Source organism: Vitis riparia, chromosome 18 (genome assembly GCF_004353265.1).
Source record: "Vitis riparia cultivar Riparia Gloire de Montpellier isolate 1030 chromosome 18, EGFV_Vit.rip_1.0, whole genome shotgun sequence".
NCBI lineage: Eukaryota > Viridiplantae > Streptophyta > Magnoliopsida > Vitales > Vitaceae > Vitis > Vitis riparia.
The window spans coordinates 25,882,872-26,018,753 of NC_048448.1; the positions used below are offsets into that span (position 1 = coordinate 25,882,872).

General features: G+C 37.9%; 2 protein-coding genes across 3 annotated transcripts; one reads left to right on the top strand and one right to left on the bottom strand.

Moving 5' to 3' along the window:
- Positions 1-13,217: 13,217 nt before the first annotated feature.
- On the bottom strand, positions 13,218-110,624 carry LOC117905328 (DExH-box ATP-dependent RNA helicase DExH3). 2 transcript variants are annotated; one of them, XM_034818238.1, is made up of 19 exons: positions 110,289-110,624; positions 109,156-109,310; positions 108,974-109,061; positions 108,634-108,870; positions 81,011-81,106; positions 76,980-77,168; positions 76,679-76,838; positions 76,438-76,568; positions 75,563-75,733; positions 68,194-68,466; positions 59,034-59,228; positions 58,191-58,394; positions 48,053-48,122; positions 47,789-47,937; positions 38,162-38,470; positions 38,008-38,067; positions 27,383-27,535; positions 27,139-27,249; positions 13,218-14,010 (listed from the first exon to the last, which is right to left on the bottom strand). In XM_034818238.1, the coding sequence occupies exons 1-19, from the start codon at positions 110,475-110,477 to the stop codon at positions 13,540-13,542; spliced, it is 3,411 nt and encodes a 1,136-aa protein (XP_034674129.1). In that variant the 5' UTR covers positions 110,478-110,624; the 3' UTR covers positions 13,218-13,539. The 2 variants fall into 2 exon arrangements, with proteins under 2 accessions (XP_034674129.1, XP_034674130.1); XM_034818239.1 differs by having other exon boundaries at positions 109,156-109,297; positions 110,289-110,365.
- A 3,782-nt stretch (positions 110,625-114,406) lies between these two features.
- LOC117906671 (protein disulfide-isomerase 5-2) lies at positions 114,407-130,889 on the top strand. Its single transcript, XM_034819800.1, has 5 exons — positions 114,407-114,649; positions 115,620-115,723; positions 115,968-116,338; positions 127,015-127,322; positions 130,175-130,889. The coding sequence occupies exons 1-5, from the start codon at positions 114,434-114,436 to the stop codon at positions 130,490-130,492; spliced, it is 1,317 nt and encodes a 438-aa protein (XP_034675691.1). The 5' UTR covers positions 114,407-114,433; the 3' UTR covers positions 130,493-130,889.
- Positions 130,890-135,882: the final 4,993 nt, after the last annotated feature.

The following is a 135,882-nucleotide window of genomic DNA, read 5'->3' on the forward strand; positions in this document are numbered from 1 at the left end:
ATGGTCATAGTAGTTCCTTAAGTGGAACTTAATATAGGCTATTTAAGAGCTAAGACATGTCAATTGAACACATAATAGGAGGATCTGTAACTTAAAAATAGTAGAGGTAGCCTTGAAAGATTGATAACTTTCACCTTATTAGACTACGAACACCAGTTCATAGGGGGACTGAATGCAATGGATAGTAAGTTGTGGACCCGAACGCTTGGTATCTCATTGTTGTTTATATAAGATACTAGAGTTCACTTGATTATCTTTAGTGGGATGTTGAATCAACTTCAGAATTGGATATTGAGTGAGCTAGTATTCCTATGGGCCCTACTAGTTTCCACTTTGAACTCATATACCTTGTTGACACGGGTTATGAGGGTCAGATTAGCTTTAGGTTCACTTTTATGCATAAGAGCATTTTGGTAATTATGTAAGGTTGTATAAGGGTAAGTGAACAAGGTCTTTGAATTGACAGACTAATTGATTAATTAGTAGACCTTGTTGGGTTAATTAATCAATTATGACCCATTTTAGGCTAGATCAAGTGACCCAAGCCCTTAGTGGGCTCAAGTCACTCAAGCCTATAAATACCCCTTAAGGTTTAGGGTTTCCATAACTTTTTCTAGAGAGTCGTCTTCCACCTCTAGAGAGATATAGTCATGGCCTCCACTCTCCCTTCTAACCTCACCAGAAGTGTGTTAAGATCAAGGTTTGAGTCATCGAGTATAAGACTTCAGGTTTACGAGACTTCTGCGATTTTGTTCTTCATCTTCACCGCGTGGATTTGATTCGAGAACATTCAAATCTTGGGTATGGTTTTAGTTAGCACTTTCTAAGTCCCTTTAAAGTTTAAAAGTGCTATTTTTGTTGTGCATAGGATTTAGAAAAGCCTAAGATAGTTACACATGTTCCTAACTTGATTCGGGCATGGGAAACAGAGAAACCCGGGTTTTTCCCTTCAGGTACCTTCGTTGAGAATATCTATGGCCATTAACCTCTATCACTAGTAACTCAATCCATAGGGATATATGACATTAGAGTCTCAACCATATGTAAAAGTTTCTTATTGATTTTGACACAAACTCAATATCCTATTAAGTTAAGAGTCTATGTGGTAAAGTAGTTTGATGAATCATAACAATTGATGACCTTACATCATGATTCACTGTAAGTCTTGTTCAATGTGTGACTACACACATTAGTGCACTCATCATGGGAAATTCATCCCAATATCTAAGATAAATCATTCCTCTAATTAGGAGATAATATACTATAGTATTTATTGGATTGCTCAAATCCATGAACTGACTGTGAAGAACTTATCATCTTATAAGGAACCCATGACATGTATCCTTTTTGCAACTCTTAATGCACTCCAATTATGTACAATGCAAGTGATATGTGTGTGTGTGCTCAAATAACAAATTAATGCGAATGAGATAATAAAGGAAACTAGATACATAAATAAATAATTTTATTAATGAATCTAGAACTATTACATTATGCCATGCTTTCTAAGGCTTTATCCTAATAGCAGATGTTCCTCTTAAGATTACTTATACAATCATTGAGTCTCAAATCCTCTTATTAAGTGATCAACTAATATAATCTAACTCACAAAGAGCATATGTCAAATTATAATCAAGAAGTCATTATGACCATAGATTTCTTGATCATATGTCCTTAGGATCACTTAAGAAGACACATTGTCTAAACCATGAGATATAATGGTATCTATTTTGAGTTTACTTATTGCCACCAATCTCCATTAATAGTAACATGATGTATAAGGAATATATAACTACCTTAAGGTCTCACCCATAGATCTAAGTCACTGTAAACTTTAGCACAAACTTAGTATTTTCTCAAGGTTGAGAGCTCATATGGTATAGTAGCTTAAAGAGATCATGACCACCTGATAACCAATGTCATGACTTGCCATAGCTCCTGTCCAATTATAACTATACATACTAGTGCGCTCATCACGAGAACCTTATCTCGATAACCAAGACTAGTCATCCTTCCAATTAGGAGGTAATGCACTACAACCTCAAATCAATTGTCTATGTTCATGAACTAACTGTGAACAATTCATCTGCTTGCAAGAAACCCATGGCTTGAGTCTTTCATGTAACTTCTAATGCACTTAAGTTATGTACAATGCAAGAAATGACAAGCTAAAATGCTTAGAGTATAACATATGAATATGATAGATAAATTTAGGAAAGTGAAATTATATTATAAATAATAAATCTGTTATTATTACATCATGTCATGCTTTTAGGGGCTCTATCCTAAGACGCACTATAACCTCGAATGGATTACCTAAGTTCATTACCTGACTATGAACAATTCATCAAATTGCAAGGAACCTATGACTTGGATCTTTCATACAACTCCAAATGCACCTAGGTCATGTATAATACAAGTGATGTACCACTTGTAGGAAAGCTCTAATAACCAACCTTAGAGATAATTCTATCTTTCTAGTGCTAGGATTCAAGGAAGAGTCATTTCAATGGATGATTGTTGGGTTTTTGAGATATACAATGATTACCATATTTTCGACATATTTATTAGCTAATAGGATCTAACTTGGGAACATCCAAATTGAGGTATGAAAATTTTATTTTATTTTATAGATCTTGTTTTGATATGCAATTTTACTTCCACTATGAGATTTAGAGAGACCTTTGGATAGTTTCGTAGGCACCCCTACAATCTAGGGCTTCGAATAGAGTGACCCAAAGATTTCCAACATTTTTCACTAATAAAAAACAATTTGGGAACATGTAGATTCAAGATAAAGCACCCAAACCCTCTAGATCTATGATTTTCATATCTATGTTGCTTCCACTTATTAGCTATAGAGAGTCCTTAGGATAGTTTGCATGCATTCTAATCGATCAAGGACTGGGAATGGAGTAATCCAACGATTCCCAACAATATCATGATATCTATCTTGAAAATACCTATTGTCACTTACCTTAATAAATAATAACTCAATCTATAAAGAATATATAACCACCTCAGGGTCCATTCATAAGTCAAAGCCATTGAAGATCTCAATACTAGCTCAATATTCTCTCGAGGTTGAGAGTTCATGCAGCATAACAACTTAGTGAAGTTATGACTACCCAATAACCAATATCATAACTCACCTATTAGGAACCCCAAATAACTCCATTCCCAAGCCCTGAATCATTAGGGTATATGAAATCCTATCCTAGGCTCTCTATTTCTATTACACAACGGAAACATTGTATTAAAAACCAAAATAGATACCAAAGATTTAAAGATTAGTGTCATCCTTGTGATTTAGATGTTCTCGGATTGATTTCTATCGGTGTAAAATACTCCAAAACTATAGAAGATATTGTAAATGCAGTGATCTTCCACCTAATGACTCCTCCTTGAGGCTAGGCATAAAGATAATGGAACTCTTTGGGTTAGAGGTTAAGGTCTTTTTTCTGTAGTGAAGGGAAATGCAACAAAACTAAAACCCTAACCCCTAAGAGAGATATTTATAGGCTTCTTATTGGGCTTAAATGACTTGAGCCCGCCATGGGCTTTACTTAATCTAGCTTAAAAGGTTGCTAATTAATTAATTAACCCAATAAAAGTCCAATTAATCAATTAGCTCAATCCAAATATATCATTTACTCACCTTTATGCAACCCCGCTTACTTACCAAAATGCTCTTATGCATACTAGTGAACTAAAAACCCCATCAAGGAATACAAGCTCGAGCATTGAGACCCATAAGACAATGTTAGCTCCATCATAATCCAATTTTGAAGTTGACTCAACATCCATTATAGAGAGTTAACTTCACTCCAGTATCCTATGTAAATTACAACAACATACTAAGTGCTTGGTTTTGTGACTTGTTATCAATTGTATATAGTCTCTTAATGAAGTAGTTTCCTATAGTCTAACAAAGTGAAAACTACCAACCTTTCAAGACTATTTTTACCATTCTTGAGTTACAAATCCTTCTATTATGTGATCAAATGACATACTTTAACTCACTAAGAGCATATGTCAAATTCCACTAAAAGAAAATTAGGTTAGTGTTGGGATTGAGCCCCTAAAAATAAGACATGATGTAATAAAGTTAGACTTAACTATCCTCTTACTATTCTTTTGATGCATTGACATTGATTTGAACATTCGGTCTATATCTCTTACATTGTACATGACTTGGGTGCATTAAGAGTTGCACATAAGATACAAGTTGTCCACAATTGGTTCATGGATTTGGGCAATCCAATAGAGACTATTGCGCACCATCTCCTAATTGGTGATGGTGCTCTTAATTAGAGGGATGACTTTTCTTGGCCGTCGGGATGAGTTTCCTATGGTGAGTGCACTAGTGTATGTGATGCACACTAAATAAGACTTACGGTGAATCATAAAACAAGGCTGTCAATTATCATGATTCACCAAGCTACTATACTACATCGAGTCTCAACCTTGAAAAGATATTGAGCTTGTGCCAAAATCAATAGGAGGCTTTGACTTATGGGTGAGACCCTAAAGTCGTCATATATCCCCATGGATTGGGTTATTATTGATGGAGGCTGGTGGTAACAAGTATTCTCAATATAGGCATCATGATATCTCATGGGATTGAGACACAGTGTCCCCTTAGGTGATCAAAAGGACATGTAATCATAAAATCTGTGGCTATAGTAATTCCTTTAGTAGAATTTGACATATAATCTTTGGAGTTAGAGTATGTCAATTGACCACATAATAAGTAGGATCTGTAATTTAATGATTTGAGAGGTAATCTTGATAGGTGATAACACTACTTTGTTAGATTATGGACACCAGTTCATAGGAAGCTTACATGCAGTGGATAGTAGGTCATGGATCTGAGCATTTAGTGTCTCATTGTTATTTACATAGGATACTGCAGTTCAATTAATTCTTTGTAATGAGATGTTCAATCAACTTCAGAATTGGATTTTAAGGGAGCTAGTACTCTTATAGGTTCCAATGGTCCCCGCTTTGAGCTCATATACCTTGTTGGCATAGATTATGAGAGTCGGATTGACTCTAGGTTTACTTTTGTGTATAATGGTATTTTGGTAAATATGCAAGGTTGCATAAGGGTAAGTGAACAAGGTCTCCGAATTGGGCTAATTGATTAATTAGCAAGCCCTATTGGGTTAATTAATCAATTATGACCTATTTTGGGTTAGATTAAGTGACCCAAGCTCTTGTGGGCTCAAGTTACTTAAGCCTAGTTAGGATCCCTATAAATACCCCCTAGGGTTTCCATAACTTTTGTGTTCCATCATCCAGAGGTAAAAGAGAGTCATAGCTTCCATTCTCCTTTCCTCCTCATTGGAAATGTGCCAAAAATAAGATTGAGTCATTAAGTGGAAGATTATGGGTTTAAAAAACATCCAACAATTTTACGGTTGTCTTCAACACTTGGAATTTAAGGTTTGAGAACATTTAAACCTAATGGTTAGTATTTTAACCCTAAAAGATTATTATTTTTTTTTAAAAAAAAAATTGATATTGCTTCTGTTGCTTAGATCTAAGATGCCATCAATTTTTCATGTTGAATATAACTTGTACTCTTTTAAGGTGTTAAGAAAGAATTCATTTATCAAGTTATAATCAGTTCAAGGACACAAATGGTTTCCAATGAATGTTTTTTTTTTTTTTTTTTTTTTTTTTTTGTGAATAGCAAAATTAAATGCTAACATAAAAACTCTTTCATTGTCATCCATGCACTAATGTATGTATTCATGTTATTTATTTGTTTGTGGCTAAATAATGTTGCTGATATGAAGAAGTTCATGGTAAGAGTCATAGGAACGATGAAACATATTCATTTGAGCAGACAATGCAACCACCAACACAATTATAGACCTTCCATTTTGTCTTTCTAGCACATGTTCTATTATGTGTTTGTTTGGTACTTTATAGCAATTCTCTGGTGGCCCATTATTATTCATGTAGCTTATCTTTTATGAGCTACCTTGGAGACTATGATGGAAGGATTTATCTTGACCCTCATTATGACATTGACAACTTTTTGAGTTTAGTTTTAGGCTTAGGTCATTCAGATGTTTTTTTTTTAGTTTAGGTTCCACTTAGATGCATTTTCAGATTAGGTTCCACTTAGGTGCATTTTTAGGCTTAGTTTACTTAAGTTTAATCTTGAATTTGATTGTATGATCTTAAGATTAGGTGAGCAGTTGGTTGATTTTGGTTTTTTGCATGCATGTGAGTGATTTTTTTTATTCTTATTATTGCATGATTTTCGATTTTACTTTTTTTTTTAATATTATTTTTGCATGAGATCTCGATGGCTTGGGTGGAGTTTTGGGTAGCTAAATTTTCAATGGTGAATCTAATGGAATTGGTCGTTTGTGCTACACCGAAATAGATTTTGAATAGAGACCTATGGGTGTTTTCCATCTTTGGTGGTTGGATTTTTGATGGAGAATTCATAACAATCCATGGCCAAATTGAGAAGCTTTAAACTTTGTTCTTTTTAATAGAAAAATCCTTGATGGCGGATGGATAGTAAAAGATGGATTGGTTGATTTATGGAAGATTATGTGGCTGACATATATAGATAAGAAAGTAGAATATTGTGTTAAGGGCATCATGGCTATATTTGTTTTAAAAGGAAATAGGTAGCCACGCATTAGGAAAAGTGGGGCCTGCAGATTTGATTCCAAAAAGGTGCAGCCGCACCATGACATTGCATATAGACATAGCCGACATCTAAAAAATGGACGAGATGGAGAAAGATAGGTTTTCAAAAAGAAAGAATTTTTCAACACACATTGATAAAGAGAGAGAGAGTTCATCTGGGTCATCAAGTTTGGTCAAAGAGAAGAGGAGTTCGTTAGTTTTTGGGGAAGCAGAAAAAGACTTTCAGGTATGATCCTCATGGATGCCTGTACATTTTTTTTCAACTTTCCGGATTTGTGTATTAATGCTAAAGGTCATTTTTTTTTGTTCTTGTTATGGTTTGGGTATGGATTACTTGTGGCATGGTCTTCGAACTCTCTCCTTTCCACACCATTCTCTTCCATTCTTTACTGTGTTTGGATGTTGTTTGTTGGGTTACTGGTGAGTTTGAATGTTGATTATCCATCTCTTGCTCGTCTAATTTAGTATGAGGATGATCTGATTTCATTTTAACTACACTACGCCTTGGAAATCATACTTTTGTTTTTTTATTTAGATTTTTTTTTCTTTTATTTCCCTCTACCAACCCTTTAAGCACATGGATTACTCATGAAATGACATTTGATTTGAAAAGTTTCTTATTTTGTTTGTTGTTGTTGTTGTTTTTTTTTTTTTTTTTTTTTTTTTTTTTTTTTTTTTAATTATAACCTTGATCTTTTCCTTGTTTTCTAGAGTTTTTTTGTTCGATTTTTTTTTTTCTTGTTCTATTTACTCTCCATCCCTAGGTTTTTGCTTCACATCAAAGAAAAAAGCCTACCGAAACACATTTGTTTGTTAGAAGAGATTGGCCATCTTTACATAATGGATAGAGATCACAAAAAACGGTAATAGCATCATCACACTCTCTCTGTTTTGATACCTTTTCTCTCATGGTCTAGGTCCCTTGATTTTGACTTCCACAGTTTGATTTTCGGGAACTTGGATGAGGAACCTGGCGGGTAAGTGCCAAGCTCTTTGGATAGTGCTAAACCGAACCCAAGGATAGCTGTAAGTTGTTTAGATGTAAATGCATCAGGAAATTGAGGAGAAAGTTGGCCATGAGACAGTTTTCTAGAAAGATGCATGTAATGGGTTATCTCGTTCGTCCTTCATACCCATTACATGCATCTTCCTAGAAAACGTATAACCCGAGCTTAGGAAATTCTGGAGATGATGGCTAATCACATCCAGATGTGGGGTATATTGGTGACGTTTGTCAGAATGGTTTGGGTATATTGCGTCTTAGCCCCAGGTCTATCCACGTAGTACCGGCCTCCAAGCATAGAATTCTTATTGAGTGACACGTGAGTACTAGACTCTCACTTTTTCATGGCCATGCATGACCATCTTTTTTCATTCTCCCATCTCAATCACTAACCTCAACTTCATAACCATGGTCTCTAAGTGATACTGTTATTGGAAAGAGAACGGGAACAACACCCCAATTCCAATTTGAAACTAGAGATTCTATCATGCATAGCATGCCCACACCAGGGTTCAAAGTATCAGCTGAGTCCGGTACGACTCGACCGAGTTGTATCTGCCTCGACACTTACCACGACGAGTCCGATACCAGGTACAATCCTATGCACTAACTCAACACTAAATACGTAGAACTCGGTTGGCTTGGCTCAAATTCGGAGTTAACTCAGTTGAATCGGTTAAATTACAAAAGTTTTTTTGATTCAAATCAGTGATTTTTTTTCCCTTTCAAATCATAACATAAAGATCATAAAATTTTCCAAAAAAATCAGTGGAAGAAGAAACATTGAAATTTAACTGAGTCGTGACTTCCTTTTAAGTTTAGAAGATGAGAGATCAGACAGATGAGGGCTCATTTACCTCACCATAATCGACGGAGCATGGGAGCTTTGGGGTTGATGGATGGTGACTCCTCAGTGTCGATTTCAGTGGACTAAGCATTAGATACCTTTTCTGGTGACGACGACCATTAAGGGAGAGCTTCTATTGTGGGTTTGCAAACTTGTAGTTGGGTGGACATGGGGATAGTGAAAACCATATTTGGGAAAGTAAAGTAAAACTGGAATGTTATGATTTATATGCACCATGAGATTTAATGAGAATAACTTGGATAACATTTGAATATTTTTAATTTATTATATAATCTAAATTTTTTGTCTTATAACATTCCAAATTAAAGTAGAAAATCAATAATTATTTAAAAAATATATTTTTAAAAGAATCATAATTATAAAAACAACATTTTAATAATAGGTTTATATTAGGGAATCAATAATTATTTTTGTATGTTATAAAGATTACATTTATATTTGAATTATTTTTAATTTATTATATCATATAAATTTTTTATCTTATAATATTGTAAACTTTAATTATTTTAGGAAATCAATGAATGCTTTTATAACTATTTAAATGATGTTAGTTATGAGATAATTTTATTTTATTATTTTTTTACCTTATTTACTTGTATCTATTTTCTAATAATTTATACAATATTTTTATAATTTTTAAAACTTTCTAATTATCATATTTTGCATATTGTCCAATATCAAGCCGATACACCAAGACCAATATGCCTTAAGATCATCCAAATTGATGACCGATATCGCGACTTTGAACCATGACCCACACTTAGGAGTTTGAGAAGCCTAAGCTATCCGTGTGGACTGTCGGTGATAAAAAAAAATTGTGAACTCGTTGATGTGGAGTTCATGTATGTCGCGAAATGAACCAAAAAAAAAAAAATGGTGCATTTATGCAGGTCATTAACACTTTCAGATGCCTTTGAGGAAATTAAATTGATGGGACTGTACCTCATAGCATTAGCAGCTTGATGTCTCTTGTTGCTCTGAGCTCTTTGTGAAAGTCCATGCATAAAAGGGTCAGCGGTCTACATAAGGGTAGACATGCTATCATCTTTCATGCAATCGGCAATGCTATAGGGGACAAAGTGCATTTGACATTCAATTTCAGCACACAACTCAAAAAGAATTTATAGCTCTACTGCCGCTATGAATGGACTCCACTAGCAGCTGCAACAAGGATTGAAAACGGGGTGGTTTGCGTCCTATGTGAAGCCACGTTACAACATGCAACATGTGTAATATAGAATCGGCCAACCTCCACAAACAATCTTACCTACACACACCATTCACTCATCCTCAAGTGCAGTCACACCATCCTCATCTTTCTTTGTTTTGTTAAACGATTCCAGTTTCCTTCAAATTTCATCCTTATAGAGTTTCTAGATTCATAAAAAATTTAGATTTCAAGAAATCTCTTGCTGTCATTTTCCTCATGGCATGCATTCTCACTATTTTATTTGATTTTCAACTATTCTCTTGTTTTTATTTGATTTTCAACAAGCATGAACAAACTTCATAGTGCCAAATAATGGAATTCATTGAACTAACTCATGCAAAAGTAATTTGGGCCTTGATGGAACCCCCACATAAGAAAATTTTTCAAAACTCTTCCTTGCTACCGGTTTTCATTCAACCACTGACCTTCTAGATTTAAAATTCGTGTTACCAACTTTAGAATATTTTAAAAAAATTTCCAAAACTTGTATGTTTTTTCACACTTCTTGAACTTGAATTTAAAATTTCGTTTGAGTTAGAAAGCAATTCTGGAATAGAAGATATAAACGAGTATTTAGGGGGGCTTTGTTTTCACCCAGATCTGGACACCCAAAATATTCTTGTAAAAATAAAAGAACAGATGACTTTTTAAATTTGACTCTATATTTTTCCTTCATTTTAGACTTCTTGAAATTGATCTTAGACATATAAAATATTTAAAAATATGCATTTTTGAGGGAGATATGATTTTTCAAATTCTTACCTACTATACATAATGGAATCTGGACATCAGATTAGTTGGAGTGTTTTAAAAATATTTTGAGTACTCCCCGACCCTAGATTTATTTTTCCTGTGATATAGACACTTGGAAAGATGTGTGTGATTTTTTTTTATTATGATTTTATGTCATCTTTTTATTATTTTTTAAAAATTTGTTTATGCATGTCACTATTTTTTTAAACCTAATTTGGACATTCTAGAACTTTTAGGTGTCTTTGCTGCAATTTGCCATTTGAATGAGTGTTTGGATTTTGGTATCTTGTTCTAGATGTATAGGAGTTGTGTTCTGAATTTTTATTTTTTATTTTTAGTTAAATCCCACTCCAGAATATTTTTCAGAAATTGTTTTGTGATGCTTTCTTTTCTAATTGCATGCTGATGGTTTTATACTTTACTTGAAATAGTTATTATTTTTGGAGTCATTTGATTTATCTTAGCTCAATTTTGGCTTTGGTACTGTACATTAGACATAATAAAGATGTTATATAATATATACTTTTCCTAACCACTCTAGCATTTTTTGAGGAATCTTTATAAATCATGCTATCTAGGTATGCTCTCTATCACTTACTTTTCAGAATTCTATGAACATGCATGTTGTTGTGAGGCTTATTTATGCTAGATGTGATCCTTAGGTGCTTAGATGTATGCTCGATTTGTTTGGATAAAACACATGTTGTGTGCTATATTTTTATACTAACTTTGATGTTTTATGATAGTGTTTGAGAAGCAATTCAGGTACTAAATCTTCTTTATGATTATGATTGGTTTTTCTTGTTTGGCATGCTATTTTTTTTAAAATCACCTAGCCTACCTAGGTATCTATAATCAACCAATTAATTATTCTATTTCCCTCAACTTAGTTAGTAGAGACCTTTGTAGGGCTTAGAGGGGTGCTACATTTTAGAAGTACCTTCTCAATAGGTAACCTGATCCTCAAATCTAGACTCGGGTTTTTCAAAACATGTTTTTCTAAAAACTATGGAGTCACTTCTTTAGGGTTTTCTTTCTTGTTTTATTTTCCTTTTAAAATAAAATAAAATAAGTGGCGACTCCAACTTTTCCAAAACCAAATTTTCACCAATAAAAATGAGTCTTGCCGATTAAGTGGAGATGCACATGAAAAATGTGGGTCTACAACAACCTTCTCGTGTTAGTGTTGACTTCATAAGTGTTGGACAAAGTAATGTTGTTAGTACTTTTGGTTCCAATTATGATGACTCAAGATGAGAGAGAGATGATGATGAAAACAATAATGGAAATGATGATAATGCTAAAAATGATAGAGGGGGATGTTGGAGAACATGACCAAAGTCAACATCCATTGATCCAATTCATTATTGAAGCTGATTTCACACACTGCATGCAAGATGAAGACCATGATTCTAAGAGAGCTAGTCTAAACACTAAAACTATCAAAAAATTGTATAAAGGGCAGGGATAATAAAGGATGACAACATTTGATAAAGACTCATTTTTTGGTAATTTTGAGTGGATTAGAATAAAGACTTATCACAATGACTTGTTAAATGAGGTTAACATTTATCTTCCTTATTACATGGATTATGGCCAACCTCCTCGATGTGACAGTATGGGTTCAAGTCTAACTTATGATGGCTTTTGTGTATTTAATTATCCTTCTATAAAAATAACATACGACATTCTACATTAGATGCAAGGAGGATTCCAAACAAGCACATGGGTGAATTCGTGATTTCCCATTAATGGAGAAGCAATGTGTAAGGGTTGAGACTTATGCATGACATGCAAACTTCAAACCCAACATTATCTCCATCAAAATGAGTTTTTATCGTGACTTTATAATCAATATCATACAGACTCTATGTCATGGTACTAATATTATCTCCATCAAGAAGAGTTTTCATCATTCTTAGGTTTTATGGAACCAAATCGGTTTTCATTTTGGTATGAAAGGGAACCATTAGAATGTTATTGATATAAAGTATTGACATTTAATTAAATCAAATATTTATTGCATATTAGTATTGAGCGCACACTTCGAAAATTCATATTTTTTATCTACACATTATATTATTATTGGATTTCACAAATTATATCACATATAAATTGTTATCTTCAATAAAGCAACTTTAATGTGTATTATTATTTATTTTATCATTTCTTAAAGCTTATCTCAACATTTTAATGAATTTTGATTCATTTCCGTTCTACTAATATTTTTTCTAGATTTTCATAAATATTCTTTTTATACTTCTCAAAATTTCATTAAAATCTAACCACCCATATTTTGATCCTTGATTATGCATAGGTTTGGGTTGTCTCAAACTACAATTACAAACCTAGTTAAGATGTTTACAAGAGAAGACATGTGGGACTTCACCAAAAATATGGGATACGCTTGATGCACTCTACCTCGTATCCTGCACAAGCCAAGGGGAAAGAAAAGTCAACCAATAACGAGGGGGGGACTACTCGGACCATCATAGAAAGCAACCCTAAGTGGTAGCATGAGCATCTTCCAAAATATTTGTGAGCATACCATATTTCCCAACATTCAAGAACAGAAATAAACCCCATATGCTTTTAAATTGAAGATGCTTTGGCAGTAAAGATTTGCTTCCCAACTTTGAACTAAATGCTCCATACAGTTTATGTACATTGAAATTGTTAAAGGAAGCACAGTTCAAGACATTAAGGAGATTAATGTCAATCACATTCTCAAAAAATGAGGATTGATTGTTTGTATTGATATTTGGAATTGTTGAATAATTATTAGAGTTGATATATGAATAGAGTAATTTATTCATCTTTTTTTTTTTTTACATAAAGTGAATGGGTTGTGGAATAAATGACAAGCTCCACCTAATTGTTCAAAAATTTTCCTCTTATATACACTACAGTGTAATGTACCTATAACTTGGCCGCAAATTTCACAGAAAATACCTATAGTTTCTCTTGCAACTGTAAGATTGCCCATATACCTGAAGAAAACAAACATGGCAAATGCTAATTTATCCATCATCGACCCTTTGATCTTCTGCGCTTTCCAAGAATTTTTAGCATGTTGTTAGTGACATCGGGAGGGGACTCATCTTCGCCATATTCACCCTGACTGTTGTCAGATGTGTGAGTCAACCAGGCTAATGCCTCTATGGCTGCATCCCTCTCTGCGAGCTGCTTGTTTTTCTTGGGCTTCCCCACAAACTGCATTCCCTTGAACTCCACCAGTGCCCTGAATTCATTTGTTTTGAGGTGCTTTGTTTTGTATTTTGGAGGGGAATGCCCTGCTCGCATCAGAAGAGTTTGTAGCAAGCTCTTCGGGTTTGTTCCATCTTTTGTAAATCTGTTGCTGTCACAAGGCTCCCTTGGTTTCTTGCTTTCACGCCCAAATACAAATCTCCCTTCACACTGATCTCCAGATACCAGCTCCTGAATGCCAAGCATAAGGTACTTTCCTTCCTTGTGGATGTCCAAGCTAGGATTTTGAAGCTGCATCATCACATCACAATTACAGTTTAGAGCCAAAATTACATGTGGTCAGGAGCATTCAATACTTAATACTGAAAATTTCCATGTTAAGTGCACTAAAATTTCCATTTCATTCAAAACGGACAATTCAGAACTATAAAATTGAAGTCACAAAATTTACCCTCCTTTTCGAGTTTAATAACAAAGTTATCTTTCAGCAGCTCAAAAGTTTTCAATGTAATGATTTTTACAGTTAAAAAGATCTACTGGACTGCAAAAAGAGATTAAAACAACCACATATGCTACCTTTATCTAAGTACCCATTTTTTCTCAGCAAGTAAGCATACAATATTGACACAAAATAATACCAACATAGTAATAGAAGGGTATTGGATCACTTGGACGCATTTGAGAAAAAGATTCAAGTTTCAGATATGTATTCATTGTCTCCCAAAGCACATATTATTATGAGATGCAAGATTGTGATCAATTCATGAATTTCCTAGTCTATATTCAACATTCAGCGAAGACATAAGGCTCTCTAAAAATTATGAAACTTCAAATTATTTAAATTGCAAAAAAAGAAGGTATATAGATTCATATAAGAAATATCCAAAAACATGAGTGTAATATAAGACCCAGGTTTGATTATGATAAAAATTGTTGATAAATAAGGAATTTTTCAGGTGCCTGAAGAAGGTGCATTATCATAAAAAGAATGGAACACTGTGTGTGTGTGTATGTGTGCAGTTTTACTCAGTTCCATTCTTTTTATGTCTTTTTTTTCCTGACAGGCCTCCATTCTTTTTATGATTACGCTCAACTTTGTGTTTATTTAGGCATATTTCTTTTTTAAAAAAGAATAAGATTCAGAATTTACTGGACAGTTAATATGAGTGTGTGTGTGTGTGTACAGACACACATGGAAGCATGAGACTAGATTTTATTGACATGAAAAAACAAAAATAGCATAGCAAACAGCCAAACAACATCACCGCCTTTGCCTTGAAAGGTTTTTATTCCTGTTTTTCTTTTATGGATTAGAAAGATCAGGTGATAATCCCTACAAGCTTCTACAGAATAATAATAAAATTAAGCTATGAACTCTTAAATAAACACAGATCTAGTTCCTCCCTTAGCCAGCCCATTGACCTAATTAGCAAAGCCTAGAGGTCAAGAATCCTCCTTTTCTAATCATCACATTTCCAAGGACCTCTACACAACATAGAAGCTCAGGAGAGAACTGAGAAATTCCTTCTACAATTAGGCTCCCGACCCCAAAGCCAGAGAAGACGTAGATCGTGTCTACCCTACAAGCTCCACAGATCATCATGATACCCTTAGGCTGGAATTTCCCAAGAAGCATCCATCAGAAGTCAACTTAATGCTGACATTCGGAGGCGGGCCCAGTGGGCAGTATTAACTTTTCCTTGATTTGCAAAGAGAACCACCTCCATCCACAGGTGTCATATATCCATGAGAGAGCAGAGATGCTAAGACAGAACCTTATGTCATCTCATCTCCTTGTTGCCCTCATTATTCCCAAAAGATTGTAGCATTGTTTTCCAATCGAATCATCCAAACAATGCTAAGATAACCCATGAACCTAGTATTCTATTGAACGCACAATGTACATCATGCTCTCAACACCCTAAAAACTCCACGCTTAATTCACTTTATTTTATTTGGGGCACAGGAGGGATGAATCTGATGCGCAGCCACTTTCATTCTTTTTGAGACTTACCAAGCGAAAGGCATGCTCCATATCTGCACATGAAGAGACAAACAAACATGCAGACAAACAAATCACAAATTTGTGATCATAGGTGAGTAGATGGGTGGAGGACTCAAATTTGTTAACCAAATACCATGATGAATCATCAACTCTCCTAAAAGCTTAAACTATTTAGGATTTTGGCCCATAGTACATATCATGTTCTAACATCTTCAAATTAGGTGTTTAGGTTTATACCTAAAACCTAATTTTTAGGCTTTTTCGTAATTTAATAATTAGTCATTTTGTTTGATCAATTCTGGATGGAGTTAGTTTACCTAGGGTTGATCTATTATTATATTCAATAAAAATAAGTCAAAATGGGATAAAAAGAAAAAAAAGAAAAAAGATCTTAATTAAATAATTGAAGACATCTTGGGAAATCCAAAGGTTAACACAGAAGTAATGAGGGATTTATCAAGGGTCATTTGTAGAATTCACCAAGAAGTAGGAGAACCTAAGGCCTTGTTTGGTAACTGTTTTTGAAAACAGTTCTGAAAAATAGTTTTTAAAAACATTTTTGAAAACTGTTTTATAATGTTTAGTAGAACAAAAGTTTGTTTGAAAACTTAAAATGTTTTTAACCTGTTTTTAATATTTTTAAAAATAATTTTTATGTCCACACCTTTATTTTTAATCATAATATAAGTGAAAACAACTAAAAAATGTTCTCTGAAAATACCTTATTTTCTATTTTCTTTCTAATAATAGAAAATAGAAAACAATTTCTAATTGCCAAACATGTTTTCCAGTTTTTTTGTTTTAGAAAACAGAAAACTATTCTTGAAAACAGTTCCCAAACAGGGCCTAAATGTCCTAGAGTTCTTTAAACCTTTCATTTTGAAGACACAAGGTGTCTGTTAACTTAGGAGAAAGGAAAACAAAGAAGAATCACAGAAAAGGGAGATTTCTATGTTTCTTTAGGAGATCCAAAGTCGGAGATCAAACATTTTTTTATCTTCAAGTTTTGGAAGCCTAAGAATATAGGTTTTGAAGTACAAACCTAGAAAGTGGCAAATCTTGCCATGGAAATGTTAAAGCCTTAAATATGAAATTCACAGTGTTGTTCATGTCAAATGATATTCCACGGGTTAGATAGTTTGTGAAACTGTCTCATTACATGAGCTGTCCCCTTTATTCTTTTTTAAAAAGGGAGGAATTCTGCCTGCCTCACTTTCTTAGATTCTCATCAACAAAATCAAAATCTCTTATTCATACCCACATGCACAGATATCTACTAAAACCCACAAATTTTTGTTAACCAAAAAAAATTGCCTTGTTCACCTGCTGAACCAAAATCAGGGGATAGATTAACCAGTGTCCATTGGATACAAAACCGAGATTGAAACAACACCCTTCAGAAACATTGAAAAATTCAAGAAAGGACCCAATTCTCCCTAAATTTACTATCTACCAACCTTCTTTTGATATACTAAACACAAATCCAAAACCTAAAACAATAAGATCTGTTCATATCTGGGTTTGTACAAAGTCTCAGGCCCATGACACTATCTGAGCTATCTGGCCCTGGTTGACAAGGAATAAGTTTCAAACCTCACACCATGGTGTAAGTGTGTGTTAGATCTGGACCCTACCAAGCAGGGGCATTATTGGCCTTGGGTACCATTAATTGAAATTGTTCTACGCATCAGTTTCATTTGGAACACATTGAAGCTAGCCACCCTGATCAATCCTAGCCAGCAGGGGGTTAAGCTGTTGGCTTTCAATTTTGTATCTGGACGCTTAAGGGTAATTGTGAAAATTATTTGATATTTTGATCTGTATTTATTATCAGATTCAGAACTCTCAGTAATCCATACTATTTGAAAATACATATGCCTGAACATAAACACATATATGAAAACATGAGAATTTTTTGAAAGCATTGGATATTACTTTTTTTTTTTTTTAACTTAATCATATTTATACTTGTCATTTGGATATGAAACCATAGGTTTAAAAGTTTGTGAGCTACCATATTGTATTATGTGCTCTTTACTGAGTTCTTGAGCTCACCCTTTAATTATCCCATTTCAGACGACTACAATTCAAGCAAGGAGTAAGCTACAACAGGATATGTTTGAATTCTGGCATCAGAGCTGGATCTGGGAGGATTGAGAAAGATACTATAACTTGAACTTCAGTTTTCTGTTGATATTAAGGAATTAACTTCTTACTTTCCAGTAGGTTGTTTGAGATTATTAGATGATACAGTTATGTTTCAGAGTTTGTAGCTTATTATTTGGAAGTCCCTCTTAAATCTTCTGTTTACTTTATTCTGGAACTCTCTGTGTTAGCAAGTTGCTTCTATGCTTATTTCCTCCATTAAGTCAAGCTCATCCTGTGAAGTAGCCTTCATACCCGTAGAGTAAGAAAAACAACCTTCAGCACGGTCACAAAGAAAGGGACAATGAAAAAGCAGGATAGCAAGTTCCGACAATTCATAAATCATAAAACACATCTACTGAAGTGATGATTGTATAAGACCTCTTGGTTTCAAGTGTCAAAGGACAGCTTTGCTGTCCACACTTCTTTCCTTATTTTAGCCCACAATTGTTTCCTTATTTCTCCATTTATTATTCTGTACAGTTAGCATACATTATTTGACAGATTATAGTTTACATGTATAGGGCTAGAATCATGCTGGAATTTATTTGCTTTTATTTGCTTTCCATGTATAGCATCCTTGTAAAGTCTATATATAATATACAAAACTCAAGGCCAAGGTATTCGGCCATTCACACAATATTTTGACATGGTATCAGAGCAAGGTTGCTAATTTTTCTTCCCTCAAATTCTTTTCTGTCTTCTCGGTTTCGGAGGTGCCTCTCGTGTCTTTCGGTCAAGTCTGTGTTGATCCGTGCTGCACCCAACCACAACCATTTTTTCTCGGTATTTTTGTGGCTGTCATGGATCAGTTTTCTTCTGGGATTTTTTTAGTCCATCCTTTTGTCTCGGGTTCTATTTATTTTCTATGGATTCCACACCTCTGTGTGTTAAGTTTACAGACACAAATTATTCTACCTGGGCATTTCAGTTTGAACTTTTTCTCAAGGGAAAAGACCTTTGGGGTCATATTGATGGCACAGATGTTGAAAAACCATCCACTTTTGACAAATCTCAGGATGTTGGGTCTTCTCCTTCATGGGCTGTGCTTGATGCAAGCATCATGTCTTGGCTTCTTGGTTCAGTGGAGCCTCATATTGTCACCCACTTGCGGCCCCATCGCTCCGCTCAATCTATGTGGGCTTATTTGAAGAAAGTTTATCATCAGGATAACGATGCTTGTTGTTTTCAGTTAGAACATGCTATTGCCATGTTTCAACATGGTAGTCTTTCCATCCAGGACTACTACTCGGCATTTTTGACTCTTTGGCATGAATATGCTGATTTGGTTACAGCGGATGTTCCTATTGCCGCTCTCTCAACTATTCAGACTATTCACGCGACTACCCGGCATGATTAGTTTCTTATGAAACTACGTCCGGAATATGAATCTGTTCACTCCTCTTTACTAAATAGATCTCCTGTTCCCTCTCTTGATATTTGTTTTGGTGAGTTACTTCGCGAAGAGCAACGCCTTAGTACTCGAGCTATTCTGGAGCAATCTCATGGCAGTTCCGGGACGGCAACTGTAGCTTATTGTCACAGGATGCTTCAAATGACCCTCCCCATGGGCTTATATAGGAGAAGGGAAGCTTCTGGAGACTCCTAGAACCATCTACACTAAGCCATTGGTGGAAAGAGTGTGGAAGGTTCTAGAAATGCCTAGAGATGTCCACACATCTCTACACTATGGTGGAAGGCATGAGAGGAGTTCAAGGCTTTCTAGAGACTTCTAGGAATCTCTTGTATATTCTTGTACATAGGGTTGTACATAGAATAGGGTAGGATGTTCTAGAATATTCTTGATTTGTAAGGAACCCTCCAAGGTTCCAGAGAGTTCCTTTGGTGCCTATAAATAGGTGAGGGCCTCATTTGGCCAAGGCACCACCCAAATCACTTCCTAACCAAGCAAGTGAGCATCCAAGCACTTGTAAAGGCTTTCTTGAGTTAATAAGAGCTTCCATTCTTTCAAGAGTTGCCTACCAAGCTTCTTAAGCTTTTGAGTCGCGAGTGTCTTAGCCGAGCGAGCTAAGCATTGGGGAGCAAGGCTGACTTAGCAAGATCAAGCATCTTGGTTGTCTAAGTGCCGCACGAGCTTAGTGAACGACTAAGTCCGTGACAAGTGGTATCAGAGCGCGGTTACGAGGTAGGCATAGCAAAGGAAGCATGTCGGGCTCTAACGTGGAGGAGACTAGCGAGCAAACCCGTGGAAGGGAGACCGAGCCTACTGCACGGGGCAGGGGTAAGAAGGATAAATCTCGTGATGCCGTTGCCAACATAGAGGCAAGGCTAGCCAAGGTGGAGCTAGCCATGGCGGACACTCGGGAGGGGTTGGACTTGATCGAGCAAGGCATGGAGAAAGGCTTAGAGGATCTAAGGGAGCAGATCCAAGACCTTCGTGAGGGGGTGCAAGTCTCACAAGTTCAGCCAGTGTCACACGAGGAGTTCAAGTCCTTCCAAGGAAAGGTCTTGAGCATGCTTGCTAGCATGGAGTCAAGGATAGAGGCCTTGGCCGTTCGAATGGAGTCCCGAGACCAAGAAGTTAAGCAGGAGTTGGCCATCTACAAGGCTGCTGTGACGGCACGGGTCATGGCCACACATGAGGCATCTAGGGTGGAGGTGCCGAAGCCACATGGGTTTAGTGGCAAACGGGATGCCAAAGAGTTGGATAACTTCTTATGGCATATGGAGCGATACTTCGAGGCTATCGCATTGACGGATGAGGCGGCTAAGGTAAGAACTGCAACCCTCTACCTTACTGACACAGCTACTCTATGGTGGCGTCGAAGGTTTGCCGATATGGAGAAAGGCATTTGCACCATAGAGACGTGGGAGGACTTCAAGAGGGAGATCAAGAGGCAGTTCTACCCCGAGGACGTGGCTTACCTGGCTAGGAAAAACATGAGGCGTCTCAAGCACACAGGCTCGATACGCGACTATGTCAAGGAATTCTCTTTCCTCATGCTTGAGATTCCTAACATGACTGAGGAGGAGTTGCTATTCAACTTCATGGATAACCTGCAAGGGTGGGCTGAGTAGGAATTAAGGCGCCGAGTCGTTCAAGACTTAGCCACCGCTATGGCAGTAGCAGAGTCTTTAACGGATTATAGGAGGGGAGACTCCTCCAAGATTGAGTCTTTGGAGGATAGCCACGCCATGGGTGGGGGAGACGAGGTTCCAAGGGACCACAACGCTCCTAAAAATGGATCAGGCAAGACGCCTAACGTTCGAGAAGGAAGGGGTAAGGCGGAAAGGAAGGAGTTCACGCCTAAAATCAAATGCTTCCTATGTGACGGTCCACATTGGGCACGGGATTGTCCAAAGAGGAAGGCGCTTAGTGCCATGATCGAGGAGAGGGAGCAGGAGGACGAAGCACATATGGGCTCAATGCAGCTACTAGGTGCCCTCCAATTCAACCCGAAGCCTAGTACGCCTAAGACCTCCTTACTAGCAGGGGTGCAAGTAAAGGAGGAAAAAGAGGAGCGAGCTGAGGTAGCCCGCACACACATGGAAGAGGTCACCAAGGGAAAGGTGAACTCAATGGGTAAGAGGAAGCAACACTCTAAGCATCGAAAGCGCACGGGTCTGCATCCATATGGAGCTTCACGGGAGAAGGAGGTGAAGAATATCCTGGCTGAAAGGGTCACCAGGAGACAAGGGGTCCCTCCTGTGATAGAGTATCTAGTCCGATGGAAAGGACTACCTAAGAGGCAGGTAAGCTGAGAACATGCAGATGCCTTGCGAAAGTTCTGGAAACACATCGAGAGGTTTCAGAATGAGGCAACGACGAGGACGTCGACGGCATCAGTGGGGGAGAGTGTCACAAGATGCTTCAAATGACCCTCCCCATGGGCTTATATAGGAGAAGGGAAGCTTCTGGAGACTCCTAGAGCCATCTACACTAAGCCATTGGTGGGAAGAGTGTGGAAGGTTCTAGAAATGCCTAGAGATGTCCACACATCTCTACACTATGGTGGAAGGCATGAGAGGAGTTCAAGGCTTTCTAGAGACTTCTAGGAATCTCTTGTATATTCTTGTACATAGGGTTGTACATAGAATAGGGTAGGATGTTCTAGAATATTCTTGATTTGTAAGGAACCCTCCAAGGTTCCAGAGAGTTCCTTTGGTGCCTATAAATAGGTGAGGGCCTCATTTGGCCAAGGCACCGCCCAAATCACTTCCTAACCAAGCAAGTGAGCATCCAAGCACTTGTAAAGGCTTTCTTGAGTTAATAAGAACTTCCATTCTTTCAAGAGTTGCCTACCAAGCTTCTTAAGCTTTTGAGTCGCGAGTGTCTTAGCCGAGCGAGCTAAGCATTGGGGAGCAAGGCTGACTTAGCAAGATCAAGCATCTTGGCTTGTCTAAGTGCCGCACGAGCTTAGTGAACGACTAAGTCCGTGACATTATGCTGCCCAAAGACGCGGACCACCTATGCATTCTAAAAACTTGCAGTGTTTCTGCTGTAAGGAATATGGGCATATTGCTGCCACTTGCCCTAAGAAGTTTTGTTCTTATTGCAAGAAGAAGGGTCACATTATCAAAGAATGTCGTATTCACCCCCAAAATCGTCAGGCCCAAGCATTTCAGACTTCGGTTATTGTCCCTCCTATAGCAACTTCTGCAGCACACGACTCTCCTTCAGCTGCGTGCTCTGTTCCTGCACCTCCTGCACCCCAGAAATGGTGCAACGGATGTTAATTTCAGCATTATCAGCAATGGGGTTTCAAGGTAACAATTCTACTAAACTCTAGTACGTGGACTCGGGGGCCTCTAATCATATGACTAATAATCCCACCGCTTTGTGTCATGTTCGGCCCTACGCTGGTCAATCTTCCATTCAGACTGCCAATGGCAGCTCTTTGCCCATAGCTGCTATCGGCGATGCCTCTTCTAAGTTCACTGATGTGTTTCTTGCTCCTCAGCTTTTCACGAATCTTATTTCTGTTGGCCAATTAGTTGATAACAATTGTGCTGTTAATTTTTCTGGTAATGGTTGTATTGTGCAGGACCAGGTAACGGGGGAGACGATCGCAAAGGGACCTAAAGTAGGGCGCTTGTTTCCACTATTTTTACCTGTTCTAGATTTTTCTCCACTTTCTTCTATTAAGTCTTTTGGTTGTAATAATGTTTCAGATCTTAGTATGGTGTGGCATCGTCGTTTAGGCCATCCCAATACTCAGATCTTATCTCATGTATTGAACTCTGATTTACCTGGTAATAAGGATCGTTCTTCTTTATCTCTTGAGTGTGATTCTTGCAAACTTGGTAAAAGTAAAACTCTTCCCTTCCCTTTGCATGCAAGTAGAGCATCTCACTGCTTTGATCTTATCCATAGTGATGTTTGGGGACCTTCCCCGGTTAGTTCACATGAGAAATTTAAATACTATGTGACTTTCATTGATGATCATAGCAGATTTACTTGGGTCTACTTTCTTCGTTCTAAATCTGAGGTCTTTCGTACTTTCACTGAGTTTTTAGCGTATGTTGACAATCAATTTTCTACTTCTATTAAGACATTACGCACAGATTCCAGTGGTGAGTATTTGTCTACTGAGTTTCAAGCATTTTTGGCTTCTAAGGGTATTATTCATCAACGTTCGTGTCCCTCTACTCGTCAACAAAATGGAGTTGTCGAACGCAAAAATCGTCATCTTCTAGATGTGGTATGTACTCTCTTGTTAGAATCTTCTGTTCCATCCATGTTTTGGGTAGAGGCTCTAAAAACTGCTACTCACTTGATTAATCGTTTACCTTCTTAAGTCCTACATATGGAGTCTCCCTATTTCCGCTTATTTGCTAAGCAACCTAGTTATGATTACCTTCGTATTTTTGGTTGTGTATGCTTTGTTCATTTACCTCCTCATGAGCGACATAAATTATCTGCTCAATTTGTTCGATGTGCTTTCTTGGGATATAATATGTGTCAAAAGGGATTTGTTTGCTATGATCCTACATTACATCGTACACGTATTTCTAGGAATGTTATTTTCTTTGAAAATCAACATTTCTTTCTTGTATCCTCTTCTACTGTGTCATCTTCTTCTACTATGGTCCTCCCCTCCTTTGAGCAACAATTCTCAGAACTTCACCCACTCAGTTCTCGCGTTCAACCAGGTATTGTGTATACGAGACGCTCCCGCCCACAGTCTCTTTCGGTGGCTCACCCGATATCTGATCCTACCACGCTTCAGATTCAATCAGTTTCAGCACCTCCAACACCTTCAGTACGTCGCTCTTCTCGAGTGTCTGTACCTCCGAATAGGTATGGATTTCCCTCTTCCAGTTCTAGCAATTATATTTCAGCCCTTACTGCTGCATTGTCCAATTTTGATATTCCTACATGCTACTCACATGCTGCCAAGCATGATTGTTGGCGAAAAGCTATGCAGGAAGAAATTGCCGCTCTAGAGGCCAATCACACTTGGGACATTGAACCCTGTCCTCCCACTATTGTTTCTCTGGGTTGCAAATGGGTTTACTCAGTCAAGGTCCGATCTGATGGAAGTTTGGATCGTTACAAAGCTCGGCTTGTTGCACTTGAGAATAATCAGGAATATGGTGTCAATTATGAAGAGACCTTTGCTCCTGTGGCTAAAATGACTACTGTTCGTACGATTCTAGCTCTTGCTGCTTCCAGTGATTGGCCATTACATCAGATGGAGGTAAAAAATGCTTTTCTTCATGGGGATCTTAAAGAGTGTATTTATATGAAGCCACCCCCGGGATTGTTTTTTCTCTCCGACTTCACATGTGTGTAAGCTTCATCACTCTCTTTATGGTCTCAAACAGGCTCCGAGGGTCTGGTTTGATAAATTCCGCACCACTTTATTACAATTTTCATTCAGGCAAAGCAAGTATGACACTTCCTTGTTTCTTCGGAAATCAGACATGGGTATTGTTGTTCTTTTGGTTTATGTTGATGATATTGTGATCACTGGTTCCGATTTTGCTTTACTTGGTCAGCTCAAAACTCATCTCTCCGAGTCCTTTCATATGAAAGATCTTGGGTCTCTCACATATTTTCTTGGTCTTGAGGTGCATCATAGTCCCTCTGGTATTTCCCTCAATCAACATAAGTATGCGAGTGACTTGGTGGCTACAGCTGGTCTACAAGGGGCTACTTCTGTTGATACTCCTATGGAATTAAATGTCAAGCTTCGCAAAGAGGAGGGCGACTTACTTGCTGATCCCAGTTTATACAGGAAGTTGGTGGGTAGCCTTGTTTATCTCACTATTACTAGACCGGACATTTCTTTTGCTGTACAGCAAGTCAGCCAGTTCCTTCAGACTCCTCGTCATCTTCATTTGGCTGTTGTTCGTAGGATCATATGCTATGTTCAAGGCACTTCTACTCGTGGCTTGTTCTTCCCTACAGGCAATTCTACTCGCCTTGCTGCTTATAGTGATGCTGATTGGGCTGGTTGTGTGGATACCCGTTGCTCCATCACTGGTTGGTGTGTGTTCTTAGGTGATGCATTGATATCTTGGAAAAGGAAGAAGCAAGACAGAGTCTCTGAGTCATCTACGGAATCTGAGTACCGGGCGATGTCTCTTGCTTGTTTTGAAATCATTCGGCTTCGAGGTTTGCTTGCGGAGTTAGATTTTTCTGAGACCGATCCTACACCTCTACATGCCGATAATACAAGTGCTATTCAGATCACGGCCAATCCTGTCTATCATGAGCGCACAAAGCATATTGAAGTGGACTGTCACTCTATCCGTGAAGCCTTTGAAGGTCATGTTATCACTCTTCCACATATTTCCACAGACTTACAAATTGCTGATATCTTCACCAAGGTTCTCCCTCGTCATCGACATTGCTTGCTAAGTAGCAAATTGATGCTTGTTGATCAACCTGCATCAATTTGAGGGGGGCTGTCAAAGGACAGCTTTGCTGTCCACACTTCTTTCCTTATTTTAGCCCACAATTGTTTCCTTATTTCTCCATTTATTATTCTGTACGGTTAGCATACATTATTTGACAGATTATAGTTTACATGTATAGGGCTAGAATCATGCTGGAATTTATTTGCTTTTATTTGCTTTCCATGTATAGCATCCTTGTAAAGTCTATATATAATATACAAAACTCAAGGCCAAGGTATTCGGCCATTCACACAATATTTTGACATCAAGCTTAACATTAGAATTCATCTTTGCATGATCCAATAACCGTGCAAAAGCTTTGGCCATTTGGGTTTCAAAGAGGGATGATTGGTGAACTTCCATCTAATTCAGCTTGAGGAAATTGGTCAAATTGTAACTCAAATAGAATTGGAATAAGAATTTGGAGAAAAACTTCCCTATACATGAGATAGGAGAAGAGAAGATGATCATCAATTTCAGGGTCAATAAGATTTGCGTAGAAGTTGAACAACAAGGAGATTTAATGGACAGAAAAATGAAGATACGCATGGAAGTTTCCCATCGCACCAAAATTCTAAAAAGGTGAGGAAAGAAGGATGTAAAAGGTTGACACAAATCCTACCAAACTGATTTTACATCCATCAAAAATGGATCTCAAATGATAAAATACATTATGATAAAAAGACAAAGGTGCAAATTTCTCACCATTGAACTGTTACTCCAGCCATTATCCTCCAGCATCTTCTTTCATAACAGATTGTGAAATTGGGATTAGCTCCTTGGAAGTGTGCAAAATCATTTATAAATGACACTCTTCCTAAAAGTAGCCCTCCTAAACCTAAAATCTCTCTTTGAGTCAGGTACAACCGCCTCCCACAAAACTGACTCTCTTAAAATCTATCCATTGCCCAGACCATTAAATCTTGGGTGCTGTCCTAACTGGCCTTCTAAATATAGAGATGAAATGTGTCAAAATATGAGACAAACAAGAATAACTCAGATAATTCTACCTATTGAGGGTGGATAACCCTCTTCCAACCATCCAGACATTCAGACATATAAGTAACTAGGTCGCACATACAGGATTATAGGGTTACCTCAAAGCTGCTGCAGGCAAGGTATTGCAAAGTCACTAGGGACCATGCAAATTCCTTCTCTAACAAAGTGAAGCAGAACTATAAAAAGGGTGAAGAGGAAAGAGGGCTAATCTTGTTTCTAAGTTAAACTTTACATGATTGAAAACAGAAAGAATGATACTTATCATTATAAGGAACAAAATAATGAAGCATTGCATTAAAATAGACATGCCCACACACATAGAGTAGGATTTGGAGAATGAAAATAAGAAACTGCTCCAGTGCCTTGCTGGAAGATGCATGTTAAAAAATGCCTTTTATACTTACTTTCTTTTGTAAAAGCTTATCAAATTCCTCTTTAAGCTTCCAATAGCACTCTGCCAAACTAGGATCCATGAAGAAATCAATGTAACCCTCCAACATTTTCAAATGCTCAGCCTGAAACAAAGGTAAATTATTAATTACATAATACCAGTAGTTACCAAGTCAAATGAAAAAAGAAATTCCATATAGTTAAATTACACCATAGAGAACAGAAGCTACTATAAATATTTTTAATGGAAGAAGTTACCATTGCTCCACGGCTCAGAGTACCACCAAAAAGGATCAGTATTGAATCAGATATCCCAGTAGAATCCCGTATAAAAACTGTATTGACCTTCACTTTTTCACCAAAGACAAGCCAAGGGTAGGGAATTGTCTGGTAACGTGCATTCACAGAATTCTGAAGGGGAACAATGAGCAGTATCAAATGGTTGTAGAAATGCTCTGAAATGTCCAGTAAAATAGGGAATACTATAAGGAGAAATTGAAATAAATAAAGAGGAATTTTTATAACCATAGCATTGGCAAGAACTTCTCTTCACCTGGTCAAATGATTTTTATTAATTATAAGTTTTTATCATTTCATAGCTCTGTCAATCTAACCAGCAGAAAAGCATAAAAGATCAATAAGTTCAGGAAATACCCACACACATAATTGTTAAAAAATTCCAATACCATGATATGATACATTGATTTACACACAAAAATAGATGGTTGTTAAAAACTTACAATACAATGATCAGGTACATTTTTCGTGTAAATCAATACATGTCATCAGTCTGCATATCATATTAGAGTATCTTATGGTAATATGCAATACAAAATGCAATAGAATGATACATATACCTTTAAATACTTTTTATAATTTCTAAGAAAAATCAAATTAAAGAAAATAAAAACATAAAAAATCTTGGAGATTAGTATATTAATTATTTAAAATGTACTTGAAGGTTAGAAATTAATCATAAAAAGGAAAGACAAAGGTAAAATTAATCCTACATGAAAAAGTTATTTACAAAAGGAACACATGAAATATTGAAAGTTAAATAAATTTACTCTTGCAATGAATATTTAAATTTGTAATTTGAATTATTTACCAAAGGAAATTGTAATTTGAATTATTTAAATTAGAACATTGAGAATAATGGTGAATAAAAACTTCTAGATAACATTAGTTTTCCATTTTTGTTGAATTTTTTTCTTTCTCTTTCTTTTTTTCCCTTCATTGTGAGAAATGGAATAACAAAAAACATGGAAAGCAGGAACTTTGAAGATGACATATACATATCAACAACACATATTAGTGCATCTGAATTTGAAATTAAAACTCATAGCTAAAAATTTTAAAAGATGATTGTTATAGATTTTGTAACAAATTAATGTGTTATTTCATAAAATTAATTATATTTTAATCTTTCAATATATATGCATATTATATATGTATGCATATAACCTTTTTACTTATTCATTACATATACAACATACAATTACGATATATCACATGTCAATATAAAAAAGGGATACATGATATAATCTACAAATTAACAACTATATGCACGTGTGTGTGTGCATGGGTGTGATACCATACTTTTCTTTCTGATTCAAAACAACAGTTCATTTTGTTTGAATAAAACAAATGGTAGAAGAAAGATGATATACCCTTCAAGAAAAAAAAAAAGAAAAAAAGAAAAAGAAAAGGAACAGAAAAATTACAACAGTCATTAGTTTAACTTTTCTATAAGTCGCAAGCCAAGTAAAAGCCCTAATTTTTGGTGGAACCTTGGATGTTCAAATCAAACTGGCCAAATGGAATATAAAAGAAGAATTGCAATATCACAAAGCTTAAAAAAGAACTTTGAAAAGACAGACCAGGGATCAATCATCAACCCCATCAAGAAAAGAAGTAGATAGATATATGTGGAAATATGGGATTATGATTTGTAATTAAGTGCCAAGATTAGAAGGATTGTGTTAGGATACTTTCTATTTTATGGATGAGAGAATCTCTCCTAATTAGTGATTGTTTCCTTAGAGATAGTGATTGTGCATATTATATGGCTTAGATTAGGAATCCCACTTGTATATATATAGGTCCTTTGTATTCAGTTTTGACACAGAAGAAAAGAAGAATATTTTCTTCATGGTATCAGAGCATTCAGATCTGAACCACGTATAAAAAAAAAAAAAAAAAAAAAAAAAAAAAATCATCTTTTTCCATGGAGAGTAGAACGGAAGGATCAAACTCGGAGGTGACGTCCAGACCTGAAGCAGTTCACTCCGGCAGTGCCAGCACCACAGACGGCATCATTCTTCCCATAACAGGTCATAAACTCAATGGGCAGAATTTTATTCAATGGGCTCAATCTGTTCGGATCTTCATCTGCGGGAAAGGTAAGGAAGAATACCTTACGGAAGCCATTGTTCAGCCGAAGGAAGATGATCCAGGATACCGAACCTGGAAGTTGGAAAATAGTATGGTGATGTCTTGGTTAATTAACTCTATGACCAATGACATAGGAGAAAACTTCATGTATTATGGCACAGCAAAGGAGATATGGGATGCAGCTAGAGAGACCTACTCCAACATCGATAATACCTCGGCGATTTTCGAAATCAAGAGTATTCTCCAGGATCTTCGACAAGGAGATTCAACTGTTACCGAATATTTTAATATCCTTACACGGTATTGGCAACAACTCGATATTTATGAAGAATTGGTTTGGAAGTGTCCCGAAGATGGACTCCTATACAAGAAGGTCATTGAAAAGGAACGCATCTACAAATTTTTACTTGGCCTTAATAAGAATTTAGATGAGGTACGTGGAAGAGTTCTAAGTATTAAGCCATTACCTAGTGTTAGGGAAGTTTTTTCTGAAATTCGCAGAGAGGAAAGCAGACAAAAAGTGATGTTGGGAACCCAAAATTCCTCCAAAAATCTTGAGAACTCAGCCCTAGTTGCACGAGGAACCCAATCCAACAACAACAACCACCAAACGAAGAAGAATCGTCCATGGTGCGACCATTGTAGAAAACCTGGACACACGAAAGAGACTTGCTGGCATCTACACGGTAAACCTGCTGATTGGAAACCTTCTCGGCCACAGCAAAACAGAGAAGGCCGGGGTTACACCGCTACAGCCGAAGAAGACACATCTGGCACTAGCTCAAATCCTGGACCGTTTAGCAAAGAGCAATTGGAGGCACTACAGAAAATGTTCCAACAGACTCTTCAATCAACTGGAACAACTATTGGTACCGCATCTGTAGCCCAGAAAGGTATTTTTTCCCATGCCCTAAATGTTAGACAGGAAAATCACACTACATGGATAGTGGACTTAGGAGCCTCAGATCACATGACTGGGAATCTCATGGTTTTTCATGAATATACTCCTTGCCATAACAATTCCTCTGTTCGAATTGCCGATGGAACCCTTTCTAGGGTATTCGGCACAGGTTCAGTTATTATTTCCAAGGATATTACTCTTCACTCCGTGCTCTATGTTCCGAAATTGGATTGCAACCTATTGTCTATAAGTAGACTAACACAGGATCTTAATTGTGTTACTAAATTCCTTCCTCACATGTGTGAATTTCAGGCCTTGAACTCTGGGAAGAGGATTGGCAATGCTGAGGTGCGTGCTGGACTTTACCTTCTGAGAGCTGAGGAAATTCGAAGGCTACCAATGAAGACTGCTTGTGTAGTTTCCAACCCTAGTACCAAGACGGATAGTGTTGTTATGTTATGGCACTACCGATTAGGTCACCCAAATTTTTCCTATCTTGAAAAACTATATCCATCATTATTCAATAAAAATTCCAAAAATTTTCAATGCGAAATATGTCAATTGTCCAAACATACTCGCAACTCCTATTCCATTCAACCATACAAACCATCTCATCCTTTTTCCTTGATTCACAGTGATGTTTGGGGGGCCTCTAGAATCAACAACATTACAGGTTCTAGATGGTTTGTCACCTTTGTTGATGACCACACTCGAGTGACTTGGGTATTCCTTATGAAGAAGAAATCAGAAGTGAGGGAAATATTTGAAAACTTCAACAACATGGTTCAAACGCAGTTTCAGGCAAAAATTCAAGTCCTTCGGACAGATAATGCTCGAGAATACTATCACAACACTCTTGGGTCATATCTTCTGGAGAATGGCATCGTACATCAAAGCTCGTGCATTGATACTCCACAGCAAAATGGAGTTGCAGAAAGGAAAAATAGACATTTGATGGAGGTTGCACGATCCCTCATGATAGCTTCAAACGTGCCTAAACAATTATGGGGTGAAGCTGTACTCACAGCAACCTACTTGATCAACCGAATGCCTTCTAGGATTCTTCAATTTAAAACCCCGTGTCAAATCCTCCTTGCTGCATATCCATCCGCTCGAATAATCTCGTCTATCCCAATCAAAGTCTTTGGTTGTACTGCTTTCGTTCACATCCATAAGTCCCTACGTAGTAAACTTGATCCGACAGCCACTAAATGCATCTTTCTCGGGTACTCACCAAACCAAAAAGGATACAAGTGCTACTCTCCAACAACCAAGAAATTCTACATTTCAATGGATGTCACTTTCTTCGAAAATCAACCCTTCTACCCCAAAATTGCAATTCAGGGGGAGAACTGGTCCACAGATGAATTCCAATTCTGGGAAACCGAAATCAGCACTACTTCTCCTTTGAGTTCATCACTGCCTCCTCAAACAGATACTACTCTTTCTGTCCCCGAAAACAATTCCTTGGATGTCCCTTCTGTCATACCTGAGTCAACTACACAAGGCAGTAAAGAGGTAATAGTTTATTCTAGAAAAAATTTAAAGGAAAAGCCTGAGAAACCTCCTCAAAAGGAGCCCGAGGACAGCACTTCACCTGAGCAGAACCAAGAATTGGACCAGGATCCAAGCAACCCAAACTCACAACCAGGTAACACAATTTATGATCTAAATTCCAATAATGACCTTGATGATCTTGATCAACCCATTGCTTTAAGGAAAGGTGTAAGATCCTGCACTCAGCATCCAATCAGTAATCATGTGTCCTATGGAAAGCTTTCACAGAATTTCCAAGCGTTCATCACTTCTCTTGAAGATGATCGTATCCCATCCAACATCCAAGAAGCACTTCAACAACCTGAATGGAAGACTGCTGTTCAGGAAGAAATACAAGCATTAGAGAAAAATGGGACATGGGAAATCTCAGAATTACCAGAGGGTAAGAGGCCTGTTGGATGCAAGTGGATATTTACCGTGAAGCACAATCCAGATGGAAGTATAAACAGGTTCAAGGCTCGACTAGTAGCTAAAGGATTTACTCAATCCTATGGCATTGATTATGAAGAGACATTTGCACCAGTAGCAAAGCTCAACTCCATCAGAGTGTTATTGTCAGTTGCAGTAAATTTGGACTGGAATCTGCACCAACTTGATGTCAAAAATGCATTTCTCAACGGAGAACTAGAAGAGGAAGTCTACATGAAGATTCCACCTAGTATGGAAACTCCAGAAAATTCAGGAAAAGTGTGTAAACTGAGAAAGTCCCTATACGGTCTAAAACAGTCACCTAGGGCCTGGTTTGATCGACTGACTAGAGTTGTGAAAAAACATGGGTTCATCCAATGTCAAGCAGATCACACACTGTTTATGAAGCACTCTAAGGAAGGTGAAATGACTTTGTTCATTGTCTATGTTGATGATATTATAATTACCGGAGACGATGAAGAAGGGATAGGGAATCTCAAGAAGCTGCTAGCAAGAGAATTTGAAATCAAAGATCTTGGACAACTCAGATACTTTCTTGGCATGGAAATTGGCAGAACTAAGGGGGGAATTGTGGTCACGCAAAGGAAGTATGTCCTTGATCTACTTCAGGAGACTGGAATGCTAGGTTGTAAGCCAGTGGACACGCCTATGGATCCTATTGGTAAGATTGATAAAGATAACGACAGTCATCCAACTGACAAAGACAGGTACCAGAGGTTAGTAGGAAAGTTGATCTACTTAACTCACACAAGGCCTGATATTGGTTTCGCTGTGAGCATGGTAAGCCGCTACATGAACAATCCCACTGAAAGACACATGAAAGCCGTATACAGAATTTTACAGTACCTTAAAAAGAGCCCGGGTAGAGGACTCTACTTCAAGAAAACCTCAAGTAGGGAAGTTGAGGTATTCACAGATGCTGATTGGGCAGGATCCTTGACAGATCGGAGGTCAACTACTGGGTATTGTTCCTATGTGTGGGGAAACTTGGTGACTTGGAGAAGCAAGAAGCAGTCCGTAGTGGCGAGAAGCAGTGCAGAGGCAGAATTCAGGGCAATGGCTCATGGGATATGTGAAGGAATGTGGCTCCAAAGAATACTCAAGGAACTTGGAATTATATCAAACTCCACTATGACAGTTTTGTGTGATAACAAGGCTACCATAAGTATTGCAAAGAATCCAGTTCAACACGACAGAACCAAGCACGTGGAGATAGACCGTCACTTCATCAAGGAGAAACTTGAAGGGGGAACAATCAGACTTATGTATATTCCTTCAAGTCGTCAAACAGCAGACATTCTGACAAAAGCACTTCCAAAGGCCACCTACGAAAACATGAAAAGCAAGTTGGGAATGCTAGACATCTACCACCCAACTTGAGGGGGAGTGTGGAAATATGGGATTATGATTTGTAATTAAGTGCCAAGATTAGAAGGATTGTGTTAGGATACTTTCTATTTTATGGATGAGAGAATCTCTCCTAATTAGTGATTGTTTCCTTAGAGATAGTGATTGTGCATATTATATGGCTTAGATTAGGAATCCCACTTGTATATATATAGGTCCTTTGTATTCAGTTTTGACACAGAAGAAAAGAAGAATATTTTCTTCAATATAGAGTAAAGAAATCATAAGCAATGAGGGCCCATATATTTCAAGAAAAGGATAGAGGACTTATATGGAAATTGGGAATAAAGTTAATTTGAAAATAAAAATTAAATTGAGAATTTAAAAAATAAAATCTTTCCAAAACTTTTAGGTAATTTGAAAATGAATTTAATATGAGGAATCTTTCAAATCATTTTTAACTTAGAAAAGAAAATATTGCCAAATCTTTCCAAGATTCTCTAAGTTTCCTAAATTATTTTTTGGTAAAATATGATTTTTAAATTGGGTCAAAGTCCACTACGTTTTCTCTAATATAAAGATGCCTCTTGGGAGGGTTCTCTTGCGAACTCACACACCTAAACTTTGAGTCATTATTCTCCACACTTAATCCAAAACTATTATAGCTTTTCAATTTTGTTTATTGACTTTGTGGTGGAGGATCGCATCCTCTCAAGGTGTTCAGGAGTCACGGTGGTGCTGCATCGCAAATGTGAGTTTAAGTGTAGGTATTGAGGTGTAAGTCTCAATGAGTAGCAATTGTTAGGTAAATCTATATACCTAATTCTTCATAGTTAGTAGATTATAACTCTACGATCTTCATCCCATGGTTTTTACATTTGCAAATTCCATGAAAGGCATTGTAGGTGATTCTTTATGTAACTCTACGATCTCTAACCCTATTAGCCCCATGACTCTAAGGCTTTGAACAACATCCCATTGGTACTAGGTCTACAAACTCTTAGATTACACAACAGATTGTAATAAGCTTGAGTAATCACTTCCTTAACTTATTCTCCTCATTGAGTTTGTTGAAAGAGAGAGAGAGAAAACCTTAATTCTCATTCATATGATTAACTTCTTACAATAGAGAAATATATATACAAGGCTAGGTTGAACTAACTACCATATATGTGACCTATATTAAGAAAGGAAAGAAAGATTGTACACTATAAATACATTATATTCAACAGAGTTAAACCCCATTATATTTGATCTTGTCTAAAAGTTTCTTTTGCAATGCACATTAGCCAGCTTATGAAAAAATTTAGTGTGTTTGTCTCCATCTTTCAAGCAAATCTCTCTCGATCATTGTCATTAAGACGCTTCTTCTAAAGATGCCCACTTACAATACTCTTCTTTGACTGTCCTTCTAGCTTCAATCTCTTCAAGAGAAAGAGAAGATTCCCTTTCCTCTGCGTCTCAAAAACCCACTTGATTAAAAGTCATCTCCATTCTTACAAAATATGTTGTTGTTTTTATTTTATTTTATTTTGTTTATTTATTTATTATTTATTTTTTATTATAGGTCTTACAAAATATGTTGTTGAAAACCTCCTTATTCCAAGCCTTCAAATTAGACTTCAATGCTTTCATCTTAGAAGCTAAAACCACTAAAGTTATATCCCATCCACCAACTCTTAATCAAGCCTTTGAACTCATCTGTTTTCAACTATATATTTTCAAATATGAAAAGTATGCCACCTCTTCTTATCTCTCCCCCATCTGGCAGGATTGGAGAATGATTTGACACTGGCTCAACAATGTGCTTTGCATGAGCCTACTGAAATGACTCTCCTATCCTTTTGACACCAAAAACCGATCTAGCCTTAACTTAGGTTGATTGTTTGTCCTACCACACCCAATAAATGGACCCCTCATGTAAGTGGAGATCACATAACTCAAGCTCCCCTATAATATTTAAGAACCTCTTCATGGGATCAATCAATCTCTCCCCTGTAGTATGATCACATGGAAAAACAGACTACACACTAAGGATCATCCCGCATCCCCTTACTAGCCCCAAAGTCGGCCCATAGGCTCTCTCTCTCCCTTCGCCTAGTTCACCTATACACCCTAGTAAAAACCCACACAAAATCCATCCTTGCATGACCTGAACCTACAAGAAATAGAAAACACCCCCCACCTCCATTTCAAAGAGTTACACCACCTTATTGTCCCAGAAAACTAACACCACCAGCAAGCCCCCCTAGATTCCACAACCCCCCACTCCAAAAATCTACCCACCCTTAAGCTTCTTACTATCTCCATTGACATGATATGAATTTTCGTTACTTGAAGACAAACTATATCCACCTTCAAGGAGAGGATTAAAGCCTTGAGAATGTTCCTTTTTTGCCTATCATTGGCTCCTTTCACATCCAAGAAATGATTCTTAACTTCATGATCAAACAGAAGCCGGTTCCCATCCTTCCTTACCCAACACACTCTCCTTCTACCTTCTTCCCGCCTAAAATTTACTGAGCACTCTAATCTTCTCAGTTCCATTTCAAATTTCACAAAGCAAGTCTTTTGTTTCTTCTTAATGATAAGTCAGACATTCATCTCATTTCTTGCTTTCATATTTTGAAGAAGGGTCGTTATCTCTAGGTCAAGGCCCTCTGTCGGCAATCCCAAGAAATTGCTAAGGTCTATCAAATCACTATTCGACCAATCTTCAGTAGAGGAGACCCCATCTGGTTCCTCCCAAAGACCACCCCTTCCCTAATAGCCTTACCCAATGAGCCTTTCACCACCTTCTCCGTGTTAGGAGGAAACTCAATGAGCCTTCCATTCTCTAAAATCACTCCCAATGAAACCTCACTCCACTCTAGGAAGCCTCTCTGAACCTCTTAACGAAACTCAAGGGCTCTCGACCAACTCCTCTTCACCATGGACCACCAACACTCCCTCAAGAAAAGAAGAACTAGGAGCCCTTACCCCATAAAAAAAACCATAGAGCTAGGAGCAAAACATGAAAATCTTGAGGCCTCCTCCATAAGAACCTCTTTTGTGCTTGAGGATTGAGAAGGAGACAATGAAGAAAGGGTCGCCTCATCGAAAAACATCCTTTGATTGAAAAAATTGCGAATGAACTATAATCAAATAATGAACCAATGAATCCACATTGACTAAGCTTAATTTTCATCAATTTGACTACCGCCAGATTTTGCCACATAATATAGAATAATCCACCCAAAATACAATAATGAATTTTCATGTTTCTAACACAATCAAAAAGAGTTATTTTGGAAACCAAACATGAAATCATCATCATGCAAAACCTGGAATCCTACATTTCCTTTTCCCTTCACCTTGAAGCCATTGGAAAAATCAACCTTCACCACCTTAGCAATATAACAACTCAGCGCTTCCATCACTAACATATAGATACATGTAGTCATCCCACCTCAAACCTCTTAAGATAAGGAAAACAACATGTTGTGGTTCTATCAACCAACATGGAAAAAAATCCCAATTAATATGATCCACCTCAAGCATTTCTTAAGCAAACATCCTTAACTAAAAGTAAGAAATCCCAATTAATATGATTATAAGCTTTCTAGATAACCCACTTACAAGCCACCCCAACCTTCTAAAACATGAATCCTGAAAATTTGAAATCTTATTCAAGTGTATTCCTTGGAACAACAGTGAATCCAAAAGGAATGTTGGATCAAGGAAATGAGAAAAGTATCTTGTATGCCCAGGAAAAAGCTATAAAAAAGACATGATTGCCAATAATCTAATAGACAATATGACCCTAGGAAGAGAGAAACTGCTAAAGGAATTTATTTATTTATTTATTTTATTTTATTTTATTTTATTTTTACAAATAAGCAAAGCAATTGCTAGAAAATGCAACAATAAGATTAATATGAGGAAAAATAAACCATTATAAAATTATCATGATCATGTCCAATCCACAGTGAGCTTCCACTCCAAATTTTATTCAAGTGGGAAATGATGTTGCATAATGATTTTTTATTTATTTTTAATAATTTAGGCAATGTTACATAATGAATGGAACATAATTTCAAATATATGGTCACACTTGGACAGATATAGATGCAATAGAGAAGAAATTTCACTCTTGGCCAAGATTCATATACATATCATTCCCCCTCCACTCCAAAACCTTGCTTAAAATCAATGTTTTTTTTTTTTTTTTTTTTGCATTATAAATTATAGTGAGCCATTGCAATTCTACACTTACTGCATAGAGTAAAACTTGGCCGTCATCCATTGTTTTGAAAGACATTGACGTTTCCCTTGGCTGCAAATACAGAGGCAAGTAACACATTTCAACTATGCAGAGAATTTTTCACACAAATAAAGAAGGAAATGTGTTGAAAGTAGAGATAACTTACCACAACAGATGCTATGCCAGGGAAGAGACCAGAGCATATGATTGCACGAACCAATGATTGGTTATGACTTAATCTATTATTGGTGTTTGCATCTGCATCTAGTAAGCCAGCATCTTTTAGAATGAAGCTAAACTGTTTCCGAAGAGAATGGATAGCCTGAAGAGTCTGGGCAGAGAGGAAATTCCTCCAGCAATACTCATATGCTGATCCTTCTCTTTCTGCGTCTTTCCATCCTTCATATGCACGAACAAGAGCCATGTGGTCACTATAGTCTTTTGCAGAGAATCTAGATTTTGCTGTCCCTGCCAACTGAATTAGAGAAAGAGAAGAGTGGTTAGTTAATCAGGGCATCCATGTAGAGGAAATCCAATGCATGCATCATAGTACATAGCAATTGACATTGTGCAAAAAAAGATAATAACTAAATATCGAAAAGAAAATACATGCTACATTTTTAGGATTAATTTACAAAAAGTAGGCCATTTGTACACCAACAAAAAGAAAGGCTTGAATCATCCCCTATGCCTTGTGAATCTCAAATGTTATGTAACAGTCACAGCATGCAACGAAGTTTATCAGACTGAACCATAAGATTCACTGATGGATCACACAAGAGAATTCCAACATTCAGAGCATGCACTTTATTCTGCAGATATTCAAATTTTTTTTAAAAGGGTACTTATAACTGAACACTTCAAGTAGAAAGCTCTAAACCAATCTATGGATAATTTAATCTCCTAGTCCCTTCTCCTTTAAAATTCATCAATATAATCATTGCAAAAAAATTCCTTCTGCTGCCCCTCATCAAATCCAGTTGACAGCTCTCTGAAAATCTAAGTGACTTGCAACAAACCTATTTTTGAGTCTAATTGGCAGCCAAAGTCTTCCCAGCACTAGCACAATCAATTGTTTAATCCACTATGCCTCATGACAGCCATTTTTTACAGCACAAGCACAGATCCTGCTTCACCATTCAAGCTTGTCATAAACCACATCCTCTGTTAAAGCACAATAACTTGGATCTCATACTAATCCAATCTATGTCATCTTGTCTTCATCATAAAATTTTGAAGCTCCCACTTTTACCAACTCTTATAATGGCCAAAGTAAATCCTTCTCTTAAGATGTCTGGATAGTACCTTGGCACCACGGTTCAAAGTCATGTCAGCGATTGACTTGGGAGGTCTTGAGGTGCATCAGCTTCAGCATCTCAGATCAGTATTGGATGATACGCAAAACATGCTAACAGGTTACTGTTATTATCTTTACAGCAATAAAATGAGAACTTTATGAAAAAGGAGGAGAAGAATAGGAATATCTGGCTGGAGTGCCATGCTGATTTTTTGGTATTATAGCATGAGGATTTTCCAAACAAGCACCTCATTACTTAAAAAAAAAAAAACAAAAACTAAAAGACAGAGAGAGACAGAAAGAGAGAGAGAGAGAGAGAGTGGATTTGCCTAACAAGCTTCCTTCTATGTGTGATAACATTTTGTTGATTTGGCTATCCAGAAGTTCTGAGTCAAAAGTTAAAGGTAGTTGGTTATTCTAATAGAATTCAGAATTTGAAAAGTGTTGAAATTTGGCATTCAAAGTTAGGGTTTTTAATTTAGGAAAGTATTTTAGGAATAAAAAAGGAGAGATCATTTAGGATGATTCAGTTTCCTAATTTTAGGAGAGAATCAAGCTAGATTGATATTTTCTTATTCAGTCATTTGTGTATATATATGTGTATGGTGTGTACCTAAAAGATCAATAAAGGAATTCAGAAATTCTTCATGGTATCAGAGCCAGTTTTCTGAAACCCTAATCCCTTCTGGCCACCTCTTATTCAGGCCATCATTCATTCCGGCCAAATCTCTCTGGCCATCTCTCAATCCGACCATCTCTCATTCCGGTCATCAGTCCCTGTTCTCAGAGCCAAGGGAGAAAACGCTTTCCGGTCGGTCGAATCGTCGTCAGAAAACATTCACCGCCGGCGACTTTTCCGGCGAACTTTCCGGCGAACTTTCCGGCAATGGTTTTTTTCACACCGCTAGGAGCGTCTGGAGGAGATCTACAACTTTTCCCAAAACACCGGAGCCAGAAAACCATCCACGCGCCGCCCACACACGTTTTTCCGGCCGACGACTGCATCTCACGCGCCGGCGCGTGAGCCACTTTCCGGCGACGTGCTTCCTACTCCAAGCTCGCCTGACGCCGACCAGCCACCCTACGTACCTGTTTCTACCATCCAAGCCCTGCACGTGCCTCTTTTGGGGTCCTTTTGCCTCCGCGAGCCCTCCGATCAGTTTTTCCGACGTCCTCCGGCTATTTTTCCTCAACTTCAATCCCTGCACGTGCCTTGGGAAGTGTTCTTCTACCTTTCCGGTCCATGACAAAATACGGAATGGCATCATCACAAGTATCCAGCGTCACGTCACCAGAATTAGGAGGCAGATCTAAAATTCCAAACCTTGGTGGCAGTGATTCCTCTCCTATTCTCATCACAGGACACAAATTAAATGGCCATAACTATTTACAGTGGTCACAATCTGTGTTGCTGTTCATTTGCGGTAAAGGAAAGGATGAGTACCTCACTGGAGAAGCAGCCATGCCAGAAACTACAGAACCGGGTTTCAGGAAGTGGAAGATTGAAAACAACATGATCACGTCATGGCTTATCAATTCCATGAACAATGACATAGGTGAAAATTTCTTGCTGTTTAGGACTGCAAAGGACATATGGGATGCAGCCAAAGAAACTTACTCAAGTTCTGAAAATATTTCAGAACTTTTTCAGGTTGAATCAGCCCTACATGACTTCCGTCAAGGAGATCAAAGAGTTACTCAGTATTACAACACACCCATAAGGTATTGGCAGCACCTTGACTTATTCGAGACTCACTCATGGAAATGTCCTGATGATGCAGCAACATACAGGAAAATTGTGGAACAAAAGAGACTGTTCAAGTTTTTCCTAGGACTAAACAGGGAATTGGATGATGTTAGAGGCCGAATCATGGGCATTAAACCCCTACCAAGTCTCATGGAGGCTTTTTCAGAGGTTAGGCGTGAAGAAAGTAGAAAGAAAGTGATGATGGGATCCAAAGAGCAACCTGCCCCAACATTGGATGCCTCTGCCCTTGTTGCTCGGTCATTTAATAGTAGTGGTGGAGATCGTCAGAAACGGGATAGGCCTTGGTGTGATTATTGTAAGAAACCAGGCCATTATAAGGAGACTTGCTGGAAGCTTCATGGCAAACCGGCTGATTGGAAACCAAAGCCACGGTCTGACAGAGATGGCAGAGCACACGTGGCTGCCAACTCTGAGAGCACATCAGTTCCCGAGCCGAGTCCATTCAACAAAGAGCAGATGGAGATGCTACAGAAATTATTAAGCCAAGTTGGCAGTGGCAGTACTACCGGTGTAGCCTTCACTGCTAATCGAGGAGGAATGAAGTCGTGGATAGTGGACACAGGTGCTTCTGATCACATGACAGGAGATGTTGCCATTCTTCAAAATTACAAGCCAAGTAATGGTCATTCATCCGTCCATATTGCTGATGGTTCAAAGTCAAAAATTGCCGGGACAGGTTCTATAAAACTTACTAAAGACTTATATCTTGATTCTGTCCTCCATGTTCCAAACTTGGATTGTAATCTTTTGTCCATTAGCAAATTGGCCCGTGATCTCCAATGTGTTACTAAATTTTATCCAAACTTGTGTGTTTTTCAGAACTTGAAATCGGGGAAGATGATTGGCAGTGCTGAATTGTGTTCCGGGCTCTACCTCCTCTCATGTGGCCAATTCTCAAACCAAGTCTCTCAAGCAAGTTGCGTACAGTCTCAGAGTATGTTAGAGTCTTTCAATTCTGTGTCAAATTCTAAGGTCAATAAAGATAGTGAGATTATAATGTTACACTATCGCCTTGGTCATCCTAGCTTTGTTTACCTTGCAAAATTGTTTCCCAAATTATTTATCAATAAAAATCCAGCATCTTATCACTGTGAAATTTGTCAGTTTGCAAAACATACTCGAACAGTCTATCCTCAAATCCCATACAAACCTTCGACTGTTTTCTCTCTAGTACATAGTGATGTGTGGGGTCCCTCCCGGATAAAAAATATTTCTGGCACTCGATGGTTTGTGACATTCATTGATGATCATACACGGGTAACATGGGTTTTCCTTATGAAAGAAAAGTCAGAGGTCGGGCACATTTTTCAAACCTTCCATCTTATGGTTCAAAATCAATTCAATTCCAAAATTCAAGTCCTCAAGTCAGATAATGCAAAGGAATACTTTACTAGTAGTCTCAGTACTTATCTTCAAAATCATGGCATTATCCACATAAGTTCTTGCGTTGACACCCCACAACAAAATGGGGTGGCTGAACGCAAGAATAGACATCTCTTGGAGGTTGCCCGGTGCCTTATGTTTTCCTCTAATGTTCCAAACTATTTCCGGGGGGAAGCTATTCTCACAGCTACTTATTTGATTAACCGTATGCCATCCAGAGTGCTTACCTTTCAATCCCCACGTCAACTTTTCTTAAAACAATTTCCTCACACCCGTGCAGCCTCTTCTGATTTACCACTCAAAGTATTTGGTTGCACGACATTCGTTCATGTGTATCCTCAAAATCGTAGCAAATTTGCTCCTCGAGCCAATAAGTGCATTTTCCTAGGGTATTCTCCAACCCAAAAAGGGTACAAATGCTATTCTCCAACCAACAAAAGATTTTACACCACCATGGACGTCTCTTTCTTTGAACATGTCTTCTTCTATCCCAAATCTCATGTTCAGGGGGAGAGCATGAATGAACATCAAGTTTGGGAGTCTCTTCTTGAGGGTATACCTTCTTTTCACTCAGAGTCACCAAATCCTTTCCAATTCGCGCCCATTGAGTTGTCCACACCCATACCGTCATTAGTCCAGCCAGCCCAGCACACAAATGTTCCTTCTCCTGTGACCATCCAGTCTCCCATGCCTATTCAACCTATAGCCCCACAACTTGCTAATGAGAACTTACAAGTTTACATCAGGAGGAGGAAAAGACAGGAATTAGAGCACGGATCACAGTCAACATGTGGCCAATATATTGACTCCAATTCAAGTCTTCCTGAAGAGAACATAGGTGAGGATAGGGCTGGAGAGGTGTTAATTCCCAGCATTGATGATTCTACTCTGCCGATTGCATTGAGGAAGGGTGTTAGGAGATGTACAGATCATCCAATTGGGAATTATGTTACATATGAAGGGCTATCACCATCTTACAGAGCATTTGCTACTTCTCTTGATGATACTCAGGTTCCCAACACAATACAAGAGGCATTAAAAATTTCAGAATGGAAGAAGGCAGTACAAGATGAGATTGATGCACTTGAGAAGAATGGGACGTGGACTATCACAGATTTGCTGGTTGGGAAGAGGCTCGTGGGGTGCAAGTGGATTTTCACCATAAAATACAAAGCAGATGGATCAGTCGAGAGATTCAAGGCTCGTTTGGTAGCTAGAGGGTTTACACAATCCTATGGGATAGACTATCAGGAGACTTTTGCTCCTGTTGCAAAACTGAACACTATCAGGATTCTTCTCTCATTGGCTGTCAATCAAGATTGGTGCTTGCAACAACTGGACATAAAAAATGCGTTTCTAAATGGTGACCTAGAAGAGGAAGTCTACATGGAAATACCACCTGGTTTCGAAGGAAGTATGGCAAAGAATCAGGTTTGCAAACTCCAAAAATCCTTGTACGGCCTTAAACAATCTCCCCGAGCCTGGTTTGATAGATTCACAAAAGCAGTCCTGAAGCTGGGCTACAAACAAGGTCAGGCTGATCATACTCTATTTGTCAAGAAGTCTCATGCCGGGAAAATGGCCATATTGATAGTCTATGTTGATGATATTATTCTATCTGGGAATGATATGGAGGAATTACAGAATTTGAAGAAGTATTTGTCAGAGGAGTTTGAAGTTAAAGACCTTGGAAATTTGAAATATTTCCTTGGTATGGAAGTGGCTAGATCAAGGAAGGGAATTGTAGTCTCTCAAAGAAAATACATACTCGATCTTCTTAAGGAGACCGGTATGCTTGGATGCAAACCAATTGATACTCCTATGGATAGTCAGAAGAAACTTGGTATCGAGAAAGAAAGTACACCGGTAGACAGGGGGAGATATCAGCGGCTCGTCGGGCGCTTGATTTATCTCTCACACACTCGGCCAGATATTGGCTTTGCAGTGAGTGCTGTAAGTCAATTCATGCACAGCCCCACTGAGGAACACATGGAAGCAGTCTACAGGATTCTTAGATATTTAAAAATGACACCAGGGAAAGGTCTATTCTTCAGAAAGACAGAGAACCGTGACACTGAAGTATACTCAGATGCGGATTGGGCAGGAAACATCATTGACAGGCGGTCCACTTCTGGATATTGTTTTTTTGTCTGGGGAAATCTTGTTACCTGGAGGAGTAAGAAGCAATCAGTTGTAGCTAGAAGTAGTGCAGAAGCTGAGTACAGAGCTCTTGCACAGGGAATCTGTGAAGGGATTTGGATAAAAAGGGTTCTTAGTGAACTGGGGCAAACGAGTTCATCTCCAATTCTGATGATGTGTGATAATCAGGCAGCTATAAGCATAGCAAAGAACCCCGTGCATCATGACAGGACCAAGCACGTTGAGATTGACAGACACTTCATCACAGAGAAGGTGACTAGTGAGACGGTTAGATTGAACTATGTTCCTACCAAGCACCAAACCGCAGACATCCTCACCAAAGCTTTACCTAGGCCTAACTTTGAAGACTTAACTTGCAAGCTGGGATTATATGATATATATTCTCCAGCTTGAGGGGGAGTGTTGAAATTTGGCATTCAAAGTTAGGGTTTTTAATTTAGGAAAGTATTTTAGGAATAAAAAAGGAGAGATCATTTAGGATGATTCAGTTTCCTAATTTTAGGAGAGAATCAAGTTAGATTGATATTTTCTTATTCAGTTATTTGTGTATATATATGTGTATGGCGTGTACTTAAAAGATCAATAAAGGAATTCAGAAATTCTTCAAAAAGTCTTTTTTACTGAAAATTTTACCATTATAAGTTCATATACTGTTAAAACTTTTTATTTAAAATTCTATTTTGTGCAGGCTCATATTTGAATCCTATTCAAAATCTGGAAAGTCTTCTTTACTGAAAAGTTCTGATTTATAACATGTTGATTTTACTTTTAGGACTTCAGTTTTCTAAAAGATTCTATTCTCTTTTATCTGTTATTTGATTCCACAAGAAGTCCTAACCTCTTCACCACACCTTCAATTTTTCTAGGCAGTTTTAGTCTATGAGCAACATCCTCCCAAAATCTCCAATGAAAGAAAAAGATTCAAATGATACAATACCTAGTTCCAAACTTTATTCTAAAGTTTGAAAAAGGGAAGAAGCTCTTGACCAAGAGATGATTAAACCAAATTCTATATAAGAATAGCCAAGAGGCTTTGAGGAACCAATCTCACAAAAAGCTTAAAGGCACTATTTTGAGGTTTAGAAGGCAACGATGGAAATATCATCCAATGAGAAGATTACAAGAGAGAGCGGTCCAAAAAATTCACATAGTACAAAGAATAATATTTGCTAAACCGGGGCTAAAAAATAATGACTACTGCAGTAAAACATATGGCAAAAATGACTTTTATGACCAGCAAAGTACATGAGAAAGAAGAACACAATAAAATCCTACAAGTTCCAGCATGTGAAAGAATAATGAAGCCATAAATCATGCTAAGCATGCAAGTATCTGAAACTAAACAGTATATTAAGAAACTGATATCAGGAAACAGCATGTGAACTATGGAGTAGTACATGCACATTATATCAACCCAGACTAGGGAGGAATGACAGTGTGCTAAAATGATAGGCACAGGAAATGCGAGTTGGTTTCACAAAGTTGGAAACAGTGTTGCGGGATAATTTATGGTGCAAGAAGATTAAATAACTCATGAAGCAACTTGATACTCAAATTTTTTTAAAACAATCAGGAATATACCATCTGTCATCTTGTCCCTCTTACTATGGTCTAAAAAACCCAAATCCTTGCAATCCAATCAAACTTCAACTTCATGTTAGTCAAGAAAAAGCCATGTCTCCTGGGAAATATTCCAGTCCATGACTAGAGAATGGGTTCCAGTTATCCAGAAGGACTTTTTGATATGAATATTATGTAACGGGCTTAAGATTAGGACAATATCATATATCTGTCAAAAATCAATGGTATATGCACCATCTTCTTTAAATTAGGAATTGAGTGATGAAAAAGTTTTAGCAAAATGAAGTTATTCTGGATCTTGGGTAAAGTTTGGTCAAGGGTTCCACTATTGAGAAATACTAGGCATAACAGCTATGCCAAACAATAACAGGATTAATAAATGACTTCTTATAGTATTTTACTCAAAATTAAGGTCTCTTAATGGAAAGCCCTAGGGATTTTGGTGCCTCCTCATACTTAGAGAAAAATTAAGGTCTCTTATATTGAGAAAAATTGCTACCTCTTTGTTTCTGCCAAGCACACTTCCACTGGATTCTAATCACATTTCAATATCATTTTCCCATAAAGTTGACATGAAATAGTACTCATGACACAAGTTTATATTCGTAGGTTCAACTGTGTTAACACAAGATGAAAATCCACTGCATGAATGAAGTTGATGGTATAGCTGTTAAAAACTTACTATACGAAACATTTATTATGGAAATTGATACATATCGTAATCTTTACTGTATCTTATGATACACCAACAGTTTACAATACAATATGTGATACAATGATATATACACCTTCAACTATTTTTTGTAATTTTTAAGAAAAATAGAATTCAAAAATTATTTTGTTGAAAGAATTGTTATATTAAGTGTTTAAATATACAAAAAGGTTATAAATTGATCATAAAAGAGAGAGAGAGAGAGAGAGAGAGAGAGAGATGTAAAATAATACCATATGAAAAGTTATATTCATGTTAGCAAAGGTCATAATGTAATATAGGTAAATTTATTCTTACAATGAACATTAGAAAATTTGCATTTAAATGGATTGAATGTTGACATTGAAAATGACGGTGATTGGTAAATAAAAACTTTTATTTATTATTATTATTATTACTATTATTATTTGGAATGGTGACAATCATGAAAAGTTGGAACTTTGGAGATGAATCATAAAGACATATGAACAACAAATAAAATGCATATGTATAGTTAGAATTTGGAACCAGAAATCAAATCTAAAAATTTAAAAAGTTTATTATGTTGATTTTGTGATGAACCTATTCATTAAATTCATATTTTTAAAATTGAACTTTTTAAAACCCTAGTATTTAATATCTTCATATGGCATGATATGGTTTAGCTCTTTAAATCCAACTATCTTTCATAAAATTGGTTATATATTACCCTTTAATTCATACTTCAAATATATAAGCACATGTATGCATATTTTTTGTATTTCTTTTTCACTATATACAAAACGTACAATACACAATATGATACAATACACGATATAGAAAAATAGAAAAACAATGCATGATACATTTAATGAGTTAACAACTATGGCTCATTGATGCGCTATAAGGTAACATGTTCGATTTTTGTACTTACATCCTTCTTGTCTTGAGGCAAAAGGAAAGGATCCTTGACACTAAGTCCAGCCACAATTGTTAGAATAGGATCAAAGCAACGGAAGATAGTGCCCATGATTAGCATTTTCCCAAGCTTGGGATCCACTGGGAGCATTGATAAATACTCACCTGATTAAAACAAAGGACAAACCCATCAATTTACAACACCAAGCAACCAATCATACATTATGGGCATAAGAATTATAAAAGCATTTATTCTATAATACAAGATTAGCAGGCTAACCAAGATTTGTAAGATTTTCCTTCTCATCCAAAGCTCCAATCATCTTCAGAAAATCAACAGCATTTTGGACCTGTCATGCATTGAAGATCTCAGCCTCTGCCAATTTACATAGTGTGAATTATAAAACAAGAGCAAAAATGTAACTAAAGAAAAAATTATGTAATACAGTAGAAAACAGGCAAACCAGGTTCCTGCAAGTGCATCAACTATTGATTTGTATCAGAAACCCAATTTATATGGTACTAACTCTATTCCTGAATGACCTTTTGTAGGATCACATTGTGCAAAACCAAATATCTGATAAGTTGTCTTCCTCACGCCCCTCAATCTGATATTACAATTCTCTTTATCGAAATTTTAAAGCAAAAAATTCTAATTCAAAGCATTATATAGATTGGATTGGATAAAACTTAGTCTCTTATAGCATGTTCACTAAAATTTACAAGAAAGAGAATCAAAATGGGGGGGGAAAAAGAAAGGAAAGAATCAGAATCAGAATTCTATTTATATATATGTATGTATGTATGTGTGTGTGTCTTTACCATAATGTCCTTGTATATACCAAAAAAATTATAGTACCACTTTTTTTTTTTTTTTTTTAATAGGTAAGATCAAAAAGTATAGAAATAAAGAGGAGACACCAAAACAGCCCCTCCAAGTATACAGGAAGTATATAGTGGAGGCCTAAAGGCTCACCTAAGAGGGAAAGGGAAAAAAACAAAAAACATCACTTACCCTCACTTAGAATCTAACCAATCAATGAAGCTAACAAGAGAATTAGGGCTCATATGTACAGACACGCTAGACTAAGACCACAAATTACATACAAAAGAATTCTTCAGCCTTTGGACCAATAACTCTGCATTATCAAATGCTAACAAGTTCCTTTCCTTCCACATTGTCCAAATTATGTATAAAGGGGCTACCTTCCAAGACTTTTTGTGGACTTTACCCACAAAGGAGCTACCTTCCAAGACTTTTTGTAGACTTTACCCACAAAGGAGCCATGCCACCCAAGGAGAGTCTCCTTAATCGAGTAAAAGAGAACCCAAGTCACTCTAAATAGAGAAAAAAACAATTGCCAAAGAATCCGCGTCTTTGCACAGTGAAGAAGAATATGATCGACAGTTTCTTCACAGGAGTGGCAAAGATAACATTTGTTTGCCAAAGAACCCCCCCCCCCCTCCCTTTGGATCTGATCCAAGGTTAAGACTTTTGCCCCAAGTCACCTTCTAAGTGAAAAATGTCATCTTAGGTGGCACATAAGAACTCCAAATGATGCTGCTTAGGAACAAAAGAGGGTCACTAGGCTCCAAAACAAAATAAAGAGATTTGACCGAAAAGTTCTCACTCCTCGAGGCTGTCTAAATCACCCTATCTTCCACATCCCTATGTACCCTCTTTGCATGGAGCTTCAACAAAAAGCACTCCACACTTTCAATTTCCCAATCAATAAAAGGGCCTAGAGAACCGAGGGGATCATCCACCCCCTTCTCCTTCAGGGTTCCAAACATCCGTCACCTAAGTTTCTTTAGACAAGGATATGGCAAATAAGGAAGGGAAGGAATCACAAAGTGGCTCATCACCACACCACTTATCTCTCAAGAATCCCACTCTCTAACCATTTCCCACTTGGAAAGACAATCTATTGCTTAAAAGATCTCACTCTTTTCTTATGGCTTTCCACAATCCAACACCATACCTATCTCTCATCCCATGGGATCGCCACCCCCCATCATCTTCTCCATACTTTTGACTAATGACTTGTTTCTAGATAGCCTCTTTTTCATTGGCAAAACGCCAACTCCACTTGTACAAGAGGGCTTTGTTCATCATAGAGAGACACCTCACACCCAAGCACCCTTTCTTTCTCTCCGAACAAACCATTTTCCACCATAGGTGGGGTTTTTGCACAAGAGCCCCACCACCCCAAAGAAAATCCCTCTGAATCTTCTCCAACTTCAACCTAACCTACCTTGGCATGCAGAAGAGAGACATGAAATAGATGGGCATACTAGAAAAAGTACTTCAAATTAAAGTGAGTCTTCCTCCTTTCGAGATATACTATCTTTTCTACATGGCTAACCTTTTGTGAAACCTTTCTTCAACCCTATCCCGAACTACAACAAATTTGAAAGGAGCCCCCAAAGGAAGACCCAAGTAACACAAAGGGAGACTACCCACCTTACACCCTGTTGAAATTTGGCATTCAAAGTTAGGGTTTTAATTTAGGAAAGTATTTTATGAATAAAAAAGGAGAGATCATTTAGGATGATTCAGTTTCCTAATTTTAGGAGAGAATCAAGCTAGATTGATATTTTCTTATTCAGTCATTTGTGTATATATATGTGTATGGTGTGTACCTAAAAAATCAATAAAGGAATTCAGAAATTCTTCATGGTATCAGAGCCAGTTTTCTGAAACCCTAATCCCTTCTGGCCACCTCTTATTCAGGCCATCATTCATTCCGGCCAAATCTCTCTGGCCATCTCTCAATCCTACCATCTCTCTCTCTGGCCATCTCTCATTCCGATCATTAGTCCCTATTCTCAGAGCCAAGGGAGAAAACGCTTTCCGGTCGGTCGAATCGTCGTCAGAAAACATTCACCCCCAGCGACTTTTCCGACGACGGTTTTTTTCACACCGCAAGGAGCGCCTGGAGGAGATCTCCAACTTTTCCCAAAGCACCGGAGCCAGAAAACCATCCACGCGCCGCCCACGAGCGTTTTTCCGGCCAGCGATGGTTTGTGACATTCATTGAAGATCATACACGGGTAACATGGGTTTTCCTTATGAAAGAAAAGTCAGAGGTCGGGCACATTTTTCAAACCTTCAATCTTATGGTTCAAAATCAATTCAATTCCAAAATTCAAGTCCTCAAGTCAGATAATGCAAAGGAATACTTTACTAGTAGTCTCAGTACTTATCTTCAAAATCACGGCATTATCCACATAAGTTCTTGCGTTGACACCCCACAACAAAATGGGGTGGCTGAACGCAAGAATAGACATCTCTTGGAGGTTGCCCGGTGCCTTATGTTTTCCTCTAATGTTCCAAACTATTTCTGGGGGGAAGCTATTCTCACAGCTACTTATTTGATTAACCGTATGCCATCCAGAGTGCTTACCTTTCAATCCCCACGTCAACTTTTCTTAAAACAATTTCCTCACACCCGTGCAGCCTCTTCTGATTTACCACTCAAAGTATTTGGTTGCACGGCATTCGTTCATGTGTATCCTCAAAATCGTAGCAAATTTGCTCCTCGAGCCAATAAGTGCATTTTCCTAGGGTATTCTCCAACCCAAAAAGGGTACAAATGCTATTCTCCAACCAACAAAAGATTTTACACCACCATGGACGTCTCTTTCTTTGAACATGTCTTCTTCTATCCCAAATCTCATGTTCAGGGGGAGAGCATGAATGAACATCAAGTTTGGGAGTCTTTTCTTAAGGGTGTACCTTCTTTTCACTCAGAGTCACCAAATCCTTCCCAATTCGCGCCTACTGAGTTGTCCACACCCATGCCGTCATCAGTCCAGCCAGCCCAGCACACAAATGTTCCTTCTCCTGTGACCATCCAATCTCCCATGCCTATTCAACCTATAGCCCCACAACTTGCTAATGAGAACTTACAAGTTTACATCAGGAGGAGGAAAAGACAGGAATTAGAGCACGGATCACAGTCAACATGTGGCCAATATATTGACTCCAATTCAAGTCTTCCTGAAGAGAACATAGGTGAGGATAGGGCTGGAGAGGTGTTAATTCCCAGCATTGATGATTCTACTCTGCCGATTGCATTGAGGAAGGGTGTTAGGAGATGTACAGATCATCCAATTGGGAATTATGTTACATATGAAGGGCTATCACCATCTTACAGAGCATTTGCTACTTCTCTTGATGATACTCAGGTTCCCAACACAATACAAGAGGCATTAAAAATTTCAGAATGGAAGAAGGCAGTACAAGATGAGATTGATGCACTTGAGAAGAATGGGACGTGGACTATCACAGATTTGCCGGTTGGGAAGAGGCCCGTGGGGTGCAAGTGGATTTTCACCATAAAATACAAAGCAGATGGATCAGTCGAGAGATTCAAGGCTCGTTTGGTAGCTAGAGGGTTTACACAATCCTATGGGATAGACTATCAGGAGACTTTTGCTCCTGTTGCAAAACTGAACACTATCAGGATTCTTCTCTCATTGGCTGTCAATCAAGATTGGTGCTTGCAACAACTGGACATAAAAAATGCGTTTCTAAATGGTGACCTAGAAGAGGAAGTCTACATGGAAATACCACCTGGTTTCGAAGGAAGTATGGCAAAGAATCAGGTTTGCAAACTCCAAAAATCCTTGTACGGCCTTAAACAATCTCCCCGAGCCTGGTTTGATAGATTCACAAAAGCAGTCCTGAAGCTGGGCTACAAACAAGGTCAGGCTGATCATACTCTATTTGTCAAGAAGTCTCATGCTGGGAAAATGGTCATATTGATAGTCTATGTTGATGATATTATTCTATCTGGGAATGATATGGAGGAATTACAGAATTTGAAGAAGTATTTGTCAGAGGAGTTTGAAGTTAAAGACCTTGGAAATTTGAAATATTTCCTTGGTATGGAAGTGGCTAGATCAAGGAAGGGAATTGTAGTCTCTCAAAGAAAATACATACTCGATCTTCTTAAGGAGACCGGTATGCTTGGATGCAAACCAATTGATACTCCTATGGATAGTCAGAAGAAACTTGGTATCGAGAAAGAAAGTACACCGGTAGACAGGGGGAGATATCAGCGGCTCGTCGGGCGCTTGATTTATCTCTCACACACTCGGCCAGATATTGGCTTTGCAGTGAGTGCTGTAAGTCAATTCATGCACAACCCCACTGAGGAACACATGGAAGCAGTCTACAGGATTCTTAGATATTTAAAAATGACACCAGGGAAAGGTCTATTCTTCAGAAAGACAGAGAACCGTGACACTGAAGTATACTCAGATGCGGATTGGGCAGGAAACATCATTGACAGGCGGTCCACTTCTGGATATTGTTTTTTTGTCTGGGGAAATCTTGTTACCTGGAGGAGTAAGAAGCAATCAGTTGTAGCCAGAAGTAGTGCAGAAGCTGAGTACAGAGCTCTTGCACAGGGAATCTGTGAAAGGATTTGGATAAAAAGGGTTCTTAGTGAACTGGGACAAACGAGTTCATCTCCAATTCTGATGATGTGTGATAATCAGGCAGCTATAAGCATAGCGAAGAACCCCGTGCATCATGAGAGGACCAAGCACGTTGAGATTGACAGACACTTCATCACAGAGAAGGTGACTAGTGAGACGGTTAAATTGAACTATGTTCCTACCAAGCACCAAACCGCAGACATCCTCACCAAAGCTTTACCTAGGCCTAACTTCGAAGACTTAACTTGCAAGCTGGGATTATATGATATATATTCTCCAGCTTGAGGGGGAGTGTTGAAATTTGGCATTCAAAGTTAGGGTTTTAATTTAGGAAAGTATTTTAGGAATAAAAAAGGAGAGATCATTTAGGATGATTCAGTTTCCTAATTTTAGGAGAGAATCAAGCTAGATTGATATTTTCTTATTCAGTCATTTGTGTATATATATGTGTATGGTGTGTACCTAAAAAATCAATAAAGGAATTCAGAAATTCTTCACACCCCAATTCCAAGGCCAAGTCATCTATGTTTACCCTCCCCACAAGAATTAGCTCACTTTTTTCCAAGTTGATTTTCAAACCAGAACAAACCTCAAACCATAACAAGCCAACTGAAAAAGGTCATCTGGTCCTGCAACGCCTCACAAAACACGAGAGTATCATCGACAAATAATAAATGAGAGATCTGAATCCTAACACCACCCTTGCCTCTCACCTGCCATCGAGAAAGATAGTCGTCACTCTCTGCCCTTTTCAAGAAACAACTAAAAACCTCTATGACAATCACAAATAAATAAGAAAAGAAAGGATCCCCCTATCGCAATCCCCTCGAACTTTGAAAAAAACCGATTGGGGATCCATTTACTAGAACGGAGAACTTCGTTGTTGAGATACACCATTCTATCCATTTCAATGTTACATTTTTAAGAGATTATACTTTTTATCTTGCCAAAGTAAGAGAGAATACTTTCTATCTCGCAAAATGCACGAGACATTTAGAATTAGCCATGCAAAAATGTTAACCACCAAAATTATTAATATTTTATTATTATAAATAATAGTTAAGAAGATGATATCCTTAATCTTCTTTACAACCTCTAAATTTGATAAATGATTATTAATATTTACATCATAGAATAAATATAAAAATAGTATTCATTAATTTACTTTTCATGTTCTAGAATCTCACTAATTTGATTTTATTTAATGTATAAGTGCCTTCAATTTATTGTGCCAACGAAATTAAAGTAGGCATTTGGTGCATGAATGTACACTATTCAACATATAACCAATTTTTAATTATGCCAATTAAAATAATGATAATAACTCTTTAATATTCATATATCATTATGCCATAATTTTTAACTTTTTAAAAATAGACTAGTAATTCTTACTATCATTATATCAATTAATGTCTTAACATAATCAAATGTCTCCTTACCTCAATTTGGCAAAGGCACTTTTTCCCAAGTTTCATTCATTGAGGAAACAAAATCAATTTCCTTGGAGGGCCTTAAAGAAACCCATTATCCATATTGGAGGAATGAGTTTTCTCAAAATCATGTGGAGCCAATGACTCTCCTAATTTCAAAAGTGATATAAACACTAGAATCCAAGGAAAGATAAAGACTCCCTTTTATGGCATTCTTCATGAATGATGAAGTAAATAACCCTTATGGATTTGATATTTCAGAAGCATGATAGGCATCAATAGAATTTATTATCCAATGGTAGACTTTCAAAAGCTAAGAAGTTTCACATCAAGCGTAACTTGGTCCTGAAATGCTATGTGTGGGTATATGTATGGAGAAATCCACAAGAAGTCAACAATGAATTGTCCATTTTCTAGTCTACTAAAGTTGATTAAGGATGTTGTATATGAATGGTAAGGTGAAGTTTGAACTCAATCATTCTTGAATTATTTGTTCACATAATTAACAAGCACACCAACTTCATAATATGTGGATCTGATCTGGATGGTTTTGATCAAAGTTGACTATGACTTTTTATCCACATCTCTAGCATATGATTTCTTATTATTGTATGAGAACTAGTTAAATAACTAAATACCATCCAAGTAAATGCATCCAAGTTAAGGAATTCAAAGAATACTTGGGATTGACTACATCAATCCCTTTTTCTAATAATAAAGTATATATGTTAGGAAAAAGTGAGGATTTGTAGAGAAGAAGGATAAGAATTCCACCATATTAATTCTCTATAATGCATCCCAAAGCCTATGAAGCAAAGCATGCCCACCGATAAACTTAGCTTAGTCCACTAGGATCTTTAAATAATCATTTTTTTTGGTACATTTTCTTTCACTTTATTCTAGTTTTTATGGATTGTTATTAAGGGGGTTTTTAAGTAGTCATGTGAGAGTCAGGTGATACTTTTAATGTGAATGGCTCTCAAACAAACAGCTAAAGTGGAACCCTCCAAAGTGGGAGTATCCAACAAGGATTCTACAACCACACCATGGCATGTCATGTTTGACACAAGTATTGCTGGGTGAAGTTGAAAAGTCCAAGTATCATAGCCCCTAAGAAACATCGTAAGAACTCGAGTTCTTATGCGATGCTTCTTAGGGGCTGCAAGATCCTCAATAAAATCATCAATAGAAGAGGCCCCTCTCTTGGTTAGCCTTATTGGTTTCTTCATTAACTCACCTTGGGTTCCATGATAAATAGCAAACCAAGCCCTTGTCAAAGTCCACGATCTTCGACATCCAACTGGCATATCTCCAAGTCCATCTATAACCACTAAAGCCCCAGATAAGATTGTTTACTAAATCCCCTCCACTAGTAAATTGAAGACGATCAACATTTTTGCTACTTTGAGACACAAGTAATTATTTCTACTACAACAGTTAGCCAAATTTGTTCCCTTTGAGAACTCTTAAATAATTTTGAGGAAGTTGTAGAGTTTCATACGAGTTTGCCTTAGGGAAGAAGGAAAGGCATTCAACTCTAAAGGGCTTGGAACAAAGATTTGTAAGAGAAAAGACCACTAGGTCCCAAGGTCCAACATTTTTCATCAGAATTTCTAGGAGATGGGAAAACAACAAGCAAAGACAGAAAGAGATTTAACAAATCTTCAGTTCCTCAATCTAAGAAATTCCTATGAAGGGGAAAGACATGAAGAAAAGAGCCTAGCAATAGAAATCCCTCCAACTGAAAAAAGGATATAGAAATGAAGAGACATGGCATTAAAAGGTTTATTTACCCATCATAGAACCTCCCAAAAAATAGGAAAAAGGAAAAAAGGATACATCATAAATAATAACACAATATGACAAACAAAAGTCGTAAAATTTAATCTACAGCCTTCCAAGGAAATTGATTCAAGTTTTTGAGCACAATACTAACAATCCATCTGTTTCTTGCATTGAGATCCCTAAAGGAAACCACCACCCTTTGGACGTATCTGAAGGTACTCTTGAAGATGAAGCTTTTGAGAAGACGAAAATCTCTTTCATGATGCTAACACCAGAGATAACAAGGAGAAAAGTGGATGGCAAGAGAGCCTAATGTGTGCACTTGATTTTGATGGAGGAGGAATCAAACTTGTAGATGCTGATACTTTTGGAAAGAAGTATGCTAAGGATTATTTGAAATAGGAAGCAAACTTGGAGAACTAGTTGGTGAGAACATATCAATGAAAACAGAAAGGTGATGTTTGTGTAGTTTAAGTTGAAGGTTTCTGGAATTCAGTGGTAAAAGGGCTGAGGAGCAACATATTCTGTAAGGCAAGTTAAAAATTAGCACATGAACACACATGATGGCAAAGAAAGGAAGTAATTTGAATTGGCAGATTACATAATGGAGTTATACGAAAAGTGCCATTCATTGAAAAAAGGAGTCTCAGTGGTTGGCTCTCATGTGGCAAAGAAAGGAAGTAATTCTTATCAGCAGATTACAAAATGGAGTTGTATGAAAAGTGCTATTCATTGAAAAAGGAAGTCTCAGTGGTGGAGAACACATCCAAGTTTAACAATCTCTCTCTTTAGCATAGTATTAAAAGGCGTGCTTAACGCACAGCTAGGCCCAAGGCACAATCACTTTCTAGTTGCAGTGCCTCGCTTGTCAATACACGTGCCTCGTCTACTTTTTTTTTCCTTTTTAAACACTTTTATTCTTGAAATTTCTAATTGTATATTGAAATTTATATAATTTCATTACTTTTTTGTTAAATGCTTCTTTTAAATGTTTGGAATCTTAATTTTTTTATTGATTGGAATAGATTTTGAATCATATTTTATAAAATTAATAAGCATTTTAGGCCACGTTTTACTTCACTAAGACACACACCTTGTGTTGTGCCTTGTGCCTAAGCTATAGGAGACTTCAGCACCTTAGGTGCGCCTTGCACCTTTTAAAACTATGCACTTTACATTACTTAGAGAAATTCAAAAAATGACAGCTCATCATTACCTTTCAACTTGAATCCATCCATTAGAGATGCAATGGGGTTGTTCATCTGTTCAACATAAGAGATGCTTGACAAGGTAGCTTAGTGGCAGAAGGGTGGAAAACCACATATTCAATGTTTAAGGGTATTAAGGTGCCTGACAATGTGATTGACTGGCTGAAAAACTTGTGATAATGTTGTTTTGCATTCTAAACCTTTTAGGTTGATGGAATTTGGAGTAATAAAAGAACATGATTATTAACCCTAGACTCTTTTACATTCATTTCTTGCTTCAGATATATCATAACTACTCTTTTTTTATTTTATTTTTATTTTTTTTTGCAATTAATTTTAGCAGGAATGGATTACTCTCATCACAGCAGCATACAGCATGGCTGATTGCTTTTGCTGATCAGTATGATAAGCATATGCTGATATGAATGATAGGCTGGAGCTCCAAAAGGTGCTCAGAACAATAACATATCCATTAACAATATATATGTACCGTAATCAATGACCAGTAAAATGCCAACCAAAGACTCAAATTAGCAAAATTACTTACAGCCAATGGTTCTGGTGGCTGCAGTGCGGCTGATAAGAATTCTCCAATACTCCCAACCTGAAGACTTTTTATTTGCAAGCATAGAGAATTCAAAGGAGTTCTCAGCAGTTCAGGAAGTTGATATTCAGAAAAAGCTTCATAAACACATGAGGGGTATAGGTGGTAACATTCCCCTGGCTGCACACGACCAGCCCTACCTCTTCTCTGTAACCCAGGTATCACACATTATGATGGATATTTGCATAAAAAATTATGACAGATAGGAGGTAAAGCAGAAAGTAAAGATGCATCAGAGAAGGCAATGACAGTGCTATGACAGCACAAAAGCATTGAATAAGATGTCCCACATTCCTGCCTACCATGTATAACAACTTCTCAAACTAGTTCAACACTCATAAACCATACCTAACTAAGCATCAATGAAATAGTTAGCATGCCATACAGGGCCCAGATCGAGCAAAGAAGTTTGAGCAAGCAAATAAAATACCCACCACTTACGAATGTGCATGCCCATCCACATGATTTTTAAAGAAGAATATAATCCAAATGCAGAAAAGTTCAAGAGAGAACCATCCCTCAATTTGAACAACTGATAAATTTTTTATTAAAGGATTTGGATTGTAACAATGCTTTTAGAAGAATATAATCCAAATGCAGAAAAGTTCAAGAGAGAACCATCCCTCAATTTGAACAACTGATAAATTTTTTATTAAAGGATTTGGATTGTAACCATGCTTTTAATGGATAGCATAGAACAAAGCATTTTCTTTTAAATGATAAAATAGCAATACATGTTATGAGTCTTTGTCTCAGTGAGGCATGTATAGGATACAAGGTACTCACTTGTCGGGCAGAAGCTTGTGATATCCAAGATGGCAGTAGACAAGGGGTATTATTCAAGGCATCATAGGTGGTTTCTTTTGCTTTCCCACAGTCAACAACAAAAACTACATCATTGATTGTAATGCTTGCTTCTGCCATATTTGTTGCAAGAACTATCTTACGTACATTAGGAGGCGGCTTCTCAAATATGAGTTTCTGCAAATGACCGGAGAAAATAATCAATAATAATCTGCATTTGCAGCCCTGGGAATCAAATGCCAATAACATACCACAAGGGATACTAGAATTGTAAGTTGTAAGCAGCATGGAACGTGGCTAAGGTGGCATCGAACCCCTTGCCCAAAGTAAATATTAGTCATACAGTAGAAGAAGCTTCCAAGCGATTTCCATTTTTTAGAAACCATAACAATAATAAAAAAATAAAAAATAAAAAGATAGAGGGGAAAAACCCAAATAATTATAAATTTATTTTAATTTTCTTTTCATTCAAGAAACTCAGACAAAAGCTCCCCATATTTTGGTTTCAAGTTCAAGCACTTTATATCTTTCTCCACTATTCTGACCATCACAGTTTTCTGAAAACTAAAATCAAGCACAACCACAACTGCTTGTTAGGCAGTGAAAAATGAAAGGAAATATAAGCACACAAACCTCACCAAATATTTTCACTAAATTTAGGGGTACACACAGTAAAGGGTAAGGCGCATTCTTTACACATCAAATAAGAGCATCTTACTTCAATTTATACAAAATAACGAAAAAGTTAACCAACAGAGGTCAGCCATGTGCTATGTTAAAGAGACAAGCACCCCTTATTCAAGCACTCAGTTTTGTTCTGAATCTCCTGATTCACATCCGTCTCACAGCATTTTTTCTGTTTTAACAGGTTATTCCAGCTCCTCCTAAACTATTCAAACCATGGTTTCACAATGAGTTATCCTTTTGTTTGATATAAAGTGACCAAAATATAAGATCCCTTATTTTTTGCCAAAAATACAAAAATTCCACCAACAAACTAGAAATAGACAATGAATATGTCAATCGAGATCTCAAACTTCAAAACAAGTCCTTGAAATTAAAAATAAAAGTAAATAAAAGAACTTTTGTAAACTTGATATTCCAAGTCTCATGGTTTGTTTGAACACTTACGCTTATTAAATTTGAGTTCTACCAATTATTAGAGTGTTCATGAGAGTTGTTGGTCCATTGAGGGAAAGTGGGGCCTTTCAAATTGTTGGTCCTCCAATTGTCTACCTAAGTTTAGCAATTTCTTAGGTATGCCAACAGAGGGGTTCCAGGGGGAGATTTTGAGCCTTCTTAAGAGGATGAAAACGAGGAGAGAGTAAGGCAAAAGGAGGACTATTTCTGTGTCTTCAAGGTTTAAAAGAGAACTAAAAAAACTAGAGTGTTCAGTGAATTACAATGAAATAGGCAGGGAGAGCGGGCTTGGCAAAGTAAGGAGGGCTTGTGTATCAGGTTACAAATGAAATTAAGAATTTTAACCTGGCATGTGAGAAGGGCCAATGACTGTGATAAAAGGAATGTAGTTAAGCCAATGATTAGATCACGAAAGGTGGACTTGGTTTGTTTGCATGAAACTAAAATTCAAGAAATATCTACTAGTTTGGTGCGAAGTCTAGGAGTGGGCAAATGATTAGATTGGGGAGTGGTGAATTCGAGGGGTGCAACAAGAGGGGTTTTAGTGTTTTGAGATAATTGGGTTTTGAGTTGATTGGTATCGAAGTGGGTCAATGTTTGATATCATGCCAATTTAAAAATTGCAAGGATGGTTTCTTTTCGATTTTCACAAGGGTGTAGGGCCTTACGTTGAAGAGAGGTAGAGTTTCTAGGATGATCTAGGGGCCATTAAGGGTTATGGAATGACCCCTAGTGCATTGGAGATGATTTTAACATGATTAGATATCCAAGCAAACATAGTAGAGAACGCAGGTTGTCCTTAACCATGAGGAGATTCTTAGAGGTCATTGAGGACCTGGAGCTAAGAGACCTTCCTTTCCGATAAGGGGGCTTTTACTTGAAGGGGTGGTTTGAACAATCAAGCTACGTATTCTTGGTATTTGAGGATTGGGAGCGTCACTTTAGTGGGATCGTGTAGTGCGTATTACCTAGGCTGGTGTCTGATCATTTCCCCATTTTATAGGATGTGGGAGGGCTAAGGAGAGGCCCTACTCCTTTCAAATCTGAAAATATGAGGTTGAAGGAGGAGGGCTTTAAAGAGTTGCTAAAAAGCTACCAGTAGGGGTTTTATTTTAGTGGATCCTTCAGCTTTATTCTGGAAATAAAATTGAAAGTTTTGAAGTCCAACTTGAAAATTTGGAACAAAGAAGTGCTTGACAAAGAAGATGTTAGAAAGGAGATGGCTATGCAACAAGTGGCTTTTTAGGATTCAAAGGATAGGTTTAACGCCTTGAAGGTGGAGGAGGTGGAAGCCAGAAAGGAGGCAAAAGAGGATTTCAAAAAATGGGTCCCTCTGAAGGACATTTCCTAGAAAGAAAAATCAAGGGAAGTGTGCTTGCAAGAGGGCGACAGAAACACTAGCCTTTTCCACAAGACGATTAATGCTCATAATAGGAACTTTTTGGACAAGATTAAAATAAATGGAACTTGGTTTTCAAAAGAGAATGAAATCAAAGACGGGGTGGTTCAAGCCTTTCAAAATCTTTTGACTAATCCTGAGGAGTAGAGACCTAGCATTAATGGTTTATCTTTTGATGGATAGGAGAACAAGACGTTGCAAGGCTAGAGGAGTCATTCTCAATTGAAGAGGTCTTGTTCGCCCTTTTGGACCTTAAGGGAGTGTCAAATCTTGATGGCTTCTCTATGGCATTCTGATAGTTTAGTTGGGAATTTGTCAAGGACGAGGTGACAATTTTTTGAAAGAATTCTACAAGCAAGGCAAATTTTTAGAGAGCTTGAATGCAACTTTTCTGGTTTTAATTCTAAAAAAAAAAAAAAGGGAGCTGAAGGCCTTAGCAATTTTAAGACTATTAGTTTATTGTTGGAATTTATAAGTTGATGGCCAAAGTGCTAGCCATTAGACTAGAGAAGGTGGTAGGTAAAATGGTTTCCAAGTCCCAAAAGAGGGGTAGACAAATATTGGATGCGGTGTTTATTGCTAAAGAAGTCATTGACTCAATATTGAAAAGTAATGATTGTAGTGTTCTTTGCAAGCTTGACATCCATAAGGCTTATGGTCATGTATATTGAAACTTCCAGCTTTTGGTTGTACAAAAGATGGATTTTGGAAAGAAGTGGATTGGTTGGATAAAGTGGTGCATTTCTACAGCAAGGTTCTCCCTTGTCAATGGCACACTAACTGGTTTTTTTTCAAAACTCTAAGGATTTGAGGCAAACGGATCCTTTTCTTTTATAAGTAAATAAAGAGAATATATTAAAAACACTTGCAAAATGGTGCAATAAAGTACACGCGGAGTATATAAAAAAGGCCACGAGGCAAGCAAGAAAGCAATCACCAACCACCCTTACATTGGCCAACCCCCAAGAGAGTTGTACTGACACTATCAAGAGAACCGAAAAACATAAAAAGACCCCAGAAACACAACACAAATCCCCCTAAACCTAGATGCAACCCATTTCCCTCACCAAAAACTGAAAGCAAGACAACAATCTCACAAAGTGAGTGGTCACTCCCCGGTGATCCTTCTCATTCCCCTGCTAGTGAGAGGAGAACTCTTATAATTAATCAAGCACTCTAGTTTTCATATTTCCCTCTCAAAACAGAATGACAAAGGAAGAATCCTCTTTCTCCCTAAGACTTTAACCTCATGCCCTTTTCTAGACTCCAATTTCCTCAAAAGGCTCAAAAGGGAGTTGATCTCTTTTTCACATCCCGCAACTGGCATCCCTAAGTAGTTGCTGAAATTGACCAACTTACTAGGAAGGCTAACAAGATCCTCCCCCACTAAATCAGAACCAAGCTCCAAAGCCTTTGAGGGCTCCAACTCCTCAATCTTACCTACCAACTCCTTTCCCAAAGTACCATTCACAGCACTCCCCAAAACTCTAACAAATTATCATGTTGAAGCAACATCTCCTGAGCTTAAAGACCCCAAAGGAGAGGGGAAGAAGAGCTAGAAAACCTGTTCACCTCCACTAAGAGGGCTTCGTCAATGATCGCAACACAGGAACATGCCATCACCAATGCTGGCAACGACTCCTTCCTCTCTCCCACAACACTATCGCATCTCCACTGCTCAATCGCATGAGCCTTTATAGAAAACCTACTCCCTTTGAGAAGCCCTAATGAGCCCACCTCTCCCCCAAACAAGTCCATTGACACACGACCCTCCCTTAAGACCCCCACAACAGTCAAACATGTCTTTTCCTTAGCTTGGCCTACACTTAACCCTTCTCCCACGCTCACAACTATTATCCAAAATGGCCTTTGAAACAACATGCCCACTTGGGTCTCAAGCCTCAAAAACACGGCCTCTAGGTTCCTAGGCCCCATTGAGCCCCTGTTAGCCCAAACTTTTTAGGTCCCAAACTCAGCCCACCATGGCCTCCTTTAAAGCAAGGATCATCCAAACGGTCCCTCCCGTCACCAGTTGTACTCCTCTCACCGCCACCTAGGTTTCCACCCCTCTCCTGCAGCTTTTGCAAAACAAAAAGTTGCACTCTCACCTGCTTGATATGGCCTGCCACTAAGGCAATAAGTCAACGTCTGTAGACCATCAAGGATGCACTTCTTTTCCCACTCCCACTCCGACATGTGAATCATCCTTTGCATCACCCCTTTCCTCCAACTTGTAAGACTCACTGCAACTGCTTCTCAGAATCACCACCGAAAAACTGTGTGGAGCTACCAACCACAACTAAATGGAAAAATTGGAGAACCCCACTACCACTATCAACGAGTTGGGCATGGCTCTCCCATCAAACTTTACTAGAATCCTCGCCCACTATAGATGAGACAAAAGAGTTATGTCTTCTTCCACAACAACAAAACCTCCACAAACGTCCCCTAGCTTCTTAAGCAACTCCTGACTTCACATATGCAAAGGGAGTCCCAACACTCTCACCCATACTTCCTTAGCGAAACCCCCCTTAAGCAAACACCCAACCTTAAGAGTTCATTCCAAATGCAAAACTTTCACCTTAAGCTTTCTTGAACCTCTTGCTAGCACCCTCTCAGCCTCAAAACTATCTTCAAAATCAAACAAAAGGTTCCCCCAAAAATTGAGATCTTCACCTCCCTCCCCCTCGTCCCCCTTTCCTCCTCCCCCTTTCAAGACCAAATATTAGTCATGAAACTATTCAATGAGACTACCTCCAATGACAAGTTTGAAACCTCTCCAAACCACCCTACCAAACACCAATGCAATTGTTCCTCCCAACACTTCACCTCACTCTCCCCAATCTGAAGTCGAATAGCTTATCCCACCACACCCAAGTCCTTACTCCTTCCTAGCCACATTTGCATTAAGTTCCAAAATCTATACTTCTATAGAGGATACAGCTCTCTTAGCCTTAGCTAAGGAGGCAAATCCTAGAAAAACAAAACTTCTCTGCTATAGTGGACCACCCCTCATGGAGGCCCCTCCCTTCAGGGAAGATCAACGAAAATCTCTTCATCTCCTCAGCCACAACAAAGCAAAACAAAAACCTCCCTACTCCATTCAAACAACGCTTCAACTTGAACTTCCTCCCACCCTCCTACCAAGCTTTACTCCACCTCACCAAGTCTTCATCTCTGAAGCAAGCTTCCACCCCTTCCAACAAGCACCATAGACTCCAATCCTTGAACCTAATCCAAGCTAAAAGACCTCTGCTCTTTCCACAATAATGTGTCCCAACCATAGTTTTAAAAGGCTCGAGGTGCACCAAAGCGCAAAGTAGTCCTAAAGCCTGAGGCACAAGGCACACCTAAGGTGTGGGCTTTAGTGAAGTGAGGCGCACCCTATTTTCCCTCTATTTTCCCCCTATTTTCCAGCACGACTGAGGCTAGGGCACGATTGGGAGTGGTCTCGGGTTGAGAAAGACTAGAAAAGGGTGTTGGAAGGGAGGATCAGTCCAAAACGGCGTCGTTTTGGCCTGTTTTTTTTTTAAAAGGAACAGGCTCCAAAACGACGTTGTTTTGGCTTGTTCCTTTAAAAAAAAAAAAAAACAAGCCAAAACGATGCTATTTTGGACCCACAAAATAAAAATAAAAAAAATTAGGGCTTAGCCCAGCCCTCTGCAACCCGACAGGAAAAGGAGAAAGAGGGCGTACCTGGTCGGAGGCGAGTCAGGCGACCGCGTTGCGCCTTGCGTGCCTAAGCGGCGCCTTCGTGAAGAGGCGTCGCCTGCCTTCAGGCGAGGCGCCGGAGGGTGGCGTCGCGCCGCCCCGAGCCTAGGCACGCCTTTCACAACTATGGTCCCAACTTCCCCCCCACCCACCTCTACAAAAATATGAAAGGACTTTGAGTCCAATACAAACCAACATCGGCCTCCCCTCGCAGCCATTCTCACACAACCTCTCACATTCTCTCACAAAGTCCAACACCAATTGTAGAACATAAACTATTGAATTATCCTCTTTGGAAAATTCGAGGCAAGGGGATCCTCTCTTACCCTATTTATTCGTGAACGCTATAAAGGTTCTTAGTTACCTTATTAAGAGGGCTTGAGTGGAGGTTTTTATCGGGTTGTAGGATAAGGGGAAAGGGTGGTGCAGGGGTTCAAATCTCTCATTTGTTATTTGTTGATGATACTGTTGTTTCTTATGAGGTTTCACAAGATTAGATGGTTTATTTAGGTTGGTTGATAATGTGGTTCAAGGTCATTTCAAGGTTGAGAATTAAATTGGATAAAAGAGAGTTATTACCAATGGGGAGGGTGGAGAACTTACAAGACTTGTCCTTAGAGTATGGTTGTAAGGTGGGCGCTCTCCCTTCTTCTTACTTGGGCCTTCCTTTGGGTGCCTTGTTTAAATCCATGACAGCTTGGAAAGGGATAGAGGAGAAGATTTGCAAAAGGTTAGCATGTGGAAAAAACAATATATTCCTAAATAAGGGAGAATTACTCTAGTTCGAAGCACCTTTTCTAACATATCTATTTACTTTATGCCTTTGTTGTGCATGCCAAGGTAGGTCAAATTAAGGTTAAAGCAAATTCAGAGGGACTTTCTATGGGCTTGGAGGGCTCTCACTCGGAAACCTTACTTAGGTGGATGGTTGTTTGTTTAGATAAAAGGAAAGGTGGTTTGGGTCTTTCAGCACTCAATAGCACCCTCCTTTGTAGATGGTGTTGGTGTTTGTTAATGAAAAGGGAGCACTTTGACAACAAGTCATCAAGGGGAAATATTGAGAAGAAGGGGGTGGCGCTCTCATGCAATGCAGGAGGGGTATCGTGTTGGGTTATAAAAAGCCATAAGGAAGGATTGGGACCTTTTAAGTAGTAAAATTTCATTCATAATGGGTAATGGTCAAAGGGTAAGATTTTGGAAGAATAAGTGGTGTGGAGATGATCCGTTGTGTGTTACTTTCCCTTCTATATTTGCCTTGATTGTTTCAAAAGAGGCATGAATGGCAGATGTTTAGGACTATTCGGTTGAAGAAACCAATTGGAACCCTTGTTTCTCTCGGTCTTTCAATGATTAGGAGATGAAAATTGTGGAGTAGTTCCTTTTGAGAATTCAAGAGAAGATGGTGATTAGGGATGTGGAAGATAAGGTGCTTTGGACAAAGTCAAAGAGCAGAAACTTTTCTGTCAAAACTCTTTATCTTGCTCTAGAGTTAGGAGATTGAGTCCCTTTTCCAATGAGTGTCATTTGGAGATCCTGCGTGCCTCTTAAGGTGAGTTTTTTCGCTTAGAAGGTGACATGGGGAAAGGTCTTAACTTTGGATCAGGTTCAGAGGAGGGGGTGGTCCTTAGCAAATAAATGTTTCCTTTGCCACAACAAAGAAGAACCCATTGACCACAATCTTGTTCATTGTTGAAAGATTAGGGTTCGATGGTTGCTCTCTTTGGCGTGTCTTGAGTCCTTCCCAACACAGTTAGAGAGACCCTTTTTGGTTGGCATGGTTCCTTCAAGAGTAAGAAACACAAAAAGGAATAGATGATGGTCTTTGTCTTTAATAGATGTTGGTTGCCCCCTTATGTATCTTGTGAAAAGTTTGGAAGGAAAGAAATAGAATTGCTTTTGAAAATGAGGAGCTGTCATACCAAAGGCTGAAGAACTCTCTTGTTTGTAATTTGTGATCTTGAACTAAGGTGTTTATAGATGATGGTCTTTGTCTTTAATCAACTTCTTTGATTGGTTGGGTTCTAGGTAAGGGTTGGTGTTGTTTGTTGCAACCCCTCCTTGCTTTTGGCTCTGCCTTTAGGCAACCGATGTATATTTCCTATATGCTTAGGGGCACTCTTTTGGCACCCCTTTCTATATATGCACTTTCATAAAAACCTCTAAAGAAAGGGTTTCTAAACTTAAACTATGATTAAATTTGTGCCAACCCATATTTCCCAGCCAAACCACTTTAGAATCAATGGATTAATGCATACCACAACCTACTCCAACATGAAAGTTACAGCATGGTTTTAGAAGATGCCTAAACTTCTACACAGGATGTTACAAATAGGCTTATGGAATATTAAATCCATGTATATGAGAGAGAGAAAGAAACTAAGAGAGATGGAAAGCAAGAGACAGAGACAGAAACAGAGACAGGTATGGAGATAGAGACGGAGAGAGAGAATGTGATAATATACTCATTATGGGGAAAATGATGACACCAATAGTTGCCATCTGTAATGCTAATTCAAGCAGAAAATAGTTGACAGACGAAAAAGTTTTACAATTTTTAACAACTTGGCTGCCAAAGGAAAATTAAATGAATTCCATTTTTAATCAGAAGCAATAATCATAATCACAAATGAATTCTTTTTTTTCCCCCCTTTAAATAGCTCTTAATGGCAAGTAGTAAACACATTGATGACCAGCTCATATGTTTGCCCTACTTGATGGATCTATTTCGAAAGCTTCATAGACCAAATCAGCCTAGAAGATGATTCAATTTGCTGGTTTTTCTTTAAGACTGACACGATATATTTTACAATAAAAAAAGGAAGACCAAAGCTTGAGGAAATTTCTCAAAATTAAAATCCTTGATTACAGGAATAGAATAGGAAACATTCTTACCTGTTCAGAAGTTGCCATTGAACCATGGCACGTAAGCAGCAGAACTCTATTAGGATCCCCTAGGAGGGGATGAGCTCTAATTTGATCCCTCAAACAGCTAATGTCCTCCCAACCTGTCATGAATACTAACACAGCACCTGGCCGTTCTTTCCGACATATGTGGCATAAAACTGCCTCAATAAGATTAAATCCCATGCAATCAGGCGTCCAACATGACAGCGAATCACGTACTCCAGAGCTATAATTCTCAAAGCTTGACTTAGTAAGAGCATCCTGTCCAAAAAATAGAATATATTCAAAACCCCATTACACCACTTGTATTGTAAAATAAAATAAAATAAAAAATTTAATTACAGCATACAGCCTTTTTTTAATTGTTTTCCTTCATAATAAGAAATACTAGGGAGTGGGAGAATTCTGAAGTTCTGCCTGGGCCCTCAATTAGAACAATATGAAAAAAAAAAATTACAAATGAATCTATTTAAGTACTATGTGAAAAACTACAAATGAATCGACTAAAATTTTAGTACTAGAAGTTTTAGTGCCTTCAAAGAAACTTTGTTGCCCCATTTTTTAATGCTACTTGCTTTTGAGTATACATGACAAATTGGAAGGTAAGGCATCGTGTTAACAGAAAGCATCAGTCTTACACCAGACCAAACTGTCAAATGAGTGAACTAGAAAACTGGAGAAATAACTGGGCAAGGTTACACCATCAAACCAGATTGTATAATATATTTCAAAAAATTTCCCCAGGGATGCAACTTCTAGCTGGCAATGAAACCTGGAACATTAACACTAACACTTATCCATTTCAACAACCTAATCCACGCATGACATCTATTTCCAAAACCTTTCTTAGTCGGTATGATCTAAGAAGCCCTAATGCTAATTAATTTTTATCAGAAATAAAATACATATTAAATATAGATAAAAAGTAAATGAAAAGGATGAGGAATCCTCCAATCAAAAACTGACTAAACTCCACTATACAAGGAGCCATAGACAAATGGTTTAGTCCACACAAAGATAATACCATAGCATCTCCTCAATCCCAATCTAAGCTCCTCTTGTAGTCATCCAAACACTTTTGTTCTATACACTAAAGACCAATCAAAGCTGAAACAAAATTGAGAGAAATGCCTTTAAAAGTAGATGTGCAAGGGGCAAAGAGAGAAGGATAAAAGTGAATTAGATCCCATAGTGTCTTTGACATCTTCCACTCAATCCTCAAAAATCCTAACATTTCTCTCCAGCCACAAAATCCAAATCAGTGTGAGATAAGCAATTTGCCAAAAGATCTTGCCTCTAATAAAGCTCCCCAAATATATGAGATGATCATCATGTCACACATACTCCTCTGTGGAGCCCAATCCATCCTAACTTACCTGAATAGATTGTTCCATAGCCCAAAGTTATCAAACAATGTTGAAAAAAAAAAAAAAAAAGATGATCAACTATTTCTCCACTCCCCATACACTAAGTGCACTAGTCTGGACTAAAGGCTTTATAAGGTCTTCTTAACTATAGCATGTCATTGGTATTTACTTTCTTGTATGTCACTAGCCAAGCAAAGGTCTTAACCTTAGATGAGGCTTTAGATTTCCATAAAAACTTGGCTAGAAAAAAGGAAACCAGATCTGATATACTAGACAAAGCCATTGAGAAGGATTTTAATAAGAATAAGCTCGAAGACAATAATGATCAGGTTCTCGCATCTGAGATTGTTGAAGACAAATGCACACGAGTGAGAGAGGAGTTAAGTTTCCAAGGTCCTCAATCTCCAAGTCTATGAGCTTACAACGGAAATTAAAATTCCAAGAAAAAAAAAAAGTTGCCAATGATAGTTGTGATGGTAAGATTTTTAACTATGACAACTCTAAAGAGACTTGAAAATCGAGAACAAAGAGGTTGATCCCCTTACTACAAATCTTCCCAGAAACAAATTCTTACCACTACAAAACAGGTGTGTGCAAAAAAACTCCTAAAAATCCTATGCAATGCCCTTCTAGGGGCAATGATGTGGCCATCTAACAAAATGTTAGCATCCCACCCATTCAAATATGTCCCATAAATGCTCAATATGGCCTGATGACAAAGAGAATTCCTTAGGAAACCATAAAGCCACTTCACTAAGAGAGCATCATTCCTTAGAGAAATCTTCTGAAACCCCAAGCTTGTAATCTCCTTAGGCTTACATACTAGGTCACAATTGATGGGATGATCTTTCTTACCCTCTCTAAACCCTGATTAGAGAAAATCTCCTTGCAATTTCTCAATCTTTAAAGCCATTGATAATGGAATCTTGAAAAAAGATAAGAAGTAACTAGGAATGTAAGACAAGCATGATCGAATTAGAGTTATTCTTCGACTCGATGACAAGAAGGTTTTTTCCCAAAATCAAATCTTCTCAAAATTCTATCAATCACTAGATCCCAAGACACACTTTCCTTTATATTCCCCCACTAATGGAAGACCTAGCTAAGTTAAAGGTGACTCTAAGATTTTACATTCAAGCATCAAGGCTACCTTGGAAATCAAATCCTAACTCATGTGATAACCGTTGAAGATTCTTAAATTGAGTTCAATACCAAAGAGAGTACTCTTGTCTAAATTGATCTTAAGACCTGATACATGCCCAAAAACCAACAAGTTTGGTTTAAGGCTTTGCAACTTTTCCATAGAAACTCTAGAAAAAAAAAGATGGCATTGTCTGCGAATTGCAAATAGACGCCCTAGCCCTACTCTTACCCATTAGAAAGACTTCTAAACCATTCTCTTCCACTCTCAACAATATCATACTTAAAACATTAGTTGCTATGGTGAAAAAGAATGGGGAAAGAGCATCACCTTATCTTAAAACCTTGGATGCCTTATCCCATCCTATGGCACTTTCATTCACTAAGGCCGTAAAAAAGAGCAACCCCTCATCCAAGACCTCCATATTGTACTAAACCCTGTTCTTTCTAACGAATGGTCTAAAAAACCCTAGTCCACATTTTTTTTTTTCAGAAACAACCATTCATTGATAATGAATTGAAAGTACACGTGAAAATGAGGAATCCTCCCAAAGATACAAAAATATGGTTAAACAGAGCAAGTAGGTCAATTTCCCAAAATATAAATATAAAACAAGAGTTATACCTTAATATATTGCCAAAAGAAATTTACATAGGAAGGCCACTCTAATCCTAGTCCACATAGCCAAAGGCTTTTTCAAAATCTACCTCTTCCACTCTGTACATCTTTTTTGATCCACCATTTCATTAGATATCAAAAGTGCATCTTAAATTTGTCTTCTCTCAATAAAAGCTCCTTGGGAAACATAAATGGTTTCACAAAGGACTCTTTGGATATGCTTTGATAAGACTTTAGCTATGATCTTATAGAAGCTAGTGGTGAAGCTAATAGGTCTGAAATTTGAGATTTTTTTGTTTGAGTCCTTTTCAACACAAGAGGAATGAAGGTATCATTAGTGCTTTGATTTTGTTATCCCATAATTGTAAAACTCTGAGAACAACATTTGGTATATCCTCCTAAGTTACATCCTAAGACTCCTAAAACGCTATAATGGTGAAACCATCTAGCCTAGGGCCTTTTCCTTGTCTAATTGGAAAACAACTTTATAAACTTCCTTTTTGGAAAAGGAGCAGTACAACCATATAGAACTTTTTGTTGATAAGGGAGACCAATCCAAATAATCTCCCAAGGCTTGGAGTATAACTTCCCAAAAAATGCACCATCTCCTCCAAAATGTTTTTAAGATTATCCAAAATTTTCCCTTCTTCCTTCACCAAGGAGTTGATGAATTTCCTATTTCACTAACCATTAGCCACCCTGTGGAAATACTTATTGTAATCTCATTCTTTTATCCATCTCACCCAAGCCTTTTACCCCCAATGCACCTCTTTCCTTTAACAATAGATCTTCCAACTCCTTATTCCTTAAGGCCCACATTACTAAAAGCTTTGGATCGGATTCTCTTTCTACTCACCAACATCAATGCTAGCAATATCTATAAGAATATTCTTTTTCTTCTCTTTTAAATCCCTGAAAGACACCTTCCATTCTTTAGGTTTTGATTTAACAAATTGTAGCTTCTTCATGGATTTATGACCTTCCCCCATTTGCCTTGAAATTCTCTCCACCAAAAGCTAAATCTTTCCTTGAAATCTAGGTGTAGCAACTACATGTTCTCGAACCTAAAAGGAGTTAGTCCCCACTTAAAAGGATTGGTGTCTAGGACGTTGGGCAATGATCAAACATCAATCTAGGAAGACCTTCTTAAAGGTTGTGAGGGTACCTTTGCCCTCACACTCATTTGAGTCTCTTGCAAATTGAGAAATCTTACATGTTTGATAAAGTGAAAGACGCATTTTTGAGAGGAGGGTCAATTAACTCACTATCTCTCATGAATCCATCAAAATCCCTCATGTTAAGGGTTAACATTTGGAACCACCTAACTTTTCCAAAATTCTTATAACACTAAAATCCATCCCCCTACCCCCACCCTTACACCATTTCGGAAAGGTTAGGCTAAAAAGGGTTGAAGCTTCATTCAGAAATCCTTCCTAACAGTGGTATTGTTGGGATAATAAACCGAGGTGAGCCAAAATGTCCTCAACTAAAATTAACTTGACTGTTACTGAAAAGGACTTCATACCACCCTTGTATAGCTGAAACTATTTGAATCCCACATAATCAATAGCCCTCCTAACACCCTAGAAGTCGAAAGAAAAGTCCCCTCCTTATTTTTATCTTTCCACACATTGCCCACAAACCTCCTATCGCATGTCTCCCTTTTTGTTTTCTAAAGCATTACAATGTCTAAAGATTCATAGCAGAGTAAATCCTCAATGACACTCCTTTCCTTTCTAGATCCCAATCCCCAAATATTACAACTAATGATCTTCATGTCTACACTTTAAGGCTTGTAAACCTTAAGATCAGATTCAAAGAAGCACTAAGACCTCCAGATAAAGATCCATACTTCCTCCTTAAATATACCATACCAATAGATCGTGGGCAACTACTACCCATGGGGATGACATTCTCACAATACTTGACTAACTTGGTATTCATATATGCTAAAACCAACTGAATGGTAGTCATTTTACTAGGTGTGAGACCCTCTATGTGAAAACCTTATGACAAGGAAGAATCTTCTCCTAAAACATGACCTTTAGCTGGGGAATGAGACTCCTTAGGATCAGTAGATATTGATCTATGGAAAGTGGCACCCTTTAACTCTTGGCTTGGAAAAGTTATAGGAGTCTCCACACCATTGTGTGCGCAAAAGGGAGCAAACAATGGACAGCTTCCCATGCTCACCTTGAGGAATTCAAATTTCCAATTAAAGAGCCTAAGAAGACTGGAGCAGCCCATTTTATTCAAGCCTTCAGGCCTTTTGTGGCAGCAATAAGGAGGCCAGCCCATTTTTATGAGGGGAGCCCACGTCATGTAGTAGGCCAAAATCAAGTGATTGATTGATTTGGAATTTACTTTTTAATGGAAAGGAAGCAAACCTCTAGAACAAGAAAGGGCCCAAACTATGGTATGGCCCAACTCTTGTTGTATTTAGGGGATGACCCAATTTATCTTAATCTTCCAAAGGCGTAGAGGACTGTTTTTCCCACCACAAAAGATTCAACCCAAAGCAATCACGCAAGAGTTGCAGGTTTGAAGTCCATCTCCAATAATTCTAGTTTGTGCAGCCTTCAACGAGCATGATCGATAAGTCTACATCCATCTAGTGAAGGTTCAATTATGGTCCAAAACACCTTTGCTGGAATCTTAAGGGATTCAAGAAAGGAAGGGATCGTATTGACATGTGGCGACAAGGAGATTAGAGAAAGCCCTAATCAGAAGAAAGGTCTTGCAAAGAAGGACAAGAGATTCAAAGGGGAGGAGAGAGAGTGGTAACTCCCTTAGAAGCATCAAGCCCTTCGAAGGATAAAAAAGGATTGTCATTTGTAAGGATGAGAATGAGGGAGATCGAGCCCAAAGATGTCTAGCGTAGATACTAAGGAGGTCGAGGGAGGTGAAGGTTATTCTCATCGTGGTCCTCCATTCCTGGTATTTCCTTAAATCCTACAAACCTTTGCTAAGGGCCAGAACTTAGATAGGGCTTCCGATTTGCCCTCTCTTCCCCTTGCTCCTGCTTTTCATCCTGATCAGTGTTTTCCAACCTCTGTACAACCATCCTGGTCCAATTTTGTCCCTCTAGTTAACCAAGGCCCCTAATCCATATTATTTTAAGCCTCTCGGAATCCACTTTGAAAACCACAAGTTTTCCTTGGAATGAAAGTTATCATCCAAACATATATTAGTGACCAAAGCTACATCAATAATTGATCTACCCTAATAAAAGCCACTAGAATACGAGGAGAGCATTTGAGGGACTTCACAAAGATGAACTGAAAGGAACTTGGCAATGGCCTTGCAAAGACTAGTAATTGAGTTAATAAGTCTAAAATGTTAAATCATAATTGATCCCTCTTTGTTAGGAACTAAACCAATGAAAAAGCAAAATTGATGCTACAACTAATACCCCAGTAGCATGAAACTTTACAACAACTTTAAGAGTATCTTCTTTAATGAACCCCCAACAGTCTTGAGAAAGGTCCAGGAAAATTTATCAAGGCTGGAAACATGATCCATCTTTATGGCATGATATCAAGAGCTACTTAAAGGGCTTCTATATAGACTTCCCATCTAATCAGGCAAGATCTGGATAGATGAAGTGGTAAATACTTTTTCAATTTCTATTTACCAGAAATAACAAGTTGGGAGAACAAATCCTTCTAAAATATATATAATCTGATCAAAGGGAGAAAGAAAATTTAATGAATTTCATAGAAAAGCAAAACAGGCTGCAAATCTGAAGAAGATTACAACACAATACAATCCAGGAACCACACAACATCCTTCTGGGAGGTAAGAAATCCCCCATAAAAGAAACCAAGTGCTTGACTCCTCACTTTGCTAAATGACTTCATCATCATTAGCCACATTTTGCACTATATTGAACATCTCAAGGATAAGTATAAGATCTCTAAGTTTCCAAAGCAAAGAAAGGGTAGGAGAAAAAGTTTCAAACCAAAAGAAAGGAAAAGAGAACTGGTTCATTCTTTATATTATATCCCAAATACTAATATTATACACGAAATAATAAAGGCTACAATTTGCTATGTGGAAAGAGCTGATGCAAGTGGCCTGAGAACAATGCAAATAATCAAAACAAAATATTTGATTTTTTTTTTTTTTTTGTGGTGGAGAAAAATATGTGAATTATTGCAATACAACAGTATAAATTTCAAATTTGTGCAGAATCCCAGAAAATAACCTAGTTTCCAGTTTTGTGCCATACCTCAACAAGAGCAGTGATCTTGTTTTTCCTTTTCCTTGGTACTAGCTGCTTCTGAGTCTTCCACATTTTCTCTTGGCCATAATCATCAATTTGGTTGAATGAAGTCAACTTATATCCTGTCATTTCTAACACATCTTCCAGAAAGTGGGCTCTCACTGGATATGTAAAGCCCTGAATTTCACATACAAATGCACTTTTAAAACATGTAGAGAAAGATAACATGAATCAATCTCATTTACTTGCTGTGGCAGACCCAATTAAGGCTCAGATGGGGCTGTCACTGGATGTGTAATAGATCATTTTTAAATAAAAGCCTTTACTTTCAACTATCTTACAAGTAATTATTTAAAAAATCTCAAAATTTATTAGAGAATTTATTGAATTCTTTGAAAATTTTTAAGGTTTTTTGCTACAAAAATTATTCAAAAACTCTAGTAAGTTTCCTCACTGTTTTTCTAAGTCTTTTAAAAATTACCTTTTAATGTTCTTGATAATTTGTTCATAAAACTTAGAACCTTTTTCTTTCAATGTTCTTAGCATTTTGGTTATTTAATTTGATATATTATTATAGTTAATATTTAAATTCACTTAATTTTTTAAACAACAATGAATACCATTAGTGACTTTACAATTTAAGATGGTGAATGTAATATATTATTTTTCTTTTTTCTTCCCTTAAAAAAAAATTTCTGCCACTGTCTCCTTGTACACTACAGAATTTTCCAAATGGAACCTGACTTAAGTAACAGAACAACAAAACTAGAGAATGACATGTAAATATTTTAGTAGCTGATACTCACAGCTTACATACTGTAGACACTAGGACGAAATTTTGATTTAATGTACAATGAAAACAAACTCAAATTTCAGCTTACCGGAATGTGAATTGTTGGTGCTCCACCAAAAAAATTGGAAAAGAGCTCAGCATTAAGAGTAGCACTCATTAAAATCAATCTCAAATCCCGACGACGTGGGAGAAGGTCCTTCAACACAATCAATAGGAAATCTATAAAAAAATTTAACAGGGTTAAAAAAACCAAAGAAAAAACTGGAACCATATACCAGGTTTCTTTAAAAGAAGCCCAGAAGTTTAACCAAATTTATGAGGAAGTGTACCTTCATTCATGCCTCGCTCATGAATTTCATCAACAAAAACATGGGTTATACCATTCAGGTTGCGGTCGCTCAACAACCTTCGAAGCAAAATACCACTGGTACAGAAAAGTAGATGGGTATTTTTTCCTTTCATTCCCTCCAATCGAACTTTATAGCCAACCTAATGAAAAATCTCTGTTGTGATTTAGTTGCCAGATGAAAGAGTTATTCAAATGGGAATCATCTCTTTTTTGAGTGCCAAATAAGCAATTGATAATGCTAACTAAAAGAACTAGAAAACAAAAAGGGAAACAGGGTTTACTGATTCACCCAGAGGCTCTCCTCTCTCTGTAGACACCCTTTCAGAAACAGACATAGCAGATATTCTTCGAGGCTGAGTACAAATTATGCTACAGAATGCTCCACGACCAGATTCAATTTCCGACTCCAATATGTATTGAGGAAGTTGAGTCGTCTTACCACATCCAGTCTCCCCAGAAACCACAACAACCTATCATTATAAGAACTGACTAAGAATGCTGTAACTTCTGCAGAGATTTTTTTAACTATTTCTTCATCACAAGTTAACTGAAAAGCAACTTGTGGTACATCCATGGTGCTATGGTTCATGAGTCAATAGAATAAATATAAGCTTGAAAGCTACAAATTGTAACATGCATTAAAGAACCGAGAGTTCCCATTCTGATGACACATTTCAAGGAAAAATGGCCTTTCACATTGCACACAATTTTAAAATGAATAAACAATACAGTAGAAAAAAGATGTAAAAAGGTGTTCCCACCATGGAAGAGGTTGTTATTACAGGGTCGGCATGACAAAGGGTGGGCGGGCAGTGAAATGTGTATAGCTTGGTCTCTCTAGTGTTTCCTTGGTTGCTTTTGGAGTGGCAGAGTATTCAGAGGGGAAGAGCATTCTGATGATTAGCTGAAGAGATATTTCTCAAAACCCTTTTGATTGGTATAGAATCCTGCTTGGGATTAATGATCTCTCTTTTTGAATTCCGTTGATGGTTTGAGGGGATAGGTCATAGGTCTCTAGTCTTTTATTTCCCTCTTCCTGTTTTTACTTTGACCTGTTGGTGCTCTCTGTACACTACCTTCATACTTGGTTCGTGCCCTTTTTTTTTAAGGCACCCATTAGAATATTAGCTTTGATATGCCTATATAACCAAAAAAAATTAAAAATAAAAGATACAAGATGCAACAACTTAAATTTTCTTAAAACTTAAAAAAAAACTGTGGAGCTTGAAGTTTGAAATAAAGGTGTGGTTGGGAAGGTAGTAGTGTACAAAACCTATCTTGTTGGAGCAAATTAAGATTGGGACTAAATGTGTGGTTGGGAAGGAAGTAGTGTACAAAGCCTATCTTGATGGAGTAAATTAAGATTGGGACTATAAGGAGAGAGTGAGCTATCAGAGAATCTGCCCTGGAGGAGTATAATCATTTGGCATTGTTGGAAGAGGCTTAATGAGTTTTAGTTGTAAAGCTCCTTCCCTTCCTTTTTCAACATTACTTTGCATGAAGATGCTTGGAGTATGGATATTTGGTTTACCGCAAGTGAACAGGGCCATTGAACCCTTGGTTCCTGAGATGTTTCCATGGTTGGGGATTGGAGTGGTTCTTTCAGTGTATTCACTAGATTAGTTGGTTGTTCAGAGTAGCTGAAAGTACTTTATTTAAGGGGTGTGCCAAGAATGGGGAATTTTCAACTAATTCTATAGGACTTGAATACTTGTGGTTCATTCCTTGTGAAGGAGATTTAGGGCTCCAAGGCTACCTCAAAGGTGAGGCTTTTTAAACAAGGAGGCAATATGGAAGAAAATTCTGATGATCAACCAACTTATGAGGAGGGGTTAGTATTAAGTTAATTATTGTTTGCCTCTGCTTACTTCTGAGGAATCAGCTAACACGCCTTGATCCATTGTGGTAAAGCTCGCATCTTGTGGCAAGCTTTTCTTCTTCCATTTTGGTATTTCTTGGGTGCTTCTATGATCAGTAAGGAAGTTTTTCCCAGTTGGCATGGGAGTTTTCCAGGAAACAGGTGCAAGAAAGTGTGACGAAATAGCATGTAGTGCTTGTTTTAAGAGAATCCAGAAAGAGTGGAACCAAAAACATTCTAAGACTTGATAGTTTGGACAAGCTTTGAGTGTCTTGTCTCAACTTGATTTTTTTTTTTATATATAGACAAAAGGGAAAACATATATTAAAAGTGCCTAAGAGGAGGCATAGCATCATACACACGAAATATACAAAAAAACACGCAATATAGGCAAAAAGGGAAAGGAGCAAAAAGACCCTTCTCCTCACTTTAAGCTCAACCGATCTACAAAATCTAACTGTTGTGTGGTCCTCTATATACACCCTAGCCCAATTCACAAGTGTACAAAAAATGGATTTGAGTGGTGTATGGATTTCTCAACTTGCTTTTTGAGTGGTGTAGGGATTTATTAGTGGTTTCTAACCAATTCTTGTTAGGTTTTGATCGATTTTAAGGAAAGAGGTTAATCTAGCGTATGGCTTCTGTTATTGACTTTCCTTTCACCTTTAATGCCCTTTCTTTATGTCCAATCTATTTGGGTTGCCCCCAGTTTTCCAGGAACCTATATACTATTAGTTTGTATTTTCCTATATAAAAAATAAAAAAATAAAAAAAAAAGGTAAACACCTACTTGAAGACATAGGTCAACCTGAAGAAATTTGGTTGCACCTTTAGGCAATCATTGTATACTTCTTGTGTACTTTGAGGTGCTCTATTGGTGTTTCATTTTATATATACACACTTTTGCTTTACCTATCAAAAAAAACGTAAAGAAAACTAGACTAGTACAGGGTGAAGGGACAATCTGCGCCGCACACAAAATAAAATAAAATAAAATAATAAAAAACCAAAGCTGATAATTAATAATTCCTCATATAAGCCATGTTCTCGTCATAATGTAATGTGCAAGCAAAAACAGGAAACCTCCAAAAGTGAACCACTTGAATCAACATATAAGACAACCACCAGTGCATTAAACTGCATTTCATAAATGCTGAAGATATTTTTTTTTTTTTGATAGATAAGCACAAGTATATTAATGGGCAAAAGGCCACATAGCATACAGGGAGTATACAAAGCAGTCTCAAACAAGAACGCAAAAAACAAACAACCTCACCCACCCTTAAGTGGCCGCTAGCCACTCCAAAAAGCCTAAGAGCGAAGAGGACTCCTCTCCAATTACACCCTAGCCCAACTCCACAAATTACAAATAAAAGAATTTTTGAGTTTCTGTATAGCTAATGATTCTCCCCTAAAAGCTAATCTATTCCTTTCCTTTCATACCGTCCAAAAAATACACAACGGGATGGAATTCCAGATCTTTTTCCTTTTTTTTCCCCGCAAAAGAGCCCCTCCAACTAAATAACGCCTCTTTAACCGACTCTAGGAACACCCATTGAACCCCAACAAGGGCAAGGACGATCTCCCAAAGGGCCCTTACCACTATACAGTGTAACATAAATGCAGAAGATATTATTATCTTAACAACAAATTGTTTAACGAGACTGGCTAACTAAAAAAATTATTGCACTTTAGCTTTAGCAACCATCTATATTTCAAGTTCTTCAATCAATCTCAGACATCAAGCACAGAAAGATCACATCTTCATCAAAGAAAACAGTAGTTCATATCTTCATGATGCTAGGAAGCCACTTATTATTTATTAACTATACTTAGGCCCCATTTAGAATAGTTTTTGTTTTTTATTTTAACTAGAAACTGAAGACGAAGCTAAAGTCATAATTGTCATAAGGCAATATTGGTATTGTAAATTTTTTTTATTGTATGAAACTTCTAATAAAAGTAACATTTTCCTAACTTCTATATTAAGCTCTTTTTAAAACCAAAAAGGCTTTTTAACAAAATTCCTCCAACAAAGCTTAAATAAAGAGTTTTAGCTTCTCAACAGCTAATTCAAACAAGGCACTACTCCAAACATGAAGTAACTTTTTTAAAAATAAACAGCTATACGAATCTATAAGTTTTTGGGAACAAATGTTCCCTGATGTTTTTCCTTCAAAGCACATACTAAAACCCTAGTAAATTGGAAAAACCTGGAAGGAGAAGCATTAATTGAAATAAGCACAAATGTACATGCCTTTACAATTGCCTTTACAATGAAAAAAATATAAGACATTGCGTAATCTGCCAACCGTGTGTATCAAGAAAAAGGATAGCAGAATGCTTATTAAGATAGAACATGAAAAATACATTTCTTAATAATAAATATACAAATATGTTTGACATTCTGGAATGAAAATCCAGATAATAAGAATATGAATTTCAAGGACAAACCTGGTTTCGTGCAATTGCCTGGAGCAACCTTTCCTTCTCTCTAAATGCAGGGAGAGATTTCCTAAAGTCCAGCATCTTCTTACCTTCAGGTGACTCCTATAGATTAATAGCGCATTCTTTTAAAAAGTAAACCATGAGTGGCCTGGACAGCACTATACATTAAAATAAGGATTGAAATCTTTTTTTGATAAGAAACAACAATGCATCATATTGAAATAGGAATTAAGAATACAATAGAAGGATGAGGAATCCTCCCACAAACAAAAGCTAAACATACTAAATACCAAAAGCAAAAATCCATATGGTAATTACAAAAAGCAACGTCTCCTTACTAACCCATGCCCTTGGAACTACACACACTAACCAATCTAGTTGAATCCCATTAAGGGAAATGCCCTTAAAAGTTGTGGTGCAAGATGCCCAAAAAGAAGCAAGGAAGTGAATGGTATCCCATAGAACCTCTGAATTCCTTGCCTTGTCCTCAAAAATCCTAGCATTTCTTTCCCAAAAGGATTGAAATCTTAAGAGATTAAACTCCCAAAACCAGGCCAAAAGGTTTAGAATAGGGAAAGGAGGAGCAATGATTCAGGTTCCTTTTGTAAATGTATTAAACGCTAAGGACTGTTGAGTTGCCGCTCCTTGTATAGTCTCATGTTGTGCTCTATCAATGTATAGTTCTTCTTAGAATTGGAGAAGGTTTCTCCACCTCTTCTTTTGATCAGATTTTGTAAATTTGGTAAGGATTCCTCATCTTTCACTTGTACTTTTAAATCCATATCAATGAATATGTTTTGTTTCCAATCAAAAAAATAAAATAAAAAAACTTGAAGGCAACTTTCATAGTAAAAATTCGCACACACAACCTATTACTTTGGTGTACATCCACTTAATTGTAGAGAAATCTAATCAATGAAAATTATAGTAGGTACCATGTAAACAAGAATGAGATCTTCTCTCAATCTCTAAATCCCATCCCATTGCTACCTAATAATACATTAAATAATGGATAAACATCTAAATAATGCTAATGGGACCTTCCAAATTGGCCATCCATCTTTATTTTATTTTATTTTTTTTGATAGGTAAAGAGAATTTCATAAATAAAGAGACGCCAAAAAAGCGACTCAATGTATACAATACCTATACACCCACCGCCAAAAAGGCCAAAAAAGAAGAAAAACACCCAGCTGGCCAAGAAAACAACCTTAATAAGAGCTCAACCAATCAATAAAATTAATTATAGTTAGGGGGCAGTCAACTATAAACAACTTAGCCTCTGACCAAATAGAAAGAACAAAAGAGTATTTCAGTCTCGGGATTGATAAATGTTGAGCTATAAATAGAATAGGAGAATTTTTTTTTTCCTATTATGTTAGTTTGCTATTTCTGTAAATAGATAGGTTTATTAGTTTCCTATTTCTGTAAATAGATAGTTTTATGATTTAAAAATAAGTTAGTTTAGGAATAAGTTAGTTTCCAATTATGTCTCTTGTTTCCTATTTCTTCTCTTGTAATCTCCTATATAAAACGTGTGTATAGTCAATCTAATAGAGAGAGAACTTATTATTTTTCATCCCATATTTCGTGTCATGGTATCAGAGCTATAGGTTTTTAAGACCTAGGCATCATTCTGGCCTTCATCGCCATTTTTCTGGCCTTCATAGCTGGATTTTTTTTTTATTCACGTGTTATTTTACCAGCCTTCATTGTTGTTGATTTTTTTGTTTCGCGATCTGCCTTAATTCCAAGAGATCAGGTTTTTTCGTGGAAGATGTTGGAAAATTCAAGTACACCCAAGGAAGAAAATATCGCCGAAACTAGGCGATATTTCAGCGAAATATCGGTGTGTCGGTGGGTGCCGACACCACATATAGTAAGGATATATCGCCGGTCAACCCTTGGTCAACGCAGGCGGTCAACTGTCAAAGCTCAAAATTGAGCCTTTTTTATCCTGCTGTTGGGGGATTCGAACCCCCAACAAAAGGTTTCCAATGCAGCTCCACTTCCACTAGGGCAAACGTGCCCTTTGATAAATATTATGCACTATATAAATATATATCAAAACTTAGGATATAAATAAAATATTAAAAAAACACTTTAAATAATAAATTAATTATAACTATTTATAATTAAATGAAAATTTTTCATTTAATTGATTAGTAAAAAATATCATAATTTATTCATGGTGTTTTAATATTAATATATTAAAAATTTATATATTTATCATCATTTATTTTATAATATATCATAATTTTAATATTAAATAGATTTTAAATTAAACATATTAATCACAATATTTATCATCAAAATAATATTTTATATAATTAAATAATCAATATACACTTATCAAATTTATATTTTTTATTAACATATATATATATATATATATATATAATACTATATATATATATAATATATATATATATATATCAATTTATTTGAAAAAAATAACTTTAAAATGTCTATTATGTTTTTAACTTCATTTCTAAAAGTTTTATTTATATTTTATAAGTTTTGATCAAATTTTAGGTTTACGGATTTTTTGTGTTAAAATATCCATCGAAATATATTATAATCAAATATCACAATATAATAATGAAATAATATTTAATATAATTTAATAATCAATATACACTTATCAATTATATTTTTATTGACACGTACAATTTATATATATACATTAATTTATTTAATAAAATAACTTTAAAATATCTATTATACTTTAATTTCATTTCTAAAAGTTTTATTTTATATTTTTATAAGTTTTGGTCAATTTTAGGTCTACCGATATTTTATGTCAAAATATTCACCGATATATCTCCGATATATCCGAATATATCTCCGATATATCCGTAAAATCGAAATACCAATATATCCGTAATTACCGACATTTTCATCCTTGAGTACACCTTCATTCTCTTTTTGTATAAATGCCTCACACAGAGTTTATGATGACTCTTGGATAATAGACTCCGGTGCCACAGACCATACGACCTCCAAATCTCAACTTTTCAATACCTATACCCCAAGCCCAAGTAACAAGAAAATTGTAGTGGCCAATGGCTCTTTAGTTACCGTTACAGGTTTCGGAGACATATACATCACACCTACCCTTATTCTTAAAAATGTCCTCCATGTACCAAAATTGTCGGCCAACCTTGTTTCCATTCAAAAGCTTACCCATGATCTTAAATGTTATGCTATTTTTTCCCTTCTTATTGTGTTCTTCAAGAACAAGGCTCGTGGAGGAGGATTGGACTTGCTAAGGAAATGAGCGGTCTTTACCACCTTGAATCATCTCAGAAAACTAGTAATAATTTGTCGTTGTCTCTTCTCAGTTCCTCAAATAAAGATACCGTTTGGTTGTATCACCTACGTCTAGGTCATCCATCTTTTAGGGTTTTAAAGGTCATGTTTCCTCATTTGTTCCAAGGATTAGACATTTCTGAGTTTCATTGCGAAACTTGTGAATTGGCAAAACATACTCGTGTATCTTTTCCTATTAGCAATAAAAGAAGTTCTCATCCTTTTCATTTGATTCATAGTGACATATGGGGTCCTTCGACTATACCTAATGTTTCTAGGGCTTGTTGGTTTGTATCCTTAATTGATGACTGCACTCGGGTTACATGGATCTTTCTTCTTAAACAAAAATCTGATGTTTGCATTGTTATACCTAATTTCCACTCAATGGTTCAAAACCAATTTGTGATTAAAATAAAAAGCTTTAGGACAGACAATGCTAGAGATTACTTCAACCAGATTTTGTCACCCTATTTTCAATCACAGGGCATTCTCCATGACTCATCATGTGTTAACACACCCCAACAAAATGGGGTAGCCGAGAGGAAAAATGGGCATTTACTCAACACAACCCGAGCCTTACTCTTTCAAGGGAATGTTCCTAAGTCCTATTGGGAGGAAGCTGTTCTTACTGCAACATACATGATAAATAGAATTCCCTCACAAGTATTAGACAACAAAAGCCCCATCGAGATACTTAAGAGGTTCTATCCACACTTCAGAACCTCAAATGGGCTCACTCCTAGGGTATTGGGTACACTGCATTTGTTCACGTCCACAGCTAACATAGAGACAAGCTAGACCCCCGAGCCATAAAATGTGTCTTCCTTGGTTACTCATCCACTCAAAAAGGATACAAGTGTTACAATCCCTCAGCTAGAAAATTTACATCTCTGCAGATGTCACCTTCACAGAAAATAAACCTTTTTTCCACAAGTCCTCTCTTCAGGGGAGATTTCAATGATGGAGATAGTCCTTATGAGTCCTTTGAACCTCTTGATCTTCCTCATGTCTCAACCCATGGTGATGAAGACTTGTGTCTGTTCCAACCTATGAGCCGGTTATTCAAGGGAAAGGTCATTCCAAACAAAAGCAGGTCCAAGAATCCAACTCAGACCTTGGGAATGAAATCACGGTAAGATCAGACCCACCTTTACACACACAACCTGGTGAAACTTCCACTGACTCAACAGACAACCTAGACCTAGACCTTCCCATTGCTGTCAGAAAAGGCACCAGAGAATGCACTAACCGATCACTTTATCCACTATCACACTATGTGTCTCTTAAGCACCTATCACCAGCCCATAAGAATTTTATTGTGAGTCTAAACACCACTATCATTCCTAACACTGTTTCTGAGGCATTGACAAAAAGGGAATGGAAGGATGCTATGAGAGAGGAGATGAGTGCATTAGAAAAGAATAAAACATGGGAGATTGTTGAACGACCGAAAGGGAAAAACATTGTTGATTGCAAGTGGATTTTCACACTGAAATATAAGGCTGATGGATCTCTAGAGAGACATAAAGCAAGATTGGTACCAAAGGGTACACTCAAACTTATGGAGTTGATTATCAGGAGACTTTTGCTCCAGTTGCAAAAATGAATACTGTAAGAATCCTGTTGTCACTAGCTGCCCACTACAATTGGCAACTCCTACAGTATGATGTTAAGAATGCATTTCTTCATGGTGATTTAGATGAAGAGATTTACATGAACATCCCACCAGGATTTGAGGAAAACACAGGTAACAAGGTATGCATGATGAAGAAGGCCCTGTATGAGTTAAAACAATCTCCCAGGGCTTGGTTTGGGAGATTTGCAAAAGTCATGAAAGAGTCTGGGTACAAACAAAGCCAAGGTGACCACACTCTTCTTCATCAAGCACTCGGCTACAGGGGGAGTAACTGTTCTTCTAGTCTATGTTGACAACATCATAGTGACTAGAAATGATGAGAGAGGAAAGCATGAAGTGAAGCAGAGATTAGCAACAGAGTTTGAGATAAAGGAACTAGGGAAACTGAAGTACTTCCTCGGTATTGAGGTGACATATTCCACACAAGGGATCTTCATCTCTCAACAAAAGTATGTGACTGATTTATTGGCAGAAACAAGGAAGATTGGGTGTAAACCAGTCTCTACCCCAATGGATCCAAACCACAAGTTGGGAGAAGCTAAAGAGGAACCAATGGTGGATAAAAGAATGTACAGAGGCTGGTTGGTAGACTCATATACCTTGCTCACACTCGGCCAGACATCGCCTACTCGGTGAGCGTGATTAGTCAATTCATGCATGATCCAAGAGAACCTCATCTTCAAGCTGCTTACAGGGTGCTACATTACTTGAAAGGCAACCCCGGGAAAGGAATTTTGTTCAAGAAGAACAATACTCTTGCTCTAGAAGCATACACCGATGCTAACTATGCAGGTTCCCTAGTGGATCGAAGATCAACTACAGGGTATTGTATTTTTCTTGGAGGAAATCTGGTAACATGGAGAAGTAAAAAGCAGAATGTGGTAGCAAGGTCGTCTGCAGAATCAGAGTTTAGGGCCATTGCTCAAGGGTTGTGTGAACTACTTTGGCTGAAGATTATTCTAGATGATTTGAGAATCAAGTGGGATGGTCCTATGAAGCTCTATTGTGACAACAAGTCAGCTATCAATATTGCTCATAACCCTATACAACACGATAGGACAAAACATATTGAGATTGATAGACATTTCATCAAAGAAAAATTGGAGGGAGTAGTGTGTATATCCTATGTTCCATTAGAACATCAATTAGCTGATATTCAAACAAAAGGGCTGAACAGTTCAATGTTTCATGATCTTGTATTCAAGCTGGGAATGGAAGACATCTATTCCTCAGCTTGAGGGGGAGTGTTGAGCTATAAATAGAATAGGAGAATTTTTTTTCCTATTATGTTAGTTTCCTATTTCTGTAAATAGATAGTTTTATGATTTAGAAATAGGTTAGTTTAGGAATAAGTTAGTTTCCTATTATGTCTCTTGTTTCCTATTTCTTCTCTTGTAATCTCCTATATAAACCATGTGTATAGTCAATCTAATAGAGAGAGAACTTATTATTTTTCATCCCATATTTCGTGTCAATAACACATCATCCTTGAAGGTCACTCTATTTCTTGCCTTCCAAACCGTCCAAAAAATATAAAGAGGAGCAGCTCTCTACACCTTCTTGCGCTTTTTGCCCACAAAAGAACCATGTCAGCTAAGGAGAGTCTCTCTAACTGAAGAAGGTAGCACCCAAGACACCCCAAACAAAGTAAAGAGTAAATCCCATAAGACCATTATTTATGAACAATGTAGAAGAAGATGGTCTATGGTCTCCTCATTCTCAAGACACATAAAACATCTATTTGCCAAGGCCCATCCTCTTTTCTGAACAAAATCCAGGGTTAAGGCTTTGCCCCACGTAGCCTCCCACGCAAAGAAACTAATCTTGGGTTGTACCCACACATTCCAAATGCAGCTAGAAGGAAACAAAGAAGGGCAGCCCACTTCTAGAGCAAGGTAGAGAGACTTGGCCAAGAACTTTCCACTCTTTGTTTCGGTCCAAACCACCATATCATCCACATCTCCAAGCACTCTCTTCCCATGAAGCCACTCCAAGAATCTTTCCGCCTCCTTCACAGTCACAATCTCTATCTCTAGTGGTGAGGAAGAAAGAAGCCTTGGGAGGGCTAAGTTAACTTGTGGCAGAGGCAAGTTTGACTCAACAAGAGGGGGTTTTGTCTCTAGACAAAATCAGGTTAGAGGGACACATGGCAGATCCAGAGAAAAGATGAGTAACAGTTGTACTCCATCTCCTCTTCTATCAATTTCAAATTCAAAACAAAGGCCAAACAAAGTCTTAGAAAGGAGGAAAGGCCATGTTGTGGGGAAGAGAGGCCAAGAAGAAGTGGAAAGCCCACCATGTTCTAAAGCTCCCTCAGCCCTCGGGCCTCCTTTTGATAAGGTGTAATATGGCAAGAGGCCACAGAGTGGAGAAGGGTCTAGGCCCTATGTCTCAACAAAAGGAAGACCACCCAATTAGAAGGAGTCCAAGCCTTTTATTATGCCAAGTTTGCAATTTGGGTCAGTCTTTGTTACATTTAAAGATTGGCCCATCAGATTCCTTTCTCCTAAAGGTCCAAGGAACAGTCTTCTCCTCTGTTGAGAACCAATGCATTGCAGTTTCACAAGAGATGTTGGCTCAAAGGCCAATACCAAACAATCTAAGGCTTCACATGAGTAGTTAGCCTCCATCCTTTAAAGGTTTGATCACAAACAGAGATTGCAATCTGAAGTTTCAAAGGGATTTAAGGGAGGATGGGTCTATCACAGCTAGATTCGACTTGGACTTCAATGTGCACCCTATTCTGAAGAGTGATCCTACAAAGAGGTCGAAAGGTCCATAGAGAACGGTTTGACCGGTCCATCAAATGAAGGAAGCCCAGTAAAGGGTCCAGGATCGATTGCATTCATCCAAGGAAAACATTGTCCTAACTCAAAAATGACCCTGAAAGGCACCAAAGCGGTTGAGAAAGGAGGAGGGCTTCTTCTCTATGATGTTCTAGTTTAGGTATTTCCTTCTAACCTGGAAACCACTGTCGAGGGCCAGATTCTAGATGGGGCTTCTGATTCACATCCTCCTTCCCTTGCTCCTGCTTCTCACCATGACCAGTCTCAATCTATTTTGATGAAATCTTTGGGGTTCACTCTAGTTTCCCTAGCTGTAACCCCAGTGAATAAATTTGTCTCAACATTTGTCCCTAATGTTTGCAATCCCATTTTTAAAGGTTGGAGTCCCCTAAGATATCCCTAGCCAAGAGCTAAAGGGCGTTTCTTTCTCACTAGGGAAGCCCTAGCGAGAAGCTTTTCACAGTCAACTATCAACCTCCTTAACTAGTCTCCTCCTCATTGAAAGGATTTCACATAAAGGATCTCACACATACTAAAATGACCAATGTACAGTCGGTTTTGGAAACTATGAAAATCAAGCTAGACAAATGCTATGAAAATTTCATCCCAATGAACAATAGCAATGCACGATCTATGAATAAGGTTTATTTTAGAAGGAAGTATAGACCTTTTTCCGGAGTTCTTAGTGATTCTTAGGTTTTGATCATGTAGTTGTTAGGCTCTTAAGTGTTCGCATAAAGATCATTAGTTGCAATATTAAAGGGTTGGGTTCTAGAAAGAAAAAAAGGTTCGTTAAGGACTTTCTTGATCTTGAAACCCCAAACATTGTGATGCTTTAAGAAACAAAAAAGGAGACTTGTGATAGGAGGTTCATAGGCAGCACGTGGAAAGTTACAAATAAGGAGTGGGTCATTCTTCCAGCTTGTGGGGCATCAGGATGGGTTATGATAATATGGGACTCAAACAAATTTAGGCATTCAAAGTTTTTACTAGGGTCTTTTTTCAATAACAATTAAGTTGATTTCATATGAAGAGGAAACTTTTTGGCTCACATTAGTTGTTGGTCCTAATAATTCCAACCTAAAGAAGGATTTTTTTTAATAAAGCTTCAAGACCTTTTTGGTCTAACCTCTCCAAAATGGTGTGTAACGGGGGGATTTCAATGTCATAACAAGAATCTCATAAAAGTTACGTAGCTCTAGGTTAAAACTTAGTATGAGGGTTTTTATGAGTGCATAAGAGAAAGTGAGTTAATCGACCCTTTGTTTAGAAACACCTCTTTCACTTGGTCAAAGAAGCACGAAGTTCCCGTTTGCAAGAAGTTGGATGGATTCTTGTACTCAATTGAGTGGGAGCAAAGTTTCCCTCAATGCCTCGAAGAAGTGTTTCCCAAACTAACTTCTAATCATTGCCCAATCATCCTACATACTAACCCATTTAAGTGGGGTCCAACTCCATTTAGATTTGAGAACATGTGGTTGCTTCACCTAAATTTTAAGGAAAGATTTAGTTCTTAGTAGCATGAGTGTCAGGACAGTGGTTGGGAAGGTCATAAATTCATAAAGAAGCTACATTTTGTCAAATCTAAATTGAAAGAATGGAATAAGATGTCTTTTGGAGATTTAAAGGAGAAAAAGAAGAACACTCTTTCAGACATTATCAAAATTGATATAAGTGAGCAAAAAGGGAATCTAACTCCTGAACTTTCAACAATAAGAAAGGGAAAGGAATTACTATTAAAGGAAGAGGTTCATTAGAGACGAAAATCTAGGGTTAAATGGATACAATAAATAAATAAATAAATTTGCAATTCTAAGCACTTTCATAGGGTGGCCAATGATAGACGAAATAGAAAGTTCATAAAATCATTAGTGTTTGAAGAGGGGGTAACTCTAGGCAACATTGAAAACATTTCAAAAGAGATAGTGCTGTTTTTTGGTAAGCTACACTCCAAGCCACCAAGCAATTCTTGAAGCATAGAAGGATTGGATTGGTCACTCATATCAAGAGAAAGTGTTGCATGGCTGGACCATCCCTTTTTAGAAGAGAAGGTATGCTTTGCCTTTTTTCAGTTGAACAAGAAAAAGGCCCTTAGGCCTAAAGGTTTCACCATTGCAATGCATCAGAAGTGTTAGAATGTGATTGAAGAGGATCTTATGATGGTGTTCTTAGAGTTCCACAATAACAGGATAATAGAGCACCAATATCACATTCATTGTTCTAGTGCCAAAAAAGAGTCAACCCAACAAAATCTCAAAATTCAGACCTATCAACCTAGTTACTAGTTTGTACAAGATTATAGCTAAGATTTTATCAGGGCGTACACGAAGATTTCAGCATGAAGCCATCTACATCTCCCAAGAAGTCTTTGTTAAGAGGAGACAAATTGTGAATTTTGTTTTGATTGTTAATAAAATGGAGGATGAGAAAAGCGTTCAGGGGAGGAAAGGGAAGTCTTCAAAATAGATTTTGAAAAGGCATACAATCATGTGGATTGTGGTTTTATTGGGTCATTTACTAGAGCAAAAGGGTTTAGCACAAAATGGAAGTCTTTGCACTAGTGGCAAAGATGAACACTATTTGAGTCTTATCATCTTCGGCTACCAACCTTGGTTGTTCTTTCAGCAATTTGATGTTAAAAATGTCTTCTTACATGGTGATTTGGAAGAAGAAGCCTACATGAAGGCTCCACCAAGATTTGATGGCAACTTCTGCAATGATTCTATGTGTAGACTAAAGAAGGCACTATATAGGCTTCAGAAATCTCCTAGGGCATGGTTTGAGAGAATTGCTAAAGCCATATTAAGGATGAACTACTAACAAAGTCAAGGAGATCTTACTCTCTTTAACAAGTGAAGAATTTCTGAATTCCTTTATTGATACTTTAGGTACACACCATACACATATATATACACAAATGACTGAATAAGAAAAAATCAATCTAGCTTGATTTTCTCCTAAAATTAGGAAACTGAATCATCCTAAATGATCTCTCCTTTTTTATTCCTAAAATACTTTCCTAAATTAAAAACCCTAACTTTGAATGCCAAATTTCAACACTCCCCCTCAAGCTGGAGAATATATATCATATAATCCCAGCTTGCAAGTTAAGTCTTCAAAGTTAGGCCTAGGTAAAGCTTTGGTGAGGATGTCTGCGGTTTGGTGCTTGGTAGGAACATAGTTCAATCTAACCGTCTCACTAGTCACCTTCTCTGTGATGAAGTGTCTGTCAATCTCAACGTGCTTGGTCCTGTCATGATGCACGGGGTTCTTTGCTATGCTTATAGCTGCCTGATTATCACACATCATCAGAATTGGAGATGAACTCGTTTGCCCCAGTTCACTAAGAACCCTTTTTATCCAAATCCCTTCACAGATTCCCTGTGCAAGAGCTCTGTACTCAGCTTCTGCACTACTTCTGGCTACAACTGATTGCTTCTTACTCCTCCAGGTAACAAGATTTCCCCAGACAAAAGAACAATATCCAGAAGTGGACCGCCTGTCAATGATGTTTCCTGCCCAATCCGCATCTGAGTATACTTCAGTGTCACGGTTCTCTGTCTTTCTGAAGAATAGACCTTTCCCTGGTGTCATTTTTAAATATCTAAGAATCCTGTAGACTGCTTCCATGTGTTCCTCAGTGGGGCTGTGCATGAATTGACTTACAGCACTCACTGCAAAGCCAATATCTGGCCGAGTGTGTGAGAGATAAATCAAGCGCCCGACGAGCCGCTGATATCTCCCCCTGTCTACCGGTGTACTTTCTTTCTCGATACCAAGTTTCTTCTGACTATCCATAGGAGTATCAATTGGTTTGCATCCAAGCATACCGGTCTCCTTAAGAAGATCGAGTATGTATTTTCTTTGAGAGACTACAATTCCCTTCCTTGATCTAGCCACTTCCATACCAAGGAAATATTTCAAATTTCCAAGGTCTTTAACTTCAAACTCCTCTGACAAATACTTCTTCAAATTCTGTAATTCCTCCATATCATTCCCAGATAGAATAATATCATCAACATAGACTATCAATATGGCCATTTTCCCGGCATGAGACTTCTTGACAAATAGAGTATGATCAGCCTGACCTTGTTTGTAGCCCAGCTTCAGGACTGCTTTTGTGAATCTATCAAACCAGGCTCGGGGAGATTGTTTAAGGCCGTACAAGGATTTTTGGAGTTTGCAAACCTGATTCTTTGCCATACTTCCTTCGAAACCAGGTGGTATTTCCATGTAGACTTCCTCTTCTAGGTCACCATTTAGAAACGCATTTTTTATGTCCAGTTGTTGCAAGCACCAATCTTGATTGACAGCCAATGAGAGAAGAATCCTGATAGTGTTCAGTTTTGCAACAGGAGCAAAAGTCTCCTGATAGTCTATCCCATAGGATTGTGTAAACCCTCTAGCTACCAAACGAGCCTTGAATCTCTCGACTGATCCATCTGCTTTGTATTTTATGGTGAAAATCCACTTGCACCCCACGGGCCTCTTCCCAACCGGCAAATCTGTGATAGTCCACGTCCCATTCTTCTCAAGTGCATCAATCTCATCTTGTACTGCCTTCTTCCATTCTGAAATTTTTAATGCCTCTTGTATTGTGTTGGGAACCTGAGTATCATCAAGAGAAGTAGCAAATGCTCTGTAAGATGGTGATAGCCCTTCATATGTAACATAATTCCCAATTGGATGATCTGTACATCTCCTAACACCCTTCCTCAATGCAATCGGCAGAGTAGAATCATCAATGCTGGGAATTAACACCTCTCCAGCCCTATCCTCACCTATGTTCTCTTCAGGAAGACTTGAATTGGAGTCAATATATTGGCCACATGTTGACTGTGATCCGTGCTCTAATTCCTGTCTTTTCCTCCTCCTGATGTAAACTTGTAAGTTCTCATTAGCAAGTTGTGGGGCTATAGGTTGAATAGGCATGGGAGACTGGATGGTCACAGGAGATGGCTGGACTGATGACGGTATGGGTGTGGACAACTCAGTGGGCGCGAATTGGAAAGGATTTGGTGACTCTGAGTGAAAAGAAGGTACACCCTCAAGAAGAGACTCCCAAACTTGATGTTCATTCATGCTCTCCCCCTGAACATGAGATTTGGGATAGAAGAAGACATGTTCAAAGAAAGAGACGTCCATGGTGGTGTAAAATCTTTTGTTGGTTGGAGAATAGCATTTGTACCCTTTTTGGGTTGGAGAATACCCTAGGAAAATGCACTTATTCGCTCGAGGAGCAAATTTGCTACGATTTTGAGGATACACATGAACGAATGCGTGCAACCAAATACTTTGAGTGGTAAATCAGAAGAGGCTGCACGGGTGTGAGGAAATTGTTTTAAGAAAAGTTGACGTGGGGATTGAAAGGTAAGCACTCTGGATGGCATACGGTTAATCAAATAAGTAGCTGTGAGAATAGCTTCCCCCCAGAAATAGTTTGGAACATTAGAGGAAAACATAAGGCACCGGGCAACCTCCAAGAGATGTCTATTCTTGCGTTCAGCCACCCCATTTTGTTGTGGGGTGTCAACGCAAGAACTTATGTGGATAATGCCGTGATTTTGAAGATAAGTACTGAGACTACTAGTAAAGTATTCCTTTGCATTATCTGACTTGAGGACTTGAATTTTGGAATTGAATTGATTTTGAACCATAAGATGGAAGGTTTGAAAAATGTGCCCGACCTCTGACTTTTCTTTCATAAGGAAAACCCATGTTACCCGTGTATGATCATCAACGAATGTCACAAACCATCGAGTGCCAGAAATATTTTTATCCGGGAGGGACCCCACACATCACTATGTACTAGAGAGAAAACAGTCGAAGGTTTGTATGGGATTTGAGGATAGACTGTTCGAGTATGCTTTGCAAACTGACAAATTTCACAGTGATAAGATGCTGGATTTTTATTGATAAATAATTTGGGAAACAATTTTGCAAGGTAAACAAAGCTAGGATGACCAAGGCGATAGTGTAACATTATAATCTCACTATCTTTATTGACCTTAGAATTTGACACAGAATTGAAAGACTCTAACATACTCTGAGACTGTACGCAACTTGCTTGAGAGACTTGGTTTGAGAATTGGCCACATGAGAGGAGGTAGAGCCCGGAACACAGTTCAGCACTGCCAATCATCTTCCCCGATTTCAAGTCCTGAAAAACACACAAGTTTGGATAAAATTTAGTAACACATTGGAGATCACGGGCCAATTTGCTAATGGACAAAAGATTACAATCCAAGTTTGGAACATGGAGAACAGAGTCAAGATATAAGTCTTTAGTAAGTTTTATAGAACCTGTCCCGGCAATTTTTGACTTTGAACCATCAGCAATATGGACGGATGAATGACCATTACTTGGCTTGTAATTTTGAAGAATGGTAGCATCTCCTGTCATGTGATCAGAAGCACCTGTGTCCACTATCCCGACTCATTCCTCCTCGATTAGCAGTGAAGGCTACACCGGTAGTACTGCCACTGCCAACTTGGCTTAATAGTTTCTGTAGCATCTCCATCTGCTCTTTGTTGAATGGACTCGGCTCGGGAACAGATGTGCTCTCAGAGTTGGCAGCCACGTGTGCTCTGCCATCTCTGTCAGACCGTGGCTTTGGTTTCCAATCAGCCGGTTTGCCATGAAGCTTCCAGCAAGTCTCCTTATAATGGCCTGGTTTCTTACAATAATCACACCAAGGCCTATCCCGTTTCTGACGATCTCCACCACTACTATTAAATGACCGAGCCGCAAGGGCAGAGGCATCCAATGTTGGGGCAGGTTGCTCTTTGGATCCCATCATCACTTTCTTTCTACTTTCTTCACGCCTAACCTCTGAAAAAGCCTCCCTGAGACTTGGCAGGGGTTTAATGCCCATGATTCGGCCTCTAACATCATCCAATTCCCTGTTTAGTCCTAGGAAAAACTTGAACAGTCTCTTTTGTTCCACAATTTTCCTGTATGTTGCTGCATCATCAGGACATTTCCATGAGTGAGTCTCGAATAAGTCAAGGTGCTGCCAATACCTTGTGAGTGTGTTGTAATACTGAGTAACTGTCTGCTCTCCTTGGCGGAAGTCATGTAGGGCTGATTCAACCTGAAAAAGTTCTGAAATATTTTCAGAACTTGAGTAAGTTTCTTTGGTGCATCCCATATGTCCTTTGCAGTCCTAAACAGCAAGAAATTTTCACCTATGTCATTGTTCATGGAATTGATAAGCCATGACATGATCATGCTGTTTTCAATCTTCCACTTCCTGAAACCCGGTTCTGTAGTTTCTGGCATGACTGCTTCTCCAGTGAGGTACTCATCCTTTCCTTTACCGCAAATGAACAGCAACACAGATTGTGACCACTGTAAGTAGTTATGGCCATTTAATTTGTCTGATGAAATAGGAGAATCACTGCCACCAAGGTTTGGAATTTCAGATCTGCCTCCTAATTCTGGTGACGTGACGCTGGATACTTGTGATGATGCCATTCCGTATTTCGTCATGGACGAAAGGTAGAAGAACACTTCCCAAGGCACGTGCAGGGATTGGAGTTGAGGAAAAATAGCCGGAGGACGTCGGAAAAGCTGATCGGAGGGCTCGCGGAGGCAAAAGGACCCCAAAAGAGGCACGTGCAGGGCTTGGATGGCAGAAACAGGTACGTAGGGTGGCTGGTCGGCGTCAGGCGAGCTTGGAGTAGGAAGCGCGTCGCCGGAAAGTGGCTCACGCGCCCTCACGCGCCGGCGCGTGAGATGCAGTCGCCGGCCGGAAAAACGGCGTGGGCGGCGCGTGGATGGTTTTCTGGCTCCGGTGTTTTGGGAAAAGTTGTAGATCTCCTCCAGACGCTCCTTGCGGTGTGAAAAAAACCGTCGCCGGAAAAGTTCGCCGGCGGTGAATGTTTTTCTGACGACGATTCGACCGACCGGAAAGCGTTTTCTCCCTTGGCTCTGAGAACAGGGACTGATGACCGGAATGAGAGATGGTCGGATTGAGAGATGGCCAGAGAGATTTGGCCGGAATGAATGATGGCCTGAATAAGAGGTGGCCAGAAGGGATTAGGGTTTCAGAAAACTGGCTCTGATACCATGAAGAATTTCTGAATTCCTTTATTGATTCTTTAGGTACACACCATACACATATATATACACAAATGACTGAATAAGAAAAAATCAATCTACTTGATTTCTCCTAAAATTAGGAAACTGAATCATCCTAAATGATCTCTCCTTTTTTATTCCTAAAATACTTTCCTAAATTAAAAAACCCTAACTTTGAATGCCAAATTTCAACAACAAGCACTCAATATCTGGAAAGGTCACGGCTCTAATCGTTTATGTGGATGATATAGTTGAAACTAGAGATGATTTAGAAGAGATTGAATGGTTTAAAAAGCATCTTGCTATAGAATTTGACATTAAATATCTAGGGAGGCTAGGTACTTCTTGGGTATTGAGGTCGCTCATTAGGGCATCTTTATTTCAGAACAAAAGTATGTCCTTGATTTCCTAGAGGAAACCAAGATGTTAGGGTGTAAGCCAACCAATACCCCCATTGAACAAAATCATAGGACTATGGATGACAAGGATGAGGCAGCATGTACCGAGGTATGTACCAAAGACTAGGGGGAAAATTGATTTACTTGTCACACACTAGGTCTGATATATCCTATGCTGTAAGTGTGGTTAGTCAGTTCATGCATTCACCAAAGAACTGCCATGTAGAGGCAATTTATAGGATTCTCCAATATTTGAAACTCACATCTATAAAAGGCATTCTGTTTAAGAGGAATATGGACCTAAATTTGGAAGCATACACTGATGCAAACTGGGTAAGGTCAGTGCTAAAAAATCGAAGATCTACCTAGGATACTGCACATTCCTAGGAGGAAACCTAGTTACTTGGAGAAGCAAAAAGCAAGGTGTTGTGGTTAGGTCAAGCAAAGAGGCAGAATTTAGGGCTATTACACGAGGAATATGTGAACTTCTTTGGTTAAAAACCATTCTTGATGATCTCAAAATTAAATGGGAAGGAACAATGAAGTTGTACTGTGACAACAAGATGGTTACTAACATTGCTCATAATGTCATCCAACAAGATCAGACAAAGCATGTAGAGATTGATAGACACTTCATCAAAGAGAAGTTGGACAATGGCCTAATTTGTACTTCCTATATTTCAATAGAAAGACAGTTGGTGGATATCTTCACTAAAGAACTTTCAAGTCAAATTTTTCAGATGATTACTAGTAAGCTAGGAATAGAGAACATCTATTCACCAACTTGAGGGGGAGTGTTGACAAATCAACCTTTATGACCCTTATTTAATAGGGATATTCAACCTCTTAATAAGAAAGTCGATAATTACATATAGCAATTTAAATTAGGAAGTTATAATTAAAATTCCCATGTGTTAGATAATGTATAATTATTTAGGTTATTTACTTTTCCTTTTCCTTTTCTTTCCTTACTGTATTGTGGGTCCCACTAGCATGTATATATATATACCCAAGTCCAATGTGTATTCTTTACAGTTTTTCAATAACAATAATTAGGGATTCTCCCTTTTTCTCTCTCTCTTCACATGGTATCAGAGCCTAGGGAGAAAAAAAACCCTAATTATTTCCGGTTTATCCGTGAATCCATTCTGGGAAATCTTTCAGTGACCGTGTTTCATTCCGGTCATCCTTCCCATCTCCTAAAGCTTCCGATCAAACCCTCACCGCCGGCGACTTTTCTGGCGAAGTCCTTTTCCGACACCGACCATACCATCAGGTGCGCAAGGAGGAGATCTTCAACTTTTCTCAAAGCACCGGAAGAAGAATCCCAGCCACGCGCCGGCCACGCGCGTCTCTTCTCCGACAGCCTGAATCTCACGAACCGGCACGTGAGGGCGCGTGGGGCATTTTCCGGCCACGTGCTTCCACCTCCAGCCTCGCCTGACGCCGTCTAGCCACCCTTCATCTGCACTTGTGTCATCTGAGCCCTAAAAGTGCATTTTTTGGGGTTTTTTGTCTCCGCCGACCCTCTAAACCGCCTTTCCGGCGACCTCCGGTGACTTCCTCTCCACCCTGAGCCCTGCACATGTCTTAGGAAGTCCGCGATAAGCCTTATTAGGGCTCTCTTCGATCCAAACGCATTTCATTCACCAGATAAGTAGATATGGCTACTAAAAGTTCCCCTTTTTCCTCTGTCATATCTGGATCTCCTATGATTACTTCGGAGAAATTGGTTGGCAGTGAAAATTATTTGTCCTGGTCTGCCTCTGTGGAGCTTTGGTTTATGGGTCAAGGTTATGAGGATCACCTTGTTACGCAGGAGACGGATATCCCTAAGGTTGACAAAGTACAATGGAGGAAGATAGATGCACAGTTATGTAGTGTGTTATGGCAATCAGTTGATCCTAAGATTCTGCATCATCTTCGGGCCTACAAAACATGCTTTAAATTTTGGAATCAGGCGAAAGGGCTATACACGAATGATATCCAACGTCTTTATAAGGTGGCTTCTTCTATTGTCAATGTCAGACAACAAGACATGGATTTATCTACTTATATTGGCCAGATTGTCTCTCTTAAGGAGGAATTCTTGACCGTGATGCCTCTTACTACTGATGTTGGGGATCAACACATACAGATTGACAAGTTCTTCATGGTTCTTACGCTTATTGGCCTCCGTTCAGATCTCGAGACCGTCCGCGATCGGATTCTTGGCAGTTCCTCCGTTCCATCCTTGGATGATGTGTTTGCTCGCCTCCTCCGTATCTCCTCCACTCAGACTTTGCCATCTGATAACACTTCAGATTCTTCTATGTTAGTTTCTCAAACTAACTCTTGAGGAGGACGCAGTGGTAACCGAGGTAGAGGCCAACATCCTCATTGCACCTATTGCAATAAGCTTGGCCACACTCGTGATCGGTGTTATTAGTTACAGGCGGCCTCCCCGCACTGCCCACGTGGCCCAATCATCTGATCCTCAGTCGCCTCAGTCTCCTAGTTCCTCCACATCTCAGGGTATTTTCCTCACTGACAGTGAGTATGACGACTATCTCCGCTATCAGGCCACCAAGTCAGCTTCTGTTGCTTCTGTTGCCCAGACTGGTAATGCTTCTACTTGTCTTACCCACACATCTTCTCTTGGACCTTGGATTCTAGATTCTGGCGCTTCTGATCACATATCTGGTAATAAGGATCTTTTCTCTTCTATTACTACTACCTCTGCCTTACCTACTGTTACTTTAGCTAATGGTTCCCAAACTATGGCTAAAGGTTTTGGTTTCGCTCATCCTCTCCCTTCCTTACCTCTCCATTCTGTCCTTTATGCCCCTGAGTGTCCTTTTAATCTTATTTCCATCAGCAAAATAACTCGCACTTTTAACTGTTCTATCACTTTCTCTGATAAATTTGTGACTTTGCAGGACCGGAGTACGGGGAAGACGATTGACATAGGACATGAGTCTCAAGGCCTCTATCACCTCACCCGCCTTCACCTGCAGTTTGCATTTCCACTGATGTTCCCCTCCTTATCCACAGTCGCCTAGGCCACCCTAGTCTATCCAAGTTCCAAAAAATGGTCCCTAATTTTTCATCTTTGTCGTCGCTTGCGTGTGAGTCCTGTTAGCTTGGGAAACATACTCGTGTTTCGTTCCCAAAGCGTTTGAATAATCGGGCAAAGTCTCCTTTTGAGCTTGTCCACACTGATGTTTGGGGTCCTTGTCGGACCGCATCTACTTTAGGATTTCAGTATTTTGTCACTTTCATTGATAACTATTCTCGATGTACTTGGTTATTTTTAATGAAAAATCGAGCTGAGTTATTCTCTATTTTTCAGAAATTTTATGCTGAAATCCAAACCCAGTTCAATATTTCTATTCGTGTGTTGCGCAGTGACAAAGCCAGGGAATATTTTTCTACACCATTTACTTCATTTATGTCCCAACATGGGATCATTCATCAGTCTTCTTGTGCTCATACTCCTCAACAAAATGGGGTAACTGAACGTAAGAATCGACATCTTGTTGAGACAGCTCGTACTCTCCTTCTCCATAGTCATGTTCCTTTTCGTTTTTGGGGGGACGCTATTCTTACAGCATGTTATTTGATTAATCGTATGCCATCATCTGTATTACACGATCAGATTCCTCATTCCCTTCTTTTCCCTGACCAACCATTTTATTTCCTTCCTCCTCGTGTTTTTGGTTGTACTTGCTTTGTTCATATTCTCACTCCTGGACAGGACAAACTTTCTGCCAGAGCCACAAAATGCATCTTCTTGGAATATTCCATACTTCAAAAGGGTTATCGTTGTTATTCCTCTGAGACTCATCGCTACTTTCTCTCTGCTGATGTCACTTTCTTTGAGGACTCACCGTTTTTCTCCACCTCTGAGTCTCTTCCTGTTTCTGAAGTCTTACCCCTTCCCATTATCTCCCCACCTGATGCAGTGTCTTCTCGCCCACTTCAGGTTTATCATCGCCATCATCGTGTCGTTGTTCCTCCTTCTTTGGCCGCGGTACCTGCTGACTCACCTCCTATCCCTTCGGCTTCTCCTGCCCCGGCTCTGCCTCCTTCTGCTGACTTACCCATTGCTCTTCGGAAAGGTAATCGATCTACTCGTAATCCTCATCCCATTTACAATTTTTTGAGTTACCATCGATTATCTTCACCCTATTCTGCATTTGTTTCTGCTATATCTTCTGTTTCTCTTCCCAAAAGCACCCCTGAGGCTCTTTCCCATCGATTATCTTCACCCTATTCTGCATTTGTTTCTACTATATCTTCTATTTCTCTTCCCAAGAGCACCCCCGAGGCTCTTTCCCATCCAGGCTGGCGACAGGCAATAGTAGATGAAATGGCTGTTTTACACTCCAATGGCACTTGGGATCTTGTTGTTTTACCCTCTGGTAAATCTACAGTTGGTTGTCGTTGGGTCTACACAGTTAAGGTTGGCCTTGATGGTCAGGTTGATCACCTTAAGGCCCGCTTAGTTGCTAAAGGCTATACTCAGGTTTATGGTTCTGATTATGGTGACACTTTCTCTCCTGTTGCCAAGATAGCTTCTGTTCGTCTATTGCTCTCCATGGCTGCTATGCGTTCTTGGCCTCTTTATCAGTTAGATATTTAAAATGTTTTCCTTCATGGGGATCTTGCTGAGGAAGTTTATATGGAGCAACCACCTGGTTTTGTTGCTCAGGGGGAGTCTGGTTTAGTGTGCAGGTTACGCCGTTCTCTATATGGCTTGAAACAATCTCCTCAAGCATGGTTTAGCCGTTTTAGTTCTGTTGTTCAGGAGTTTGGCATGTTCCGCAGTACAGCAGACCATTTCGTTTTCTATCATCATAACTCTTCGGGACAGTGTATTTATCTGGTAGTTTATGTGGACGACATCGTCATTACAGGCAGTGATCAGAATGGTATTCAGAACCTAAAGCAACACCTTTTCACCCACTTTCAAACTAAAGACTTGGGGAAACTCAAGTATTTCTTAGGGATTGAGATAGCTCAATCCAGTTCCGGTGTGGTTCTTTCCCAAAGGAAGTATGCTTTAGACATCTTGGAAGAAACCGGTATGTTAGACTATAAACCGGTAGACACTCCTATGGATCCAAATGTCAAACTTATACCAGGACAAGGGGAGCCTTTAGGAGATCCTGGGAGATATCGGCGACTTGTAGGTAAACTGAACTACCTCACCATTACTCGTCCAGACATTTCTTTTCCTGTAAGTGTTGTTAGTCAATTCCTACAGTCACCATGTGATAGCCATTGGGATGCTGTAATCCGCATTCTTCGATATATCAAAAGCACACCAGGCCAAGGTGTGTTGTACGAGAACAGAGGTCATACCCAAGTTGTTGGTTACACAGATGCAGATTGGGCTGGCTCACCCACAGATACACGTTCCACTTCCGGGTATTGTGTTTTTATTGGAGGTAACCTAATATCTTGGAAGAGTAAGCAACAAGATGTAGTGGCCAGATCTAGTGCTAAAGTCGAGTATCGAGCTATGGCTTTGGCAACATGTGAACTCATATGGCTAAAACATCTTCTTCAGGAATTGAGATTTGGAAATGATGAACAAATGAAGCTCATCTGTGACAACCAAGCCGCTTTGCATATTGCATCCAATCCAGTCTTCCATGAAAGGACCAAACACATTGAAGTTGACTGTCACTTCATTAGAGAGAAGATCGCATCAGGATGTGTGGCGACTAGTTTTGTCAATTCAAATGATCAACTAGCAGATATTTTTACTAAATCTCTCAGAGGTCCTAGAATTAAATACATTTGTAACAAACTTGGTGCATATAACATATATGCTCCAGCTTGAGGGGGAGTGTTAAATAATGTATAGTTATTTAGGTTATTTACTTTTCCTTTTCCTTTTCTTTCCTTACTGTATTGTGGGTCCCACTACCATGTATATATATATATACCCAAGTCCAATGTGTATTCTTTACAGTTTTTCAATAACAATAATTAGGGATTCTCCCTTTTTCTCTCTCTCTTCACACCCATGATTTTGAGGATAGATTCCTAAGAGTTAATTTGTTCCTTTTTTCATTGTATAGCTACTTATAAGATGTACAATTTTTTCTCAAACCAATATACGATCATTCTCACATATGCCTACATATGGGACACATTCTATTGGATGGGACATCTACATTCTAGTCAAATGGTCACATAGATGTCCTTGGAAGGTCATTGCATAAGTATTCTAAGATTTTTCTTCACACTCCCTTTGTGTTAGGTAACAGTTCGAGATTTGTTTTTGGGAAGATTTGTGGTGGGGAAATCAACTATTGTATTCACAATGTCCAAGTCTTTACAAAATTATCACAGCTAAAAATCTCACAACATCATTTGTCCTTAGTAACTCTTCTTCTCTTTCTTGGAACCTTAACTTCTATTGCAACCTCACAATATCAATTATGATATTCATTATAGATATAAGAGCTTGATCTTTATTCTCTTTAGGTTTATTCTCAGTAAAATCATTCTTTTCAGCCATATCCAATTTAACAAATCTAATTCCTTTCTCTCTAGCTAAACTTTTATGGAATTCAAAAGCCTCATCTAAGGTCAAGACTTTTGTTTGGTTAATGGTGCACAAGAAGGTAAAACCAATGACATACTACAATTGAGAAGACCTTACAAATTCCTTGATCATGATTAGTGCACCTTATACATGGGGAATGGAGCATTGATCAACCATCTCTTTATATGTTGCTCGTTAACATTAAGGCTTTAGCACAAGCTATTCAATATAGCCAAGATGGATTGAGTTCCGCCTATGAGTATATGTGACATGTTGACCATTTCATATAGTGGTTTGGGGAGTTCCATCAAAGACAAAACCCTTTGGCAAATCGATTATCTCACAATGCCTTAGATTGTGTGGCAAGAGAGAAATATTAGGATTTTTGAAGAAAAGTGGAGAATAGTAGAGATGTTGTGAGATATACTTCACTTCTATTCCTCCTTTCGAACCTCTTGTACCGACACCTTTAAAGGCATTCTACTTAATGTTAATCAACTCAATTGGCATTCGGTTGGTATATTAAAAAGATTGGACAGCAATGAGAGGAGATTAGTCCGGAATTGAGGAGATGTCACCTATGTATATCCTTTAGTGGACTGAACTTTATGTATAGTTCTCCTTGTATAATGGAGGAGTTTAGTCATACTTTAATCAATTTCTTGTATTTTGTGGGTAGGACCCTCATCCTTCTCATATACTTTCTATCACGATTAAAAATCTTTTGTTTCTGAACAAAAAAAATAAAAAAAAATAAAAGAATAAAGAATGAAATGAGTGAAATGTTGAAGTTAGAATTCATAATATGTTTAAAGTGTTCACAACAAATGCTACAACAATGGAAAATGGAAGAATGCTAAACCAAATTTTGTCACAATACTCATTGCTCAATATTTATTGTGTCAAAGAGTTTCTGCAGAAGTAAAGAAAAAACAACCAATCATATTCTCTTACATTGTGTCTGATCAAAAAAAAAATATTCTCTTACATTGTGAAACAACAAAAGGTTATGGAATCTTATTTTCTCTCTTTCTAATATGCATAGGTGTTGGGTGTTTGGTGGAAGGAGAGAAAAGACGCGAGGCCTGGGTGAGGATTGTGGGCTTACCCGTTTCATTATGGGATCAAGCCATTCTGAGAAGAGTAGGGGAGGAATGCGGGGGTTTCTTGGCAGTCGACACCCAAACGGAGAAGTTGGAAGAATTGCAGTGGGCTCGGATTTTGGTGAAGTTAAACGGCGAGGAGCTCCCTAACGTGGTGGAGATTTGGGTGGAAGAGGTCTGTTACTCGCTAATTTTGAGGGTGGGAGGTTAGGCCGTTAATAAGGTTTTATCCGGTCGGTAAATGCGGGAAGGAAGTCGGAGCAGGAGAAGAGGTTGGAGGTGAGGGCTCTGTACGCGCAGGCAAGCGCGTGGTGGAGGTGGACGAAGGCTCTAGGCTTGAGGCCCTGGTTCAGTCTGTCGATGGGACGCAGGGGCAAACGAGCGGGTCAGGGCGTCCTTCGGTTCCTTCTCGGAGCCTTGACGGGTCATCGGGCTGGTTTCTTGGAGGTCTGCAGTTGCTGGGTGGGCTTTCTAAGTCGGGCCCAGTAGAGGAATCTTTTAGTCCAACTTTTGGGCCCATTGGGCCAAGCCCAATTTTGATTGCTTCAACGGAGACTGGGCCGGTTGGGCTGGAGTCTCAACCTTTGTTTGAGGAGTATGGGCCGAACAAGGGTAGAGGCCCGTCCCAGCCACCATTAGAGGCTATAGCCCAAGTTGGTGGGAGGCCTTTGTCGGGCTCAAGCTCCTTGGGGTGTCCAGATTCAGATTCCACTAATTTCTAGGTGAAGCATGGCTTGCGAAAGCAAATTGAAGCTGATCTCCACTCCGAGGTGAGATCGTTGACTGACCATGCTTTACTTGAGGAAGCCTTGAGGTATGGGAATGTCTTTGACCCTAAAGGATTTTTGGATTATGGGTTCTCTTCTTCTTTCTCTTTTTTTCCCGGTCGAACTCCAGAGTGGGAGTATTATGACTATTCTAGGGTTGTTTGTGAGACAGTCCAAGGGGAACTACCGTTACGCATGATCAATGCCCCGGGGTTTATAGAGGCCGAGACCATCACTCGTTGGGAGTTGATGGAGGTAAGTAACGGCTGCATTGAGGAAAGAAGAGCAGAGTTGAGCTCAGTTCGAACTAAGCCTCAAGAAGCAAGAGGCTGGGAGGAGGTCACTTGGGAGGAAAGTGATTTGGCTAGGTTTAGCAAGTTCTTGGGATTTCCGACAGAGGGTTTGGAGAAGGATATTTTGGATTTTTTGGTGAAAATTAGAAAGAGAAGGGAAAGAATTCACAGCAAAACTCTATTGGAGAAATCTAAATTTGAAAGGGAATTAAAAAGACTGGAATGTTCCATTAACTACGAAATAGGGAAAAACAGAAATTTGGTTTGCAAGGAAGAGGGTGCCAAATCATGGAAGTCCAATGAAGTTAAGGATTCTGAGTTGGAATGTTCGTGGAGTTAATGATAGCTCCAAAAGGAAGGTGGTTAAAGCCCTTATTAGAAGTCAGAGGGTTGATTTATTCTGTCTCCAGGAGACAAAAATTCAGGCAATGTCGGAGGGTGTGGTGGGAAGCTTGGGCACTAGAAGGTTCTTAGATTGGGGTGCCCCTGGATGCTTCTGGAGTTGCAGGGGGGATTTTGATCTGTTGGGACAAAAGGACACTAAATGTGCTTGAGATGGAGGTGGGTCAATTTTCAATTTCCTGTAGATTCAGGAATGTGGAGGATGGGTTCGTTTGGATTTTCACAGGAGTCTAGAGAGGAAAGGGTTTGGTTGTGGGAGGAGTTAAGGGCGATCAGAGGCATTTGGGATGATCCCTGGTGTTTAGGGGGTGACTTCAACGTCACCCTCTCCCAAAGGGAAAGGAGTAGGCAGGGAAGGCTAACTAGTGCGATGAGAGGGTTTGCCCAGATTGTTGACGAGTTAGAGCTTCTTGACCTTCCTATGCAAGGGGGTTTGCTTACTTGGAATGGGGGTAGGAATAATCAGTCGTGGGCTAGACTGGATAGATTCCTAGTGACTCAGAACTGGCTTGATCAATTCAGTGGGATTGTCCAGAGCAGGCTACCTAGACCCACTTCAGACAACTTTCCCATTCTGTTGGAGGGTGGTGGGTTAAGGAGAGGCCCTTCCCCGATTAGGTTTGAAAATATGTGGCTTAAAGTGGATGGCTTTAAGGACGTCATTCGGGGTTGGTGGCAGGGGACTGTGGTGAGAGGGAATGCTAGCTACAGGCTGGCTACTAAGTTGAAGGAGTTGAAGCAAAGAATCAAAGTTTGGAATAGAGACGTGTTTGGAAGGTTGGAAGTCAATGGAAATTCAGCTCTTCAACAAGTTGAATTCCGGGATGGGATGGAAAGCGAGAGGAGCGTCTCAGAAGGGGAAACTAAGAGTCTAGAAGATCCTAATGCACTCGGTGAACATAAGTAGAATAAATTAATCATAGATAGTATTTTTCTTTCAATTTTGAGGTTCTGCTATTTATGCTTCATCATTACTTCACTAAACAAGTATTGTGAAGAGATACAAGTGGTGAGATCTGAGAGAAATACTATTTCACTAATCAAGAATACAATTATCTAACGTATATTCATCTAGTGATTCTCTACAAAACATTGATGAAGGTATAACTTTAACAAATCTGTCCATTTTTTCATTTTTTATAAGTAAAGCTGTACCATTACATATTTGGATTTCAACAGGTCTTGGAGGTAAAATTTTGATTTTGATGAGTTTTAAGAGCTTCAGATTTAATTGCAGAGGCAAATAAACATAGACCCCCTTCTTGCTCCAGACATTACAGTTTAAGTTTTTCAGACAAGTTTAGGAAAGCAGGATATGCCCCCCCTAATACAAATTTCCATCACTAGATCAAAGATAAATTCAGGCTTGTATTATCAATTGAATATATTTCTCTGTGTATTTTGGTGCGTCCCTTTTTAGGCATGTGTAATTTCATTAGCTTATTTTGTCTATCAAAAAAAATGGAAAAAAAGTTGCATGTTCAAGAGTCACAGCCAACTCAGAAAAACCTGACCCAAATCAAACTCACTAAAAACTAGATCACAACTTGTTTCCCTTACAGTTTCAGTTTTTACCATGTCTGAAGTGTGCCAAAAATTAAATATTTACAAGTTTTCAAATGGAAAGCCTTCACAATCATTGTTTCAAGTTTGTAATGCAGCTAAGGCTTACATCAAATACATCAAAATACGCAATACATTTCATTGTAGTAAACAAAAGATTGAACAAAGCGTAAGATAATTTTTTGGTCTTTTCTAAGTTATTCCCTCATAATTTAGCCAGTCACATGCCTCCTTACATTCAATCCATTATTTCTGGGCTAACATTTATATTATTAAGTTTTAACTATGGTTTCAACGCCTTCCCATGAGATTTCCATTAAATCAAAGTTTTCCATTTTCTTTAGCTGGCACCAAATCTACACCAAGACAACCATAAAGCATATTCAACCTTTCCATGAGCTTACATATATCGTTATGACAATTCTAAAGCATTGCTATAGCCCAAGGTCCCAATCGAAGAGCACCCTAATCATCTTAACGGCAAAAAATGCTGAAATTCAGTATTGCCACCACCCTGAATCATCAGAAACAAGCTCTGCTATTAAGGGCAGCAGTAAGAGAGTGTAATTAACTTACAGTGCAAAATGAGAGCTGAAAAATAAAACCAAAACGGGAACCAAATTACAGTCAAGTGCAAATCAGTATAGGCAAATAATACGATATCTAAATACATTGATCAAGGCTGTGTTCATTTGAAATCACATAAAAAATTCAATTTAGTGCAAGAAAAGAAAAGGTATCATACCTGCCAAGCCCTCTGCATATTACGCATTCGCAAACTCCTCCTCTGAAGAACCTTTTCCATAACAGACCCATCTAGGAGAGAGTCTGGATTATCTTCAGGATTCACATCTTCAAACCCACCATTGCCCTTGGCATCATCAGAACAGTCGCTGACCTTTCCAGAACTCAACAGCATTCTATCAAGATGTTCCTGAAGTAGACCCTCTACTCTCCTCTGCAAGCTTAGTGGGATAACTACCTGTGAAAATGGAGCATTCAAGTTTCAGTTATTCTATAAAATAACAATTTTTTGCAAATATCATGGAATAAAATGTCTTCTAAAAGCTCCTAGAAGTTAATACCTCCCTCTGTGGCCGTTTATCATCAAGATCTGGTCTGTAGTTGGGTAGTGGAACCTTGCTCACAACCATCACTTTTCCATATATTTCACTGAATGTATAACAAATAGGATATAAGTTCTCACGTACTATCCTGACATATGATCAACATATTAAAGAAATACAAGGGCATAAATACGTCTCACCTGTAAAGACCCATCCTGTTGGCGAGATTAGAAATCTGCTCATAGTCTCTCCTATCTTTTTTATCTCTGGACACAATCTCTTGATCTTGTTCATTGCGTGATAGCAGGCTGAGTTTCCATTTCCACTCATCAATGTTCGCCACTGAGGATGATGCCTTCCACAAACACATTGATTTAGAACTTACAAATTTCCCAGTTCTTTTCAACTTCATCAATCAATGTTAAACATCAACTGAAAAGTAAATGGGACTAGTTTGATAGGTTTACAGAAAATTACATGCTGGTCTTGCAAAGCAAATTTTGTTCGTTATATAAATGAAGCCTATGTTTCAATACCAAAATATTAGTAAAACTCAGAAATTCAACAACTTTAGCATAATGAAGAGCTATAACTGTCTTCAAGATCAATCCACAGTGAGGAAATCACAAACTATCAAAAACAATATGTACATAAATGTAGGGATTCTGTGTCTTAAAATTTAAATTTTCCAGGGCAGAGATTAAACAGAAAACTTATGTTCAAGCAAGCCAAACGTAAGTATTCTGAGTTTTCATTTTCTTTGAAAAAATAAGACTCAAAATGTAATTCTTCTTCTGTAGTCTTTCTCTGTGCAACCAAATATGAGGTCGATGTCCCAAATAGTTGTGGCTCAATAGGCGCAGAAAAATTTTGAGGAAAAGAAAGAGGAATAGAATATCAGAATACTCATGTCCCTTTCATTTCCGCCTCAACCAGCTAAATGAAAACATTCATGCGGCTTAGATCATCAGGCGAATTTCTTTGGTTTAGTTTTCCTTGAATTCTCTCGGTAACCGAACAGGGGCATGGAAATCAAATAAAAGCTTAAATTTCCACTTTTTTTTCCATAGTCCACCAGGTGCAACCAAATGAAGGATAAAGCATTTGACGACCCAACTTGCAATAATCCGTTTGGCTCCCGAGAGAATCGAGGAAAAGAAACCAAAAATAAATAAATAAATCTCACAAAACTCGTGTCAAATTTAAACTAAGCCAAACAGTTGCAACAGGTTCAGTGAAATTGCGGTTTCCATTGTCTCTATTGGGTCGTAACTTAGTGTACTTATTTTCTAAGAGTTTCATCGGGAACCAAACAGGGGCATCATCTGCAAACCTTATGGCTCTCAAAATCGCAGTCGTACTCATCATCGGAGAACTGCTCGGCGGCGTATCCGCAAAGTCCCCGGCGGCGAATGAAGGAAGAAGGAGTGGGGAGAGAAGAGAGGAAAGAAAGAGTAGGCGGGCGTGAAAGCCTTGGTTTAAATGGGGAGGAAAGCAAGAGAAATGCTAGCCTCGAATACATCCTAAAAGCTTTTCAAGCATAGCTTTTTCGATGTTAAACCCTCCAATGCATTCTAAAGGATTTCTAGGGTTCAATGATTCTCCACCATTTCTTCCACTTCTGTTTTTAAAGTTGCAGGCTTGAAGCCTCAGTTAGCGTCCCAACTGGGTGCCGAATTCTTGTTTCTATATTTTAAATTTTAGCAATTTTGATGAACTAAATACCACCCCGCAATTAGTTTTTTATTAGATTAAAAATATTCTAAAAACAATAGCAAAATTAGAAGATAATTACCAAAAAAAACTATATATTTATCATATCAATAGTCAATACCACTCAATAAATCTTCTTAATTGTTCCTTTGAATATATTTTTTATTTTTTAAATAAAAATTAGTGTTATAATATATAAGAAATTTTAGAGCTTTTATAGAAAAAAACATAATGATTTTAATAAAATAAGATATCAATAAACTTTTAGTACATCAAATTTTAAAAATTAAATTAATTTTTAAAGATATAAGATAAATTTGTATTTTTGTACTGAATGTTCTACCTTGATATAAAAGTTTTTAATTTTCAAAATAAAAAACTATTCACGAATTGGTATAAATACAAAGGTAATAAGTTGAAGTCATGTCGTAGAATGCGGATTTTAGGATTTTTAAAGAGTTTACAAGTTCACTTCCTATCTTAGACCAAGTAAAAAAAATTATAAATTATTTGATGTCATATTTTTCTATTATGCTTAGATCTATTATGCTTAGATATAGAAAGTTGAATGAAGCATGCATCTTATTAGATCTAAGGCTCTAGGTTTTCTAGTATTCACCACACTAGATTACAGACACTAATTCATAGGGAACGTACATACAATGGATAATAGGTCATAGATCTGATGTTTTTTCTATACCTCATCATAAGATGCTTAAATACAATTTGACTTTTTATAGTAAGATGTTGAGTCAATTTCAAAATTGGATTATAAGTGAATTAGAGTGTAATTGGCTATTGCAATTCTTTTTCTAATAGTCGGTCCCATGTAACTGAATAACTAAATAAAATGGATAAATTTTTCTCTCCATCCAGGTCGATGGATCTTCTCAACTATATTTTTCATCAAAGTTAGCTCTCTGTTGAGTCAACTTAAGAACTAGGTTTTGAGGGAGTTAGATATTTTCGTATGGGTTCCAATGGTCCCCACTTGAGCTCATAGTCTTTGTTGGCATCAAGGTTTGAGGGAAATTAGTGATTTAATTATATATGTGTATATGTGTATAAAGTCATTTTGGTAAAAGTGCAAGGTCTTACAAAAACTTATGATTATTTATTTTGAGGTTTTATAGAAAATTAATCATTTATGTGCAAAAGGTTTTTGTGATAAAAAGCATAAGGTTGCACATGATCTAATGATTAATTATTTTAGGTTTTTTTAACTTAGACTAATAAATTAATTGAGATCCAATAGGACTGATTAATTAATTAAGATATAGTGAGTTAGGTGGTGTTTGTTTTTTTACTCACTCTAAATAGAACTTTAATGTTTAATAGTATTAAGTATTAGGTTGTTTGTTTTTGTAATATTTATTTTTATTAAACATTAAAAAATAAAGAAAAATCAACATGTTGTTTTTTCCATTTAAAAAAAAAACCAAATATTTTGGTTTTTGCTATTTAGTAAAAAGTTTATAATAGGTTATAAAAAGTAGAAAAATAAACAATTTAAAATCTGAAAGCAAATCGTTTTCAGTAAAAAAATTAAAAAAACAAACACCCTCTTATATTACGTGATCCAAGCCCAAATTGAGTCAAAATCATTTAAGCCCACAAGAAAAACTATATAAAACCCCCTTAAGGTTTACGATTAACTAATTCATTTATTCCATTATCCTATAGAGATAGTCATAGCCTCCACTTCCCTAACTCTCAAGCATGTGACCACTTTATACATGTGTCAAAGATCAAAGACAATGTCATTAGGTGAAAGATTTGTGGGTTTTGAGATCCCTACATCGGTTGGAATAGATATGGGAATATCCAAATCCGAATGTATGATTTTTAACACCTAAATCTAATTTTTATTGCTTCTATTGCATTTATATCTAGCAACCCTAAGATCTAGAGAGTATGAACCTTGTGATCCTGGTATTTCCAACATCAAGATGATATATTGTCTCAAACTATGATATATCATAGTAATACGTGTTATCATTTGCCTAAACCAATAGTTACTTAATTCATAAGGAATATATGATTACTTTAAGATTTTACTCATAAGTTAAAGTAACTTATGACCTCAATACCAGTGCAAATAGTATCTTAAGGTTGAGAACTCATGTAATACAATAATTTGAAAAAGTCATAACAACTTGATAATCATTAGTCATGATTCTTCTGTAAGTCCTGTTCATTGTGTAACTATACCAAGATAAATGATTCTACACTAGTTAGGAGACAGTACACTATAATTTTAGATAAATTGACTAAGTCCATTAACCAAACAAATTCATTAACTTATAAATAACCCTATTTGAATCTTTTATACAACTCTTAGTGTACTCAAGTCATATAAAATACGAATGATCGTACCAAAATACTCAAATATGTCATAATGTAATAGGAGGATGGTAAAGTGAAATAGATATATTATGTGATGAAATCAAAATGTTACATCATGTCATTGTTTTTACGAACTCTATCCTAACATGATTGTCAATCATGTGATTTAGTTATTACAAGGGTTGGTACAAGGTATTTGTAGAAAACCTTATACCATAATTTTTGTTTTATTTCAATTGCACTTTTGTACCATAACCTATTTGTATTTAACAAATTTTACGTTTTCAAACATTAGACTTCAAGTCCATTTATATTCAATAGACTTTATACCTTCAGACATTAGACTTTAGGTCAATTTGTACCATAACCTATTTGTATTTATCAAATTTTACATTTTTAAGTATCATATTTTAGGCTCTAATACTTCTATAGACAATTTTAGTTCTATCTCAACTGCTTCTTTTCCACTTTGACCAATTCTTTTTACGTTAACATTCTTGCACAATTAGTTCACAATTCCTTATGATGTCAAAGGGCTATCTAAAAAGATGATACATTGTTAACAATAATGCTCCTTTTGATCCCATCTTCCTCTTGTCATGTACATTACTAATAATTTTTTTCCTTTTTTTTTTTATAATCATTATGTGCCTCTTCTCAAGGCTTCTTCTTCTATTTGTGCAACTTGTGCTTCTTTAGGAGCTATTTATTTAATCGGTTCTAGATTAATTAGTCATTCTTATTATTTTTGAGTGCACCAATCTTTACACACATATGCTTTTCCTTATACCATTTCCTCATTCAGGTATGTCTTAAATTCACTCGTCATCATTGTTAGAGTAGCCTGGATTTTTTAGCGTAAGAAAATTACTTATACATGCTTCTTAGAATATTTAGAAATTGAAATTGAATTTGAACAAAATGAAAGTGTTGTCTAAAATTATCGGAATATAAGCATATATGCTATTCAAAAATTTAGATTTCTATACAAATAATAAACATGTTCTCACTTCTCAATATAGCTTCTCCTTGTAAGAGTGCAAAAATTATCAATAATATATTTTGCACACTTTCAAACTATGAGAAATCATAAATAAATATTTTAATTAAATAAAATTTATATGTTATAATAATAATAATAAAAATTATATGGAGGTTCTATAATGATATTGTAGTCCAATTTTCAAAAGAATTTATAGCAAATGGACATTTTCTCCCAAAACCATTCTTCTAGAATATAGACAGAAATTTTTGTCATTGCCTTTTCGTCAACATAATTTTTCTTCTAATTTTTTTTTTTTTCTTCCCATTTTGAAAATCATCATGGGAGTCAAGGAAGCCTAATTAAGGCCCATTTGGTTTGACCACAAACAAGAAATAAGAAGAGTGGTAAACTGTGGGCACATTGTCATTAGCGAGATGGAAGGAAGACTCAGCGTGATGGGCGTGGGGGTGGCGACCCTCTCGATCTTTGCCCTTCTATTTTCATCAGTCTCCTCCCACGACTTCCCCACCGACGGCACCGTTCTCGAACTCCATGATTCCAACTTCGATTCCGCCATTTCTGCCTTCGACTTTATCCTCGTCGACTTCTACGCCCCTTGGTGCGGTCACTGCAAGCGTCTCGCTCCCGAGGTTTCATTCTTGATCCATCCTCTGCTTGCTTTTCCATAATCCTCAGGGAAAAAAAGAACAAAATTTCATTTGAAACGGAAAGTGATTACTTCAATTCATGAAATGCAAAATTTTTACCTTTTTTTTTGGTCCTTTGGTTAGTGATCCGTATCTGTTAGTTTGACTGCACTTTTTTTTTTTTCTTTAATGATCGTTGTGGGCTTATAATGGTGGATTGGTGGGAAAAGGCGGATCTTGGGTTCGTGAATGGGTGATTTGGTTTGTTTCTAATGCGTGAATTTGGTTTTTGATGAATCAAAGCTGGTGATTCGCGTTAATGTTGGCTTTTATTTGTTTCTATGGCGAGCAAGTTTTTTCCTGAGATGGCTAAATGGCCTCTTGTTGAACATATAGAATGGCCAAAAGTTTTAGCGGGTATTGGCAAGTGTCAATTGAAGTAACACCTTGGGAAAATCCTACTGCCTTTACATATTTTAGAATTAATGCAATCATGGTTCTCTCTGAAATTTGGAGGGATTTAGCCGCCATAGATTCTTCATATAAAATTAGCTCACTGTTGTCAGGATGCTGCCTGAAATAATTAGGTTTTGGTATTTGTATTTGTATTTTTCCTTCATAAATTGGCCTAGTGTGTGATTGAATGGTGGTAAATGATGTTTGTTCCATACCAAAAATTTAACAGGAAGATAAGACAACAACTGTTGTACCTTTATATTTGAATTGCGCTGTTTAATTTTCTCACACATGTGTACCTTATTGAATCATTGCCTTTTTTGTCTACCATGTGTTCTATAAGAAGTTTCTTTGTCGCCCTTTTCATATGGGTAACAGCATTCTAATTTTCTGCACATTTGAGATGCTTATTTTATGGAGTTTGGTAACACTTTCCCATATTCTTTTACATCACCATATTGAATGCAAGACATGTTTTGAAGCAAGAAAGATAACAATTCTAGCTGTTGCATTGCAGTTAGATGCAGCTGCTCCCGTTCTTGCCAGTCTGAAGGAACCCATTGTGATTGCTAAAGTAAATGCTGACAAATTTACCCGCCTTGCTGTTAAATATGACATTGAGTATGGTTCTCTGGCCTTCTATTTTCATCCCACTTTAAAATAGTTGACTTTTGACTTTTCTGGTACTTTTATGTGGAGTTTATTCTTGCCTTTGAACTTGATTATTAGGTTATTGATTTCAGATTAATTTATGGAACTTGCTATCAGCTACTTAAAATGCCTGAGCACATAATTCGTGAATGCATCAGTTTTATAATGTCAGTTTCATAATTTAATGAATAACTTTGTTTGCTTTATGATGCAGCGGGTTTCCTACCCTCAAGCTCTTTATACATGGTGTTCCCATGGACTACTATGGACCAAGGAAAGCAGATTTACTTGTTCGCTTCCTGAAAAAGTTTGTTGCTCCTGATGTCTCTGTTCTTGTTTCAGATTCTGCTATAAGTAGCTTTGTTGAAGCAGCTGGCACTCATTTTCCTATATATATAGGATTTGGCTTGAATGAGTCCATGATATTAAACTTAGCCATCAAATACAAGAAAAAGGCATGGTTTTCAGTGGCAAAGGATTTTTCAGAGGATGTGATGGTGGCTTATGACTTTGATAAGGTTCCTGCTTTGGTATCTCTTCATCCTAGTTACAACGAGCACAGTGTCTTCTATGGCCCCTTTGATGGTTAGTTTTTCTTTGGATTATTTAATCTTAGTTTAATTGCTAAAATAATCTCTTATTATGTTTGTGAAATATGCCTAATATCAAATTACAAATATTTCTAATTTTTTTATAGGAAACTATGTTTATTTATTCAATATAAGTATGAACATGAACAAAACAAAATAATGATGAGAATCCTTGAAAAAAATTAAGAAAAAGCAAAAGGCAAATCTACAAGAGTGATTGTAAGAGGGGGGAAAAGAAACCCATAGTAGAAAGAGATAAAATATCAAAAAAAAAAAAAAAAGACTTTCTTCTAATCAAGAATGCTTAGGCAATATTATAAGACCTATTGAAAATCAACAAGAATGCTTAGGCACCTACTTGTAGCAAGGAACCTAAAGCACTCATGGTATTGCAAATAGAAAAATGTTGTAAGTTTCACTTTGTATCATGTTAGGTGATAATGTATGATGAAAAATTGTTTATGTGCATTAGCGATATTGATATAAATCACTATGTTGTGCATAGACAAATTATTGTTGCTTTCATCCATTTTTGTCATTTACAACCAAATTCAAGTTGTGGGGGTTAGAGTTGGCACTAAAGGTGAGAGATGTGGGTGGAGATTATCGGGGTTTAGGACAAACTTATTTGCTTTCTTTTTGGATTCAAAATCTTGCTCTTTGGGATTATAGGAAATTTTTTAAATTTCATAGGTTGGAGAACTCAATTTCTTAGATCTGTGCCAATTGAACGTGTTTTAGTTAGTTGTTCACATTGAGTTTGTGAGAAACTAAGATTTGGTAATGTTTTACTTCAATTCCAATATTAATATGGTGAATTTAGTTGAATCTATGCTATTCTTTATCTTGATTGTTAATTTTTTATTTATTTATTATCTATTTATTTATCTTTTTAATTGTTTGGAAAAAATGACAAATGAAATGCTAAATGTTTATAAACGTGATTTTTTTTTTCCTTTTTAATTTAAAAAAGGCTAAACATTAATGATTTCACACATCTATGCATAATGTTATTGTTCAATGTTGAACCATTGGCACAATGTATTTTTGTGCATGAGCTTTTGTAGAGATTCAAAAATAAAGAATTTAGGAATAAGAGATATCAATAATTGATTTTTTTTATTTTGACAGATCGCAAATCAACCAAGGATCTACTTCTAATTTCATTCATCCAATTTATATTATATATTTGTGACAAATCTCTAACATTTATATTTTCTTTATATTAAAAACAAACATATTCATTGATATTAATTTAAAAATACAAATGAAGGATACAAAATCCTTCCAAAATTTGCAAAATCTAATTGAAAGAAGAGGTAGAGAAAACTTCTTAAAAAGGGTAAGGATAGTTGTACATCACTAGAGTACCACATGAAATTGTATAAGAAGTAACTTGACACTCCTCAAAGGGGTTAAAATATCTCATACAAAATGAACCACAAAGCATGGCTCGTCTCTTTGCTAAATAATTAGGATTAGAACATTACTAGTTGAACAAGGAGACCAAAAGAGAGAACAATCCAGGATGCATGCAATATCTAATATTTGACAAAGCCATCCATTGTATCTCTAATGCCCTCTTTCTAATTTAGCCACCCAAGATAACAATATGACATGGTACCCTTCCACCTATAGCTTAGAAAGGCTAAGAGCCCTGGTTTGTAGTAGGCCTTGTAAGTTGATGGCTAAACCCTCTCCTTTCAATATTGAAAAAATTTTAACCACAGTACCAATATGGTCAATCATTTTTTTTTTTTGATAAGTAAGCATAATTTGTATTAAAGGGCAAACCGCCATAAAGCATACAGGGAGTATACAAACGCAGCCACACCCCCAAAAAACAACAAAAACAAGCAGCCCCAAACGGCCCTTAACAAGCCGCTAGCCACTCCAAAAAGGTTAAAAGCGAAGAGGACTCCTCTCCCATGTACAATCTAGCCCAACTCCACAAATTACAAACAAGATAATTTTTGAGTTTTTGTATGTCTAACGAGCCCCCCCTAAAGGCTAACCTATTTCTCTCCTTCCAAACCGTCCAAAAAATACACACCGGTATGGAATTCCAGATTTTTTTTCTCTTTTTCCCCACAAAGGAGCCCCTCCAACTAAATAAAAACTGTAAGACCGTCTCTGGGAACACCCAATGAACACCAAACAAGGCAAGAATGATATCCCAAAGAACCCTAGCCACTATACAATGTAAAAGAATGTGATTTACACTTTCCTCTTCACAACCGCACAAAAAACAGCAATTAGGAAGCTGCCACCCTCGTCTTTGGAGCCTATCCAAAGTTAGGATCTTCCCCCATGTAGCTTCCCAAGCAAAAAAGGCAGCTTTAGTAGGGACCATGCTCACCCAAATGCATTTAACCGGGAAGGCAAGGGTATTAGGAGCAGCCAACAGCTTGTAAGCGTGTCTAACTCCAAAAATACCTTTACCTCCGCCTCTCCAAACCACCAAATCCTCTTCTTGGGAGATCTTGACGTCCCTCAACATGTTAAACAAAGCTCCTATTAAATCCAGCTCCCAATCATTTGCGTCCCTAGCAAATCTGATGTTCCAGCCCCCTTGACCAAGGCTAGAGTCCCAAACCTCGTTGATTGTTGCATTTTTATTCACCGCCAAAGTGTATAATTGAGGGAAAATTCTGGACAGCACCTCCTCACCACACCAGAGATCCGTCCAAAATTTTACCTTAGTCCCCTTGCCCACCTTAAAACTTATGTTATCCCAACACCAATTTGCCTCCTTCAATATCTCCTTCCAAACCCCGACCCCAAACGCCCCACGAGCTTCATTTGTCCTCCACCCAAGGCCCTCTTGACCATATTTCACCCCAATCACTTTCTTCCACAGCATATCATCATCAAAGGCAAACCTCCAAATCCATTTACTCAACAAGGCTCTATTAAAGAGATCAATCTTCCTTAAACCAAGCCCTCCATTCTCCTTTTGGGTACACACCACCTCCCAATTAATAAGATGTACTTTCCTTTCCATTCGCCCCCCTCCCCAAAGAAAGTCTCTTTGCATTTTTTCAAGCCTTTTCACTACTACCTTGGGCATCCGGAAAAGGGACAATTGATAAATAGGAATGCTGGCCAAGGTGCTCTTGATAAGGGTGATTCTCCCACCCTTAGAGATGTATTGTCTTTTCCAAAGAGCTAATCTTCTCCTCATTCTTTCTTCTACCCCATCCCACATTGATATAGCCTTGTGATGGGCTCCAAGGGGCAGCCCCAAATAAACTGAGGGAGAGCTCCCACTTTGCACCCAAGCTCCACTGCCATCTCCTCAATTTCTTCAACCTCTCCAATAGGGATTAACTCGCTTTTAGCTAGGTTTATTCTTAGCCCAGACGCTGCCTCAAACCAAGCCAAGATCCAGCTTAAAGCGGTTAGATACTCTTTCTTAGCTTCACAAAATATGATTGTATCATCCGCAAAGAGTAAATGGGAAACCTCCAAATCCGGCCTCCCTCTACCCCTAAGGCTGCACCCTGAGACAAACCCCCCCCCAACAGCCCTTCTTAAGAGTGCACTCAACACCTCCATACCCAAGACAAAGAGATAGGGGGAAAGGGGGTCACCCTGACGCAGCCCCTTGGAGCTCGAAAAAAAACCTGCTGGAACCCCATTAACCAAGATAGAAAACTTGGCAGTGGAGATGCACCACCACATCCACTCCATCCACCGAGTCCCAAATCCCATCTTTTTTAAGACCTTCATAAGGAAATCCCAATTGATGTTGTCGTAGGCCTTTTCAATGTCCAATTTGCAGATCAGCCCCTTCTCCTTGCGCTTGTACCAGAAGTCGATCACCTCATTAGTTATAAGAGATGCATCCAAAATCTGCCGCCCCCTCACAAACGCGTTCTGATCCAAAGAGACTACCTTTCCTAAGACCTTTTTCAATCTGTTAGCCAACACCTTGGCCATGAGTTTGTACAGCCCCCTAGCAAGCTAATTGGCCGAAAATCCCCAAGATCCTCCGCTCCCCCTTTCTTAGGAATGAGGACCAAGAAGGTGGTGTTGAGACTCTTTGCAAAAGATTTTTGCACAAAAAACTCCATAAACAGCTCCAAGATCTCCTCCTTCACAAATTCCCAACACGTTTGCCAAAAAGCCCCTGTAAACCCGTCTGGCCCAGGAGCTTTGTCTCCATTCATGTCCATCAAGGCAGAGTGAATCTCATCCACAGTGAAGGGCACCTCCAGTCCTTCAGCTTCACAGGGGTTTAGTCTTGGGAGATGCAGCCCCTCAATATCCACCTTCCAACTTGGCACTTCAGTGAGAAGTTGCTGAAAATTTTGCACAATCCCCTCCCTTATCTCCTGCTCCTCAACCCTCCATACCCCATTGATTTTGATTCTGTCCATGGAATTGTTTCTACGATGGGCATTGGCCATCCGATGGAAGAATCCTGTGTTTTTGTCCCCTTCCTTCAACCACAACTCCCTCGACGCTTGTCTCCAGTGGGTTTCTTCCAAAAGAACCCACTTCTTGAAGGTTTCCTTAGCTTCCTTTTTCAATTCCGTTTCACTTACTGACAGGCACCTTTCACCTTCCACCCTGTCCCAGAACTCAACCTGCTGGAGAGCCAAATTCTTGTTAACTTCTAGCCTGCCAAACACCTCCCTATTCCACTCTTTGAGTTTCTGCTTCATCACCTTCAGCTTAGAGGCCAATCTAAAACTGGCCTTCCCCCTCACCACAGTGCCCTGCCACCACTCCCGGAAAAGGTCCTTAAAGCCGTCTACTTTCAGCCACATGTTTTCAAACCTAAACGGCGATGGACCTCGTCTTAACCCTCCACCCTTCAGCATAATAGGAAAGTGATCAGATGTGGGCCTCGGCAATCTGCATTGAACAACCCCACAAAATTTATCCAGCCAGTCCTGGGTTACAAGATATCTATCTAATCTAGCCCACGCTTGGTTATTTCTACCCCCACTCCACGAGAACACCCCACCTTGCAACGGAAGGTCAATAAGCTCTAAATCATCTACAATCTGGGCGAATCTTCTCATTACACCACTTATCCTTCCCTGACTGCTCCTATCTCTTTGTGAGAGGGTGACATTAAAATCGCCCCCTATACACCACGGGTCACTCCAGATGCCTCTAATTGCCCCTAACTCTCCCCAAAATGCCTCCCTATCCTCCCTAGAGAACGGCCCATAAACACCTGTGAAAAGCCAGACGAACCCATCCTCCACATTCCTAATCCTACAGGAAATAGAGAACTGACCCACCTCCATCTCACTCACTTCCAAGGTTCTTTTATCCCAACAAATCAGCACCCCACCCGCAGAGCCATTAGCATCCAAAGCACCCCAGTCCAGGAACCTCCCAGAGCCAAGACTCCTAACCACTCCCTCAGACATCGACTGAATTTTTGTCTCTTGAAGACAAAACAGGTCCACCCTTTGACTCCTAATCATTGCCTTAATCACCTTCCTCTTAGAGCTATCATTAGCTCCCCGCACATTCCAAATTAGCAGCCTTAACTTCATTAAACTTCCAACATCTGCTCCCCTTTTTCTTGCATATCACTCTTCAGCTTATTCCCCCTTTCATAGTTAATGGAGCATTCTAATCTTTTTAGCTCCCTTTCAAATTTTGATTTGTCCAGAAGAATTTTACTGTGGACTTTTTCCCTCCTTTTTCTGATCTTAACCAAAAAGTCCAATATTTCCTTCTCCAAACCTTTTGTCGAAAACCCCAGAAATTTACTGAATCTGGCCAGTTCACTGTCTTCCCAATTAACCTCCTCCCATCCTTTGTCTTCCTGTGGCACTGAACGGATCAGACATAGCTCCCCTCCACCTTCTCCATTGCTGCCATTGCTGACCTCCATCAACTCCCAGTTGGGAGCTGCCCCATGCTCCATAGACCCTAGCCCATTGACAATGCGGCACTGAGAGTCTCTCTGGGCTACCTCCCAACCAGCCCCAGAGAAGTCGTAATACTCCCCCAATGGAGTCCGACCAGAAAAAAGAGGGGAAGAAGACAAGGCAGTCGGAACCAATAATTCACCAAGGCTAGATGAGTTTCCATACCTCTGAGCTTCTTCCAATAAGGCTCCGTCAGTCTTTGGACTTTCCACAGGACATGGTTCCTCCATATCCTCCTTGCTCTTCAACCAAAAAGAAGAAATTCCTGCATCTGGCCCTTTCAGCAGACTTGGGCCGGTCCAAACCCCAGTGCGGGCCTCACTAGCCGGGCCTAAATCCAGCCCAGGCACAAATGATGGCTTGGCCCGCTCCAGATCCTTGCTATTTAACGGCCCAGAAGAAGGTGACCCAGAATAAGACAGCCTAGCCGACCCAGCCTCCAGATCCGGTGGATCAGGCCCAGGAGATTCCCAGTCATGGCGCCCAGGGGATTTGGCGGGGCCCCTCTGGTTCGGCCCACCCAGGCGAGGATCCACAGGTTGCCCCGACCCGCAAGACTGCCCCAACGTCCCATCTACCAGCTTCTGCAGTGCCTCGATCCTAGTGCCACCCCCCTTCTCCATCACGCGCTTATTCGCGCGTGCACTAGCCTCGCCCCCAACCTCGACTGCTGCTGCAATCTTCACTCCTCTCAACCCCGCCGGTCCTACCTTCAACACCGGCCTGACCTCCCACCAGAGAGTTAGCACATAGCACAACTCTTCAATCCATACTTCCACCGCATTGGGTAATTCTTCCCCATTCATCTTAACCAAGATCCGCGCCCACTGTAGCTCTTCTAGCTTCTCTGTTTGAGTATCAACTGCAAGGAACCCCCCACACTCCTCCCTTATCCTTCTCAGGATGGTCTGGTCCCAAAGGGAGACCGGGAGGCCCATGATTCTTACCCAAGCCTCACGCCTTTTTTCCCTTTCCGGCATGCATCCCGTCTCGGGCCTCCATTCTTCCAGACTGATAGAAACCCCCCTTACCATAATGCTTCTGAGACTTAGGACCCTCTTCAATTCTTCCACTCTTTCAAATTCTAGCAGAATCTTTCCCCTCTCCAGTTTTGCAATACCCAAATTACCCTTCAACTCCCAAGCTCTCGCCAAGAGAGTCCCCCAGGTCTTCAGGTCTTCCCCTCTCCCTGATTTAGGGTTCCAGGACCCAACCAAACAGTGCCTCAGTTTGTCCAAATTTCTGTTAATCTCCTTCTCTCTAACCGCCACCTTGATCACTGCTCGGTCTTTCCTCATCGGCTGTTTGATTACCTCCGCAAAGGTTTTCGTCGTGATAGGCTTCAGCAGCAGCGCCTCCTTTTTCTGACTCTCATCCCCTTTCCTCTCAAAGCCCAGACTCCTTAGCGACTCTACCATTGAAGTCCATCCCCCCACTGCTCCTCTCCCTTTGGGGATGAAAATACTGGCATTTTTGCCCTCCAGATCCACCACTCCTAACCTTATGAAGCATCCGCCTCTGTTTTCGTCACGCGTCATGGAATACGCCCTTCCATTTTCCTTCCAGCTTCTACGCCATTTCCCCACACTCGTGTCCTTACAGCACTGGACCAGCCCTTCAAGAAAAAACCCTAGACTCTCTATTCCCATCCGTACCCACGACGAGATCCCTTTTTTTCTCTCCACCACCACAACTTGAGTTTTGCCCTTCTTTTCTTCTACCTCGACCTCAAAAGATTTCGATTCCACACTGAAGATGCTCTTCCTAGAGTTATCCCGGTGCCCCGAGCAGGACGCTCCCTCTGGGCTTTCATTTCGACTCGAGCGCCCTCGATCTTCTCCCCCGCTCCCGTTCAGTCGTCGAACCCCTCTTTCTCCTCCGTCGGCTTCCTTCAGACTCGAAGACCCTCGCTCTTTTCCTACGCTTTCCTGAAATCGCAGACACCCTCGCTCGCCTCCATCGCACTCAGACTCCCTCTCTCTAGTGGTCTCGTTCCCCTTCAGTCGCAGAAGCCCTTCCTCTCCTCCGTCAGTTTCCTTCGGACGAGAGGACCCTCGCTCTTCTCCTTCGCCTTCTTTTGGTCGCAGACACCCTCGCTCGCCTCCATCGCACTCAGACTCCCTCGATCTGGCTGTCTCGCTCTCTTTCTCTCTCTCTCTCTCTCTCTCTCGCTCTCTCTCTTCCATCTATATTTTGGAGAAGTTTACCAATATGGTCAATCATCACCCCTCTAATCCTTAACCGACTTAGGTTTTTCGAAGCTCAACCATCAAAAGTTAACTTAAAATGAACCCACTAAAGATGGAACCCAAATAGGGGGGAACTTCCTTTTTAACCCTTTCAATCTACATATCTAGTGCCCTCAAAAGTTGTAGTAGTAGAGGCCCAAAAGGAAGAATACAAATGTATTGGATTTCATATAGTCCCTAAACTCCTGCACTTGTCCTTAAAAATTTGCATTTCTTTCTCTCCATACCATCGAAATCAATGTAAGACAAGTGATATGCCATAGTATTTTGGCTTTGATATTACTCCTCAAACCTTTATACTTTTAGGAGGAACCCAGTCTAACGTGGCTTGTTTGAGTAGCCCATGCCTTAGCCCCAAAGTCATTGAACAATGTAAAGAAAAATGATTGATCAATTCTCTACCCCTTAGATACATGTTGCAATGGTCAAGACTTAGGGCTTTGTATGATCTTCTCACTCGTAGCAAGTAATTAGTATTGACCTTTTTGTTAGCCATTAGCCATGCAAAGGCCTTGACCTTAGATGAGGGCTTTGAGTAGATAGATTGGAGAGAGCTAAGAAAACAGATTTTACAATATATAAGTCTAAGGACGATAACTACCAAACTTTCATATTTGGAGAGGATGTTGATAAATAAATATGAGTGAGAGAGGACATGCGTCTTTTAGGATCCTCGATCTCTATGTCAATGAGGTTATGAGAAAAGTAAAAGTTCCAAGATGGAGGGGAGGAGGAGTTAAGAATAGATCAAATAAGAAATTTTTTTACTATCACTACTCTAAAAAGATGTGGAAATTGAGAACAAAGAGGTTGATCCCCCTGCCACAAATCTTCTTAAAAACAAATTTTCTCCCCATCACCCACCAAAAATCAAGTACACTGGAACAATCTTGGAAAACCTATGCAATGACCTTTAAAAAACAACAATGCGGCCGCCTAACTAAAATGTTGTCATCCCAATCATTGGGGTGTATCCCATAGATGCTCAATATGTTCTTATGCCAAAAAGTAGTACCTTCACTAGGAAACATCTAAAGGCACTTCCTTAAGAGAGCTCCATTGCTCAAAGAAATCTTACTTAACCCTAAACCCTCTTCTTCCCTAGGCTTGCATACTTGGTCCTAGCTTATGAGATGAACTTTCTTGCCCTCCTCAACTCCCTAAATCTCTCTCTCTCTCTCTCTCTCTCTCTCTCTCTCTCTCTCTATATATATATATATATATATATATATATATATATATATCCTTTTTCTAGTTTACATAGTCATCACTGATAGTGCAATTTAGAACTAAGAGAGGAAATAACTTAGGATGTGAGACATACAAGATTATACAAGAGTTACCCTTCTATCCAAGGAGAAAAAGATTTTTCCATCCTTCCAATCTCCAAGAAATCATGTCAATCATTAGGTCCCTTAAGACACTAGCCTTAAGGTTCCCTCCTATTGAGAATCGTAGGTTAAGGGTTTCTTAGAAAGTTGACATTTTAACAATGAACCTAATCTAATAATCTGATCCTGACTCCTCTTGATTCTTAATAAGATGCTCTTGTGTAGATTAATCTTAAGTCTTGAAAATGCTCATAAAGTTCAGTTGGATTAGCTTAAAATTTTGCAAATCTTTTGTGCAAGCTCTTGAGAACAAAATCGTGTCATCTACAATTTGCAAGTGTGACACCTTAGTTCTATTCCTTTCCATCAAGAAGCCTTTCAAGCTATCACTCTTCTCTCTCAACAAGAATTTACTCAAGTCATCAAGAACAATGGTAAAGGGGAAAAAAGGGTCTCCTTGCCTTAAACTTCTGGTTGCTTTAACTAAGGCATTGGTGCTTCATTCACTAGGATTGCAAAACTTATGAAGACAAAAAATTTTCTAATCCAAGGCCTCCATCTTGTACCGAATCCTTTCCTTTCTAGTGCATGATCTAGAAAGCCCCAATCCACATCTTTTCTCGCTTAATCATCTTTTCTCATCCACCATTTCATTTATTATCAATACTGCATCTAAATTTGCTCCCCTCTAATAGTTGGTATTTTGTTTGTAAGTTCTTTCCGAGAATTTTTTAGAGATTCAAAAATTAAGGCGCATTGCACTTGATTTTAGTTAATTTCTTCTTGACCAAATTCAGATATTGAAATTAAGTAGGCCTACATATGAAGAATCACTTTTAGCTAGAAATTTGGCTTTTGACCTTTAGATCCAAGAGAAATAGTCTAAAAAGGTAAATTTGAAATTCTGGTTTCTTCCACCATAACATATGTCATTTTGGATTTGCTTGCCACTTGGTGATCATATAAACAACTTGATTGAAGGCCAACCATACTGGTTTGTCAGTAAAATGTTCCATGCATGTATCTTTTTTTGTTTTTTGGGCTCCACATGACTTATGTTCTGCATATGTATTTTCTTCAACTTGTTATAGTAATATCTGCCAAGTTACTTAACCTTTTTTTTTCCATAAATAGAATTGAATTTGGATGCATATTAAGGCTGATCTTGACCTTCCTGTTTTGAAAACACAGGAGAATTCTTGGAGGATTTTATGAAACAAACCTTGTTCCCTCTGGCTTTGCCCATAAATTATGATACGCTGAAGTTGTTGAAAGATGATGATAGGAAAATTGTTCTGACATTTGTGGATGATGAGCTTGATGAGAAGTCAAAGAAATTGATTAACTTATTGAAGGCTGCTGCATCTGCAAATCGCGACTTAGTATTTGGTTTCGTTGGGATCAAGCAGTGGGGTGAATTTGCTGATTCTTTTGGGGCTAATAAGAAGACAAAACTGCCAAAAATGGTTGTTTGGGATGGAGATAATCAGTACTTTGAGGTGAATTAATATTCCTTCTTTCAAAATTAGCTAAATTCTACTTCACACCATAAATTATTTTGTTGTAAGGCTTTTTTTTTGGATTCATCAGAAGTAGTACTGCATATAGTGTGCCATTTGAGTAGGACCAAATTTTGTAGTGTTCTGAAAATGCTGAAGAAAATGCAACAGGAATGATATAATTTTTGGAAATGCTTAAGATAACATTATGTATAATTAATTGGTTATGTTCAGCCTAATACATACCTATATATTGTTGGATGTAGTTGTGGATCAAATATTAATTGGAAGTGATGAAAATGGTTGGAAATTATCATCAAAATATACAAATTTGAAGTGAAAATTCTTGGTTTATTAATCCTTGTATCCTGTGGTACCCAAACTCTTGAAACTTCATTCCATGTACCTGTGTTGACATGACATGACATGAAAAAAGATACGAGTGTGGGTGTAGATCACAATTAGATACTCCTATTTTGCTTTGAATATCGAGTATTTTGTATTTTTAAAATTAGGGATAAAGTAGAATAGATGTATTTTATCATGAATATGCTATTTTTTGTTTCTAAGTGATTTCTTTTCTTTATTATGTCACATCCAAGCATCATTCAAGATTATTTTTTAGATGAGTTCTCATATCCTAAAATTTGAGATATGAAAGATTAGGCACCTAGATACACACCCACACCTGGCACCTGTACCCAACCAAACCTATGTAGCATGACATATAACAATGAGCCATTTGGAAACATTGTTAAAAGAACTTGTGATTGGGTGGTTGGGTTTTAAACAGTGGATGCATGTTAGTTAGAGTAGTAGTACTTGTTGTTTGGTGTTTTTTTTGGTTATTATTATTATTTTTTTGGTGGGTGGGGGGTTGGTGGGAGGGATGAAAATTGTGTGGCTACTGCATATTGATAAACAATAACATATTTGAATATTATACTGCCATGTAACAAAAATAAAGGGAGACTAATTTTTAGTTTGATAGGGAGAGAGCTCCATGTCCCAATCAGTTTTTTTATTGCTTCACTTTTTTTATTGCTTTCTACCTAGGGTTTGGCTTATTGTAGTTGAGGATCTAATTCTAATCTTTCATGGATTGGTCCTTGTAGAGGCAATAGAGTACGATCTCATGACCTTGGGTAGTTTAGGGTTGAGTCATATAAGCATTTAGTGATTTGAAGGCCCTTAAGCATTTCGACTTATGGATGATTTGCTCAAGTTTTTGGAGGCTCCATTCAACTGCTCAAAGATAGGCTCCTTGTATAGTGGAGGTGTTCAATCATTTTTTTTGTTAGGTTTTTCTAGTTGTGGTGAGGACTCCTCATCCTTCTCATGTACTTTTTATCTTATAATAACACATCTTTTATTTCTGATGAAAAGAAATGTTGAAAATAATAAAACTAAAGTTAACCTGCACAGTAACTTGCACAACAAATAGGTATCAAATCTAGCTAAAAGGCATGATAACACTTCTTGAAGATAGTTGGAGCCTCCCACCTGTGTAAGGGATTATGGCAACTCTATCTTTGGGATACAACTTAGCTCAGATTCAATATTGGTCATTAACTTTCTTGCACTAATTGGCAAGAACCAAGTACCTCAACCTCTTTTCATGCTGCCTTAGAAAATTCTCTCTCACACAAAAAACACCTTAAAAAGATATTCTGTTATGAATCTTAAAAGTTTTCATTGAAAGAAATAAACTTTTGTTTACTTTCCATGTAATAGAAGGTATTGAAATTTTATATAATAAATGTTTTTTGATTCTAATAACCTTTTGTTGATTCATGTTAGTAAACCAGGTATGTTGATTATATTAATGAAAAAAACATGTACCATTACATGAAAATTTGTAGTCACATGGAAATAAATAGTCACATGAAAAAATATATAAACTCATCTTTCAAGTCCAAAGAACTAATGTAAAATAGATGTCCCATGGTCCATAGATATTGAGTCAGTTAATTGTGCTTTTCAAGGTACTCAAACAAAAGTTGTTTAAGGTATATGGAGAATTAATCATGACGTATGAAAATAAAACATGAATGTGGTTATTTAACTATTGAATCCTAGAATGCTTCTATGATAAACTACTGTTTAAGAAAATAAATATACTAACTTAAATCTTAAAGAAACTACAATTTCGCCGTTTTGAATTATATTTAAGACGTAGCGTTTCCATGTAATTTCCTTGGGATCTCTGAATCACGTAAGGTCAATGATATAAAATCAGTTTCCAATGTACATACTTGTCTGGTTGTATTGGTTAAGACTGTCAGTTCGTGGTTCTACATCTGCACTTGACCTTCAATTCACATTTTAAATAATGGTGGAACTCATAGTTCTGCAGGAATTAATCCTGCAACACAAATACATAATATTTTGCATTCTTTTGCATATTTTTACAAGAAACAGATGAGAGAAGGAAAAATTTGTTAGCATGCAAAATGCATCAGATGCTTCTAAAATCTGGACATTTTCCATTTTGGTGGGAATTTTCCCATATGTTGATTGTTGATAGAGGAACTGCCCTGCATATCATACGCTAAATAGGAATGGAACACATTGACTGTTTGCTTGCTCAGCTTTATACTGGTTTCACTTGTCTTACCATTTATTTAGAAATGCAACTGTTGAATGTGGAAAAATGTCAGACACAATAGATTGAGTCATGGTAAGTAGGTTTAGGCGCCTTGAAAAATCTGCCAATATTTGCTGCTCGATGGTTCTCTTATATCAATTACTCAGTTATTGACACTTGTAACACATATTTCACACATGGAGAGAAACATAAATATATTTACTGATCTGTTACATTTTGTTTTTTATTTTTATTTTTCCTCAAGGTTATTGGTTCAGAAAGCTTTGACGAGATGGATCAAGGTTCCCAAATCACTCGATTCATTGAAGGGTATAAAGAAGGAAGAACAATAGAGAAGAAAATTGGTGGTCCATCGCTGATAGGCTACATCAATTCACTAATCGGGATCAGAACTGTGTACATTATAGTTTTTGTGGTTGCAGTCATGATGATTATCCAAAGCATCAATAAAGAAGAACCTCTAACCATTGGTAGTGGAGAAGACCAGAGTGATCAGGCTTGGAGCTCTTCCCTTACTGATGAAAGCAGAGAGGAATATCGGCCCAGAGACAAGGAAGATTAAGATGAGGCTATTGTCGATACTGGATTTGGAGGAGGATGGTATGTAACCTTTGAATGCTCTTAAAAGGAAAATTTGCAGCATGTGAAGAGTATTTGGGAGAAACACAATGTGGCTATTTGTGCTTGAATGGAGAGTGATAAATTGCCATGAATTTGATTGCATTCAGTGTAGGGCATTTAAATTTTAGAACAAACCCCCCAGCATTATATTATGAATACTTCATCTCTCCTTAATGTATCAATTTTCTTGAATACGGATGCGAGTATAGTAGTTTGAAACGTTTAGTGGAATTGTCCACAGTAATATGAAGATTTGTAGGACTGAAAATAATTGTAATATTACTCAGGCTCAGCAGAGTCCAAGATTTAGATTTGGGAGCAAGCTATGGTGGAAGGAACTGTGTTGGCTCAATGCAACATGGCTTGCCTGTGAATTCATTATATGGAGGCATCATATTAAATGAAGGCTATCAAATCAAACGAGTCATTAAACATGAATATATATGATTAAAAGTGGAGACACTAAAAAAACTAAAGGTAAAAAAACCTTCTTATAGAAAAAGAGAGATTTTAATAATTTTAAAATCTTTCACATCATTAAAAAAATTAAATATATAATCAAAGTTAAGACGTAAGGCAAAAGCAAAACAACAAATGATTTTGTCATAATAATAATGATAATAATAATAATAATAATAATAATAAATTCCTAAATGAGACTCTACCAAACCGGTTGGGATTGGTGTAGGTCTCCCTTGGGTCCTCCTTTGGTATTGTTGAGTTGTGTTTTGAGTCTAATTTTTAGTAAGGGGTATTTTAGATACTTTACACATATTAGTTTGTCTTAATTTTCTCGTTATATACGAGATTATGATCATCCTCTTTAGGGTGTGGATGTATGAAAACAAAGGAATGGTATTAGGCCTAAGATTACTTTGTATTTTTCTTTTTGATCATAGTAGACTATATGCAACAATAAAGTGAATGTAGCTCTTATATTGAGAGCGAATTACTATAAATCTTGTGTATATTTTGTCCATTTTTATATTTTCTATGCTATTGCTTTTATAAATAGGGATTTTATTCTAATAAGTGGTATCAAAACATGTTATGAGTAAGTGCAATAGCCAAAGAAGATAGATATTGGCCTGGGATCGACAAGTTCGATGGTATAAATTTTGCATTTTAGAGAATGTAAATAGAAGATTATCTTTGTAGTAAAAAAGCTACATCTGTCTCTTCTCAGACATAAATCATAATCAATGTTAGAAGTTGATTGGAATCTCCTTGATATACAAGTGACGAGAGTCATTACATTAACATTGTCAAAGAACATTGCACATAATGTGGAGAAGGAGAAAACCATAAAGGGAGTAACGGAGGTCCTATCTAACATGTATGAGAAGTCTTCTATAAATAACAAAGTACATCTTGTGAAAAAAAATTATTTAATTTGAAGATGAGAGAAAGTGTTCTAGTGGTAGAGCATCTGAATGAATTTAACACGATTATCAATCAATTGTCCTATGTTGAAACCAATTTTGATGAAGTTTGTGCCTTCATTTTTTTAGCCTCACTACCAAATAGATGGGAGCTCTTGAAAGCAATAGTTAGTAATTCTATAAGGAACTTGAAATTAAAGTTTAATGATGTTAGAGATTGAATTCTTACTAAGAAAGTTTGTAGAAAATATTTTAGTGAAACAACAACATCAAACTTTACCCTAAATGTTAGGACCAAGGGTAGGAGTTATGAAAGAAATTTTAACTAGGTTATGGTAGATCGAATTCAAAGAATGAAAGAGGCAAATCTAGATATTGACAAAAAAAAAAAAAGGAATTTTGGAATTGTGGCAAGCCTAGTCATTTAAAGAAGAATTGCAAAGCATGAAGAATGATGCAAATAAAAAGGATACCGCCAATGTTGTGATTGAGGAGGTACACGATGCATTATTCTTATTTGTTTATAGTGAGAATTTAAATGTCTTTCAGATATCGGAAGGGTATAACACGAAAACCTTTTGCCGATTTATTGATGATATACTGACGTTGCACCAATTTTTCAATGTTATTGATGATTTTTTTTTAGTGCCACATCAACACCTTTTTTTTATTTGGGATTAATCTATTTTTTTTAATTATCTGTTGGGCTAGGAGAAGCCCAAGCCCAAGTAGCCCAAAAAGCCCAACCAACCTATATTATTTTCCATGGCAGTAAGGGACCATCATTCTTTAAATAGAGCTTTTTTTGTTTCTCACATTATAATATGGGATAACTTTTTACTTACACTTTTAACAAAACATCACATAATCAAGCATAAGATCAAGGCATGAACTAATTTCCTCAAGTTTGCCATCTATTCCCATTGCCATTGAACTGCAACTTTATTTGTGTTAAGTATGTCCATGAAATTACATTTATATCTTTTATAAATTATAATTGTAAATATATTTTATAATCTATATTATAAATGAATTAAAATAATTTTTTTTATAAATAAGTTAATTTAAATGATCTTATTATATATTTTATTTACTAATTAAATATAAGACAAATATAATTTTCTAAATAAAATTATCAATATTTTTGAATAAAAAACTTATTTAAATATTAATGTTTTGTCAGTTTTGATCAATTTTTGCCTTAGTGATATTTTATGTCAGAACATCTATCGATATTTCTTGATATATTTGTAAAATTAAATTACTGATATATTCGTGAAAATCTATATTTTCATCCTTGGTTGATGGTACTGTTGACTCTTTAGTGTTAGACTCAAGAGCCTCTTTTGCACACTACAAAACTATGGAAATTATATTGCTAGAAACTATGGAAGGTGTATTTAGCTGATGGAGAACCTTTAAACATTGTTGGTGTTGGTGATGTCAGATTAAAGATGTCAAAGAGGTTTGTATGGAAAATCCAGAGGTTAATACATGTACCAAAGATAATGGATAACTTGATCTCAGTAGGATAACTTGGGGATGAGGGTCATAATGTGACATTTACTGGTGGTGTATGGAAAGTCACCAAGGGAGCTATGGTTGTTGGTCGAGGAAATAAATCTGGAATACTATATATGACTTCTAGTTGTTATTGTTGTTGTTAATATCAATTTAGATTTATGACACTGTAGGCTTGGCCACATGAGCAAGAGGGAATGAAAGTTCTTTCGTCAAAGGGAAAATTACTGGGGTTGAAATCTGTTGAGCATAGCTTGTATGAAGGTTGCATCTTTGGCAAGCAGAAAAAGGTTAGTTTTTCTAAAGTTGAAAGAGAACCAAAAGCAGAAAAATTAGAGTTGATTCACACCAATGTGTGGCGACCTCTTGTTCCATTCCTTGGAGACTCTAATTACTATGTGACATTCATTGACGACTTGAGCAAAAAGTGGTGGGTTTATTTCTTGAAGTATAAATCTAATGTTTTTTATGCCTTGATAAGGTGGAGAGCCATGGTTGAGAACAAATCAAATTTAAAGGTGAAGTGCTTGTAGTCCAATAATAGAGGAGGATATTGATCAAGAACTCAAGCAGTATTGTGCTGATAATGGGATCAAGATAAGGAAAACTATTCTAGGAAAACCTCAACAAAATGGTGTGGCAGAAAGAATGAACAAGACTTTAAATGAACATGCTAAGAGCATGAGATTGCATATAAGGCTTCTAAAGATGTTTTGGGCTAAAGTAATTAGCACTACAACCTCTTTGATCAATAGGGGGATCCTTAACACCATTGAATTGCAAAATCCTAGAGGAGGTTTGGAGCGATAAAGAGGCAAACCTTTTCTTCTTGAAAGTGTTTGATTATGTTTGATTGTGTTTCTTATATTCAAATTGACTATACTGTTAGAAGAAGACTTGACCTAAAATCTAAGAAGTGTTTTTTTTTTTATTGGCTATGATGATGCAGAGTTTGGTTATTGCTTCTATGATGACCAAAATCGCAAGATTATTAAGAGCGTGGATGTTATTTTCAATGAAAAAGTAATGTACAAGGATAGGTTGAGCACAAAAGATAAAAGAGCATATCCTGAAGTTAAAAAGTTAGAAATAATTCAGTTGAAAGATTTCCCAACAATAAGTTGCAAGATCAAGAAAATGTAACTTTAGAGATAAACCCATATACTCTTGTGTTTGAACTCATGAGATCTTCTAAGAACACTAGATAACCACAGAGATATTCTCCTTCATTATACTAGATTTTATTCGCTAATCGAGATGAACCAAAAAGTTATGAGGAAGCAATGTAGGTTGATGAATAAGTTGAGTGAGAGCTAGTAATGAAAGATGAAATGGATTCCTTGTTATCTAATTAGACATGGCAGTTGACTGAGCTACCAAAAGGTAAGAAGGCATTGAATGATAACAAATGGGTTTATCAGGTGAAAGAACATGATGGAAGTAAGTGGTATAAATAAAGACTGGTTGTAAAGGGGTTTCAACAAAAGGAAGACATTGACTACACTTAAATTTTCTCCCTAGTGATAAAATTGACCATAATCAGATTGGTGCTTGGACTAGCGGCAAAAAAAGACGCGCATCTAGAACAATTAGATATAAAAACAACAGTTTTTCATGATGACTTGGATGAAGAGATTTATATGCAACAGTCACAGGGTTTTGAAGTACAAGGCAAGGAGAGAATGGTATGCAAACTTCAGAAGAGTTTGTATGGTCTAAAACAAGTTCTAAGACAATGGTATAATGAATTCTCATGTATTTACGAGGTACTACAAATTCAACCCTACATTTCAGAAAATCAAACATGGATCTACAAGGTTATGTTATGCTGATATGATTGGTGATAGTGACAATAGGAAGAGTACTATCGGGTATATATACATGATTGGTGGTACAATAGTTAGTTGGGGCTCAAAGTTGCAAAAGATTATTGCTCTTTCTACTGTTGAGGTAGAATATGTTGTTGTGACAAAAGCTACCAAGGAGTTGGTGTGGTTACAAAATTTCATAGAGGAGTTAAGTCAGAAATGAAGGAAGAAGATTTTGTATTATGACAACCGAAGTTTTATTTATTGAGCAAAGAATCCAATTTATCATGCTAGGACAAAGCGTATATGGGTTCAATACCATTACATTCAATGAACTTTGAAAGATGGAATTTTGGCTCTTGAGAAGATCAAGGTGTGTTAGATTTCAATTGATATGCGAACGAAGCAATCACAGTAGAGAGTATGAGGTTGTGTGCAATTTCAGTTGGACTTCTCACTAGAGGAATGAGGTGTTGTTGCTGTAGGATCCATTTGATGGTGGATTAGTCTCCAAGTGGAAGTTTGTTGAGTTGTGTATGCAACCTAATTTTTATTAAGGAATATTTTAGATATTCCACACATGTATTAGTTTATTGTGTATACAAGGGATTTAGGATGAG

Coding starts and splice junctions, on each gene's coding strand:
- LOC117905328 (XM_034818238.1), bottom strand. CDS start 110,477: ATGTATTCGAGGCTAGCATTTCTCTTGCTTTCCTCCCCATTTAAACCA. Junction 76,839..76,979: donor GAGAGCCTCTGGGTGAATCA/GTAAACCCTGTT, acceptor ATTTTTCATTAG/GTTGGCTATAAAGTTCGATT. Junction 76,569..76,678: donor TGAGCGAGGCATGAATGAAG/GTACACTTCCTC, acceptor ATTTTTTTATAG/ATTTCCTATTGATTGTGTTG.
- LOC117906671 (XM_034819800.1), top strand. CDS start 114,434: ATGGAAGGAAGACTCAGCGTGATGGGCGTGGGGGTGGCGACCCTCTCG. Junction 114,650..115,619: donor GCAAGCGTCTCGCTCCCGAG/GTTTCATTCTTG, acceptor GTTGCATTGCAG/TTAGATGCAGCTGCTCCCGT. Junction 115,724..115,967: donor GCTGTTAAATATGACATTGA/GTATGGTTCTCT, acceptor TTTATGATGCAG/CGGGTTTCCTACCCTCAAGC.